The 104,818-nt window shown below is 42.4% G+C and overlaps 3 protein-coding genes and 1 long non-coding RNA gene across 4 annotated transcripts; all 4 read left to right on the top strand.

The window, feature by feature from the left end:
* The first annotated feature begins 17,128 nt into the window (after positions 1 to 17,128).
* Positions 17,129 to 46,779, top strand: LOC129835374 (basement membrane-specific heparan sulfate proteoglycan core protein-like). Its single transcript, XM_055901012.1, has 10 exons — positions 17,129 to 17,551; positions 32,730 to 33,271; positions 33,647 to 33,919; positions 34,022 to 34,300; positions 36,400 to 36,675; positions 36,778 to 37,056; positions 38,146 to 38,409; positions 38,597 to 38,881; positions 45,908 to 46,180; positions 46,383 to 46,779. The coding sequence occupies exons 2-10, from the start codon at positions 33,055 to 33,057 to the stop codon at positions 46,667 to 46,669; spliced, it is 2,433 nt and encodes an 810-aa protein (XP_055756987.1). The 5' UTR covers positions 17,129 to 17,551; positions 32,730 to 33,054; the 3' UTR covers positions 46,670 to 46,779.
* On the top strand, positions 46,703 to 49,772 carry LOC129835465 (uncharacterized; the record flags this gene model as incomplete). Its single annotated transcript, XM_055901101.1, has 5 exons — positions 46,703 to 47,069; positions 47,163 to 47,441; positions 47,616 to 47,864; positions 47,947 to 48,063; positions 48,226 to 49,772. Coding segments are annotated over 5 exons (1,092 nt in total), but the record flags the coding sequence as incomplete, so codon positions are not given.
* Positions 49,773 to 50,989: 1,217 nt separating this feature from the next.
* Positions 50,990 to 75,557, top strand: LOC129835379 (uncharacterized). The gene is made up of 3 exons (XR_008756409.1): positions 50,990 to 51,087; positions 75,288 to 75,332; positions 75,496 to 75,557. It is a non-coding gene; the product is annotated as an uncharacterized LOC129835379 (long non-coding RNA).
* Positions 75,558 to 75,590: 33 nt separating this feature from the next.
* On the top strand, positions 75,591 to 90,791 carry LOC129835463 (titin-like). The gene is made up of 14 exons (XM_055901100.1): positions 75,591 to 75,600; positions 75,636 to 75,917; positions 76,220 to 76,492; positions 76,595 to 76,873; positions 81,410 to 81,673; positions 81,862 to 82,143; positions 87,899 to 88,171; positions 88,333 to 88,605; positions 88,699 to 89,019; positions 89,112 to 89,390; positions 89,565 to 89,813; positions 90,109 to 90,234; positions 90,349 to 90,373; positions 90,446 to 90,791. The coding sequence occupies exons 1-14, from the start codon at positions 75,591 to 75,593 to the stop codon at positions 90,594 to 90,596; spliced, it is 3,087 nt and encodes a 1,028-aa protein (XP_055757075.1). The 3' UTR covers positions 90,597 to 90,791.
* Positions 90,792 to 104,818: the final 14,027 nt, after the last annotated feature.

The raw sequence follows: 104,818 nt of genomic DNA, 5'->3' as shown, positions 1-104,818 counted from the left end.
TTTGATCCTCTTTCATGGTTGTAAAATGACCACATATCAACCAGTGTGTATAAACTATGCAACTACTAATACCTCTACCTCTACCACTACTGTATCACCATGTCCTACAATACATTTGACAAATATCCTTATATCCCACTGTGTTATTCTAGCATGACTCAACAAAGAGAGATGTGTGTCAGTGCATCAATGTGTTGTTGTCAGATACTGTAACAGATCTCTGTAATGTGTTGCATGGAGAAGACATGTTGAGCTCTAGAACCTTCTTTCTGAATAGTGTTTATTCCTCCTACTTCCATCAGTACACTCATAACAACCTCATCATTACGAAACTTCTATTTGACCAAACAAGCCACAAGTAGCAAGTAAGCCATTCAATTATTATTTGTATTTTATCTTATTGCCCTCCACACAAAAATAATGAAAACACCACATGATGGAGAAGACAGATTTTTGGGCCAGTTTTCCGTCTCGTTTCAACTCTTCATCTCTGGTTTGTCTCAGTCTTGCCCTCTACATGTAGATAGGACAGGTTAAGCCTCTTCATGTAGAGAGGACAGGTTAAGCCTCTTCATGTAGAGAGGATAGGTTAAGCCTCTTCATGTAGAAAGGATAGGTTAAGCCTCTTCCTGTAGATAGGACAGGTTAAGCCTCTTCATGTAGATAGGACAGGTTAAGCCTCTTCATGTAGACAGGATAGGTTAAGCCTCTTCATGTAGAGAGGATAGGTTAAGCCTCTTCATGTAGATAGGACAGGTTAAGCCTTTTCATGTAGAGAGGACAGGTTAAGCCTCTTCATGTAGATAGGACAGGTTAAGCCTCTTCATGTAGAGAGGATGGGTTAAGCCTCTTCATTAAGATAGGACAGGTTAAGCCTCTTCATGTAGAGAGGACAGGTTAAGCCTCTTCATGTAGATAGGACAGGTTAAGCCTCTTCATGTAGACAGGATGGGTTAAGCCTCTTCATGTAGAGAGGACAGGTTAAGCCTCTTCATGTAGAGAGGACAGGTTAAGCCTCTTCATGTAGAGAGGACAGGTTAAGCCTCTTCATGTAGAGAGGACAGGTTAAGCCTCTTCATGTAGAGAGGATAGGTTAAGCCTCTTCATGTAGAAAGGATAGGTTAAGCCTCTTCCTGTAGATAGGACAGGTTAAGCCTCTTCATGTAGATAGGACAGGTTAAGCCTCTTCATGTAGACAGGATAGGTTAAGCCTCTTCATGTAGAGAGGATAGGTTAAGCCTCTTCATGTAGATAGGACAGGTTAAGCCTTTTCTTGTAGAGAGGACAGGTTAAGCCTCTTCATGTAGATAGGACAGGTTAAGCCTCTTCATGTAGAGAGGATGGGTTAAGCCTCTTCATTAAGATAGGACAGGTTAAGCCTCTTCATGTAGAGAGGACAGGTTAAGCCTCTTCATGTAGATAGGACAGGTTAAGCCTCTTCATGTAGACAGGATGGGTTAAGCCTCTTCATGTAGAGAGGATGGGTTAAGCCTCTTCATGTAGAGAGGACAGGTTAAGCCTCTTCATGTAGATAGGACAGGTTAAGCCTCTTCCTGTAGATAGGACAGGTTAAGCCTCTTCCTGTAGATAGGACAGGTTAAGCCTCTTCATGTAGATAGGACAGGTTAAGCCTCTTCATGTAGAGAGGACAGGTTAAGCCTCTTCATGTAGAGAGGACAGGTTAAGCCTCTTCATGTAGAGAGGACAGGTTAAGCCTCTTCATGTAGAGAGGATAGGTTAAGCCTCTTCATGTAGATAGGACAGGTTAAGCCTCTTCCTGTAGATAGGACAGGTTAAGCCTCTTCATGTAGATAGGACAGGTTAAGCCTCTTCATGTAGAGAGGACAGGTTAAGCCTCTTCATGTAGATAGGACAGGTTAAGCCTCTTCATGTAGAGAGGATGGGTTAAGCCTCTTCGTGTAGAGAGGATAGGTTAAGCCTCTTCATGTAGAGAGGATAGGTTAAGCCTCTTCATGTAGATAGGACAGGTTAAGCCTCTTCATGTAGATAGGACAGGTTAAGCCTCTTCATGTAGAGAGGACAGGTTAAGCCTCTTCATGTAGAGAGGACAGGTTAAGCCTCTTCATGTAGATAGGACAGGTTAAGCCTCTTCATGTAGAGAGGACAGGTTAAGCCTCTTCATGTAGATAGGACAGGTTAAGCCTCTTCATGTAGAGAGGATAGGTTAAGCCTCTTCATGTAGATAGGACAGGTTAAGCCTCTTCATGTAGATAGGACAGGTTAAGCCTCTTCATGTAGAGAGGATAGGCTAAGCCTCTTCATGTAGAGAGGACAGGTTAAGCCTCTTCATGTAGATAGGACAGGTTAAGCCTCTTCATGTAGAGAGGATAGGTTAAGCCTCTTCATGTAGATAGGACAGGTTAAGCCTCTTCATGTAGAGAGGATAGGTTAAGCCTCTTCATGTAGATAGGACAGGTTAAGCCTCTTCATGTAGAGAGGATAGGTTAAGCCTCTTCATGTAGAGAGGACAGGTTAAGCCTCTTCATGTAGATAGGACAGGTTAAGCCTCTTCATGTAGATAGGACAGGTTAGGCCTCTTCATGTAGAGAGGACAGGTTAAGCCTCTTCATGTAGATAGGATAGGTTTAAGCCTCTTCATGTAGATAGGACAGGTTAGGCCACTTCATGTAGACAGGACAGGTTAAGCCTGATACAGAGGCTTTTCCTTTTGAGCTGTTGCCTGTGTATATTTTGTAAATCCAGGCTACTTACTTGATATTTTGTACTTCATGGCGTCTTCACCTACTCTCTCTCTCACAGAGAGTATGTCCCTATTCTACATATGTTTGTTACCTTTTAGACCGTTCAAACAAAGGTTCAGGTCAGTTGTTTGTGTGGGGGGGGGGCTTTTTGTGTTTATCAGAGACATGAATGACAATGTTCTTTTAGCATACCATATACTGTAGTTCACTTGTCATATTAATTTCTCCTTTACATTTAATCTCTCTCTCTGATCACTACTTTCCTGGGTTATTTCTTTGAACAGTTGACAGACCTACTTTGTTTGTGCTGTAACGCAACAACATTCCCACACAGTAGACCTCCAAATAGCTCCTAAACCAAATGATAAATGTCACATGTGCCATGAAGTCAAACCGTTGAAACCTTTCCACCTCTCCTAGTGAAACTACAGATTCTACTGAAAATGTAAACATGACCGGGTATTGTAAATGCAATATTGACTTTAATCCAAAAACTCCTTCCTCAGATCTTTTCCACCCACAGAAAGAACACAGTGTTGCTGTTTCCACTCCTTTTACAGAAATAGGAAGTTGACTAGAGATAAACAGGACATCAGATGCTAATTTACTAGGTTTCTCTTTAAAGCATCTGTAGCTTTCTTATTCTGACAAAGCCCCATTTGTGTCACAGCCACAGGAACTGTAGGGGACACTGGACACTAACTTTGGAATGTAATGTTCCAATTGCAACTCTCAACTGAATATAGAGTGTTATGTAGTAGGTAGTTTAGTGTTCGCACACAGTTAGGCAACACACTCAGGCACAGGCCGAGGGCATGAGACGTGAAACAAACTACCCCAGCTCACAGTCGGCTCAGTAGGAAAATAGTCTAGAGACGCTGCTGAAACTGTTTGAGATGCCGGACAAAAGGCATTTTTTAACCGTCCCTCGACTCCTGCCATGTCACCCAAGCAAACAAAAACAGTCAACCACAAAAACCCTGAGAGGAGTTATTTACTTAGCATACTGACTGTGGTTTTGACATGCTCTCCTAAGCAGCAGTGTGGCAGTGAGAGGTGAGAAGAGCTGTGTGTGTGTATGAAGGGAGGGGGTGGCTGAAGATGCCCATTTCCTTTGTGGGCAGTGGAACAAATTAGGTTAGCCAGCTAGGCCTGCATATATATATATATATATATATATATATATATATATCGTTGTCTATTGTCTGTACTGTAATGACTTTTTTTGTCTTTGTTGAATCTACTGTGGACACTGTGGTGAAGATGACGGTAGATAATCATTTATTTGATCAAACCTCCATCTTTATGTTTCATCCTCTTTGTCTCTGTCACTGCTTTTCCTTTCTCACAGTCATTGCTTTTGATGAAATAGGTGATTTAGTTGAAATAGATGATTCATTTGAAATAGGTGATTCAATTGAAATAGGTGATTTAGTTGAAATAGGTGATTTAGTTGAAAAAGGTGATTGATACACTATTTATATTGAGTCATTCATGATGTACACTGCTCAAAAAAATAAAGGGAACACTTAAACAACACAATGTAACTCCAAGTCAATCACACTTCTGTGAAATCAAACTGTCCACTTAGGAAGCAACACTGATTGACAATAAATTTCACATGCTGTTGTGCAAATGGAATAGACAAAAGGTGGAAATTATAGGCAATTAGCAAGGCACCCCCAATAAAGGAGTGATTTTGCAGGTGGTGACCACAGACCACTTCTCAGTTCCTATGCTTCCTGGCTGATGTTTTGGTCACTTTTGAATGCTGGCGGTGCTCTCACTCTAGTGGTAGCATGAGACAGAGTCTACAACCCACACAAGTGGCTCAGGTAGTGCAGCTCATCCAGGATGGCACATCAATGCGAGCTGTGGCAAGAAGGTTTGCTGTGTCTGTCAGCGTAGTGTCCAGAGCATGGAGGCGCTACCAGGAGACAGGCCAGTACATCAGGAGACGTGGAGGAGGCCGTAGGAGGGCAACAACCCAGCAGCAGGACCGCTACCTCCGCCTTTGAGCAGGAGGAGCACTGCCAGAGCCCTGCAAAATGACCTCCAGCAGGCGATATGTCGATATAGGACTCATTTTACTGTGGATATAGATACTTTTGTACCTGTTTTCTTCCATCATCTTGACAAGGTTCTTTGCTGTTGTTCTGGGATTGATTTGCACTTTTCGCACCAAAGTACGTTCATCTCTAGGAGACAGAACGCGTCTCCTTCCTGAGCAGTATGATGGCTGCGTGGTCCCATGGTGTTTATACATGCATACTATTATTTGTACAGATGAACGTGGTACCTTCAAGCATTTGGAAATTACTCCCAAGGATGAACCAGACTTGTGGAGGTCTACAAATTTTTTTCTGAGGTCTTGGCTGATTTCTTTTGATTTCCCATGATGTCAAGCAAAGAGGCACTTAGTTTGAAGGTAGGCCTTGAAATACATCCACAGGTACACCTCCTATTGATTCAAATTATATCAATTAGCCTATCAAAAGCTTCTAAAGCCATGACATCGTTTTCTGAAATTTTCCAAGCTGTTTAAAGGCACAGTCAACTTAGTGTATGTAAACTTCTGACCCGCTGGAATTGTGATACAGTGAATTATAAGTGAAATAATCTGTCTGTAAACAATTGTTGGAAACATTACATGTGTCATGCACAAAGTAGAGCAGAGTGGTTGAAAAATTCGTTTTAATGACTCCAACCGAAGTGTATGTAAACTTCCGACTTCAACTGTATGTTGGTCATATTGGTCATGGCTCCCGAGTGGCGCATAATGGGATTGCCTTGCAGTTCTCCAGCTGTATCCACAGAAAGCGCGTAAGGTTCAAGGCATGAGGGCAGGGAGCATGGGATGGGCCACAGAGCCACACACAGAAGACGGACCTAGCCCATGGGATACCCCGCCAAACTGGGTCGCACAGACCCTAAGAACACTTTAAACACTAAGAACACTTTAAGGGGCATTGCACTAATAATGGTACTGACAAGGGAAACGTTCCCGGTCTGCACGTTCAAACTAAAACAATGTAAATAATAATGGCATCTTTATGCTTTCGTTAATTAAATAATGATACAAATACTCTTTCAAAATGCCAATGTTTATTTTGTTATGGATCGATAATGAACTACTATGGGAATAAATATCACTGAATTACAGAAATATTTAAACAAAGGTGTCTAATGAAGGTAAACAAATTGTTGCTTACTGGAACATACTCTTTCAAACACACACACGGTCACGTTGTACAGAGTCATTATGGCTATTAGCAGGTAGCTGGTCAATAAAGTTGCATAGAAGGAAGGTAGGGGGAGAATTCTATCGTCAAATGTAATTCTTAGTTAGGTTGGCTGTATCACAACCGGCCATGATTGCCGCCTGCCATCCAAGACCTCTACACCAGGTGGTGTCAGAGGAAGACCCTAAAAATTGTCAAAGACCCCAGCCACCCCAGTCATAGACTGTTCTCTCTACTACCGCATGGCAAGGGGTACCGGAGTGCTAAGTCTAGGACAAAAAGGCTTCTCAACAGTTTTTACCACCAAGCCGTAAGACTCCTGAACAGGTAATCAAATAGCTACCTGGACAATTTGCATTGTGTGCCCCCCCCCAACCCCTCTTTTACGCTGCTGCTACTCTCTGTTTATCAGATATGCATAGTCACTTCAACTATACATTCATGTATGTACTACCTCATTTGGCCTGACCAACCAGTGCTCCCGCACACTGGTTAACCGGGCTATCTGCATTGTGTTCCGCCACCCACCAACCCCTCTTTTACGCTACTGCTACTCTCTGTCCATCATATATGCATAGTCACTTTAACCATATCTACATGTACATACTACCTCAATCAGCCTGACTAACCGGTGTCTGTATATAGCCTCGCTACTGTTATTTTCAACTGTCATTTTACTGTTGTTTTTATTTCTTTACTTACCTATTGTTCACCTAATACCTTTTTTTTTTGCACTATTGGTTAGAGCCTGTAAGTAAGCATTTCACTGTATTGTCGACACCTGTTGTATTCAGCACATGATACAAATACACTTTGATTTGATTTGATTAGATTGGTTTCACTTTCACTTTAATCCACCAGAAAAGACAAAACAAATAGTACAACAAAAATAATTATTATTATTATTACGTATCACATCCGACCATGATTGGGAGTCCCATAGGGCGGCGCACAATTGGTCCAGCGCTTCTCTCCCTCTATAGAATAGAATTCTGCGGCACCATGCAAGCTGTGCCGCAGTACACTGTAACTTTTAAAGGAAGAACCACTGTATGTTTACCGATCACTGCCCATCTGTAAATAGCTCATCCAACCAACTACCTACCTCATCCCCATATTTGTTTTTTGTTTTTTCTGCTCTTTTGCACACCAGTATTTCTAATTGTACATCCTCATCTGCAGATCTATCACTCCAGTGTTAATTGCTGAATTGTAATTACTTCGCCACTATGGCCTATTTACTGCCTTACCTCCCTACTTAATTTGCATACACTGTATACAGATTTTCTATTGTGTTATTGACTGTACATTTGTTTATCCCATGTTTAACTCTGTGTTGTTGTTTTTGTCGCATTGCTTTGCTTTATCTTGGCCAGGTCACAGTTGTAAATGAGAACTTGTTCTCAACTGGCCTACCTGGTTAAATGAATGTGAAATAAAATAACAAATAAAAATTGTTGTCTAAATCAGATTTTCTGTATGATAGCAAGAACAGATTCCTGTTCAGATTCCTCCATTATCTCATTCTCATTTCATGTAATAATTGAAGCAACATGGTGGTCATACACTACATGACCAGCTCGTCGACCATCTCATTCCAAAATCATGGGAATTTATATGGAGTTGGTCCCCACCTTTGCTTCCAACGTTGAGGTCAGGGCTCTGTGCAGGCCAGTCAAGTTCTTCCACACCGATCTCGACAAACCATTTCTGTATTGACCTCGCTTTGTGCACGGGGCATTGTCATTTTGAAACATCAAAGGTCCTTCCCCAAACTGTTGCCACAAAGATGGAAGCACAGAATTGTCTAGAATGTCATTGTATAATGTAATGTGGAGTTAAAATTTCTCTTCACTGGAACTAAAGGGTCTAGCCAGAACAACAAAAAACAGCCCCGTATTTTAAAACCTAAAGATGTGTTTATACTTGGTTGGTCGACCTACTATAACAGTTAAGATGGAACACGTAACTATAGTTTGTTATTAAAAATGTATATTTACATAATGCAGCTTTAATGCTTATTTTTATAATAAAGATAGAATCAGCAAAATCATGTTGCCACGAGTAGCACTGCAGACATTGAGATGAGCGAGATGCAGGACTTCACTCTCACACAGTCACACACAGTATCTGCACATATGCACGGGTTAATTTCATGTTCACAGTCTGGAAGTCACAGGACCAAAACAGAGGAGAAGTTGAGCCTCATGCTTCAACACTCTTAGTTGTTATGGAAATTGAACCACTATGCAGTTTACTTTCTACATCTACATCAAATTGCTGAGTCTACCTTTAAACTCCACTTACTTTTGACTTATATTCATTTTGAAATAGTGTAAAGTATTTTGTAAAACATTTTCAACATGTAAGTCTTTTGTAATATAATTTCAGAAGTTGTTATAGGATCCAGATGAGTGTTCCACTATGGAACTTAAAATAGAGAAGGTGTGTTATATTTTGTGTGAATTCTCATATATCAAATAAAAGTGATGATTCACCTCATCATTGTATTGCTTTGAAATATAACTTGATTTAAGGACATATTAATTTTACTCTGTTTTTCTGAGTTGAAACAACTTATTATGTAAACACTTTCTAACAAAACCTCTATGCACCATATTGCTGTCAGTCTTCTGTAAACCACATTCAGATAGACTTCTACTGATATGAACCCATACAGAAGTGTTCCATGTCTGTACTATTATGATGAGATAGAGAGAGGAAGGAATAAGAGGGCAGACCCAGTAGACTGAGGGCTTATGCTGTTGCTATGTGACCAATGACCATAGTAGTTTCTATATTGTGATCCACTAGAATGTGGAGTAGTTAAAGGCCTGTCCCTGAAGGGGAATATAAGAAACCCCAGATGTTAACCTGGCTATACCCACTAAAGTTGAAGTCTGACTGCTTTTCCCCTGTAACCTTCCTCTCTCTATTTAGGTTTGCTCCTTCACATGTGGCACGTGTGTCACACACTACACTCTACAAAAATACACTTTCATATACTTAGAGGTAAACTGTTGGAATAAATGGGAAAATTCTAAAATGTTTTGATTCATCATTTACAGCTTTGGAACTCCTAGCTGACTGGTTTTTACACATGCTATTACTGAGCAGTAGTGTGTGTGAAGACAGGGGGTGAGGAGGGGGAAGGAGGTGGGGGTGAAGATGTCTATTTGGGCTCAGTGGAACAACTGAGGTTAGCACCCTAGGCTTGAAGGGAGGCCTATAGTCAGTATCTATCTATCTATCTATCTATCTATCTATCTATCTATCTATCTATCTATCTATCTATCTATCTATCTGTCTGTCTGTCTGTCTGTCTGTCTGTCTGTCTGTCTGTCTGTCTGTCTGTCTGTCTGTCTGTCTGTCTGTCTGTCTGTCTGTCTGTCTGTCTGTCTGTCTGTCTGTCTGTCTGTCTGTCTGTCTGTCTGTCTGTGCATTGTGGGTGGAAAGATGAAACAACCATCTACACATTCTGATATCAAACTACAAGCTCTGATCTCATATCTATTCTCATTTCACCCTCCTTTAATCCAGTAAAGAGGAAGTAACCAGAGTGAGGTCATGTAGCTAATCATAAATTGGTCAGAAAATAATCTTGCCAGCAACTATTACTCTTTTTTTTCTCACAGTCTTTGTACATTTCTGTAGAATGCTTCTCTCTACTTCTCTGTGTGACGGTAAAGAGACGTGAACTAATCCGTCTGTCATCTTATAAGAAGTAGAGGGGTTTGTCAGAAGAACTGTAGTTCAGAGATCATCATCAGGACAGAATGGAGCACACCTTGCTCTGTGTGTTACTCTGTAAGTACTGAGTTAGTGTGTTTGTGTATGAACACTAATTACCTGATTTAATAAGCCTTTGATGGAAAAAAGGAATAAGACAATCATGTAAATTAAAACAGTTTAATGTTTTAGCTTTTTAGTGTATTTTGTACCTTATTGATATAACAATGCAAATACGTATTAGTAAATTGCACTACAGTTGGATAGCAGCAAATTTGGTGTAGGTCTACAGATGTAGGATCTTAATTTGGTCATTCTTTTGTTGCTAAGAATTGTCGTTAACCACAGGAAATGCAGATGAGCTTTTTGATTTACATAAATTAACTGAAAACCAACACATGGTTGAATTAACAGTATAGCACTTTTCATGTAGCCTACTTTTGCGCAGCTAATAGCCTAACCACCAATCAATCAAGCAACATTTTGGACAAAACATTTAAATCCGGTTACTGCAGGATTATTTTGCTGTGACAATATAGTTTAAATTAATATCATATACAGTATCTGTATATGAGGTGGGGGTGAATGACCACCCTATATTGAAGTAGCATCTCTGTGAGAACCTGAGCTTGTATAGCAGATGGTGTGGTGGTGTGGTGTGCATTTAACCAAGTCACCAATCAGGAACTACAGAGTAGCACTAACTCAGTGGTTGCTAAATGTGCTGTCAATGACAATGAATGCAAAATGCTATATTTGTTGGATGTGTTCTAGTATCAAGTTGTGATTATTGTAAATGGTTGAGAGTTCCGTCTCTACAGTTATAGTAAACTGTACTAAGAGATTATTGAGTGTTGACCAGCTATAGCTCAAGGTGCTATGGACAAAAGAGTCTATCAAGACTGGAGACTAACAATGCTATTCATAAGGTTGTCTTCAGCTAACGTGGTACTATCTAGCTAGGCTATTAGCCAACTAGGTGAACACTAGCTAGCTAACACCAAAAGCTCACGGCTAATTATCGAATTGCACACGCAAAACCCGGTTAAGCAATGCTTTTCCCCCAAAGTTATTATGGGCCCCTGTACCCATTGGAAAACAAACATTCTTAGGATGCTCTCGAACAAGTCCAGTGAGTTTTGTAAGGTTTTACTGAGTACCGGCCTGTGCTGAGCTTAAGCCACACTCCTAGTCCTCATGGCTAATGAAAGCTAGCTAACCACCGTCTGGGTATAGCTATTTTAGCTCTTGTATTTAGTTCACCTTGCATTGAGTTGCTTTGTGCCTACTAACTGAACCAGCCCCACTTTGTGGGGATTCGGTCCACGTGAGTTATTTTGCTTCAAGTGCTTGTTTGATGTCACCTCTTTGACACCAATAAATCTGGTGAGCACGAGTCACCTGGCACCTGATGCACACTAATTACTGTCTACTATTACCAGTCGCAATTTAAGCATGTAAATCTTGATGGGGCAAAAAAAAAGTGGAATGCATGCCAGCAAAGCCACTTCACAACACAACACTAAACAATACATTAATTGCACTATAACGGTGACAAACGTAGCCCACAAACTGTTAGGGCCTACATAAAACAGTGATAGAATTCAGAACATGAGCCGTTCTTACAGTGTTCTCCCTGTACACCAAGTCAGAACCGTAGGATATATAAAGGGGGCATATAAGCAGACAATGAAAGCTCTTACAATATTCAATGATTACATTTCTCAAAAACAGGTTATAGGCTACATGTGCACCACCAAGTCACAACAGTAGACGAAATTAAGAGGTGAATATGGACAACATTATTAGGGCGAGGCACATGTTCTTCTAATAGCTTACTACACAACATACACTTAAGTATTACTTTCTTAGCTACAGTATACATATATCCCTGTCACATTACATAATTTATGCAGCAGCATACAATACATTTTTGGACACAACCTTGTTGTGCTGTGTTCACTTGAACAGGAAGGTGGGGCGGCGGTCCTTCGTGAACAAATTTTGTCATTAAAGTCTGGCATTCTCTGGATTTATGGTCCTTTCAAGATAACTGGGAACTCTTGTCTTCATATGACAAGGATTAAAAAGGATTTGCCAGTAGATTGTCAACTTTTGAGAGCATTTCTCTACGGCTGGCCATGCGTTCCACCTGGCTACCCCTACCCCGGTCAACTGCCCGGCACCCTCCACAGCAACCCGCCAAAGTCCCCACCATTTATCCTTTACCCAAATCCAGATAGCTGATGTTCTGAAAGAGCTGCAAAATCTGGACCCCAACAAATCACCCGGGCTAGACAATCTGGACCCTCTCTTTCTAACATTATCTGCCGAAATTGGTGCAACCACTATTACTAGCCTGTTCAACCTCTCTTTCGTTTCGTCTGAGATTCCCAAAGATTGGAAAGTTTCCGCGGTCATCCTCCTCTTCAAAGGGGGTGACACTCTAGACCCAAACTGCTACAGACCTAAATCTATCCTACCCTGTCTTTCTAAGGTCTTCGAAAGCCAAGTTAACAAACAGATTACCGACCATTTCGAATCCCACCGTACCTTCTCCACTATGCAATCTGGTTTCAGAGCTGGTCATGGGTGCACCTCAGCCACGCTCAAGGTCCTAAACGACATCATAACCGCCATCGATAAGAGAAATTACTGTGCAGCCGTATTCATCGACCTGGCCAAGGCTTTCGACTCTGTCAATCACCACATTCTTATTGGCAGACTCGACAGCCTTGGTTTCTCAAATGACTACCTCACCTGGTTTACCAACTACTTCTCTGATAGAGTTCAGTGTGTAAAATCGGAGGGCCTGTTGTCCGGACCTCTGGCAGTCTCTATGGAGGTGCCACAGGGTTCAATCCTTGGGCCAACTCTCTTCTCTGATGTTGCTCTTGCTGCTGGTGATTCTCTGTTAAACCTCTACGCAAACGACACCATTCTGTATACTTCTGGCCCCTCTTTGGACACTGTGTTAACTAACCTCCAGACGAGCTTCAATGCCATACAACTCTCCTTCTGTGGCCTCCAACTGCTCTTAAACGCAGGGAAAACACAGTCACCATAGCAGCACCCACTCGTAGCACGCGCTCCAGCAGGTATATCTCACTGGTCACTCCCAAAGCCAATTCCTCCTTTGGTCGTCTTTCCTTCAAGTTCTCTGCTGCCAATAACTGGAATGAACTGCAAAAAATATGAAGTTGGAGACTCATATCTCCCTCACTAGCTTTAAGCACCAGCTGTCAGAGCAGCTCACAGATCACTGCACCTGTACATAGGCCATCTGTAAACAGCCCATCTATCCACCTACCTTATCCCCATACAGTATTTATTTATTTATCTTGCTCCTTTGCACCCCAGTATCTCTACTTGCACATTCATTTTCTGCACATCTACCATTCCAGTGTTTCAATTGCTATATTGTAATTACTTAGCCACCATGGTCTATTTATTGCCTTAACTCCTTATTGCCTTATCTTACCTCATTTGCACTCACTGTACATAGACATTTTGTTTTCTTTTGTTCCGCTGTATTATTGACTATGTTTTGTTTATTCCATGTGTAACTCTGTGTTGTTGTATGTGTCGAATTGCTATACTTTATCTTGGCCAGGTCGCAGTTGCAAATGAGAACTTGTTCTCAACTAGCCTACCTGGTTAAATAAAGGTAAAAAAAATAAAAAAAATAAAAAATAAAACTTGATTCATGATGATGACTGCTACCTAAGATTTTGAAAGGATAAGTCCAATCAAAGCTACTGTCCATGATTTGACGTCATTTTATCTGTGTCCAATGACCTTGAGGCTTCTTAGATGGGCACTTCTAATGTAACTCTATGGCAGCACCCAAGGGGCTAGAATTTTAGAGGTCTACCCTTAGACTTGGTGGTGAAGTAGTGTCCCCGTGAGTGACAGAACACTGAGCCAATCACAGCGCAACACTCCGTATTTTCTGCTGGCTTGCCCCACCACCACAGAAAGCACTGAGCTAGGCTGAAACACCTTCATTTTGGAGCTGCCTTACTCAAGAAAATGAAAAAAGGGACCATGGCTGTGTTTGAATACTCAAACTAACCACACTAACCTACTAAAGTTCCCAGATGTCGTACTACATTTGCCGAATCAAGAAGTATACACGCAGTGGACACTATTTCCATACTTTCAGGGCCCATAATGCAATTCTTTAGAAAATGGGTGTGGCTTCACAACATTTTCAAATTTGAGGAAAAAGGTGGAAAATATGCAGCCGAAGTCCAACGAGAGCGGCTACTAATTCATTGCTTTAACTAAATATGACAAAGCTAAGACAATGTTGAGCAGTGTAGTAAAGTAATGACTTTTCAAATAAGTTACACTACACGTTTTTTTGGCTGACAATGTGTTGGCTACGCTATCGTTACGAACCACATAGCATATCATTACAGCAGTGTAGTTCGCTAACACACTTCTGTATTGTAATGCCCGGGGTGTAGTAGAGGAAGGAGTCAAACGCAGGAGACAGAGAGTTCAGAGTAGCGTTCTAATTTAATCACACAAAAATAGGTGAACACGACGCCACTCCAAGTGAATGCTCCACCACATAAACGAGAACACTAATATCCAAAGAGACAACGTACACTAACCGTGACACACAAGCATGTACAACCTGTACACAAAACAATCCCGCACACCCAGCAGGCCGGGCTGCTGGGTAATAAAGCCACACTAATCACCCTAACCACAAACAGGTGTAACCACTAAACAATTAAGGAGGGGGAGGAAAAGTCAGTAGCAGCTAGTAGGCCGGTGACGACGACCGCCGAGCACCACCCGAACAGGAAGGGGGGCCACCTTCGGTAGGAGTCGTTACATGTATATTGCACTGTAACGTACAATTGAACTTTTTTTAGTGCCCAAAAAACGTAATACTTCCAGGTCAACAGTAATATGAATATCATTGTAAAGTACAATTTATCCCCTTTCAAGCAAAATCAATGACGAGACCTTCATGCCACCCGGCTCTGCATAATTAAAGAAGGCAACGAGCTCTGTCGAGTCTTTTTAAAAATAGCGGATGGGGAAGTGAAACCTAGTGAAAGGGAAGGGGGAGATAAACCATGTGGGAAAATAGTTTTTTTACGTGATCTGTCCAACTTATCACCTCTAAAATGTAAATAAAACACTATAAAGAGTTTTTATGTGTCATTGCATACCTATTTGAAGATTTGTGTTGATTAAGAATCGGGCTTTTAGGGCGGCGCTAAAGTTATCTTCAGAAGTAAACGTGGCGGCTTTTGAGAGTCATGATGGCTTGCAATGATGATGTAAAAATGAATGCATTCAGTTGTACAATTGACTAACTATCCCCCCTTACCCTGTCCCTGTACAAGGTATTTCCATAGCTGGTAAAGAAATTATTATTAGCCAGCTGGCTGATGATACTACACTTTTTCTGAAAGACGCTAACCAAATTCCCATATCAATCAATGTGATACAATCCTTTTCCAAATCGTCTGGTCTATATCTTAACATTAATAAATGTGAACTCATAGCTGTCAAAGATTGTGTGACACCTTCCTATTATGGTATTCCAGTAAAAGAAGAACATACATATTTAGGCTTAACCATTACAAAGGATCAGATGTCTAGAGGCTTACTAAATTTTAACCCTCTTATTAAAAAACCCCAGAAGAAGCTAAATCAATGGCTACAGAGGGACTTATCTTTAAAAGGTAGAGTCCTAATAACCAAGGCCGAAGGTATCTCTAGACTAACATATGGTGCTCTATCTTTAAATCTTGACAGTAAAATAAGCAAGGAGATAGACCAGATGCTTTTCAACTTTCTATGCAGAAACCGTACCCATTACATTAGGAAAACTGTTGTAATGAACACTTTTTGAGAATGGTGGACTGAATTTTCTGGACTTTACTACTTTAAATAATACTTTTAAGATCAATTGGATAAAACAATTCCTAAAAAGACCCACTTCAATCTGGAATTGTATTCCTCATCATGTCTTCTCTACTTTTGGTGGCCTTAACTTCATGTTATTTCGCAATTATAATATTGACAAAGTTCCAGTGAAACTTTCTGCTTTTCATCGGCAGGTTTTCTTGTCATGGTCCTTAATTTATAAACACAATTCTTCTCCACACAGATATTATATACGGAATAATCGGGATATATTGTATAAAAATACGTCTTTGTTTTTAGAATATTGGTTCCAAAATAATATCCTATTGGTGAGCCAACTGGTAAATGCAGAGGGCCTTTTACTCAGATATAAAGAATTCTTATCACTTTACAAGGTCCCTGTAACATCTAAAGATTTTGTAATTGTTTTAGACACCATTCCCTCAGGTGTTGCTGTTATTCAGGAACGTGTCAAGACCTGACCCTCAAAGCCTACCTTCTATTGACCCTGTTGACTCATCAGTAGGAAAGATTTGTTTCTCTTTTGGTCCATTCAACAACAGAGCAATACGAACCTTGTTTCAGCAGGATGTTGTATCTATAGACCTTATGTCATGCCTTATTGGAATGGATTTATTGATAATATCTGTTGGAAAAAAGTTTGGATGTTGCCACACACATACCTTCTTGTTAACAAAATTAAGGAAGTTTCCTTTAAAATTATTCATAAATATTATCCTGCCAACCACTATATGAAGAAGTTTAAAGAAAACATCAACTCAAATTGCTCCTTTTGTAATGACCACCCAGAAACAGTGTTGCGTCTTTTTTGGCATTGTATTCATGTAAGAAAACTGTGGCAAGACATCAGTATAATTGAACACATTTATGAAGATTTTATACTATTGTGGAGAGATGTACTGTTTGGATTCTTTACATACAATATAAATAAGCTGAAACATTTTTATGTAATTAATTTCATTAATCTTTTGGCCAAATTTCATATACACAAATGTAAATCTACAAACAGAAAACCACATTTTCGTACCCTACAAAAATAAATTGAACTGTATTTTAAGACAGTTAAATACTCTACTAACATAAAATCTGTTAGAATTGTAAGTATATGTATGTCCCTTAAGGTCCTTGTGTAATTGTAATGTGATATTATACCCCCTAGCTCGATTGTCCATTGTTTGTAATCTATGTATGCTTGTGTTCCCTCATGTGCTTTATGTATTGATTTGTTGTTAATAAAAATAATAATAATTTAAAAAATATATATATAATAATAATAATTAATTAATATATATATTTTTTTAAACAGAGTGAAAAAGAAAATTGACTAGGTATCCCCCCATTACCCTGTCCCTTACTTGTTTTTAACGAGTTGTATTATGCGCGCTGTACATTACGTTATGAAACGTCACAATTTAACGTCAACTTTTCTCCAATACTATCGGGCCAATACCATGTCAATCAACGCTTGGATAGAAACACATCCCAGATTTTGAAGTCAACACATTCGCTACAGTCCCATTAGTTTTCATTGCAGTCTCATTTGAATGTAGCCTCGCAAATTTGTTCAGAATGGGGTTAGTCAACAGTAGGTAACAGTATGTTAGCTAGCTACCTAGTAAGTTGGCTACTAATACAACAAACTTGCCTATATGCTATCTACCCAACATTTATTGATATCATTCTTAGCTGAGTGGTATAGTCTTTGTGCGTTCACAATGAACATACATTCGCTCAGGCTATCTACTCTAATTTTAGAGCACTCTGGTCTGAGTGTGCCAGAGCGCAGAACAATTGATGAATTTGTGAACGCTCAACACACGTTGAATGTGGCCGGTGTCAGTAAACGTCGGCAAAAAAGATTCATTAAATTGTTACCAGCAACACAGTTACAGTCACCAACTCTCTGGATAACATGAAAACAGCCTAACCACCTCTGCTGTGGTGAGTAAAATTGTCAGAGTAAAGTGTTCTCTCATTTGTGCCTGGAAGTAGCTAGCCAGTTAGCTTGTGATGTGTGCTTGACTGCCGTTGTGATGGTCAGAACGCTCGGATCAACCCTAGTCCTCTGCCAGTGTGGACTCTGAACGCTCCGACTTCCAGCATCAACTTCCAGTAGACAGGAATAGTGCTACGCTAGTATGCTCAACTGAAAGGATATCGTTCATTTGCAGTATACTTAAATGACTAAATAGTAAACTCAGCAAAAAAAAATATATTTTGCAGGACCCTGTCTTTCAATACATATATATATACCATTGTGGGGCCTCTGTGTTGAGAATCTGTGTTGATGAGGTAATGTTGCCTATCTTCACCACCCGAGGGCTGCCCGTCAGGAAGTCCAGAACCCAGTTGCATAGGGAGGTGTTCAGTCTCAGGGCTGTGAGTTTTCTGGTGAGCTTAGAGAGCACTATGGTATTGAAGGCTGAGCTGTAGTTGATTAACAGCATCCTCACATTTGCATTCCTCTTGTCCAGGTGGGTGAGGGCTGTGTGCAGTGAAATGGTGATTGTGTTGTCCGTGGATCTGTAGGGGCGGTAGGCGAATTGGAGAGGGTCAAGTGTGTTGGGGAGGGAGGATGTGATGTAGTCTTTGACAAGCCCCTCAAAGTATTTCATAATGATGGATGTGAGTGCAATGGGTCGGTAGTCATTTAGTTAAGTTACTATCTCTTTCTGGTCAAGTGGATATCTTGAATAAAAGTTACAGTATAAATAAACAATCACAATGTAATCATGTCAAAGTGAGTCAAATATGAAAGTTAAAAACACTGTGACTGTGTAACGTTCCGGGGACATCCTAACGACAAATTTTAGGGCATCACCTGTTAAATGTAGTGTTAAAAATATCCACATCTGAAACTTCATATGAAATATCATCACATGTGAAATGTTCCAAAACCAAATGGTTTTCATTGATTCCACATGTGAAAGGTTATCTGATCACATGTGAAGATCCATGTACACAGCTCTCACCCACCTGGAAAAGAGGAATTCATATGTGAGAATTGGCAGGACAGAGAAGCTATGTCTGGCAAGACGAGGGGCGTGGGTGTGTCACCGTTTGTAAATAACAGCTGGTGCACGATTTCCAATATTAAAGAAGTCTCGAGGTTTTGCTTGCCTGAGGTAGAGTACCTCATGATAATCTGTAGACCACACTATCTACCAAGAGAGTTCTCATCTATATCATTCGTAGCCATCTATTTACCACCACAAACCGATGTTGGCACTAAGACCGTACTCAACGAGCTGTATAAGGCCATAAGCCAACAAGACAATGCGCATCCAGAAGCGGTGCACCTAGTGGCCGGGGACTTTCATGCAGGCAAACTTAAATCAGTTTTACCAAATTTCTACCAGCATGTCACATGTTCAACCAGAATGAAAAAAACTCTAGACCACCTTTACTCCCTACACAGAGACGCATACAAAGCTCTCCCTCGCCCTCCATTTGGCAAATCTGACCATAATGATATCTTCCTGATTTCTGCTAACAAGCAAATATTAAAGCAAGAAGCACCAGTGATTCGATCAATAAAAGTGGTCAGATGAAGCAGATGCTAAGCTACAGGACTGTTTAGCTAGCACAGACTGGAAAATGTTCTGGGATTCTTCTGATGGCATTGCAGAGTACACCACATCAGTCATTGGCTTCATCAATAAGTGCATCAATGATGTCGTCCCCACAGTGACCATATGTACATACCCCAACCGGAAGCCATGGATTACAGGCAACATCCGCACTGAGTTAAAGGCTATAGCTGCCACTTTCAAGGAGCAGGACTCTATTTTTATTTTATTTACATTTACATTTACATTTAAGTCATTTAGCAGACGCTCTTATCCAGAGCGACTTACAAATTGGTGCATTCACCTTATGATGTCCAGTGGAACAACCACTTTACAATAGTGCATCTAACTCTTTTAAGGGGGGGGGGTTAGAAGAATTACTTTATCCTATCCTAGGTATTCCTTAAAGAGGTGGGGTTTCAGGTGTCTCCGGAAGGTGGTGATTGACTCCGCTGACCTGGCGTCGTGAGGGAGTTTGTTCCACCATTGGGGTGCCAGAGCAGCGAACAGTTTTGACTGGGCTGAGCGGGAACTGTACTTCCTCAGAGGTAGGGAGGCGAGCAGGCCAGAGGTGGATGAACGCAGTGCCCTTGTTTGGGTGTAGGGCCTGATCAGAGCCTGAAGGTACGGAGGTGCCGTTCACCTCACAGCTCCGTAGGCAAGCACCATGGTCTTGTAGTGGATGCGAGCTTCAACTGGAAGCCAGTGGAGAGAGCGGAGGAGCGGGGTGACGTGAGAGAACTTGGGAAAGTTGAACACCAGACGGGCTGCGGCGTTCTGGATGAGTTGTAGGGGTTTAATGGCACAGGCAGGGAGCCCAGCCAACAGCGAGTTGCAGTAATCCAGACGGGAGATGACAAGTGCCTGGATTAGGACCTGCGCCGCTTCCTGCGTGAAGCAGGGTCGTACTCTGCGAATGTTGTAGAGCATGAACCTACAGGAACGGGTCACCGCCTTGATGTTAGTTGAGAACGACAGGGTGTTGTCCAGGATCACGCCAAGGTTCTTAGCACTCTGGGAGGAGGACACAATGGAGTTGTCAACCGTGATGGCGAGATCATGGAACGGGCAGTCCTTCCACGGGAGGAAGAGCAGCTCCGTCTTGCCGAGGTTCAGCTTGAGATGGTGATCCGTCATCCACACTGATATGTCTGCCAGACATGCAGAGATGCGATTCACCACCTGGTTATCAGAGGGGGGAAAGGAGAAGATTAATTGTGTGTCGTCTGCATAGCAATGATAGGAGAGACCATGTGAGGATATGACAGAGCCAAGTGACTTGGTGTATAGCGAGAATAGGAGAGGGCCTAGAACAGAGCCCTGGGGGACACCAGTGGTGAGAGCACGTGGTGCGGAGACAGATTCTCGCCACGCCACCTGGTAGGAGCGACCTGTCAGGTAGGACGCAATCCAAGCGTGGGCCGCGCCGGAGATGCCCAGCTCGGAGAGGGTGGAGAGGAGGATCTGATGGTTCACAGTATCAAAGGCAGCCGATAGGTCTAGAAGGATGAGAGCAGAGGAGAGAGAGTTAGCTTTAGCAGTGCGGAGCGCCACCGTGACACAGAGAAGAGCAGTCTCAGTTGAATGACTAGTCTTGAAACCTGACTGATTTGGATCAAGAAGGTCATTCTGAGAGAGATAGCAGGAGAGCTGTCCAAGGACGGCACGTTCAAGAGTTTTGGAGAGAAAAGAAAGAAGGGATACTGGTCTGTAGTTGTTGACATCGGAGGGATCGAGTGTAGGTTTTTTCAGAAGGGGTGCAACTCTCGCTCTCTTGAAGACGGAAGGGACGTAGCCAGCGGTCAAGGATGAGTTGATGAGCGAGGTGAGGTAAGGGAGAAGGTCTCCGGAAATGGTCTGGAGAAGAGAGGAGGGGATAGGGTCAAGCGGGCAGGTTGTTGGGCGGCCGGCCGTCACAAGACGCGAGATTTCATCTGGAGAGAGAGGGGAGAAAGAGGTCAAAGCACAGGGTAGGGCAGTGTGAGCAGAACCAGCGGTGTTGTTTGACTTAGCAAACGAGGATCGGATGTCGTCGACCTTCTTTTCAAAATGTTTGACGAAGTCATCAGCAGAGAGGGAGGAGGGGGGAGGAGGGGGAGGAGGATTCAGGAGGGAGGAGAAGGTGGCAAAGAGCTTCCTAGGGTTAGAGGCAGATGCTTGGAATTTAGAGTGGTAGAAATTGGCTTTAGCAGCAGAGACAGAAGAGGAGAATGTAGAGAGGAGGGAGTGAAAGGATGCCAGGTCCGCAGGGAGGCGAGTTTTCCTCCATTTCCGCTCGGCTGCCCGGAGCCCTGTTCTGTGAGCTCGCAATGAGTCGTCGAGCCACGGAGCAGGAGGGGAGGACCGAGCCGGCCTGGAGGATAGGGGACATAGAGAGTCAAAGGATGCAGAAAGGGAGGAGAGGAGGGTTGAGGAGGCAGAATCAGGAGATAGGTTGGAGAAGGTTTGAGCAGAGGGAAGAGATGATAGGATGGAAGAGGAGAGAGTAGCGGGGGAGAGAGAGCGAAGGTTGGGACGGCGCGATACCATCCGAGTAGGGGCAGTGTGGGAAGTGTTGGATGAGAGCGAGAGGGAAAAGGATACAAGGTAGTGGTCGGAGACTTGGAGGGGAGTTGCAATGAGATTAGTGGAAGAACAGCATCTAGTAAAGATGAGGTCAAGCGTATTGCCTGCCTTGTGAGTAGGGGGGGAAGGTGAGAGGGTGAGGTCAAAAGAGGAGAGGAGTGGAAAGAAGGAGGCAGAGAGGAATGAGTCAAAGGTAGACGTGGGGAGGTTAAAGTCACCCAGAACTGTGAGAGGTGAGCCATCCTCAGGAAAGGAACTTATCAGGGCGTCAAGCTCATTGATGAACTCTCCAAGGGAACCTGGAGGGCGATAAATGATAAGGATGTTAAGCTTGAAAGGGCTGGTAACTGTGACAGCATGGAATTCAAAGGAGGCGATAGACAGATGGGTCAGGGGAGAAAGAGAGAATGTCCACTTGGGAGAGATGAGGATCCCAGTGCCACCACCCCGCTGACCAGAAGCTCTCGGGGTGTGCGAGAACACGTGGGCAGACGAGGAGAGAGCAGTAGGAGTAGCAGTGTTATCAGTGGTAATCCATGTTTCCGTCAGTGCCAAGAAGTCGAGGGACTGGAGGGAAGCATAGGCTGAGATGAACTCTGCCTTGTTGGCCGCAGATCGGCAGTTCCAGAGACTGCCTGAGACCTGGAACTCCACGTGGGTCGTGCGCGCTGGGACCACCAGGTTAGAGTAGCAGCGGCCACGCGGTGTGAAGCGTTTGTATGGTCTGTGCAGAGAGGAGAGAACAGGGATAGACAGACACATAGTTGACAGGCTACAGAAGAGGCTACGCTAATGCAAAGGAGATTGGAATGACAAGTGGACTACACGTCTCGAATGTTCAGAAAGTTAAGCTTACGTTGCAAAAAATCTTATTGACTAAAATGATATAGTACTGCTGGCTGGTGAAATAGGCTAGCTAGCAGTGGCTGCGTTGTTGACTTTGTTTGAAAGTGTAGCTGGCTAGGTAACCTCTAACTGGCTAGGTAACCTCGACAATTACTCTAGACTACACAATTATCTTGGATACAAAGACGGCTATGTAGCCAGCTAAGATCAAACAAATCAAACTGTTGTACTGTAATGAAATGAAATGTAATACTACCTGTGGAGCAAAGCGGAATGCAACTACTCGCTCAAACCCGGAAGTGCGTATCGTAGAGGGAGAGGCAATAGAAGTGTTGTTTCTTGTATTATTGTATTTTGTGTCTTTAGAGGACTGCTTCACCTTAATGTCCCCTTTCCCCCCTTTCCCTTTTCTTCTGTCCTTATTTTGTCCCACTTTGTCCCTTCTTTGTCCCTTCTTCTCTTCTGCCAACTAGACACTCCTTGTTAGCTAGCTAGCTTCTTCCAGGAATGTCCCTAGCAACTGCCTAGCAACAGGTAAACAACTTAGCTAGCTAAGAAAACGGTATAATTTTATGAAAAAATTGTTACTTTTTCAAAAGCCTTTCTTCTTTGTTTGCTGCTTGTTCGGTCTCCTATTCAGTTTGCAGTTTTCTTTTGATTTTTTTCGATGTACTTTACTCAAAAAAAACATTTAAATTTCAATATTTGTAGGAGCTCATCTTTTCAGCTGCTGCTGCTTAATTTGGAACTCCGGAAATTTATTTCACCTTTATTTAACCAGGTAGGCTAGTTGAGAACAAGTTCTCATTTGCAACTGCGACCTGGCCAAGATAAAGCATAGCAGTGTGAACAGACAACAACACAGAGTTACACATGGAGTAAACAATAAACAAGTCAATAACATGGTAGAAAAAAAAGAGAATCTATATACAATGTGTGCAAAAGGCATGAGGTAGGCAATAAATCGAATAATTACAATTTAGCAGATTAACACTGGAGTGATAAATCATCAGATGATCATGTGCAAGAAGAGATACTGGTGTGCAAAAGAGCAGAAAAGTAAATAAATAAAAGCAGAATGGGGGGTGAGGTAGGTAAATTGGGTGGGTAGTTTACAGATGGACTATGTACAGCTGCAGCGATCGGTTAGCTGCTCGGATAGCAGATTTTTAAAGTTGTTGAGGGAGCTAAAAGTCTCCAACTTCAGAGATTTTTGCAATTCGTTCCAGTCGCAGGCAGCAGAGAACTGGAAGGAAAGGCGTCCAAATGAGGTTTTGGCTTTAGGGATGATCAGTGAGATACACCTGCTGGAGCGCGTGCTACGGGTGGGTGTAGCCATCGTGACCAGTGAACTGAGATAAGGCGGCACTTTACCTAGCATAGCCTTGTAGATGACCTGGAGCCAGTGGGTCTGACGACGAACATGTAGCGAGGGCCAGCCGACTAGGGCATACAGGTCGCAGTGGTGGGTCGTATAAGGTGCTTTAGTAACAAAACGGATGGCACTGTGATAAACTGCATCCAGTTTGCTGAGTAGAGTATTGGAAGCTATTTTGTAGATGACATCGTCGAGGATCGGTAGGATAGTCAGTTTAACTAGGGTAAGTTTGGCGGCGTGAGTGAAGGAGGCTTTGTTGCGGAATAGAAAGCCGACTCTAGATTTGATTTTGGATTGGAGATGTTTGATATGAGTCTGGAAGGAGAGTTTGCAGTCTAGCCAGACACCTAGGTACTTATAGATGTCAACATATTCTAGGTCGGAACCGTCCAGGGTGGTGATGCTAGTCGGGCGTGCGGGTGCAGGCAGCGAACGGTTGAAAAGCATGCATTTGGTTTTACTAGCGTTTAAGAGCAGTTGGAGGCCACGGAAGGAGTGTTGTATGGCATTGAAGCTCGTTTGGAGGTTAGATAGCACAGTGTCCAAGGAAGGGCCGGAAGTATACAGAATGGTGTCGTCTGCGTAGAGGTGGATCAGGGAATCGCCCGCAGCAAGAGCAACATCATTGATGTATACAGAGAAAAGAGTCGGCCCGAGAATTGAACCCTGTGGTACCCCCATAGAGACTGCCAGAGGACCGGACAACATGCCCTCCGATTTGACACACTGAACTCTGTCTGCAAAGTAGTTGGTGAACCAGGCAAGGCAGTCATTAGAAAAACCGAGGCTACTGAGTCTGCCGATAAGAATATGGTGATTGACAGAGTCGAAAGCCTTGGTCAGGTCGATGAAGACGGCTGCACAGTAATGTCTTTTATCGATGGCGGTTATGATATCGTTTAGTACCTTGAGCGTGGCTGAGGTGCACCCGTGACCGGCTCGGAAACCGGATTGCACAGCGGAGAAGGTACGGTGGGATTCGAGATGGTCCGTGATCTGTTTGTTGACTTGGCTTTCGAAGAAAGATAGGCAGGGCAGGATGGATATAGGTCTGTAACAGTTTGGGTCCAGGGTGTCTCCCCCTTTGAAGAGGGGGATGACCGCGGCAGCTTTCCAATCCTTGGGGATCTCAGATGATACGAAGGAGAGGTTGAACAGGCTGGTAATAGGGGGTGCGACAATGGCGGCGGACAGTTTCAGAAATAGGGGGTCCAGATTGTCAAGCCCAGCTGATTTGTATGGGTCCAGGTTTTCCAGCTCTTTCAGAACATCTGCTATCTGGATGTGGGTAAAGGAGAAGCTGGGGAGGCTTGGGCGAGTAGCAGCGGGGGGGCGGGGCTGTTGGCCAAGGTTGGAGTCGCCAGGAGGAAGGCATGGCCAGCCATTGAGAAATGTTTGTTGAAGTTTTCGATTATCACGGACTTATCAGTGGTGACCGTGTTACCTAGCCTCAGTGCAGTGGGCAGCTGGGAGGAGGTGCTCTTGTTTTCCATGGACTTTACAGTATCCCAGAACTTTTGGAGTTAAATCCAGAAGCTTATAAGAAATCCCGCTATACCCTCCGACAAACCATCAAACAGGCAAAGCGTCAATACAGGACTAAGATCGAATCGTACTACACCGGCTCTGACGCTCGTCGGATGTGGCAGGGCTTGCAAACCCTTACAGACTACAAAGGGAAGCACAGCCGAGAGCTGCCCAGTGAAACGAGCCTACCAGACGAGCTAAACTACTTCTATGCTCGATTCGAGGAAAATAACACTGAAACATGCATGACAGCACCAGCTGTTCTGGAAGACTGTGTGAACACGCTCTCCGCAGCCGATGTGAGTAAGACCTTTAAACAGGTTAACATTCTCAAGGCCGCAGGGCCAGACGGATTACCAGGACGTGTACTGCAAGCATGCGCTGACCAACTGGCAAGTGTCTTCACTGACATTTTCAACCTCTCCCTGTCCGAGTCTGTAATACCAACATGTTTTAAGCAGATCACCATAGTGCCTGTGCCCAAGAACACTAAGGTATCCTGCCTAAATGACTACTGAACCGTAGCACTCACGTCTGGAGCCATGAAGTGATTTGAAACGCTGGTCATGGCTCACATCAACGCCATTATCCCAGAAACCACTCCAATTTGCATACCGCCCTAACAGATCCGCAGATGATGCAATCTCTATTGCACTCCACGCTGCCCTTTCCCACCTGGACAAAAGGAACACCTATGTCAATCAATCAATCAATTTTATTTTATATAGCCCTTCGTACATCAGATAATATCTCGAAGTGCTGTACAGAAACCCAGCCTAAAACCCCAAACAGCTAGAATGCAGGTGTAGAAGCACGGTGGCTAGGAAAAACTCCCTAGAAAGGCCAAAACCTAGGAAGAAACCTAGAGAGGAACCAGGCTATGAGGGGTGGCCAGTCCTCTTCTGGCTGTGCCGGGTGGAGATTATAACAGAACTATGCCAAGATGTTCAAAAATGTTCATAAGTGACAAGCATGGTCAAATAATAATCATGAATAATTTTCAGTTGGCTTTTCATAGCTGATCATTAAGAGTTGAAAAACAACAGGTCTGGGACAGGTGGCGGTTCCATAACCGCAGGCAGAACAGCTGAAACTGGAATAGCAGCAAGGCCAGGCGGACTGGGGACAGCAAGGAGTCACCACGGGCGGCAGTCCCGACGCATGGTCCTAGGGCCCAGGTCCTCCGAGAGAAAGAAAGAGAGAAGGAGAAAATTAGAGAGAGCCAAGATTTTCAAAATGTTCATAAATGACAAGCATGGTCAAATAATAATCAGGAATAAATCTCAGTTGGCTTTTCATAGCCGATCATTAAGAGTTGAAAACAGCAGGTCTGGGACAGGTAGGGGTTCCATAACCGCAGGCAGAAGAGTTGAAACTGGAATAGCAGCAAGGCCAGGCGGACTGGGGGCAGCAAGGAGTCACCACGGCCGGTAGTCCCGACGTATGGTCCTAGGGCTCAGGTCCTCCGAGAGAAAGAGAGAAGGAGAAAATTAGAGAGAGCCAAGATTTTCAAAATGTTCATAAATGACAAGCATGGTCAAATAATAATCAGGAATAAATCTCAGTTGGCTTTTCATAGCCGATCATTAAGAGTTGAAAACAGCAGGTCTGGGACAGGTAGAGGTTTCGTAACCGCAGGCAGAAACAGTTGAAACTGGAATAACAGCAAGGCCGGGCGGACTGGGGACAGCAAGGTGTCAGCATGCCCGGTAGTCCTGACGTATGGTCCTAGGGCTCAGGTCCTCAGAGAGAAAGAGAGAACGAGAGAATTAGAGAGAGCATACTTAAATTCACACAGGACACTGGATAAGACAGGAGAAGTATTCCAGGTATAACCAACAGACCCTAGCCCCCCGACACATAAACTACTGCAGCATAAATACTGGAGGCTGAGACTGAGACAGGAGCGGTCAGGAGACACTGTGGCCCCATCCGAAGAAACCCCCGGACAGGGCCAAACAGGAAGGATATAACCCCACCCACTCTGCCAAAGCACAGCCCCCACACCACTAGAGGGATATCCTCAACCACCAACTTACAATCCTGAGACAAGGCCGAGTATAGCCCACAAAGGTCTCCATCACAGCACAACCAAGGGGGGGCGCCAACCCAGACAGGAAGTTCACGTCAGTAACTCAACCCACTCAAGTGACGCACCCCTCCTAGGGACGGCATGAAAGAGCACCAGCAAGCCAGTGACTCAGCCCCAGTAACAGGGTTAGAGGCAGAGAATCCCAGTGGAGAGAGGGGAACCGGCCCTGGAGAGACAGCAAGGGCGGTTCGTTGCTCCAGAGCCTTTCCGTTCACCTTCACACTCCTGGGCCAGACTACACTCAATCATATGACCTACTGAAGAGATAAGTCTTCAGTAAAGACTTAAAGGTTGAGACTGAGTCTGCGTCTCTCACATGGGTAGGCAGACTGTTCCATAAAAATGGAGATCTATAGGAGAAAGCCCTGCCTCCAGCTGTTTGCTTAGAAATTTTAGGGACAATTAGGAGGCCTGCGTCTTGTGACCGTAGCGTACGTGTAGGTATGTACGGCAGGACCAACTCGGAAAGATAGGTAGGAGCAAGCCCATGTAACGCTTTAAAGGTTAACAGTAAAACCTTGAAATCAGCCCTTGCCTTAACGGGAAGCCAGTGTAGGGAAGCTAGCACTGGAGTAATATGATCAAATTTCTTGGTTCTAGTCAGGATTCTAGCAGCCGTATTTAGCACTAACTGAAGTTTATTTAGTGCTTTATCCGGGTAGCCGGAAAGTAGAGCATTGCAGTAGTCTAACCTAGAAGTAACAAATGCATGGATAAATTTTTCTGCATCATTTTTGGACAGAAAATTTCTGATTTTTGCAATGTTACGTAGATGGAAAAAAGCTGTCCTTGAAACAGTCTTGATATGTTCGTCAAAAGAGAGATCAGGGTCAAGAGTAACGCCGAGGTCCTTCACAGTTTTATTTGAGACGACTTTACAACCATCAAGATGAATTGTCAGATTTAACAGAAGATCTCTTTGTTTCTTGGGACCTAGAACAAGCATCTCTGTTTTGTCCGAGTTTAAAAGTAGAAAGTTTTCAGCCATCCACTTCCTTATGTCTGAAACACAGGCTTCTAGCGAGGGCAATTTTGGGGCTTCACCATGTTTCATTGAAATGTACAGCTGTGTGTCATCCGCATAGCAGTGAAAGTTAACATTATGTTTTCGAATAACATCCCCAAGAGGTAAAATATATAGTGAAAACAATAGTGGTCCTAAAACGGAACCTTGAGGAACACCGAAATGTACAGTTGATTTGTCAGAGGACAGACCATTCACAGAGACAAACTGATATCTTTCCGACAGGTAAGATCTAAACCAGGCCAGAACTTGTCCGTGTAGACCAATTTGGGTTTCCAGTCTCTCCAAAAGAATGTGGTTATCGATGGTGTCAAAGGCAGCACTAAGGTCTAGTAGCACGAGGACAGATGCAGAGCCTCGGTCTGACGCCATTAAAAGGTCATTTACCACCTTCACAAGTGCAGTCTCAGTGCTATGATGGGGTCTAAAACCAGACTGAAGCATTTCGTATACATTGTTTGTCTTCAGAAAGGCAGTGAGTTGCTGCGCAACAGCTTTTTCTAAAATTTTTGAGAGGAATGGAAGATTCGATATAGGCCGATAGTTTTTTATATTTTCCGGGTCAAGGTTTGGCTTTTTCAAGAGAGGCTTTATCACTGCCACTTTTAGTGAGTTTGGTACACATCCGGTGGATAGAGAGCTGTTTATTATGTTCAACATAGGAGGGCCAAGCACAGGAAGCAGCTCCTTCAGCAGTTTAGTAGGAATAGGATCCAGTATGCAGCTTGAAGGTTTAGAGGCCATGATTATTTTCATCATTGTGTCAAGAGATATAGTACTAAAACACTTAAGTGTCTCTCCCGATCCCAGGCCCTCGCAGAGCTGTGCAGATCCAGGACAGCTAAGCCCTGGAGGAATACGCAGATTCAAAGAGGAGTCCGTAATTTGCTTTCTAATGGTCATGATCTTTTCCTCAAAGAAGTTCATGAATTTATTACTGCTGAAGTGAAAGCCATCCTCTCTTGGGGAATGCTGCTTTTTAGTTAGCTTTGCAACAGTATCAAAAATAAATTTTGGATTGTTCTTATTTTCCTCGATTAAGTTGGAAAAGTAGGATGATCGAGCAGCAGTGAGGGCTCTTCGGTACTGCACGGTACTGTCTTTCCAAGCTAGTCGGAAGACTTCCAGTTTTGTGTGGCGCCATTTCTGTTCCAATTTCCTGGAAGCTTGCTTCAAAGCTCGGGTATTGTCTGTATACCAGGGAGCTAGTTTCTTATGACAAATGTTTTTCGTTTTTAGGGGTGCAACTGCATCTAGGGTATTGCGCAAGGTTAAATTGAGTTCCTCAGTTAAGTGGTTAACTGATTTTTGTCCTCTGACGTCCTTGGGTAGGCAGAAGGAGTCTGGAAGGGCATCAAGGAATTTTTGTGTTGTCTGAGAATTTATAGCACGACTTTTGATGCTCCTTGGTTGGGGTCTGAGCAGATTATTTGTTGCGATTGCAAACGTAATAAAATGGTGGTCCGATAGTCCAGGATTATGTGGAAAAACATTAAGATCTACAACATTTATTCCATGGGACAAAACTAGGTCCAGAGTATGACTGTGGCAGTGAGTAGGTCCAGAGACATGTTGGACAAAACCCACTGAGTCGATGATGGCTCCGAAAGACTTTTGGAGTGGGTCTGTGGACTTCTCCATGTGAATATTAAAATCACCAAAAATTAGAATATGATCTGCTATGACTACAAGGTCTGATAGGAATTCAGGAAACTCAGAGAGGAACGCTGTATATGGCCCAGGAGGCCTGTAAACAGTAGCTATAAAAAGTGATTGAGTAGGCTGCATAGATTTCATGACTAGAAGCTCAAAAGACGAAAACGACATTTTTTTTTTTGTAAATTGAAATTTGCTATTGTAGATGTTAGCAACACCTCCGCCTTTGCGGGATGCACGGGGGATATGGTCACTAGTGTAACCAGGAGGTGAGGCCTCATTTAACACAGTAAATTCATCAGGCTTAAGCCATGTTTCAGTCAGGCCAATCACATCAAGATTATGATCAGTGATTAGTTCATTGACTATGACTGCCTTTGAAGTGAGGGATCTAACATTAAGTAACCCTATTTTGAGATGTGAGGTATCACGATCTCTTTCAATAATGGCAGGAATGGAGGAGGTCTTTATCCTAATAAGATTGCTAAGGCGAACACCGCCATGTTTAGTTTTGCCCAACCTAGGTCGAGGCACAGACACAGTCTCAATGGGTATGGCTGAGCTGACTACACTGACTGTGCTATTGGCAGACTCCACTAAGCTGGCAGGTTGGCTAACAGCCTGCTGCCTGGCCGGCACCCTATTTCATTGTGGGGCTAAAGGAGTTAGAGCCCTATCTATGTTGGTAGATAAGATGAGAGCACCCCTCCAGGTAGGATGGAGTCCGTCACTCCTTAGCAGGTCAGGCTTGGTCCTGTTTGTGGGTGAGTCCCAGAAAGAGGGCCAATTATCTACAAATTCTATCTTTTGGGAGGGGCAGAAAACAGTTTTCAACCAGCGATTGAGTGCTGAGACTCTGCTGTAGAGCTCGTCACTCCCCCTAACTGGGAGGGGGCCAGAGACAATTACTCGATGCCGACACATCTTTCTAGCTGATTTACACGCTGAAGCTATGTTGCACTTGGTGACCTCTGACTGTTTCATCCTAACATCGTTGGTGCCGACGTGGATAACAATATCTCTATACTCTCTACACTCGCCAGATTTAGCTTTAGCCAGCACCATCTTAAGATTAGCCTTAACGTCGGTAGCCCTGCCCCCTGGTAAACAGTGTATGATCGCTGGGTGATTCGTTTTAAGTCTAATACTGCGGGTAATGGAGTCGCCAATGACTAGGGTTTTCAATTTGTCAGAGCTAACGGTGGGAGCCTTCGGCGTCTCAGACCCCGTAACGGGAGTTGTAGAGACAAGAGAAGACTCAGACTCCGACTCGCTACATAATGGGGAAAACCGGTTGAAAGTTTCTGTCGGCTGAATGAGCGACACCGGTTGAGCATTCCAACAGCATTTCCCTCCAGAAGCCATGAGAAAGTTGTCCGGCTGCGGGGACTGTGCGGGGGGATTTATACTAACGTTACTATCTGTACTTACTGGTGGCACAGACGCTGTTTCTTCCTTTCCTACACTGAAAATACCCTTGCCTAACGATTGCGTCTGAAGCTGGGCTTGCAGCACGGCTATTTTCGCCGTAAGGCGATCGTTCTCCTGTATATTATGAGTACAGCGACTGCAATTAGAAGACATCATGTTAATGTTACTACTTAGCTTCGGCTGTTGAAGGTGTTGACGAACCATGTCCAGATAAAGCGTCCGGAGTGAAAAGGTTGAATGAGGGAAAAAAGTTGCGATGGAAAAACTAAAAATATAAACGGTAATTAAAAACAGAAACAAAACAAAAAACGTAAAGTTGTCAGCTAGCAAAGTAAAGTAAAGTTCGCAGCAAATCGCACAGCAACAAAACGCACAGCAACACGTCTGCAGATTCAACATTATGTGATAATGCTATTCATTGACTACAGCTCAGTGTTCAATACCACAGTGCCTTCAAAGACCATCACCAAGCTAAGGACCCTGGGACCAAAACACCTCCCTCTGCAACTGGATCCTGGACTTCCTGACGGGCTGCCCGCATATTGATTTCGTACCCATACCTCCTGTATATAGCCTCATTATCGTTATTTTTATTGTAACTTTTTATTTTTATTTGACTATTTATTACTTTAGTTTGCTGAGTAAATATTTTCTTAACTCTTTCTTGAACTGCATTGTTGGTTAAGGGCTTGTAAGTAAGCATTTCCCTGTAAGGTCTACACCTTTTGTATTCGTTGCATGTGACAAATACAATTTGATATAATATGTGAAGCTTCATGTGTAGTGTTCCAAAAACATTTGATTTGATGTGGAATCATGTGTTTTTTCCTAATGAAGCAATTAAAGGTGATACTCTTTCAGAATGAATGGCTATTATTCATTTAAAAGTGCTAAAATCTATGTGGAAATTGCAGATTGCATCTTTAAAATAAAGTACATAAAGTAAAAAGTATTTGGTAATCAGTAAGATAAATATGGCATGTTATTATATATTTCCAGCTAATATTGGTGCAATGTGACTTTCTTTGTAGTGCTGAATACACACATCAACTCTGGACACTGAAGATGATGATGGTAGATATTTGAGTATTTTAGCATCTCGAAAAAACATGGGTAAGACAATTGTATCAGTCTGGTTTGATTTTGAGCAGGAGTGGCGAAGGCTGTTCTGACCATACACCCCAACAGCTCCCAGATATTCAGTGGAGAGTCTCATAACCACTTGACATTGGACACAATTTTAAGGATGTTGTTTAGTTGTTGTAAAAACATCTGCTGTGTGTTTCCTCAGCTCTGCCCAAAGCTACACTGACTGTAGATCCAAACCCTGTGTTCCCTGGAGAGACAGTTACTCTGATGTGTTCAGTAGGGTCTGACAGTATCTGGAACTATCAGTGGTACAAAGACAGGAATGATAATGTAGTATCCCAGTCTGAGAGACACACTATAACAGGAGACACCCTCACCATCAATGGAGCAACAGTGAATGAGGGTCCCTACTGGTGTCAGGGAAAGAGAGAGTCCAGACCCACTTCTTCATCCATCAGTGAACCTGTTACTATCACCGTCAATGGTGAGTAGTGTCATACAGATAGACACTATTTATATTAAGTCAATCATGGTCTGTGTGTCAGTATTCATAGTTATGATAGAAAAACAAAGACTTATTTAATTAAAGAAGTGAAAGATTGGTGCTCTAACTACATTTAATCATGATAGAGCAGATTCTATGTATGACTCAACTAACTACATTTAATTATGATAGAGCAGATTCTATGTATGAAACAACTAACTACATTAAATCATGATAGAGCAGATTCTATGTATGACTCAACTAACTACATTTAATCATGATAGAGCAGATTCTATGTATGAATCAACTAACTTCATTTAATCATGATAGAGCAGATTCTATGTATGAATCAACTAACTTTGTGTCTTTCAACAGCTCTGCCTGTGGCCTCAGTGAGTGTCTCTCCTCAGGGTCTCCTCTACTCTGGAGAGACAGTCAGTCTGCAGTGTGTCATACCAGGCTACACAGATTGGAGGTACTACTGGTACAAAAACAACCGACACCTTCTCAGTCAGACCAGTAAAGCCATAGATATCACCATCCCCATCACCCTGACTGGTCAGGCTGGTCAGTACAGATGTGAGGGACTGAGGACAGATCGGCCCCAGAGGTCACAACCCAGTGATGACATCACCATCAGTGTCACTGGTAAGTTCACTATAGTCAGTATCACTATTACAGTGTAAATTCAAATAGCTACTCATGTATCCAATTTAGGTAATATGTCTAAACTGTGACATGTTTCCTCAGCTCTGCCCAAAGCTACACTGACTGTAAAACCCAACCCTGTGTTCCCTGGAGAGACAGTTACTCTGATGTGTTCAGTAGGGTCTGACAGTAGATGGATCTATCAGTGGTACAAAGACAGGAATGATAATGTACTATCCCAGTCTGGTTATAGTAACATTGGAGTCTCTCACATCAGTAGAGCTGCTGTGTCTGACCAGGGTCAGTACTGGTGTGAAGGGATCAGAGTGTCTAGACCCACATCTTCACAAACAAGTGATCCTGTCACTCTCACTGTAAAAGGTGAGTTACTTTGTTGTGCTTTATTGATGTTGTTGACTATTTATATTGAGTCAATCATAGTCTGCGCGTCAGAATTCTTAGTTACAATGAGTTCTAAAATGATTGGGACAGTGAAATATTTTCTGTTGTTCTGTTAATAAGCAATAGCAAACATATTGTTAAATTAGTTTAGTACAGAGTCATTGTTTAAACACCAATTTCTATTGAAACGAGTCTGTCCTGTACACTGACTCCTAAACTTGATGTTTGAACATAAAGGAAAACATTTATATAGAGGTTTCATATTTGTATCTGTGCCATTATGGTGTCTGTTACAACACAGGCAGCACATCTACATGTTAATGTTGCATGTGCTATAATCTACCAACTGTGTTACAGAGGACCACCATGTGGGTAGTGTACACTTCAGGAAAAAGTGTAGAGTATTGAGATGTATTGACAACAGGGGGGTTCCAACCCTCCAAGACCCCAAACATTGACATCTAATTGACCAAAACACTACTACTACTATATACTACTCTACTGTACTGTACCCTACTCTACTCTACTATACTGTGCTCTACTCTACTGTACTGTACCCTACTGTACTGTACCCTACTCTACTGTACTGTACCCTACTCTACTGTATTGTACCCTACTCTATTGTGCTGTGCTCTACTGAACTGTACCCTACTCTATTGTACTGTACTGTACCATACTCTACTGTACGGTACCCTACTCTACTGTACTGTACCCTACTCTATTGTGCTGTGCTCTACTGAACTGTACCCTACTCTATTGTACTGTACTGTACCATACTCTACTGTACGGTACTCTACTCTACTGTACTGTACCCTACTCTATTGTGCTGTGCTCTACTGAACTGTACCCTACTCTATTGTACTGTACTGTACCATACTCTACTGTACTGTACCCTACTCTATTGTACTGTGCTCTACTGAACTGTACCCTACTCTATTGTACTGTACTGTACCATACTCTACTGTACGGTACCCTACTCTACTGTACTGTACCCTACTCTATTGTGCTGTGCTCTACTGAACTGTACCCTACTCTATTGTACTGTACTGTACCATACTCTACTGTACGGTACCATACTCTACTGTACTGTACCCTACTCTATTGTACTGTGCTCTACTGAACTGTACCGTACTCTACTGTACTCTACTGAACTACACTGTACTGTACTTTACTGAACTGTACCCTAATCTACTGTGCCCTACTGAACTGTACCCTACTCTACTGTACTGTACCCTACCCTATTGTACTGTACTCTACTGACCTGTACCCTACTGTACTGTACTCTACTGAACTACACTGTACTGTACTGTACTTTACTGAACTGTACCCTAATCTACTGTGCCCTACTGAACTGTACCCTACTCTACTGTACTGTACCCTAATCTACTGTACTCTACTTTAATGTATTGTACTGTGCTCTACTGAACTGTACCCTACTCTACTGTACTGTACTCTATTTTATTGGTTATATTATGCTTGTGTGCCGCTTCTCGGCCATGGAAACCCATATCATTAGGCTCCCGACAAACATTTATTGTGCTGAGTTTACTTCTAGAGGCAGTTTGGAACGCAGTAGTTAGTGTTTCAATCAAAAGACAGATCATTTTTACGCACTTCGCTCTTCAGCACTCGGCGGTCCCGTTCTGTGTGCTTGTGTGGCCTACCACATTGCAGCTGAGCCGTTGTTGCTCCTAGACGTTTCCACTTCACAATAACAGCACTTACAGTTGACCGGGTTAGCTCTAGCGTGGCAGAAATTTGACAAACTGACTTGTTAGAAAGGTGGCATCCTTTGACTGTGTCGCATTGAATGTCACTGAGCTCTTCAGTAAGACCATTCTACTGTCAATGTTTGTCTATGGAGATTGCATGGCTGTGTGCTCAATTTTATACACATGTCAGCAACGGGTGTGGCTGAAAAAGCCGAATCCACTCATTTGAAAGGGTGTCCACATACTTTTGCATATATAGTTTATATGTCTAAAATAACAGTTACCGTACTGCTTACTGAAGTCAGATCCTACTTTGGAAAGATTGTTGCTCTGACTGCATTTGTCTTCATATAACTGTTTCCACAGCTCTGCCCACGGCCTCAGTGAAGATAGTCACTCCACAGGGTCTCCTCTACCCTGGAGAGACAGTCACTCTGCAGTGTGACATATCAGACTACACAGACTGGAGGTACTACTGGTACAAAAACAACCAACATCTTCCTGAAGAGACCAGTAAAGTCATCGATATCATCATCCACACCACTCAGACTGGTCTGGTTGGTCAGTACAGATGTGAGGGGACGAGGACAGATCAGCCCCAGAGGTCACAACCCAGTGATGACATCACCATCAGTGTCACTGGTGAGTTCACTATAGTCAGTATCACTATAACAGTGTAATTTGAAACAGCTACTCATGTATCCAGATTAGGTAATATGTCTAATCTGTGATATGTTTCCTCAGCTCTGCCCAAAGCTACACTGACTGTAGAGCCAAACCCTGTGTTCCCTGGAGAGACAGTTACTCTGACGTGTTCAGTCGGGTCTGACAGTATCTGGAACTATCAGTGGTACAACGACAGGAATGATAATGTAGTATCCCAGTCTGGTTACAGTAACATTGGAGTCTCTCACATCAGTAGAGCTGGTGTGTCTGACCAGGGTCAGTACTGGTGTGAAGGGAGCAGAGTGTCTAGACCCACATCTTCACAACCAAGTGGTTCTGTCACTCTCACTGTAAAAGGTGACTTACTTTGTTGTGCATTATTGATGTTGTTGTCATTGTTTATACACCTATTTCTATTGAAACGAGTCTGTCCTGTACACCGACTCATAAACTTCATGTTTGAACATAAAGGAAAACATTTATATAGAGGTTTCATCTTTGTATCAGGGCCATTATGATGTCTGTTACAACACAGGCAGCACATCTACATGTTAATGTTGCATGTGCTATAATCTACCAACTGTGTTACAGAGGACCACCATGTGGGTTGTGGACACTTCAGGAAAAAGAGTATTGAGATGTATAGACAACAGGGGGGTTCCAACCCTCCAAGACCCCAAACATTGACATCTATTTGACCAAAACACTACTACTACTATATACTACTCTACTGTACTATACTGTACTGTACCCTCCTCTATTGTACTGTACCCTACTCTACTGCACTGTACCCTAATCTACTGTGCTGTGCTCTACTGAACTGTACACTGCTCTATTGTATTGGTTATCTTATGGTTGTGTGCGGCTTCTCGGCCATGGAAACCCATATCATGAATCTCCCGACGAGCATATATTGAGCTGAGTTTGCTTCTAGAGGCAGTTTGGAACGCAGTAGTTAGTGTTTCAACCGAGGACAGACAAATTTTACGTTCTCCGCACTTCAGCACTCGGTGGTCCCGTTCTGTGCGCTTGTGTGGCCTACCACATTGCAGCTGAGCCGTTGTTGCTCTTAAACGTTTCCACGTCACAATAACAGCACTTACAGTTGACCGGGTTAGCTCTAGCGTGGCAGAAATTTGGCAAACTGACTTGGTGGCATCCTATGACGGTGTCACGTTGAAAGTCACTGAGCTCTTCAGTAAGGCCATTCTACTGCCAATGTTTGTCTATGGAGATTGCATGGCTGTGTGCTTGATTTTATATACGTCAGCAACGGGTGTGGCTGAAAAAGCCGAATCCACTCATTTGAATGGGTGTCCACATACTTTTGCATATATAGTTTATATGTCTAAAATAACAGTTACTGTACTACTTACTGAAGTCAGATTCTACTTTGGAAAGATTGTTGCTCTGACTGCATTTGTCTTCATATAACTGTTTCCACAGCTCTGCCCACGGCCTCAGTGAAGATAGTCACTCCACAGGGTCTCCTCTACCCTGGAGAGACAGTCACTCTGCAGTGTGACATATCAGACTACACAGACTGGACGTACCACTGGTTCAGATACAAAGAAGAGCTTCCCATTCAGACCAGAAAAACCATCACCATCTCTCTCCCTGACCAGGCTGGTCAGTACAAGTGTGTTGGGAGGAAGAAAGGTCGGCCCCAGAAGTCAAATCTCAGCTCAGCTCTCCCCATCATCATCACTGGTGAGCTCACTGTTTGTCTTCAATCTGGGCTTTCAAATTTAGAGCCAATGAGGGTTAATCTAATTGCATACACTGTAAATTCTAACTGAATGGAGTCAACATATGTAAAATATAATTTTATCACAATGTTACAGCATCAGCTGAATTACCAGGCAGGTATCCAGATGTTTTGTGTTTATTTTCACAGCTCTTCCCAAAACTACTCTGACTGTGAAGCCAAACACTGTATACACCGGAGAGACAGTCACTCTGACGTGTTCAGTGAGGTATGACAGTATCTGGAACTATCAGCGGTACAAAGACTGGAATTATAATGTAGTGTCCCAGTCTGTCAGACACACTATAACAGGAGACACCTTCACCATCAGAAGAGCTGCTGTGTCTGACCAGGGTCCGTACTGGTGTGAAGGGAACAGAGTGTCTAGACCCACATCTTCACAACCTAGTAATGCTATTACTCTCAATGTAAAAGGTGAGTTACTTTGTGTTTTTGTCATAAAGATGGACACTATTTATATTGTCAGAATTCTTAGTTAAAGTGTTGGGACAGTGTTGGGACAGTGTTGGGACAGTGCTGGGACAGTGTTGGGACAGTGTTGGGACAGTGTTGGGACAGTGTTGGGACAGTGTTGGGACAGTGCTGGGACAGTGTTGGGACAGTGCTGGGACAGTGCTGGGACAGTGTTGGGACAGTGTTGGGACAGTGTTGGGACAGTGTTGTTCTGTGAAGTCTCCTAACTCCAAAGCAATAACAAACACATTGTTAAATTATTTTAGTACAAAGTAATTGTTTATACACATACTTTCTATGGAGAGGAGTCTGTCCTGTAACCTGACTCCTAAACTTCATGTTTGAACATAAAGGAAAACATTTATATAGAGGTTTCATCTTTGTATCTGTGCCATTATGGTGTCTGTTACTACTACTGTACTGTACCCTTCTCTACTGTACTCAACTGTACTGTACCCTACTCTTTTGCACTGTGCTCAACTGAACTGTACTCTACTGTACTGTACCCTTCTCTACTGTACTCTACTGTACTGTACTGTACCCTGCTCTGTTGTACTGTACTGCACGCTACTCTACTGTACTGTGCTCTACTGAACTGTACTCTACCCTACTCTACTGTACTGTACTGTACCCTGCTCTGTTGTACTGTACTGCACACTACTCTACTGTACTGTGCTCTACTGAACTATTCCATACTCTATTGCACTGTGCTCAACTGAACTGTACTCTACTGTACTGTACCCTACACTATTGTACTGTACTGTACTGTACCCTACTCTATTGTACTGTACTGTACTGTACCCTACTCTATTGTACTGTACCCTACTCTATTGTACTCTACTGTACTGTACCCTACACTATTGTACTGTACTGTACCCTACTCTATTTTACTGTACCCTACTGACCTGTACCCTACTCTATTTTACTGTACCCTACTGACCTGTACCCTACTCTATTGTACTGTGTTCTACTGAACTGTACCCTACTCTACTGTACTCTACTGAACTGTACCCTACTCTACTGTACTCTACTGAACTGTACCCTACTCTACTGTACTCTACTGAACTGTACCCTACTCTATTGTACTCTACTTGAATATATTGTACTGTGTTCTACTCTACTGTACCCTACTCTATTGAACTGTACTGAACTGTACCCTTCTGTACTATGCTCTACTGAACTGTACCCTACTGTATTGTACTGTTCGCTACTGTCCCCTACTCTATTGCACTGTGCTCCACTGAACTGTACCCTACTTTACTGTACTGTACTGTGCCCTACTGTACTGTACTGAATAACAGACTGGAAGCTTCAAAAGGAGGGTGGTGCTTGGAAGCATTGTTCTTCCTCTGTCAGCCATGGTTACCTGCAAGGAAACACGTGCCATCATCATTGCTTTGCACAAAAGGACTTCACAGGCAAGGATAAATCAACCATTTATTGGATCATCAAGAACGGTTCAATTGTTGTGAAGAAGGCTTCAGGGCACACAAGAAAGTCCAGCAAGCGCCAGGACCGTCTCCTAAAGTTGATTCAGCTGCGGGATCGGGGCACCACCAGTACAGAGCTTGCTCAGGAATGGCAGCAGGCAGGTGTGCATCTGCACGCACAGTGAGGCAAAGACTTTTGGAGGATGGCCTGGTGTCAAAAAGGGCAGCAAAGTAGCCACTTCTCTCCAGGAAAAACATCAGGGACAGACTGATATTCTGCAAAAGGTACAGGGATTGGACTGCTGAGGACTGGGGTAAAGTCATTTTCTCTGATGAATCCCCTTTCCGATTGTTTGGGGCATCCGGAAAAAGCTTGTCCTGAGAAGACAAGGTGAGCTCTACCATCAGTCCTGTGTCATGCCAACAGAAAAAGCACCCTGAGACCAATCATGTGTCGGGTTGCTTCTCAGCTAAGGGAGTGGGCTCACTCACAATTCTGCCTAAGAACACAGCCATGAATAAAGAATGGCACCAAAACATCCTCCGAGAGCAACTTCTCCAAACCATCCAGGAACAGTTTGGTGACGAACAATGCCTTTTCCAGCATGATGGAGCACCTTGCCATAAGGCAAAAGTGATAACAAAGTGGCTCGAGGAACAAAACATCGATATTTTGGGTCCATGGCCAGGAAACTCCCCAGACCTTAATCCCATTGAGAACTTGTGGTCAATCCTCAAGAGGCGGGTGGACAAACAAAAACCCACAAATTCTGACAAACTCCAAGCATTGATTATGCAAGAATGGGCTGCCTTCAGTCAGGATGTGGCCCAGAAGTGAATTGACAGCATGCCAGGGCGGATTGCAGAGGTTTTGAAAAAGAAGGGTCAACACTGCAAATATTGACTCTTTAAATCAACTTTATGTAATTGTCAATATAAGCCTTATGAAACACTTATGAAATGCTTGTAATTATACTTCAGTATTCCATAGTAACATCTGACAAAAATATCTAAAGACACTGAAGTAGCAAACTGTGGAAATAAATATTTGTGTCATTCTCAAAACTTTTGGCCACGACTGTTCTGTGCTCTGCTGAACTGTAAACCTACTCTATTGTACAGTGCTCTACTGTATGGTACCCTATTCTACTGTACTTTACTGTACCCTGCTCGACTGTACTGTGCTCTACTCTACTACACCCTACTCTATTGCACTGTGCTCTACTGAACTGTACCCTACTCTATTGTAATGTGCTCTACTCTACTACACCCTACTCTATTGTACTGTGCTCTACTCTACTACACCCTACTCTATTGCACTGCCCCCTACTGAACTGTACCCTACTCTATTGCACTGCCCCCTACTGAACTGTACCCTACTCTATTGTACTGTGCTCTACTGAACTGTACCCTACTCTATTGTACTGTGCTCTACTGAACTGTGCCCTACTCTATTGTACTGCCCCCTACTGAACTGTACCCTACTCTATTGCACTGCCCCCTACTGAACTGTACCCTACTCTATTGTACTGTGCTCTACTGAACTGTGCCCTACTCTATTGCACTGCCCCCTACTGAACTGTGCCCTACTCTATTGTACTGCCCCCTACTGAACTGTGCCCTACTCTATTGCACTGCCCCCTACTGAACTGTGCCCTACTCTATTGTACTGTGCTCTACTGAACTGTACCCTACTCTATTGCACTGCCCCCTACTGAACTGTACCCTACTCTATTGTACTGTGCTCTACTGAACTGTACCCTACTCTATTGCACTGTGCTCTACTGAACTGTACCCTACTCTATTGCACTGCCCCCTACTGAACTGTACCCTACTCTATTGTACTGTGCTCTACTGAACTGTGCCCTACTCTATTGTACTGTGCTCTACTGAACTGTACCCTACTGTACTCTAGTTGAATGTTTTGCACGGTGCTCAACTGAACTGTACCCTACAATATTGTGATGTGCTATATTGTACTGTACCATACTCTGTTGTACTGTGCTCTACTGTACTGTACGCTACTCTACTGTACTCTACTTGAAGGTATTGTACTGTGTTCTATTGTTCTTTACCCTTCTCTATTGTACTGTACTCTACTGTACCCTACCCTGTACTGTGCTCAACTGAACTGTACCCTACAATATTGTGATGTGCTCTATTTTACTGTACCCTACTCTATTGAACTGCGCTCTACTGTACTATACCATACTCTGTTGTACTGTACTGTAACCTACTCTGTTGTACCGTGCTCTACTGTACCCTACTCTACTGTACTCTACTTGAAGGTATTGTACTGTGTTATACTGTTCTGTACCCTACTCTATTCTACTGTGATCTACTATTCTGTACCCTACTTCACTGTGCTCAACTGAACTGTACCATATTCTATTGTAATGTACTGAACTGTACCCTACTCTATAGCACTCTGCTCTACTGTACTGTACCCTACTCTATTGTACTTTACTGTACTGTACCCTACTCTATTGTACTGTGCTCTACTGAACTGTACCCTACTCTATTGTACTTTACTATACTGAACTGTATCCTACTCTATTGTACTGAATTCTACACTACTCTACTGTACTGTACTCTCCTGAACTACACCCTACTCTACTGTACTGAACTGAACTTTGTTTTATTTTACCTTTATTTATCTAGTCAAGTCAGTTAAGAAGATGACGGTCTAAGAACAGTGGGTTTACTGTTCAGGGGCAGAACAACAGATTTTTACTTTGTCAGCTCGGGGATTCGATAGTGCAACCTTTCGGTTACTAGTCCAACGCTCTAAACACTATTCTACCTGCAACCCAGAATGTACTGTGCTCAACTGAACCGTACTGTACTATACTCTACTGTACCCTACTCTATTGTACAGTTCTCAACTGAACAGTACCCTACTCTATTGCACTGTGCTCTACTGTACTATACCCTACTCTATTGCACTGTGCTCTACTGTACTGTACCCTACTATATTGTACTGTACTCTAATGAACTGTACCCTTCTCTACTGAACTGTACTCTACTGAACTGTACCCTTCTCTACTGAGCTGTACTCTACTGAACTGTACCCTTCTCTACTGAACTGTACTCTGCTGAACGGTACCCTTCTCTACTGAACTGTACTCTGCTGAACGGTACCCTTCTCTAATGAACTCTACTCTTCTGAACTGTACCCTACTCTACTGAACTATACTCTATTGAACTGTACCCTACTCTATTGAACTATGCTCTACTGTACTGTACCCTACTCTATTGAACTGTGCTCTACTGTACCCTACTCTACTGTACTCTACTGAACTGTACTCTACTCTATTGTTCTGTGCTCTACTGAACTGTACTCTACTCTATTGTTCTGTGCTCTACTGAACTGTACTCTACTCTATTGTTCTGTGCTCTACTGAACTGTACCCTACTCTACTGTTCTGTGCTCTACTGAACTGTACCCTACTCTACTGTTCTGTGCTCTACTGAACTGTACCCTACTCTACTGTTCTGTGCTCTACTGAACTGTACCCTACTCTATTGTTCTGTGCTCTACTGTACCCTACTCTATTCTATTTGTATTTTTTTATTTTTCCTTTATTTAACTAGGCAAGTCAGTTAAGAAAAAAATATTATTTTCAATGACGGTCTAGGAACAGTGGGTTATCTGCCTTGTTCGGGGGCAGAACGACATAATTTTACCTTGTCAGCTCGGGGATTCGATCTTGCAACCTTTCGGTTACTTGTCCAACGCTCTAAATACTGGTCTTCCTATCGCCCCGAATGTACTGTGCTCAACTGAACTGTAGCGTACTCTATTGTACTGTACTCTACTGAACTCTTCCCAACTCTATTGTACTGTACTCTACTGAACTGTACCCTACTCTATTGTACTGTACTCTACTGAACTGTACCCAACTCTATTGTACTGTACTCTACTGAACTGTACTCTACTGAACTGTACCCTACTCTATTGTACTGTACTCTATTGTACTGTACTCTACTGAACTGTACTCTACTGAACTGTACCCTACTCTATTGTACTGTACTCTACTGAACTGTACCCTACTCTATTGTACTGTACTCTATTGTACTGTACTCTATTGTACTGTACCCTACTGAACTGTACCCTACTCTATTGTACTGTACTCTATTGTACTGTACTCTATTGTACTGTACTCTACTGAACTGTACCCTACTCTATTGTACTGTACTCTATTGTACTGTACTCTACTGAACTGTACCCTACTCTATTGTACTGTACTCTATTGTACTGTACTCTATTGTACTGTACTCTATTGTACTGTACTCTACTGAACTGTACCCTACTCTATTGTACTGTACTCTATTGTACTGTACTCTATTGTACTGTACTCTACTGAACTGTACCCTACTCTATTGTACTGTACTCTATTGTACTGTACTCTACTGAACTGTACCCTACTCTATTGTACTGTACTCTATTGTACTGTACTCTATTGTACTGTACTCTACTGAACTGTACCCTACTCTATTGTACTGTACTCTATTGTACTGTACTCTACTGAACTGTACTCTACTGAACTGTACCCTACTCTATTGTACTGTACTCTACTGAACTGTACCCTACTCTATTGTACTGTACTCTATTGTACTGTACTCTACTGAACTGTACCCTACTCTATTGTACTGTACTCTACTGAACTCTTCCCAACTCTATTGTACTGTACTCTACTGAACTGTACCCTACTCTATTGTACTGTACTCTACTGAACTGTACCCTACTCTATTGTACTGTACTCTACTGAACTGTACCCTACTCTATTGTACTGTACTCTACTGAACTGTACCCTACTCTATTGTACTGTACTCTACTGAACTGTACCCTACTCTATTGTACTGTACTCTACTGAACTCTTCCCAACTCTATTGCACTATGCTCAACTGAACTGTAGTTCCAAACCCTGTGTTCCCTGGAGAGACAGTTACTCTGACGTGTTCAGTAGGGTCTGACAGTAACTGGAACTATCAGTGGTACAAAGACAGGAATTATAATGTAGTGTCCCAGTCTGTCAGACACACTATAACAGGAGACACCCTCACCATCAGTAGAGGTGCTGAGTCTGACCAGGGTCTCTACTGGTGTCAGGGAGAGAGAAGATCCAGACCCACATCTTCATCCATCAGTAGAGTTACTGAGTCTGACCAGGGTCTCTACTGGTGTCAGGGAGAGAGAAGATCCAGACCCACATCTTCATCCATCAGTAGAGTTACTGAGTCTGACCAGGGTCTCTACTGGTGTCAGGGAGAGAGAAGATCCAGACCCACATCTTCATCCATCAGTAGAGTTACTGAGTCTGACCAGGGTCTCTACTGGTGTCAGGGAGAGAGAAGATCCAGACCCACATCTTCATCCATCAGTAGAGTTACTGAGTCTGACCATGGTCTCTACTGGTGTCAGGGAGAGAGAAGATCCAGACCCACATCTTCATCCATCAGTGATGATGTCACTGTTACTGTGAATAGTGACTAATTTAGTTGTTGTTGTTGTTGTTGTTATCTTATCACTCAACACACATTGAAATACCAACAGATTATCAGCCAAAGACCACACTGACTTCAGACAAAGAGAACATATTCACAGGAGACAGAGTGACACTGAGCTGTACTGTAGAGTCTTCTGGATGGAAGTTTTACTGGTACAGACACAGACCAGACTCTACACCAGTAACCACAACCTCTGGATACTCCTACACACTCAGCTGGGTCAGTGTCTCTGATGGAGGACAGTACTGGTGCAGAGCTGGGAGAGGAGACCCAGTCTACTACACCCTGTACAGTGACCCAGTCCAGATAAATGTTACTGGTGAGATTAAAACAGTTTTATGATAAATGGATGCTATTGTGGATAGAAAGTAATCTAGGGTATAATATTTTGTCTGCTCATTGTATCGCAACAATTATAGCTAACTTGAAGCTATATTCATGAGAAGACCTATTGATAAATTAATACATTTTAAATTGTGCAACTGTTTATTCAGTTAGTTGTCTGTGTTGTGTCTGTGCAGAGAGACCTGTTGCTGTTCTGGTCCTCCAACCCAACTGGACCCAGATATTCATTAGAGAGACTGTTACTATGAGATGTGACATACAGGGAGGAGGAGACTCTGACTGGAACTACAGATGGTATAAGAATAGTCAGTTAGTGATCCCCTTTAACACAAAGCCTGAGTACAGAATCAGTCCTGTCTACAAGTCTAACAGTGGTTCATATACCTGTGTGGGTGTAAAGGGAAACAAGTTCTCCAAGATCAGTGAGGCTGTAAAACTGATTGTGTCTGGTAAGTCTATCTAATCAAGTATAAAATAAATTGGGTTCACTAGAATACTTTCTAAGACTGAAAGGTTGAAACCTGTCCTCTATCTAATCACAGATCAACCACAACCTGTCCTGAGTATCTCTCATCAGTGGCTGAACCCTGGAGACTCAGTGACTCTGAGCTGTGAAGTTGACAAGACGTCTACAGGCTGGAGGTTCTCCTGGTACAGGACTGTTCCCTACAGAGCTGGGTTACCCTCCCTATCAGACAAGTCTTACTCTCTACAGCCCCTATCTGACAATGGGAATAGTGAAGACTCCTACACTCTGATCCCTGCTGGTCCTACTCCCACAGGAGGATATGTGTGTAGAGCTGGGAGAGGAGACCCAGTCTATGATACACTCTACAGTGAACCTCAGTTTCTCTGGTCAGGAGGTAACTATCTGCATTGAAACTGTATTGAATTATATTTAAGTCACCCTCATGTGTCTATATAACTATACGTTTGACTGTCTCTCTTTGTTTCAGATCTGCAGCCTTCAGTGTCTCTTACAGTAAATCCCAACAGAACTCAACACTTTAGATCAAAGTCTCTCTCACTGAGCTGTGAGGTGAAGGGGAACTCTACTGGATGGAGACTGAAGAGATACACAGAGACAGCATGGCCGTCAGAGTGTCCATCTACCTGGAGATCAATAACAGAATCCACATGCACCATCACACCATTGGACACATGGTACAGTGGAGTGTTCTGGTGTGAGTCTGGATCAGGAGAGTACAGTAATGCTGTCAACATCACAGGGAACGGTACGTCTATTGTACAACCTTCACTAACATTTTTACATTTCAATGCACAATGTTATAATTCATTCTGTAAATGAATGATTGCATGTCATAAAATAAAATACAAGCTCATAAGATGTTGAGGTATTGTGAGTGATGATTCCAGAATTACAGTATTATTTATATTATGTTACACAGATGGTGATGTGATCCTGGAGAGCCCTGTCCATCCCTTGACTGAAGGAGACTCTGTGAATCTGACCTGTACATTTAGATATCAAGAAACAAATCCTAACCCCAAGACTGATTTCTACAAAGATGGAGTACTCATCATGAATGAGACCACAGGAGAGATGACCATCCCTACAGTATCCAAGTCAGATGAAGGATTCTATAAGTGTAAATCTGGTGAAGGAGAATCACCAGAGAGCTGGGTGACAGTGAGAGGTCAGAAGAGCAGTGTATGAGCTTGTGAGAAGAGCAGTGTGTGTGTTCAGGTGTCTTGATGGTAAAACATGTGTTTTTCTAGTCCCTCCAGGTTCTGTTGTCTCCATCTCTCTGACCAGGCTGCTGTGTGGTCTACTGGTGATGTCTCCCTTTCTACTGGTGTCCATCGTGCTGATGGTGAAATGCTGCAGGGCTCGAGGTGAGAACTTTATTTCAGTGTATTTACAATCAGCTTATCCAGCTTGATAATCTCCTTTATGTCATTCTCTCTGATGGGATACATTGTATAACTGTGTACAGTTGAAAGAGCAGTTGGATCAGTTTATCTCTAATGCTGCTTTCATCCGTTATATTCCTGTAGGTTTGTGTTCAACAGTCAAATCTCCTCAAGACCAGATACCCTGTGATGATGTCATTGAACAGACTGAATCATCCGTGTGATCATTACAGTATGAACTGTAAACTGAACAACCATTTTAAAGATTGTAAAGTTTTTACCATTGATATATGATAGTGTTTACTGAGTTTAATATCACTGAATGGAATTTCACAAATGCTGAATGTTATGATTTAGTAAGTTGACGATTTAAGCTTTTGGTGGATTGTATCCTGTCCTTTGTTATTGTTGATTGATGTTGATTTTTCTTGAAATATTACTCTTATCTGTCTTTTATTTCAGTTTGTTAATTAAACAATAGTGTATTTCCTGCTTTTGTTTAAAAGTAGAATTTGCTGCATATTTGGGGAATCTGTTGTATTTTAACTAATGTCATTTACAGGCAGGTGTATATATACTGTATGTGAAACTTTTCAGTTTTTTATTCTAATTTAAAATACTAAAGATGTGTCACGTTCTGACCATAGTTCTTGTGTGTTTTGCTTGTTTTAGTGTTGGTCAGGACGTGAGCTGGGTGGGCATTCTATGTTGTGTGTCTAGTTTTTCTGTTTCTATGTTTGGCCTAATATGGTTCTCAATCAGAGGCAGGTGTTTTGGGTTGTCTCTGATTGGGAATCATATATAGGTGACTTGTTGTGTGTTGGGATTTTGTGGGTGGTTGTTTCCTGTCTCTGTGGTTTCTCTGCACCAGCTAGGACTGTATCGGTTTGCCACATTTTGTAATTGTTAAGTGTTCACTGTTTATCAGTATTAAATATGTTGAGCACCAACTACGGTGCGTCTTGGTCCGATCCCTGTTACAACCTCTCTTCTCGTGAAGAGAGGGAAGGCTGCCGTTACAAGATGGGTTTATACTTGGTTGGTAGACCTACTATAACAGTTAAGATAGAACACGTAGCTATAGTTTGTTATTAAAAATGTATATTTACATAATGCAGCTTTAACACTTATTTTTTAATTAAATATACATTCAGCGAAACTACATTACCAAGAGTAGCACTGAAGATACTGAAATGAGCGACATGCAGGACTTCTCTCACACAATCACACACAGTATCTGCACATATGCACGGGTTAATTTCATGTTCACAGTCTGGAAGTCACAGGACCAAAACAAAGGAGAAGTTGAGCCTCAAGCTTCAACACTCTTAGTTGTTATGGAAATTGAACCACTATGCAGTTTACTTTCTACATCTACGTCATATCACTGAGTCTACCTTTAAACTCCACTTACTTTTGACTTATATTCTTTTTCAAATACTGTCTACTAAGTATTTTGTGAAAAAAAAAGGTTTTACAGCAGATGTATATTTTCAACATGTAAGTATTTTGTAAATCATTTTCAACATGTAAGTCTTCCGTAAAATGGTTTCAGTAGTTGTTATAGGAGCCAGATGAGTGTTCCACTATGGAACTTAAAATGGAGAAGGTATGTTGTGTTTTGTATTCATTCTCATATATCAAATAAAAAGTGATGATTCCCCACATCATTGTATTGCTTTGAAATATAACTTGATTTAAGGACATATTAATTTAAATCTCTGTATTTCTGAGTTGAAACAATGCATTTACATCTTGAATGTTTCTATACATTTCTTATTATGTAAAGCAACACTTTCTAACAAACCCTTTATGCACCATATTGCTGTCAGTCTTCTGTAAACCACATTCAGATAGACGTCTACTGATATGAACCCATATAGAAGTGTTCCATGTCTGTACTATTATGATGAGATAGAGAGAGGAAGGAATAAGAGGGCAGACCCAGTAGACTGAGGGCTTATGCTGTTTCTATGTGACCAAAGACCATATTAGTTTCTATATTGTGATCCACTAGAATGTGGAGTAGTTACAGGCCTGTCCCTGAAGGGGGCGATAAGAAACCCCAGATGTTTACCTGGCTATACACACTAAAGGTGAAGTCTGACTGCTTTTCCTCTGTAACCTTTCTCTGTCTATTTATGTTTGTTCCTTCACATGTTGTACATGTGTCACACACTTTACAAAAAAACACTTTCACATATTTAGAGGTAAATTGTTGGAAAAAGCTAAAATGTTTTGATTCATGTACCCAGTTTCGATACTCCTCCCATCTCTGGTTTGTGGTAATGGATGTGTATGCCTCTGACGTACTCACACACACACACACAAAATAATTGAACAATTACCCTGATACACATCACATAAACAACACAATAACAAAAACATATCTATGTCAGTATTTAACTAAACGTATCCCTCAGAACCATCTGAGTAATGAAGGAGTTAGCTAGCTGACTGGTTTTGACACATGCTATTACTGAGCAGTAGTGTGTGTGAAGAGACGGGGTGAGGAGAAGGAAGGAGGTGGGGGTCTAGGTGTCTATTTGTGGGCAGAAGAACAACTGATGCTAGCACCCTAGGCTTGTAGGGAGGTCTACAACAAGTAAGGGATATCTATTCTATCTATCTGTGCATTGTGGGTGGAAAGATGAAACAACCATCTACACATTCTGACATCAAACTACAAGCTCTGATCTCATCTCAGGTATCTATTCTCATTTCACCCTCCTTTTATCCAGTAAAGAGGAAGTAACCAGAGTGAGGTCATGTAGCTAATCATAAGTTGGTCAGAAAATAATCTTGCCAGCAACTGTTACTCTTTTTTCTCACAGTCTTCGTACATTTCTGTAGAATGCTTCTCTCTATTTCTCTGTATGTCAGTAAAGAGGCATGAACTAATCCATCTGTCATCTTATAAGAAGTAGAGGGGTTTGTCAGAAGAACTGTAGTTCAGAGATCATCGTCAGGACAGAATGGAGCACACCTTGCTCTGTGTGTTACTCTGTAAGTATTGAATTAGTGTGTTTGTGTATGAACACTAATTACCTGATTTACTAAGACTTTGGTGGAAAAAAGGAATAACACAATGTAAATGAAGACAGTTTCAATGCTTTAGATGTTGTGTGTGTTTTATCCCTAATTGATAAACCAGTGCAAATGCTCATTAGTAAATGGTACTAAAGTGGGATTTCAGCAAATATAGTATAGGTCTACAGTTGTAGGATCTTAACTTGATCACTATTTTGTTGCTAAGGTTTGTCCTGCACCACAGGAAATGCAGATGAGCTTTGTGATTTACATAAACTAACTGAAAACTAAATTAACAGTATTGCACTTTTCATATAGCCTACTTTTGGCCAGCTAATAGCCTAACCACCAATCAAGCAACATTTTGGACATAAACGTTCAAATCCTGTTGCTGCAGGATTATTTTGCCTTGACAATATAGTTTATATTAAGATCATATATCTGTATATGAGGTGGGGGTGAATGAACATCCTACATTGAAGTAGCATCTCTGTGAGAACCTGAGCTTGTATAGCAGATACCATGCAGACCTTGGTAGTGTGGTGGTGTGGTGTGCATTTAACCAGGTCACCACTCAGGAACTACAGAGTAGCACTAACTCAGTGGTTGCTAAATGTGCTGTCAATGACAATGAATGCAAAATGCTATTTTTGTTGGATGTGTTCTAGTATCAAGTTGTGATTATTGTACATGGTTGATAGTTCCATCTCTACAGTTATAGTAAACTGTGCTAAGAGATTAATGAGTGGTGTTTTGAATATTTTTGTCTCTGTATTCTCTCTGTGTGCAGAACATTTGAAATGTATGAACATTATGAAAGCTTCAGTCCCTAATTCAAACTATCACAAAATGTTCCCCCTTGCACTTGTTGTGGTATATGCCTGAGGGATGGGGCTAGGGAAATTCATTCATCTACGTTGTTTACAATAATTGCAAAATAATAACCGTATATTTAAGGTTCTCTTTCAATGATTCGTTTCAGTAACTCTAAATGGGAATTTATAGGAAGAAGCGTCTGTTGGAGACAGACAGGTAGAGTGGAGAATGAGGTGAGCAACTCACCTACTTAAAAAGAGACAATTTCCCGCCCTCTGATTATTCAGACTTTTTACCACGAAGAGCATTACTCTCAATCTCTCCTCAGATTGACTGGATCCCTGTTTCCTGCAACCCTCTAGAGTCGATTGACTAACCAGTGCATCAATCTAAGTTACATAACAAAAACATCCCCATTCAAATCTGTCTGTTTAAGCTAGATACATCCAATGCATTTGCCAGTGTCGCACTTCCGGTCTTCTCACGTAAACATCTGTAGCCTATTACCACTCTGTGGAAAGGTGAGACTCTCATGAACATGATGGTGTTGTCTGTTTTGCTCATTGACCCCCAAAGGTACAAGGAGACTCGTCTGAAGTTGGTACCATTGATGTGCCAACTTCTGAACACTGCTCACTTCAGCTAGCCATTAGCCATGAGGCATCTAATGAGCTAGCTCATGCCTGTCAAGGCTAATTCACAGCCATGCTGAAATGTATTTAGTTCGCCTTGCATTGAGTTGCTTTTTGCCTATAAACTGAGCCAGCCCCACTCTTTGGTAATTCTGCCAACGTGAGTTATTTTGCTAAAAGTGTCTATTTTTGAGAACATCTCTTTGACACCACTACCTCTGGTGAGCATGAGTCACCTGGCTTGTACACAGCTTCTTCTCATATCGGAGATTTGATGTGCATGCACAGTTACTCACAAATGCTGTCTATTGTTACGAGTGCGTACAAGATTCAGTTTGCTTTTGTTGTCGCCTACGACCATACAGCAGAAGTGTGACATTCACAGGAAAGAATGTGAAGCCTTCAACTTCTGCATGCCCCACAGACCCGGGCCCCATGGCAGCCTGTTTGTTCTTTGTTCCTGCATCTCGCCCCAGCCTCACACCTCGGGGGGGGGGGGGGCAACAAGCTGGCCTTAGGGACTGAGGTCCCGGCGACGCAGCAGTCTGACAATTCTCAGGCTAGGCCCCTGAACCAGGCCAAACCTGTAGGGAAGCTGTCCTACGCTGCAGCAAGGACAAGCCCCTCTAATTCTCCTAAGAGAGGTAAAAAGGGTCGTCCAACCTAGGGCATAGCCCTGGAGGCTGAGGAGGATAGAGTGCAGAGCCTATGGCTCCCCGCCCTACCCTTTCTCTTCATGTTTAATATTAGTCACTCCTTCTCCTCTCTGAGTTTTGCAGCAGTGGGAAGGCAGGGCTGCGTTAAGACAAAACCCTATTCTCTGTGCAGCACCTGACTTCAGTGGCTGTGTTGTGCTCACATCAGAAAATGGAGGACACACACTTTTTGTTCCCCCCAAATGCCCATCTCCCTCAGGCTCTCCTCGTGGCACTTTCTCATGTTTTCATCCAGGGGTGGATTCAGCATGTCAGCCCTCCCTCCAGTGTCACCAACACACAGAGCAGGAGGGTAATATGTCTTTCACCCTTCACCATGGCCCTTTTTGCCTCTAACTGTTGGCGCAAACAATCACAGTCAAGGGACTTCTTTGTCATTTGCAGAACTGAACACATTCTACCGAAATTTGGCTTCCGCATTGAGCCCAAACCCTCTGAATCAGAGTGGTGAGGGGGGCTGTCTTAATTGACATCCATGTCTTCTGCGCCCGGGGAACAGTTGTTGTGGGGGTTAACTGCGTTGCTCAAGGGCAGAACGGAAGATTTATCCACCTTGACGGCTCAGGGATTCAAACAACCAACCTTTCCGTTACTGTCCCAACGCTGTAACCGCTAGGCTACCTGCCCCCCCTCCGTTTTCCTATCAGAGGGCGCTGTTACTCTGTACAACAAGGCAGGTGAAACCATATTGGCTTCCCTGTTCTACGGGAGAACAGGTTTCCAGCACTCACTGTTAAAGCCCCTCAGCCCTTTTAAGGATTCTGAGAGATTTTGGGGGGGAAATGCGAGTTGACGCTGTTATGGATAACACTCTCCTTTGAGCTAGAGATCAGTCAGTATAGTCATTTCTTACTTCACCCTCATTGGGCTTTTACTTCACCCTCATTGGGCAGCACAGCCACAGACAGCTATCTGGTACTCCCCTAGAGAAAGAAGCTAGTTCAGATTTGTCATCGTCATGGTGGGACCAGTAACGCAGCAAAAGCGGCTAGCTTCTAGCCCAACCAGTTCAAAAGACCCATATTACCAACATTTTTATCTCCCTATAGCGAATCACCGGAACCACATTTTATATTCATATACCATGTCGTGAGCCGTTCTAAAACTACTCTCCCGTCATTAACCATTTGTTTACACTTTGTTCAGTCACCTGCCATTTTAAATAGACACTGTACAATTTTCAATGTAACGCATCTCAATAGGAAAATAGTGCCTTTACACAATTTAGAATCCTAATCCACAAATTACTGTAATTTCAATGACCGGTATTTGTAAACACTTTTTAGCTTTTATAATAAACAAATGTCTTTACAGTGTTACATATTAGTTTCTAGGGCACACCATGTCCTTCAAAAGTAACTAGAATTCATAGCAATAGATCTTGGCAGCTATCATCATGCAGGGTTTATAACCTAGCGAACAAAACAATTCTCTATGGTGCGTGCACAGGCGTGTGTGCACATGTGTGTTTGTTATAAAATCAACTTTATTTAACTAGGCAAGTCAGTTAAGAACAATTTCTTATTTACAATGACGGCCTACCCCAGCCAAACCCTAACGACGCTGGGCCAATTGTGCGGCACCCTAAGGGACTCCCAATCATGGCCGGTTGTGATACAGCCTGGAATCAAACCAGGGTCTCTAGCACTGAGATGCAGTGCCTTAGAACGCTGCACCACTCAGTAGCCCTGTTAAGTTAGGGGGAGGCTAAAGTTGTTATATTTCCTGTGTGGGCAGTGGAACAACTGAGGTTAGCTGGCTAGGCTTGCTACTTGACAACTTAGCAAAGGGCCTACAAGCATCTGTTCTATTCTCATTCCATCCTCCTTTCCTCCAATAAAGAGGAAGTAACCAGTGTGAGATCATGCAGTGTGGGGCCATACAGAGAAGTTGGTCAGAAAATAAACACCCCTTTAACCACTACTATTTTTTCTCAGTCTTCGTACATTTCTGCAGAATGCTTCTCTCTATTTCTCTGTGTGACGGTAAAGAGGCGTAAACTAATCCGTCTGTCATCATATAGGAAGTAGAGGGGTTTGTCAGAAGAACTGTAGTTCAGAGATCATCGTCAGGACAGAATGGAGCACACCTTGTTCTGTGTGTTACTCTGTAAGTACTGAGTTAGTGTGTTTGTGTATGAACACTAATTACCTGATTTGCTAAGACTTTGATGGAAAAAAGGAATAACACCTACATGTAAATTAAGACAGTTTTATGCTTTAGCTTTTTTGTTTTATTCCCCTTATTGATAAAACAGTGCAAATACTTATTAGTAAATGGTACTAAAATGGGATTACAGGACATGGTAAGTCTCTGGCCTTTTTAAAGCTGCAGTCCGTAATTGAAACTACCACAAAACGGCCACTTGTTGTGGTATACAGCTGAGGAATGTTGCTAGGGGAATTCATTCATGTACATTGTTTGTTTACAGTGATATTGTTAACAAGACTGTGGCACTACCTGTATGGAAAAACACATGAATTTCACATGTGATCTCATGTTATCACGTGATCTTATGAGAAGTTACTGCGATAACAAAATTAAAAGTTGATTGGATTTATATAGTGCTTTTCTACTAACTGAGTTACTCAAAGCGCTTTACATAGTAGGGGGAAACTAGCCTCATCCACCAGCAATGTGTTGCACCCACCTGAGTGATGAAAGACAACCAGTTGTGTGTCAGAACGCTCACCACACATCAGCTATTAGGTGGAGAGGTGAGGAGTGATAGAGTGCCTTCAGAAAGTATTCATACTCCTTGACTAATTCCACATTTTGTTGTGTTACAGCCTGAATTCAAAATGTATTAAAATATGAATTTTTCCTCCCCATCTACACACAATACCCATAATGACAAAGTGAAAACATGTTTTTAGAAATGTTTACAAATCTATTGAAAATGAAATACAGAAATATCTTACTTACATCATTTTTTTGCAGAATTGCTTGCAGAATTACTTTACTGTGTTGTTGCAATCAGGACGCATGTTGTGGAATATTTGTATTCTGTACAGGCTTCCTTCTTTTCACTCTGTCAATTAGGTTGGTATTGTGGAGTAACTACAATGTTGTTGATCCTCAGTTTTCTCCCTTCAAATGGATATTCAAGTCTGCTTTTTAATTTTATTTAGCCCATCTACCAATAGGTGCCCATCTTTGAGAGGCGTTGGAAAACATCCCTGGTCTTTGTGATTGAATCTGTGTTTGAAATTCACTTCTCAACTGAGAGACCTTAGAGATAATTGTCTGTGTGGGGTACAGAGATGAGGTTGTCATTCAAAAATCATGTTAAACACCATCATTGCACACATAGTGAGTCCATGCAACTTATTAAGTGACTTGTTATGCACAATTCACTTCTGAACTTATTTTTTCACTTGAAAATGCAATTCTACAGAGAGTTAGGTTTTCCCATGTGAAAGTTTTTCACACGTGAAATTGTTGCAATTCACATGTGAGGTGGAAACGTAATTTTTCTCTCGTTAAAAGGTGGTGTTAATATGAATTTAATACATGTGAACATATGGTTTCAAGATCTACCTCACATGTCTCTGGTTTTCACATGTGAAAATGTCAGCTCAACATGTGAAAACAGCTATTTCACATGTGAAAATGCTCAATTAAATGGTGTATGAGTTTTAAGGTGAGTGACATGCTGTACATTTGACATGATCACTTCAATATGACCCCACCTGGGATTTGAAACTCACAACCTCTACATTTGGGGTACGCTGATCTTTCTGCTGCGCTAACAACTCTGTACAGTCGCATTCTCAGAAGTCCCCCACAGATGAATTACCTATACATCTACGCACATTGCAAAATAATGCCAACTGCACTGATAGTTAGCAGTTAATCTGACTATTCTGTCATCATTGATTTCATTTACTGGAATCAGTCATTTGAGGGTTTTCTGTATATTTGTCTTATGTTTTTGGGGCATATTATTCTGTTTTAATGTTACTCCTGAATAACTATGATAAATATAATAGATTTTAATGTTACTCCTGAATAACTATGATAAATATAATAGGTTTTAATGTTACTCCTGAATAACTATGATAAATATAATAGGTTTTAATGTTACTCCTGAATAACTATGATAAATATAATAGGTTTTAATGTTACTCCTTGTCACGCCCTGGCCTTAGTATTCTTTGTTTTCTTTATTATTTTAGTTAGGTCAGGGTGTGACATGGGGAATGTTTGTGTTTTGTTGGTTTTGGGTGTTTTTATGGTAAAGGGGTTGTTGGGTATAGTATATGGGTTTGTGTGGAGTACATGTGTCTAGTGTTGTCTATGTATGTTTAGTTGTCTAGGAGAGTCTATGGTTACCTGAATGAGTTCCCAATTAGAGACAGCTGATTTCGGTTGTCTCTGATTGGGAGCCTTATTTAGGGTAGCCATAGGCTCTCATTGGTTGTGAGTAATTGTCTATGTCAGAACGTTTGTAGCCTGTGTATGTGCACGACGTTTATTAGCTTCACGATCGTTTTCTTGTTTTGTTTAAGTGTTTTTGTTTCGTTTGCCTTCTTCATAAAATAAAAGAAGATGGCTTATTTTCCAAATGCTGCGTTTTGGTCCGTCAATCCGCCACACGATCGTGACACTCCTGAATAACTATGATAAATATAATAGGTTTTAATGTTACTCCTGAATAACTATGATAAATATAATAGGTTTTAATGTTACTCCTGAATAACTATGATAAATATAATAGGTTTTAATGTTACTCCTGAATAACTATGATAAATATAATAGGTTTTATTGAGTGTATTTTAAACAAGCTGAGATTTACAGTAAAGTTCAACGTTTAGGAATACAAGTGAAATCAGTTATTGACAGAAACGGTGCCGTGGAAGACTGGAATGCCATGAACCAAGAGATTGTGAGTTTTAATCAAATCACAATGTATTCGTCACATACACATATTTAGCAGATGTTATTGCCGGTTTGGTGAAATGCTTGTGAGGACATGTTGCATTTCGATTAGATTAGTTGTTTATTTAGTCACATGCATAAGGTCACAGATGTAATTGCAGTGTACAGTGAAATACTTCAACTCTGAGATCCAACAGTTCAGGTGTAAATGAAACAATAATATAAACATAAAAAAATAATATATACATATTTACAACTGTGACAATGAAAAATACAAATGTCCATTAGGGTGTGGGCAGGGTAATTGTTGGTATCAGGCTGTGATGCAGTTGACATACTAGGCTGTAATGCAGCCCGACAGTATGCTCTTGATGGTGCTCCTGTAGAATACTGTGAGGCCCCTTGGGAAAAGGCCACATTTCATCAGCCTCCTGAGGTTAAGAGTTGCTGTCGAGCCCTCCTCACCACGGTGTCTGTGTGGTTTGACCATTTCAGCTCCTCTAACATATGTACACCCAGGAACTTTAAGTTTTTGACCGTCTCCACGGCGACCCCATTGATGAGGATGGGGGCGTGTCCAACCTGGTTCCTCCTGAGGTCCGCAATCAGCTCCTTTATTTTGCTGAAGGTGAGGGAGTGGTTTCTTACCTGGCACCACATCGGCAGAGTGCCTACCTCCTCCATGTATGGTGTCTCGTCGCTGTTGGTAATCAATCCTACTACTGTCAAGTCGTCAGTGAACTTGTTGATGGAGTTGGAACTGTGTGAGGCCATGCAGCCGTGGGTATAGAGAGAGTACAGGAGGGGACTGAGGACGCACCCTTGTGGGGCCCCTGTGTTGAGAATCCGTGTTGAGGAGGTAATGTTGCCTATCTTCACCACCTGAGGGCTGCCTGTCAGGAAGTCCAGGACCCAGTTGCATAGGGAGGAGTTCAGTCCCAGGGCTGTGAGTTTTCTGGTGAGCTTAGATGGCACTATAGTATTGACGGCCGAGCTGTAGTCGATGAACAGCATCCTCACATATGCATTCCTCTTGTCCAGGTGGGTGAGGGCTGTGTGCAGTGAAATGGTGATTGTGTTGTCCGTGGATCTGTAGGGGCGATAGGGGAATTGGAGAGGGTCAAGTGTGTTGGGGAGGGAGGATGTGATGTAGTCTTTGACAAGCCCCTCAAAGTATTTCATAATGATGGATGTGAGTGCAATGGGTCGGTAGTCATTTAGTTAAGTTACTATCTCTTTCTGGTCAAGTGTATATCTTGAATAAAAGTTACAGTATAAATAAACAATCACAATGTAATCATGTCAAAGTGAGTCAAATATGAAAGTTAAAAACACTGTGACTGTGTAACGTTCCGGGGACATCCTAACGACAAATTTTAGGGCATCACCTGTTAAATGTAGTGTTAAAAATATCCACATCTGAAACTTCATATGAAATATCATCACATGTGAAATGTTCCAAAACCAAATGGTTTTCATTGATTCCACATGTGAAAGGTTATCTGATCACATGTGAAGATCCATGTACACAGCTCTCACCCACCTGGAAAAGAGGAATTCATATGTGAGAATTGGCAGGACAGAGAAGCTATGTCTGGCAAGACGAGGGGCGTGGGTGTGTCACCGTTTGTAAATAACAGCTGGTGCACGATTTCCAATATTAAAGAAGTCTCGAGGTTTTGCTTGCCTGAGGTAGAGTACCTCATGATAATCTGTAGACCACACTATCTACCAAGAGAGTTCTCATCTATATCATTCGTAGCCATCTATTTACCACCACAAACCGATGTTGGCACTAAGACCGTACTCAACGAGCTGTATAAGGCCATAAGCCAACAAGACAATGTGCATCCAGAAGCGGTGCACCTAGTGGCCGGGGACTTTCATGCAGGCAAACTTAAATCAGTTTTACCAAATTTCTACCAGCATGTCACATGTTCAACCAGAATGAAAAAAACTCTAGACCACCTTTACTCCCTACACAGAGACGCATACAAAGCTCTCCCTCGCCCTCCATTTGGCAAATCTGACCATAATGATATCTTCCTGATTTCTGCTAACAAGCAAATATTAAAGCAAGAAGCACCAGTGATTCGATCAATAAAAGTGGTCAGATGAAGCAGATGCTAAGCTACAGGACTGTTTAGCTAGCACAGACTGGAAAATGTTCTGGGATTCTTCTGATGGCATTGCAGAGTACACCACATCAGTCATTGGCTTCATCAATAAGTGCATCAATGATGTCGTCCCCACAGTGACCATATGTACATACCCCAACCGGAAGCCATGGATTACAGGCAACATCCGCACTGAGTTAAAGGCTATAGCTGCCACTTTCAAGGAGCAGGACTCTATTTTTATTTTATTTACATTTACATTTACATTTAAGTCATTTAGCAGACGCTCTTATCCAGAGCGACTTACAAATTGGTGCATTCACCTTATGATGTCCAGTGGAACAACCACTTACAATAGTGCATCTAACTCTTTTAAGGGGGGGGGTTAGAAGAATTACTTTATCCTATCCTAGGTATTCCTTAAAGAGGTGGGGTTTCAGGTGTCTCCGGAAGGTGGTGATTGACTCCGCTGACCTGGCGTCGTGAGGGAGTTTGTTCCACCATTGGGGTGCCAGAGCAGCGAACAGTTTTGACTGGGCTGAGCGGGAACTGTACTTCCTCAGAGGTAGGGAGGCGAGCAGGCCAGAGGTGGATGAACGCAGTGCCCTTGTTTGGGTGTAGGGCCTGATCAGAGCCTGAAGGTACGGAGGTGCCGTTCACCTCACAGCTCCGTAGGCAAGCACCATGGTCTTGTAGTGGATGCGAGCTTCAACTGGAAGCCAGTGGAGAGAGCGGAGGAGCGGGGTGACGTGAGAGAACTTGGGAAAGATGAACACCAGACGGGCTGCGGCGTTCTGGATGAGTTGTAGGGGTTTAATGGCACAGGCAGGGAGCCCAGCCAACAGCGAGTTGCAGTAATCCAGACGGGAGATGACAAGTGCCTGGATTAGGACCTGCGCCGCTTACTGCGTGAAGCAGGGTCGTACTCTGCGAATGTTGTAGAGCATGAACCTACAGGAACGGGTCACCGCCTTGATGTTAGTTGAGAACGACAGGGTGTTGTCCAGGATCACGCCAAGGTTCTTAGCACTCTGGGAGGAGGACACAATGGAGTTGTCAACCGTGATGGCGAGATCATGGAACGGGCAGTCCTTCCACGGGAGGAAGAGCAGCTCCGTCTTGCCGAGGTTCAGCTTGAGATGGTGATCCGTCATCCACACTGATATGTCTGCCAGACATGCAGAGATGCGATTCACCACCTGGTTATCAGAGGGGGGAAAGGAGAAGATTAATTGTGTGTCGTCTGCATAGCAATGATAGGAGAGACCATGTGAGGATATGACAGAGCCAAGTGACTTGGTGTATAGCGAGAATAGGAGAGGGCCTAGAACAGAGCCCTGGGGGACACCAGTGGTGAGAGCACGTGGTGCGGAGACAGATTCTCGCCACGCCACCTGGTAGGAGCGACCTGTCAGGTAGGACGCAATCCAAGCGTGGGCCGCGCCGGAGATGCCCAGCTCGGAGAGGGTGGAGAGGAGGATCTGATGGTTCACAGTATCAAAGGCAGCCGATAGGTCTAGAAGGATGAGAGCAGAGGAGAGAGAGTTAGCTTTAGCAGTGCGGAGCGCCACCGTGACACAGAGAAGAGCAGTCTCAGTTGAATGACTAGTCTTGAAACCTGACTGATTTGGATCAAGAAGGTCATTCTGAGAGAGATAGCAGGAGAGCTGTCCAAGGACGGCACGTTCAAGAGTTTTGGAGAGAAAAGAAAGAAGGGATACTGGTCTGTAGTTGTTGACATCGGAGGGATCGAGTGTAGGTTTTTTCAGAAGGGGTGCAACTCTCGCTCTCTTGAAGACGGAAGGGACGTAGCCAGCGGTCAAGGATGAGTTGATGAGCGAGGTGAGGTAAGGGAGAAGGTCTCCGGAAATGGTCTGGAGAAGAGAGGAGGGGATAGGGTCAAGCGGGCAGGTTGTTGGGCGGCCGGCCGTCACAAGACGCGAGATTTCATCTGGAGAGAGAGGGGAGAAAGAGGTCAAAGCACAGGGTAGGGCAGTGTGAGCAGAACCAGCGGTGTTGTTTGACTTAGCAAACGAGGATCGGATGTCGTCGACCTTCTTTTCAAAATGTTTGACGAAGTCATCAGCAGAGAGGGAGGAGGGGGGAGGAGGGGGAGGAGGATTCAGGAGGGAGGAGAAGGTGGCAAAGAGCTTCCTAGGGTTAGAGGCAGATGCTTGGAATTTAGAGTGGTAGAAATTGGCTTTAGCAGCAGAGACAGAAGAGGAGAATGTAGAGAGGAGGGAGTGAAAGGATGCCAGGTCCGCAGGGAGGCGAGTTTTCCTCCATTTCCGCTCGGCTGCCCGGAGCCCTGTTCTGTGAGCTCGCAATGAGTCGTCGAGCCACGGAGCAGGAGGGGAGGACCGAGCCGGCCTGGAGGATAGGGGACATAGAGAGTCAAAGGATGCAGAAAGGGAGGAGAGGAGGGTTGAGGAGGCAGAATCAGGAGATAGGTTGGAGAAGGTTTGAGCAGAGGGAAGAGATGATAGGATGGAAGAGGAGAGAGTAGCGGGGGAGAGAGAGCGAAGGTTGGGACGGCGCGATACCATCCGAGTAGGGGCAGTGTGGGAAGTGTTGGATGAGAGCGAGAGGGAAAAGGATACAAGGTAGTGGTCGGAGACTTGGAGGGGAGTTGCAATGAGATTAGTGGAAGAACAGCATCTAGTAAAGATGAGGTCAAGCGTATTGCCTGCCTTGTGAGTAGGGGGGGAAGGTGAGAGGGTGAGGTCAAAAGAGGAGAGGAGTGGAAAGAAGGAGGCAGAGAGGAATGAGTCAAAGGTAGACGTGGGGAGGTTAAAGTCACCCAGAACTGTGAGAGGTGAGCCATCCTCAGGAAAGGAACTTATCAGGGCGTCAAGCTCATTGATGAACTCTCCAAGGGAACCTGGAGGGCGATAAATGATAAGGATGTTAAGCTTGAAAGGGCTGGTAACTGTGACAGCATGGAATTCAAAGGAGGCGATAGACAGATGGGTCAGGGGAGAAAGAGAGAATGTCCACTTGGGAGAGATGAGGATCCCAGTGCCACCACCCCGCTGACCAGAAGCTCTCGGGGTGTGCGAGAACACGTGGGCAGACGAGGAGAGAGCAGTAGGAGTAGCAGTGTTATCAGTGGTAATCCATGTTTCCGTCAGTGCCAAGAAGTCGAGGGACTGGAGGGAAGCATAGGCTGAGATGAACTCTGCCTTGTTGGCCGCAGATCGGCAGTTCCAGAGACTGCCTGAGACCTGGAACTCCACGTGGGTCGTGCGCGCTGGGACCACCAGGTTAGAGTAGCAGCGGCCACGCGGTGTGAAGCGTTTGTATGGTCTGTGCAGAGAGGAGAGAACAGGGATAGACAGACACATAGTTGACAGGCTACAGAAGAGGCTACGCTAATGCAAAGGAGATTGGAATGACAAGTGGACTACACGTCTCGAATGTTCAGAAAGTTAAGCTTACGTTGCAAAAAATCTTATTGACTAAAATGATATAGTACTGCTGGCTGGTGAAATAGGCTAGCTAGCAGTGGCTGCGTTGTTGACTTTGTTTGAAAGTGTAGCTGGCTAGGTAACCTCTAACTGGCTAGGTAACCTCGACAATTACTCTAGACTACACAATTATCTTGGATACAAAGACGGCTATGTAGCCAGCTAAGATCAAACAAATCAAACTGTTGTACTGTAATGAAATGAAATGTAATACTACCTGTGGAGCAAAGCGGAATGCAACTACTCGCTCAAACCCGGAAGTGCGTATCGTAGAGGGAGAGGCAATAGAAGTGTTGTTTCTTGTATTATTGTATTTTGTGTCTTTAGAGGACTGCTTCACCTTAATGTCCCCTTTCCCCCCTTTCCCTTTTCTTCTGTCCTTATTTTGTCCCACTTTGTCCCTTCTTTGTCCCTTCTTCTCTTCTGCCAACTAGACACTCCTTGTTAGCTAGCTAGCTTCTTCCAGGAATGTCCCTAGCAACTGCCTAGCAACAGGTAAACAACTTAGCTAGCTAAGAAAACGGTATAATTTTATGAAAAAATTGTTACTTTTTCAAAAGCCTTTCTTCTTTGTTTGCTGCTTGTTCGGTCTCCTATTCAGTTTGCAGTTTTCTTTTGATTTTTTTCGATGTACTTTACTCAAAAAAAACATTTAAATTTCAATATTTGTAGGAGCTCATCTTTTCAGCTGCTGCTGCTTAATTTGGAACTCCGGAAATTTATTTCACCTTTATTTAACCAGGTAGGCTAGTTGAGAACAAGTTCTCATTTGCAACTGCGACCTGGCCAAGATAAAGCATAGCAGTGTGAACAGACAACAACACAGAGTTACACATGGAGTAAACAATAAACAAGTCAATAACATGGTAGAAAAAAAAGAGAATCTATATACAATGTGTGCAAAAGGCATGAGGTAGGCAATAAATCGAATAATTACAATTTAGCAGATTAACACTGGAGTGATAAATCATCAGATGATCATGTGCAAGAAGAGATACTGGTGTGCAAAAGAGCAGAAAAGTAAATAAATAAAAGCAGAATGGGGGGTGAGGTAGGTAAATTGGGTGGGTAGTTTACAGATGGACTATGTACAGCTGCAGCGATCGGTTAGCTGCTCGGATAGCAGATTTTTAAAGTTGTTGAGGGAGCTAAAAGTCTCCAACTTCAGAGATTTTTGCAATTCGTTCCAGTCGCAGGCAGCAGAGAACTGGAAGGAAAGGCGTCCAAATGAGGTTTTGGCTTTAGGGATGATCAGTGAGATACACCTGCTGGAGCGCGTGCTACGGGTGGGTGTAGCCATCGTGACCAGTGAACTGAGATAAGGCGGCACTTTACCTAGCATAGCCTTGTAGATGACCTGGAGCCAGTGGGTCTGACGACGAACATGTAGCGAGGGCCAGCCGACTAGGGCATACAGGTCGCAGTGGTGGGTCGTATAAGGTGCTTTAGTAACAAAACGGATGGCACTGTGATAAACTGCATCCAGTTTGCTGAGTAGAGTATTGGAAGCTATTTTGTAGATGACATCGTCGAGGATCGGTAGGATAGTCAGTTTAACTAGGGTAAGTTTGGCGGCGTGAGTGAAGGAGGCTTTGTTGCGGAATAGAAAGCCGACTCTAGATTTGATTTTGGATTGGAGATGTTTGATATGAGTCTGGAAGGAGAGTTTGCAGTCTAGCCAGACACCTAGGTACTTATAGATGTCAACATATTCTAGGTCGGAACCGTCCAGGGTGGTGATGCTAGTCGGGCGTGCGGGTGCAGGCAGCGAACGGTTGAAAAGCATGCATTTGGTTTTACTAGCGTTTAAGAGCAGTTGGAGGCCACGGAAGGAGTGTTGTATGGCATTGAAGCTCGTTTGGAGGTTAGATAGCACAGTGTCCAAGGAAGGGCCGGAAGTATACAGAATGGTGTCGTCTGCGTAGAGGTGGATCAGGGAATCGCCCGCAGCAAGAGCAACATCATTGATGTATACAGAGAAAAGAGTCGGCCCGAGAATTGAACCCTGTGGTACCCCCATAGAGACTGCCAGAGGACCGGACAACATGCCCTCCGATTTGACACACTGAACTCTGTCTGCAAAGTAGTTGGTGAACCAGGCAAGGCAGTCATTAGAAAAACCGAGGCTACTGAGTCTGCCGATAAGAATATGGTGATTGACAGAGTCGAAAGCCTTGGTCAGGTCGATGAAGACGGCTGCACAGTAATGTCTTTTATCGATGGCGGTTATGATATCGTTTAGTACCTTGAGCGTGGCTGAGGTGCACCCGTGACCGGCTCGGAAACCGGATTGCACAGCGGAGAAGGTACGGTGGGATTCGAGATGGTCCGTGATCTGTTTGTTGACTTGGCTTTCGAAGAAAGATAGGCAGGGCAGGATGGATATAGGTCTGTAACAGTTTGGGTCCAGGGTGTCTCCCCCTTTGAAGAGGGGGATGACCGCGGCAGCTTTCCAATCCTTGGGGATCTCAGATGATACGAAGGAGAGGTTGAACAGGCTGGTAATAGGGGGTGCGACAATGGCGGCGGACAGTTTCAGAAATAGGGGGTCCAGATTGTCAAGCCCAGCTGATTTGTATGGGTCCAGGTTTTCCAGCTCTTTCAGAACATCTGCTATCTGGATGTGGGTAAAGGAGAAGCTGGGGAGGCTTGGGCGAGTAGCAGCGGGGGGGCGGGGCTGTTGGCCAAGGTTGGAGTCGCCAGGAGGAAGGCATGGCCAGCCATTGAGAAATGTTTGTTGAAGTTTTCGATTATCACGGACTTATCAGTGGTGACCGTGTTACCTAGCCTCAGTGCAGTGGGCAGCTGGGAGGAGGTGCTCTTGTTTTCCATGGACTTTACAGTATCCCAGAACTTTTGGAGTTAAACCCAGAAGCTTATAAGAAATCCCGCTATACCCTCCGACAAACCATCAAACAGGCAAAGCGTCAATACAGGACTAAGATCGAATCGTACTACACCGGCTCTGACGCTCGTCGGATGTGGCAGGGCTTGCAAACCCTTACAGACTACAAAGGGAAGCACAGCCGAGAGCTGCCCAGTGAAACGAGCCTACCAGACGAGCTAAACTACTTCTATGCTCGATTCGAGGAAAATAACACTGAAACATGCATGACAGCACCAGCTGTTCTGGAAGACTGTGTGAACACGCTCTCCGCAGCCGATGTGAGTAAGACCTTTAAACAGGTTAACATTCTCAAGGCCGCAGGGCCAGACGGATTACCAGGACGTGTACTGCAAGCATGCGCTGACCAACTGGCAAGTGTCTTCACTGACATTTTCAACCTCTCCCTGTCCGAGTCTGTAATACCAACATGTTTTAAGCAGATCACCATAGTGCCTGTGCCCAAGAACACTAAGGTATCCTGCCTAAATGACTACTGAACCGTAGCACTCACGTCTGGAGCCATGAAGTGATTTGAAACGCTGGTCATGGCTCACATCAACGCCATTATCCCAGAAACCACTCCAATTTGCATACCGCCCTAACAGATCCGCAGATGATGCAATCTCTATTGCACTCCACGCTGCCCTTTCCCACCTGGACAAAAGGAACACCTATGTCAATCAATCAATCAATTTTATTTTATATAGCCCTTCGTACATCAGATAATATCTCGAAGTGCTGTACAGAAACCCAGCCTAAAACCCCAAACAGCTAGAATGCAGGTGTAGAAGCACGGTGGCTAGGAAAAACTCCCTAGAAAGGCCAAAACCTAGGAAGAAACCTAGAGAGGAACCAGGCTATGAGGGGTGGCCAGTCCTCTTCTGGCTGTGCCGGGTGGAGATTATAACAGAACTATGCCAAGATGTTCAAAAATGTTCATAAGTGACAAGCATGGTCAAATAATAATCATGAATAATTTTCAGTTGGCTTTTCATAGCTGATCATTAAGAGTTGAAAAACAACAGGTCTGGGACAGGTGGCGGTTCCATAACCGCAGGCAGAACAGCTGAAACTGGAATAGCAGCAAGGCCAGGCGGACTGGGGACAGCAAGGAGTCACCACGGGCGGCAGTCCCGACGCATGGTCCTAGGGCCCAGGTCCTCCGAGAGAAAGAAAGAGAGAAGGAGAAAATTAGAGAGAGCCAAGATTTTCAAAATGTTCATAAATGACAAGCATGGTCAAATAATAATCAGGAATAAATCTCAGTTGGCTTTTCATAGCCGATCATTAAGAGTTGAAAACAGCAGGTCTGGGACAGGTAGGGGTTCCATAACCGCAGGCAGAAGAGTTGAAACTGGAATAGCAGCAAGGCCAGGCGGACTGGGGGCAGCAAGGAGTCACCACGGCCGGTAGTCCCGACGTATGGTCCTAGGGCTCAGGTCCTCCGAGAGAAAGAGAGAAGGAGAAAATTAGAGAGAGCCAAGATTTTCAAAATGTTCATAAATGACAAGCATAGTCAAATAATAATCAGGAATAAATCTCAGTTGGCTTTTCATAGCCGATCATTAAGAGTTGAAAACAGCAGGTCTGGGACAGGTAGAGGTTTCGTAACCGCAGGCAGAAACAGTTGAAACTCGAATAACAGCAAGGCCGGGCGGACTGGGGACAGCAAGGTGTCAGCATGCCCGGTAGTCCTGACGTATGGTCCTAGGGCTCAGGTCCTCAGAGAGAAAGAGAGAACGAGAGAATTAGAGAGAGCATACTTAAATTCACACAGGACACTGGATAAGACAGGAGAAGTATTCCAGGTATAACCAACAGACCCTAGCCCCCCGACACATAAACTACTGCAGCATAAATACTGGAGGCTGAGACTGAGACAGGAGCGGTCAGGAGACACTGTGGCCCCATCCGAAGAAACCCCCGGACAGGGCCAAACAGGAAGGATATAACCCCACCCACTCTGCCAAAGCACAGCCCCCACACCACTAGAGGGATATCCTCAACCACCAACTTACAATCCTGAGACAAGGCCGAGTATAGCCCACAAAGGTCTCCATCACAGCACAACCAAGGGGGGGCGCCAACCCAGACAGGAAGTTCACGTCAGTAACTCAACCCACTCAAGTGACGCACCCCTCCTAGGGACGGCATGAAAGAGCACCAGCAAGCCAGTGACTCAGCCCCAGTAACAGGGTTAGAGGCAGAGAATCCCAGTGGAGAGAGGGGAACCGGCCCTGGAGAGACAGCAAGGGCGGTTCGTTGCTCCAGAGCCTTTCCGTTCACCTTCACACTCCTGGGCCAGACTACACTCAATCATATGACCTACTGAAGAGATAAGTCTTCAGTAAAGACTTAAAGGTTGAGACTGAGTCTGCGTCTCTCACATGGGTAGGCAGACTGTTCCATAAAAATGGAGATCTATAGGAGAAAGCCCTGCCTCCAGCTGTTTGCTTAGAAATTTTAGGGACAATTAGGAGGCCTGCGTCTTGTGACCGTAGCGTACGTGTAGTTATGTACGGCAGGACCAACTCGGAAAGATAGGTAGGAGCAAGCCCATGTAACGCTTTAAAGGTTAACAGTAAAACCTTGAAATCAGCCCTTGCCTTAACGGGAAGCCAGTGTAGGGAAGCTAGCACTGGAGTAATATGATCAAATTTCTTGGTTCTAGTCAGGATTCTAGCAGCCGTATTTAGCACTAACTGAAGTTTATTTAGTGCTTTATCCGGGTAGCCGGAAAGTAGAGCATTGCAGTAGTCTAACCTAGAAGTAACAAATGCATGGATAAATTTTTCTGCATAATTTTTGGACAGAAAATTTCTGATTTTTGCAATGTTACGTAGATGGAAAAAAGCTGTCCTTGAAACAGTCTTGATATGTTCGTCAAAAGAGAGATCAGGGTCAAGAGTAACGCCGAGGTCCTTCACAGTTTTATTTGAGACGACTTTACAACCATCAAGATGAATTGTCAGATTTAACAGAAGATCTCTTTGTTTCTTGGGACCTAGAACAAGCATCTCTGTTTTGTCCGAGTTTAAAAGTAGAAAGTTTTCAGCCATCCACTTCCTTATGTCTGAAACACAGGCTTCTAGCGAGGGCAATTTTGGGGCTTCACCATGTTTCATTGAAATGTACAGCTGTGTGTCATCCGCATAGCAGTGAAAGTTAACATTATGTTTTCGAATAACATCCCCAAGAGGTAAAATATATAGTGAAAACAATAGTGGTCCTAAAACGGAACCTTGAGGAACACCGAAATGTACAGTTGATTTGTCAGAGGACAGACCATTCACAGAGACAAACTGATATCTTTCCGACAGGTAAGATCTAAACCAGGCCAGAACTTGTCCGTGTAGACCAATTTGGGTTTCCAGTCTCTCCAAAAGAATGTGGTGATCGATGGTGTCAAAGGCAGCACTAAGGTCTAGTAGCACGAGGACAGATGCAGAGCCTCGGTCTGACGCCATTAAAAGGTCATTTACCACCTTCACAAGTGCAGTCTCAGTGCTATGATGGGGTCTAAAACCAGACTGAAGCATTTCGTATACATTGTTTGTCTTCAGCAAGGCAGTGAGTTGCTGCGCAACAGCTTTTTCTAAAATTTTTGAGAGGAATGGAAGATTCGATATAGGCCGATAGTTTTTTATATTTTCCGGGTCAAGGTTTGGCTTTTTCAAGAGAGGCTTTATCACTGCCACTTTTAGTGAGTTTGGTACACATCCGGTGGATAGAGAGCTGTTTATTATGTTCAACATAGGAGGGCCAAGCACAGGAAGCAGCTCCTTCAGCAGTTTAGTAGGAATAGGATCCAGTATGCAGCTTGAAGGTTTAGAGGCCATGATTATTTTCATCATTGTGTCAAGAGATATAGTACTAAAACACTTAAGTGTCTCTCCCGATCCCAGGCCCTCGCAGAGCTGTGCAGATCCAGGACAGCTAAGCCCTGGAGGAATACGCAGATTCAAAGAGGAGTCCGTAATTTGCTTTCTAATGGTCATGATCTTTTCCTCAAAGAAGTTCATGAATTTATTACTGCTGAAGTGAAAGCCATCCTCTCTTGGGGAATGCTGCTTTTTAGTTAGCTTTGCAACAGTATCAAAAATAAATTTTGGATTGTTCTTATTTTCCTCGATTAAGTTGGAAAAGTAGGATGATCGAGCAGCAGTGAGGGCTCTTCGGTACTGCACGGTACTGTCTTTCCAAGCTAGTCGGAAGACTTCCAGTTTTGTGTGGCGCCATTTCCGTTCCAATTTCCTGGAAGCTTGCTTCAAAGCTCGGGTATTTTCTGTATACCAGGGAGCTGGTTTCTTATGACAAATGTTTTTCGTTTTTAGGGGTGCAACTGCATCTAGGGTATTGCGCAAGGTTAAATTGAGTTCCTCAGTTAAGTGGTTAACTGATTTTTGTCCTCTGACGTCCTTGGGTAGGCAGAAGGAGTCTGGAAGGGCATCAAGGAATTTTTGTGTTGTCTGAGAATTTATAGCACGACTTTTGATGCTCCTTGGTTGGGGTCTGAGCAGATTATTTGTTGCAATTGCAAACGTAATAAAATGGTGGTCCGATAGTCCAGGATTATGTGGAAAAACATTAAGATCTACAACATTTATTCCATGGGACAAAACTAGGTCCAGAGTATGACTGTGGCAGTGAGTAGGTCCAGAGACATGTTGGACAAAACCCACTGAGTCGATGATGGCTCCGAAAGACTTTTGGAGTGGGTCTGTGGACTTCTCCATGTGAATATTAAAATCACCAAAAATTAGAATATGATCTGCTATGACTACAAGGTCTGATAGGAATTCAGGAAACTCAGAGAGGAACGCTGTATATGGCCCAGGAGGCCTGTAAACAGTAGCTATAAAAAGTGATTGAGTAGGCTGCATAGATTTCATGACTAGAAGCTCAAAAGACGAAAACGCCATTTTTTTTTTTGTAAATTGAAATTTGCTATTGTAGATGTTAGCAACACCTCCGCCTTTGCGGGATGCACGGGGGATATGGTCACTAGTGTAACCAGGAGGTGAGGCCTCATTTAAAACCTCTACAGAGTACCTAACCCGGATCCGGGAGCACCCCCCACACCCCCCACACTGATTAGCATCGCTAGCATAGCGTCACAATTAAATAGTAGCATCTAAATATCATTAAATCACAAGTCCAAGACACCCAATGAAAGACACAGATCTTGTGAATAAAACCACCATTTCAGATTTTTTAAATGTTTTACAGGGAAGACACAATATGTAAATCTATTAGCTAAACACGTTAGCAAAATGACACCATTTTCTTACTCCAACAGTTTCTTACTCCATCAGGTGCTATCACCAATTCGGCTAAACTAAGATATTGATAGCCACTAACCAACAAACAAATTCTTAAGATGACAGTCTGATAACATATTTATGGTATAGCATAGTTTTTTTTTTTTAAATGTGCATTTTTCAGGTATAAATCACAGTTCTACATTGCAGCTGCAATCTGATATAGTGCTGATGCAGCTAGAACAATTACAGAGACAAACGTTATATAACTAATTACTTGTCTTAAAACATTTCAGAAAAAATACACAGCGTACAGACATTGAAAGCCCAACATCTGGTGAATCCAAACAATATTTCAGATTTTTTAAATGTTTTATAGCGAAAACAAAATGTAGCGCTAAATTAGCATAACCAGGCCAGCCAGAACCAGCTGGACGCGCGCGACCAGTTCACATGCACGACAGATATATGAAATAACATCGTAAATTGGGTCTTACTATTGCTGGTCTTTCATCAGAATGTTGATCAAGGTGTCCTTAGTCCTGATGAGTCGTTCAATCCATTCACAATGGCAACTTCCCCTCTTCATTTAGCCTGGGTACTGGTCGACTGGCACGGCCCCTGTCCAAAGTTAAAAAACTCAAAGAACGGAACACGGCAAAACTCCCGAAAAAATTCTAATAATCTGATTAAACTATATTGAAAAAACATACATTACGGTGATATGGTCACATGTATCAAACAAACTTCGAGACGGAGATAGTTTTCATCCGTAACGTCAGCATAACAAAAGACAATGGCACCTCTGAAAACGCGCATCTCAGAAACCGGAAGTTGTCGGTCACGCTAAAGAAATAGGTCTTATTTCACGTCAGTACAAGATAAACAAAAAATTTCTCCTCTGACGTCTTCCAGACACCCAGAGGAAGAAGAAGGAAGTGTGTTTCGGGTCATAGGTCGCGTGACCATATATAGGCAGAGCTTTGAAGCGAGCATACACATCTTGCAATCTTCTTCTGGCTCAGGGAAAGTGCTGTGAACTGACCTGTGTTTGACTCAGAGACAAAATTGGAACGGTTTTAGAAACCATAGCTTGTTTTCTATCCAATGGGATATGGTTATATGCATATAGTAACAGCAATAATTGAATAAGAGGCAGTTTTATCTGTAGAGGCAATTATGCTAATGTGAAAACAGCACCCCCTGTATTCTCAAGAAGCACAGTAAATTCATCAGGCTTAAGCCATGTTTCAGTCAGGCCAATCACATCAAGATTATGATCAGTGATTAGTTCATTGACTATGACTGCCTTTGAAGTGAGGGATCTAACATTAAGTAACCCTATTTTGAGATGTGAGGTATCACGATCTCTTTCAATAATGGCAGGAATGGAGGAGGTCTTTATCCTAATAAGATTGCTAAGGCGAACACCGCCATGTTTAGTTTTGCCCAACCTAGGTCGAGGCACAGACACAGTCTCAATGGGTATGGCTGAGCTGACTACACTGACTGTGCTATTGGCAGACTCCACTAAGCTGGCAGGTTGGCTAACAGCCTGCTGCCTGGCCTGCACCCTATTTCATTGTGGGGCTAAAGGAGTTAGAGCCCTATCTATGTTGGTAGATAAGATGAGAGCACCCCTCCAGGTAGGATGGAGTCCGTCACTCCTTAGCAGGTCAGGCTTGGTCCTGTTTGTGGGTGAGTCCCAGAAAGAGGGCCAATTATCTACAAATTCTATCTTTTGGGAGGGGCAGAAAACAGTTTTCAACCAGCGATTGAGTGCTGAGACTCTGCTGTAGAGCTCGTCACTCCCCCTAACTGGGAGGGGGCCAGAGACAATTACTCGATGCCGACACATCTTTCTAGCTGATTTACACGCTGAAGCTATGTTGCACTTGGTGACCTCTGACTGTTTCATCCTAACATCGTTGGTGCCGACGTGGATAACAATATCTCTATACTCTCTACACTCGCCAGATTTAGCTTTAGCCAGCACCATCTTAAGATTAGCCTTAACGTCGGTAGCCCTGCCCCCTGGTAAACAGTGTATGATCGCTGGGTGATTCGTTTTAAGTCTAATACTGCGGGTAATGGAGTCGCCAATGACTAGGGTTTTCAATTTGTCAGAGCTAACGGTGGGAGCCTTCGGCGTCTCAGACCCCGTAACGGGAGGAGTAGAGACAAGAGAAGACTCAGACTCCGACTCGCTACATAATGGGGAAAACCGGTTGAAAGTTTCTGTCGGCTGAATGAGCGACACCGGTTGAGCATTCCAACAGCATTTCCCTCCAGAAGCCATGAGAAAGTTGTCCGGCTGCGGGGACTGTGCGGGGGGATTTATACTAACGTTACTATCTGTACTTACTGGTGGCACAGACGCTGTTTCTTCCTTTCCTACACTGAAAATACCCTTGCCTAACGATTGCGTCTGAAGCTGGGCTTGCAGCACGGCTATTTTCGCCGTAAGGCGATCGTTCTCCTGTATATTATGAGTACAGCGACTGCAATTAGAAGACATCATGTTAATGTTACTACTTAGCTTCGGCTGTTGAAGGTGTTGACGAACCATGTCCAGATAAAGCGTCCGGAGTGAAAAGGTTGAATGAGGGAAAAAAGTTGCGATGGAAAAACTAAAAATATAAACGGTAATTAAAAACAGAAACAAAACAAAAAACGTAAAGTTGTCAGCTAGCAAAGTAAAGTAAAGTTCGCAGCAAATCGCACAGCAACAAAACGCACAGCAACACGTCTGCAGATTCAACATTATGTGATAATGCTATTCATTGACTACAGCTCAGTGTTCAATACCACAGTGCCTTCAAAGACCATCACCAAGCTAAGGACCCTGGGACCAAAACACCTCCCTCTGCAACTGGATCCTGGACTTCCTGACGGGCTGCCCGCATATTGATTTCGTACCCATACCTCCTGTATATAGCCTCATTATCGTTATTTTTATTGTAACTTTTTATTTTTATTTGACTATTTATTACTTTAGTTTGCTGAGTAAATATTTTCTTAACTCTTTCTTGAACTGCATTGTTGGTTAAGGGCTTGTAAGTAAGCATTTCCCTGTAAGGTCTACACCTTTTGTATTCGTTGCATGTGACAAATACAATTTGATATAATATGTGAAGCTTCATGTGTAGTGTTCCAAAAACATTTGATTTGATGTGGAATCATGTGTTTTTTCCTAATGAAGCAATTAAAGGTGATACTCTTTCAGAATGAATGGCTATTATTCATTTAAAAGTGCTAAAATCTATGTGGAAATTGCAGATTGCATCTTTAAAATAAAGTACATAAAGTAAAAAGTATTTGGTAATCAGTAAGATGAATATGGCATGTTATTATATATTTCCAGCTAATGTTGGTGCAATGTGACTTTCTTTGTTGTAGTGCTGAATACACACATCAACTCTGGACACTCTGAAGATGATGATGGTAGATATTTGTTCACTTCATCAAGCCTCCATTTCTCAATGCTTCATTATATTTATTTATTTGTGATTTTTAAAGTTGATTTTGGCTGGACATATTTAGAGTTTTTGTGTCTCGAAATAACATGTGTAAGGCAACTGTTTCATGCTGGTTTGATTTTGTGCAGGAGTGGTGAAGGCTGTTCTGACCATACACCCCAACACCTCCCAGATATTCAGTGGAGAGTCTCATAACCACTTGACATTGGACACAATTTTAAGGATGTTGTTTAGTTGTTTTAAAAACATCTGTTGTGTGTTTTCACAGCTCTGCCCAAAGCTACACTGACTGTAAAACCCAACCCTGTGTTCCCTGGAGAGACAGTTACTCTGACGTGTTCAGTAGAGTCTGACAGTATCTGGAACTATCAGTGGTACAAAGACAGGAATGATAATGTAGTATCCCAGTCTGTCAGACACACTATAACAGGAGACACCCTCACCATCAATGGAGCAACAGTGAATGAGGGTCCCTACTGGTGTCAGGGAAAGAGAGAGTCCAGACCCACTTCTTCATCCATCAGTGAACCTGTTACTATCACCGTCAATGGTGAGTAGTGTCATACAGATAGACACTATTTATATTAAGTCAATCATGGTCTGTGTGTCAGTATTCATAGTTATGATAGAAAAACAAAGACTTATTTAATTAAAGAAGTATGATGATCATATTTTGGAAAGATTGGTGCTCTAACTACATTTAATCATGATAGAGCAGATTCTATGTATGAATCAACTAACTACATTTAATCATGATAGAGCAGATTCTATGTATGAATCAACTAACTACATTTAATCATGATAGAGCAGATTCTATGTATGAATCAACTAACTTTATGTGTCTTTCTACAGCTCTGCCTGTGGCCTCAGTGAGTGTCTCTCCTCAGGGTCTCCTCTACTCTGGAGAGACAGTCAGTCTGCAGTGTGTCATACCAGGCTACACAGACTGGACGTACTACTGGTACAAAAACAACCAACATCTTCCTGATGAGACCAGTGAAGTCATCGATATCATCATCCACACCACTCAGACTGGTCAGGCTGGTCAGTACAGATGTGAGGGGCTGACGACAGATCGGCACCAGAGGTCACAACCCAGTAATGACGTCACCATCAGTGTCACTGGTGAGTTCACTATAGTCAGTATCACTATAACAGTGTAATTTGAAACAGCTACTCATGTATCCAGATTAGGTAATATGTCTAAACTGTGACATGTTTCCTCAGCTCTGCCCAAAGCTACACTGACTGTAGAGCCAAACCCTGTGTTCCCTGGAGAGACAGTTACTCTGATGTGTTCAGTAGGGTCTGACAGTATCTGGAACTATCAGTGGTACAAAGACAGGAATGATAATGTAGTATCCCAGTCTGGTTACAGCAACATTGGAGTCTCTCACACCAGTAGAGCTGATGTGTCTGACCAGGGTCAGTACTGGTGTGAAGGGAACAGAGCGTCTAGACCCACATCTTCACAACCTAGTGGTCCTGTCACTCTCACTGTAAAAGGTGAGTTACTTTGTTGTGCTTTATTGATGTTGTTGACTATTTATATTGAGTCAATCATAGTCTGCGTGTCAGAATTCTTAGTTACAGTGAGCTCTAAAATGATTGGGACAGTGAAACATTTTCTGTTGTTCTGTTAAGCAATAACAAACACATTGTTAAATTAGTTTAGTACAGAGTCATTGTTTATACACCTATTTCTATTGAAACGAGTCTGTCCTGTACACTGACTCATAAACTTCATGTTTGAACATAAAGGAAAACATTTGTATAGAGGTTTCATCTTTGTATCTGTGCCATTATGGTGTCTGTTACAACACGGGCAGCACATCTACATGTTAATGTTGCATGTGCTATAATCTACCAACTGTGTTACAGAGGACCACCATGTGGGTAGTGGACACTTCAGGAAAAAGAGTAGAGTATTGAGATGTATAGCCAACAGGGGGGTTCCAACCCTCCAAGACCCCAAACATTGACATCTATTTGAGCAAAACACTACTACTACTATATACTACTCTACTGTACTATACTGTACTGCACCCTCCTCTATTGTACTGTACCCTACTCTACTGCACTGTACCCTAATCTACTGTGCTGTGCTCTTGTCACGCCCTGGCCTTAGTATTCTTTGTTTTTTTTATTATTTTAGTTAGGTCAGGGTGTGACATGGGGAATTTTATGTTTTGTTGGTTTTGGGTGTTTATATGGTAAAGGGGTTATGGGGTGTAGTATATGGGTTTGTGTTGAGTGCAGATGTCTAGCGTTGTCTATGTATGTTTAGTTATCTAGGAGAGTCTATGGTTACCTGAATGAGTTCCCAATTAGAGACAGCTGATTTCGGTTGTCTCTGATTGGGAGCCTTATTTAGGGTAGCCATAGGCTCTCATTGGTTGTGAGTAATTGTCTATGTCAGAACGTTTGTAGCCTGTGTGTGTAAGTGCACAACGTTATTTAGCTTCACGGTCGTGTGTTGTTTTTTTGTTCGTTTTGTTAAAGTGTTTCGTGTCGTGTTTATTTTTCGTCATCTTTAAAAAATAAAAGAAGATGGCTTACTTTCCAAAAGCTGCGTTTTGGTCCATCAATCCGCCACACGATCGTGACAGAATTACTCACCATAGGACCAAGCGGCATGGAAAGCGGCAACAGGACCTACCTACACAGGATTCATGGACATGGGAGGAGATACTGGATGGTAAGGGGCCGTGGGCTCAACCGGGAGAATATCGCCTTCCTCGTGAAGAGCTGGAGGCAGCTAAAGCCGAGAGGAGGCGATATGAGGAGGCAGCACGGAGACAAGGCTGGAAACCCGTGAGTACAACCCAAAAATTTCTTGGGGGGGGCCTTAAAGGGAGTGTGGCGAAGTCAGGTAGGAAACCTGCGCCTACTCCCTGTACTTACCGTGGAGAGCGAGAGTACGGGCAGACACCGTGTTATGCAGTAGAGCGCACGGTGTCTCCTGTACGCGTGCATAGCCCGGTGCGGTACATTTCAGCTCCACGTATCGGCCGGGCTAGACTGAGCGTTGAGCCGTATGTCATGAAGCCGGCACAACGCATCTGGTCACCAGTGCGTCTCCTCGGGCCGGCGTACATGGCACCAGCCTTACGCATGGTGTCCCCGGTTCGCCTACATAGGCCGGTGCGGGTTATTCCACCTCCCCGCACTGGTCAGACGACGGGGAGCATAGAACCAGGTAAGGTTGGGCAGGCTCGGCGTTCAAGGGAGCCAGTAGGCCTGCACGGTCCGGTATTTCCGGCGCCACCTCCCCGCCCCAATCCAGTACCACCAGTGCCTCCTCCACGCACTAGCTATATGGTGCGTGTCTCCAGCCCTTTACCACCAGTGTCTAAACCACGCACCAAGCCTCCTGTGTGTCCCCAGAGTCCTGTGCGTCCTGTTGCTGCTCCCCGCACTAGCCCTGAGATGCGTGTCCCCAGCCCGGTGCCACCAGTCCCGGCACCACGCACCAGGCCTACAGTGCGCCTCAGCCGGCAGGAGTCTGCCGTCTGCACAGCGATGACTGAACTGCCCGTCTCCCCAGCGCCATCTGAGCCATCCGTCTCCCCAGCGCCATCTGAGCCATCCGTCTCCCCAGCGCCATCTGAGCCATCCGTCTCCCCAGCGCCATCTGAGCCATCCGTCTCCCCAGCGCCATCTGAGCCATCCGTCTCCCCAGCGCCATCTGAGCCATCCGTCTGCAATGAGCCTGCAAAGCCGCCCGTCTGCCATGAGCCTGCAAAGCCGCCCGTCTGCCATGAGCCCACTGAGCCGCCAGCCAGACAGGAGCCGCTAGAGCCGCCAGCCAGACAGGAGCCGCTAGAGCCGTCTGTCAGACAGGATCTGCCAGAGCCGCCAACCAGACAGGATCTGCCAGAGCCGCCAACCAGACAGGATCTGCCAGAGCCGCCAACCAGACAGGATCTGCCAGAGCCGCCAACCAGACAGGATCTGCCAGAGCCGCCAGCCAGCCATGAGCAGCCAGATCAGTCAGCCAGCCATGAGCAGCCAGATCCGTCAGCCAGCCATGAGCAGCCAGATCCGTCAGCCAGCCATGAGCAGCCAGATCCGTCAGCCAGTCATGAGCAGCCAGATCCGTCAGCCAGCCATGAGCAGCCAGATCCGTCAGCCAGCCATGAGCAGCCAGATCCGTCAGCCAGCCATGAGCAGCCAGATCCGTCAGCCAGCCATGAGCAGCCAGATCCGTCAGCCAGCCATGAGCAGCCAGATCCGTCAGCTAGCCATGAGCAGCCAGATCCGTCAGCTAGCCATGAGCAGCCAGATCCGTCAGCTAGCCATGAGCAGCCAGATCCGTCAGCTAGCCATGAGCAGCCAGATCCGTCAGCTAGCCATGAGCAGCCAGATCCGTCAGCCAGCCATGAGCAGCCAGATCCGTCAGCCAGCCATGAGCAGCCAGATCCGTCAGCCAGCCATGAGCAGCCAGATCCGTCAGCCAGATCCGTTAGCCAGCCATGAGCAGCCAGATCTGTCAGCCAGCCATGGGCCGTCCCTCAGTCCGGAGCTGCAGTCCCTCAGTCCGGAGCTGCCATTCCTCAGTCCGGAGCTGCCATTCCTCAGTCCGGAGCTGCCCCTTACCCTGGTGCTGCCCCTTACCCTGGTGCTGCCCCTGACCCTGGTGCTGCCCCTGACCCTGGTACTGCCCCTGACCCTGGTACTGCCTCTTACCCTGGTACTGCCCCTTAGTCCGGAACTGCCCCTTCATGCAATGGGGTTAATGTGGAGGGGGGTCGTTTGGAGGAAGCCTAGGAGGTGGTTAGGTACTGTGGTGACGTGGGGACCACAACCAGAGCCGGAGCCGCCACCGTGGATGGAAGCCCACCCAGACCCTCCCCTAGACTGTGTAATGGTGCGCCCGGAGTTCGCGCCTCAAGGGGGGGGGTTATGTCACGCCCTGGCCTTAGTATTCTTTGTTTTTTTTATTATTTTAGTTAGGTCAGGGTGTGACATGGGGAATTTTATGTTTTGTTGGTTTTGGGTGTTTATATGGTAAAGGGGTTATGGGGTGTAGTATATGGGTTTGTGTTGAGTGCAGATGTCTAGCGTTGTCTATGTATGTTTAGTTATCTAGGAGAGTCTATGGTTACCTGAATGAGTTCCCAATTAGAGACAGCTGATTTCGGTTGTCTCTGATTGGGAGCCTTATTTAGGGTAGCCATAGGCTCTCATTGGTTGTGAGTAATTGTCTATGTCAGAACGTTTGTAGCCTGTGTGTGTAAGTGCACAACGTTATTTAGCTTCACGGTCGTTTGTTGTTTTTTTGTTCGTTTTGTTAAAGTGTTTCGTGTCGTGTTTATTTTTCGTCATCTTTAAAAAATAAAAGAAGATGGCTTACTTTCCAAAAGCTGCGTTTTGGTCCATCAATCCGCCACACGATCGTGACAGCTCTACTGAACTGTACACTGCTCTATTGTATTGGTTATCTTATGGTTGTGTGCGGCTTCTCGGCCATGGAAACCCATATCATGAATGTCCCGACGAGCATATATTGAGCTGAGTTTGCTTCTAGAGGCAGTTTGGAACGCAGTAGTTAGTGTTTCAACCGAGGACAGACAAATTTTACGTTCTCCGCACTTCAGCACTCGGTGGTCCCGTTCTGTGCGCTTGTGTGGCCTACCACATTGCAGCTGAGCCGTTGTTGCTCTTAAACGTTTCCACGTCACAATAACAGCACTTACAGTTGACCGGGTTAGCTCTAGCGTGGCAGAAATTTGGCAAACTGACTTGGTGGCATCCTATGACAGTGTCACGTTGAAAGTCACTGAGCTCTTCAGTAAGGCCATTCTACTGCCAATGTTTGTCTATGGAGATTGCATGGCTGTGTGCTTGATTTTATATACGTCAGCAACGGGTGTGGCTGAAAAAGCCGAATCCACTCATTTGAATGGGTGTCCACATACTTTTGCTTATATAGTTTTTATGTCTAAAATAACAGTTACCGTACTATTTACTGAAGTCAGATCATACTTTGGAAAGATTGTTGCTCTGACTGCATTTGTCTTCATATAACTGTTTCCACAGCTCTGCCCACCGTCTCAGTGAAGATAGTCACTCCACAGGGTCTCCTCTACCCTGGAGAGACAGTCACTCTGCAGTGTGACATATCAGACTACACAGACTGGACGTACCGCTGGTTCAGATACAATAAAGAGCTTCCCAGTCAGACCAGAAAAAACATCACCATCTCTCTGCCTGACCAGGCTGGTCAGTACAAGTGTGTTGGGAGGAGGAAAGGTCGGCCCCAGAAGTCAAATCTCAGCTCAGCTCTCCCCATCATCATCACTGGTGAGCTCACTGTTTGTCTTCAATCTGGGCTTTCTAAATTTAGAGCCAATGAGGGTTAATCTAATTGCATACACTGTAAATTCTAACTGAATGGAGTCAAGATATGTAAAATATACTTTTATCACAATGTTACAGCATCAGCTGAATTACCAGGCAGGTATCCAGATGTTTTGTGTTTATTTTCACAGCTCTTCCTAAAACTACTCTGACTGTGAAGCCAAACCCTGCATACACTGGAGAGACAGTTACTCTGACCTGTTCAGTAGGGTCTGACAGTATCTGGAACTATCAGTGGTACAAAGACAGGAATGATAATGTAGTGTCCCAGTCTGGTTACATTAACATTGGAGTCTCTCACACCATCAGTAGAGCTGATGTGTCTGACCAGGGTCAGTACTGGTGTGAAGGGAACAGAGTGTCTAGACCCACATCTTCACAACCTAGTAATGCTGTTACTCTCACTGTAAAAGGTGAGTTACTTTGTGTTTTTGTCATAAAGTTGGACACTATTTATATTGTGTCAGAATTCTTAGTTAAAGTGTTGGGACAGGGTTGTTCTGTGAAGTCTCCAAACTCCAAAGCAATAACAAACATATTGTTAAATTATTTTAGTACAAATTATTTGTTTATACACATACTGTATTTCTATTGACAGGAGTCTGTCCCAAACACTGACTCCTAAACTTGATGTTTGAACATAAATGAAAGCATTTGTATAGAGGTTTCATCTTTGTATCTGGGCATTTATGATGTCTGTTACAACACAGGCAGCACCATTGAGGATATCTATGTGTTAATGTTGCATGTGCCCTGCTCTACCTACTGTTACAGAGGACCACCATGTGGGTAGTGGACAAGTGCACACTTCAGGAAAAGTGTAGAGTATTGAGATGTATAGACAACAGGGGGGTTCCAAGACCCCAAACATTGACATCTATTTGACCTAAACACTTCAACTACTATATACTACTCTACTGTACTGTACCCTACTCTACTGTACCCTACTGTACTCTACTCTATTGTACTGTACTCTACTGAACTGTACCCTATTCTACTGTACTATACTGTACTGTACCCTACTCTACTGTACCCTACTGTACTCTACTCTATTGTACTGTACTCTACTGAACTGTACCCTATTCTACTGTACTATACTGTACTGTACCCTACTCTACGGTACTCTACTGTACCCTACTCTACGGTACTCTACTGTACCCTACTCTACGGTACTCTACTGTACCCTACTGTAATGTACCCTACTCTACTGTACTCTACTGAACTGCACCCTACTCTACTGTACTGTACCCTACTCTATTGTACTGTACTCTACTGTACTGTACCCTACTCTACTGTACTATACTGAACTGTACCCTACTCTATTGCACTGTGCTCTACTGAACTGTACCCTACTCTATTGTACTGTACTCTACTGAACTGTACCCTACTCTATTGTACTGCACTCTACTGAACTGTACCCTACTTTGCTGTACTCTAGTTGATCGTATTGTACTGTTTTCTGCTGAACTGTACCCTACTCTGTTGTACTGTGCTCTCCTGTTCTCTACCTGAATGTATTGTACTGTGTTCTACTGAACTGTACCCAACTCTACTGTGCTCTACTTTACTGTATTCTACTGTTCTCTACTGTACTGTACTGTGTTCTACTGTACTGCACTCAAGTTTACTTTACTTGAGCTTCTTACAATTGCAGAAAGGCCCCATGTGCTCGGGATCTAGTGGTCTTGGCCTTGAGACCACTCAGGATCTAGTGGTCTTGGTCTTGAGACCGCTCAGGATCTAAAGGAAAACATTTATATCGAGGTTTCATCTTTGCATCTGTGCCATTATGGTGTCTGTTACTACTGCTGTACTGTACCCTTCTCTACTGTACTCAACTGTACTGTACCCTACTGTACTGTACCCTGCTCTGTTGTACTGTACTGCACACTACTCTACTGTACTGTGCTCTACTGAACTGTACTCTACCCTACTGTACTGTACTGTACCCTGCTCTGTTGTACTGTACTGCACTCTACTGTACTGTGCTCTACTCTATTGTACTGTGCTCTACTGAACTGTACTCTACCCTACTCTACTGTACTGTACTGTACCCTGCTCTGTTGTACTGTACTGCACACTACTCTACTGTACTGTGCTCTACTGAACTATTCCATACTCTATTGCACTGTGCTCAACTGAACTGTAATCTACTGTACTGTACCCTACACTATTGTACTGTACTGTACTGTACCCTACTCTATTGTACTGTGCTCAAATGAACTGTATACTTTTGTACTGTACTGTGCTCTATTGTACTGTGTTCTACTGAACTGTACCCTACTCTATTTTACTGTACCCTACTGACCTGTACCCTACTCTATTGTACTGTGTTCTACTGAACTGTACCCTACTCTATTTTACTGTACCCTACTGACCTGTACCCTACTCTATTGTACTGTGCTCTACTGAACTGTACCCTACTCTATTGTAATGTGCTCTACTCTACTACACCCTACTCTATTGCACTGTGCTCTACTCTACTACACCCTACTCTATTGCACTGTGCTCTACTCTACTACACCCTACTCTATTGCACTGTGCTCTACTCTACTACACCCTACTCTATTGCATTGTGCTCTACTCTACTACACCCTACTCTATTGCACTGTGGTCTACTGAACTGTACCCTACTCTATTGCACTGTGCTCTACTGAACTGTACCCTACTCTATTGCACTGTGCTCTACTGAACTGTACCCTACTCTATTGCACTGTGCTCTACTCTACTACACCCTACTCTATTGCACTGTGCTCTACTGAACTGTACCCTACTCTATTGCACTGTGCTCTACTCTACTACACCCTACTCTATTGCACTGTGCTCTACTCTACTACACCCTACTCTATTGCACTGTGCTCTACTGAACTGTGCCCTACTCTATTGCACTGTGCTCTACTCTACTACACCCTACTCTATTGCACTGTGGTCTACTGAACTGTACCCAACTCTATTGCACTGTGCTCTACTGAACTGTACCCTACTCTATTGTACTGTACTCTACTGAACTGTACCCTACTCTTCTGTACTGTACTGTGCTCTACTGAACTATACCCTACTATATTTTACTCTACTGTACCCTACCCTGTACTGTGCTCTACTGAACTATACCCACTATTGTGCTCTACTGTACTATACCATACTCTGTTGTACTGTACTGTAACCTACTCTGTTGTACTGTGCTCTACTGTACCCTACTCTACTGTACTCTACTTGAAGGTGTTATACTGTTCTGTACCCTACTTCACTGTGCTTACTCTACTGTACTCTACTGAACTGTACCATATTCTATTGTAATGTACTGAACTGTACCCTACTCTACAGCACTCTGCTCTACTGTACTGTACCCTACTCTTTTGTACTGTGCTCTACTGAACTATACCCAACACTATTGTACTGAATTCTACACTACTCTACTGTACTGTACTCTCCTGAACTATACTCTACTGGACTGTACTCTCCTGAACTGTACCCTACTCTACTGTACTTTACTCTCCTGAACTATACCCTACTCTACTGTACTTTACTCTCCTGAACTATTCCCTACTCTACTGTACTGAACTGAACTTTGTTTTATTTTACCTTTATTTATCTAGTCAAGTCAGTTAAGAAGATGACGGTCTAAGAACAGTGGGTTTACTGTTCAGGGGCAGAACGACAGATTTTTACTTTGTCAGCTCGGGGATTCGATAGTGCAACCTTTCGGTTACTAGTCCAACGCTCTAAACACTATTCTACCTGCAACCCAGAATGTACTGTGCTCAACTGAACCGTACTGTACTATACTCTACTGTACCCTACTCTATTGTACAGTTCTCAACTGAACAGTACCCTACTCTATTGCACTGTGCTCTACTGTACTATACCCTACTCTATTGCACTGTGCTCTACTGTACTGTACCCTACTATATTGTACTGTACTCTAATGAACTGTACCCTTCTCTACTGAACTGTACTCTACTGAACTGTACCCTTCTCTACTGAGCTGTACTCTACTGAACTGTACCCTACTCTATTGCACTGTGCTCTACTGTACTGTACCCTACTCTATTGTACAGTTCTCAACTGAACAGTACCCTACTCTACTGAACTGTACTCTAATGAACTGTACCCTTCTCTACTGAACTGTACTCTACTGAACTGTACCCTTCTCTACTGAACTGTACTCTGCTGAACGGTACCCTACTGTACTGTACCCTACTCTACTGTACTCCACTGTACTGTGCTCTACTGAACTGTACCCTACTCTATTGTACTATACTCTATTGAACTGTACCCTACTCTATTGAACTGTGCTCTACTGTACCCTACTGAACTGTGCTCTACTCTATTGTTCTGTGCTCTACTGTACTGTACCCTACTCTATTGAACTGTGCTGTACTGTACCCTACGCTACTGTACTCTACTGAACTGTACTCTACTCTATTGTTCTGTGCTCTACTGTACCCTACTCTATTCTATTTGTATTTTTTTATTTTTCCTTTATTTAACTAGGCAAGTCAGTTAAGAAAAAAATATTATTTTCAATGACGGTCTAGGAACAGTGGGTTATCTGCCTTGTTCGGGGGCAGAACGACATAATTTTACCTTGTCAGCTCGGGGATTCGATCTTGCAACCTTTCGGTTACTTGTCCAACGCTCTAAATACTGGTCTTCCTATCGCCCCGAATGTACTGTGCTCAACTGAACTGTAGCGTACTCTATTGTACTGTACTCTACTGAACTCTTCCCAACTCTATTGTACTGTACTCTACTGAACTGTAGCGTACTCTATTGTAGCGTACTCTACTGAACTCTTCCCAACTCTATTGTACTGTACTCTACTGAACTGTACCCTACTCTATTGTACTGTACTCTACTGAACTCTTCCCAACTCTATTGTACTGTACTCTACTGAACTGTACCCTACTCTATTGTACTGTACTCTACTGAACTGTACCCTACTCTATTGTACTGTACTCTACTGAACTGTACCCTACTCTATTGTACTGTACTCTACTGAACTGTACCCTACTCTATTGTACTGTACTCTACTGAACTCTTCCCAACTCTATTGTACTGTACTCTACTGAACTCTTCCCTACTCTATTGCACTATGCTCAACTGAACTGTAGTTCCTAACCCTGTGTTCCCTGGAGAGACAGTTACTCTGTGTTCAGTGAGTTCTGACAGTATCTGGAACTATCAGTGGTACAAAGACAGGAATTATAATGTAGTGTCCCAGTCTGTCAGACACACTATAACAGGAGACACCCTCACCATCAGTACATACATTTATAATTAAGTCATTTAGCAGACAGTAGAGGTGCTGAGTCTGACCAGGGTCTCTACTGGTGTCAGGGAGAGAGAAGATCCAGACCCACATCTTCATCCATCAGTAGAGTTACTGAGTCTGACCAGGGTCTCTACTGGTGTCAGGGAGAGAGAAGATCCAGACCCACATCTTCATCCATCAGTAGAGTTACTGAGTCTGACCAGGGTCTCTACTGGTGTCAGGGAGAGAGAAGATCCAGACCCACATCTTCATCCATCAGTAGAGTTACTGAGTCTGACCAGGGTCTCTACTGGTGTCAGGGAGAGAGAAGATCCAGACCCACATCTTCATCCATCAGTAGAGTTACTGAGTCTGACCAGGGTCTCTACTGGTGTCAGGGACAGAGAAGATCCAGACCCATCTTCATCCATCAGTAGAGTTACTGAGTCTGACCAGGGTCTCTACTGGTGTCAGGGAGAGAGAAGGTCCAGACCCACATCTTCATCCATCAGTAGAGTTACTGAGTCTGACCAGGGTCTCTACTGGTGTCAGGGACAGAGAAGATCCAGACCCATCTTCATCCATCAGTAGAGTTACTGAGTCTGACCAGGGTCTCTACTGGTGTCAGGGAGAGAGAAGATCCAGACCCATCTTCATCCATCAGTAGAGTTACTGAGTCTGACCAGGGTCTCTACTGGTGTCAGGGAGAGAGAAGATCCAGACCCACATCTTCATCCATCAGTAGAGTTACTGAGTCTGACCAGGGTCTCTACTGGTGTCAGGGAGAGAGAAGATCCAGACCCACATCTTCATTCATCAGTGATGATGTCACTGTTACTGTGAATAGTGACTAATTTAGTTGTTGTTGCTGTTGTTGTTGTCTTATCACTCAACACACATTGAAATACCAACAGATTATCAGCCAAAGACCACACTGACTTCAGACAAAGAGAACGTATTCACAGGAGACAGTGTGACACTGAGCTGTACTGTAGAGTCTTCTGGATGGAAGTTTTACTGGTACAGACACAGACTAGACTCTACACCAGTAACCACAACCTCTGGATACTCCTACACACTCAGCTGGGTCAGTGTCTCTGATGGAGGACAGTACTGGTGCAGAGCTGGGAGAGGAGACCCAGTCTACTACACCCTGTACAGTGACCCAGTCCAGATAAACATTACTGGTGAGTCTAAAACAATTTTAGGATAAATGGATGCTATTGTGGATAGACAGGAATCTATGGTATAATATTTTGTCTGTTTACTGTATCACAACAATGATAGATAACTTGAAGCTATAGTGCAACTGTTTATTTAGTTAGTTGTCTGTGTTGTGTCTGTGCAGAGAGACCTGTAGCTGTTCTGGTCCTCCAACCCAACTGGACCCAGATATTCATTAGAGAGACTGTTACTATGAGATGTGACATACAGGGAGGAGGAGACTCTGACTGGAACTACAAAATGTATAAGAATAGTCAGTTATTGCTCCCCTTAAACACAAAGTCTGAGTACAGAATCAGTTCTGTGTACAGGTCTAACAGTGGTTCATATACCTGTGTGGGTGTAAAGGGAAGCACGTTCTCCAAGACCAGTGAGGCTGTAAAACTGACTGTGTCTGGTAAGTCTATCTAATCATGTATAAAATAATGTGGGTTCACTAGAATACTTTCTAAGACGGAAAGGTTGAAACCTGTCCTCTATCAAATCACAGATCAACCCAAGGCTGTCCTGAGTATCTCTCCTCAGTGGCTGAACCCTGGAGACTCAGTGTCTCTGAGCTGTGAAGTTGACAAGACGTCTGCAGACTGGAGGTTCTCCTGGTACAGGACTGTTCCCTACAGAGCTGGGTTACCCTCCCTATCAGACAAGTCTTACTCTCTACAGCCCCTATCTGACAATGGGACTAGTGAAGACTCCTACACTCTGATCCCTGCTGGTCCTACTCCCACAGGAGGATATGTGTGTAGAGCTGGGAGAGGAGACCCAGTCTATGACACACTCTACAGTGAACCTCAGTTTCTCTGGTCAGGAGGTAACTAACTGCATTGAAACATATTTAAGTCTCCCTCGTGTGTATAATATATATTATTTAACTAAAGGTTTGACTGTCTCTCTTTGTTTCAGATCTGCAGCCGTCAGTGTCTCTTACAGTAAATCCCAACAGAAGTCAGCATTTTAGATGGACATCTCTCTCACTGAGCTGTGAGCTGAAGGGGAACTCTACTGGATGGAGACTGATGAGATACACAGAGACAGCATGGCCGTCAGAGTGTCCATCTACCTGGAGAGCAATAACAGAATACACCTGCACCATCAGATCATTGAACACATGGTACAGTGGAGTGTTCTGGTGTGAGTCTGGGTCAGGAGAGTACAGTAATGCTGTCAACATCACAGTGAACGGTACGTCTATTGTACATCATTCACTAACATTTTTATATTTCAATGCACAATGTTATAATTCATTCTGTAAATGAATGATTGCATGTCATAAAATATAATACAAGCTCATAAGATGTTGATGTATTGTGAGTGATGATTCCAGAATTACAGTATTATTTATATTATGTTACACAGATGGTGATGTGATCCTGGAGAGTCCTGTCCATCCCGTGACTGAAGGAGACTCTGTGACTCTGACCTGTACATTTAGATATCAGGGAACAAATCCTAAACCCAAGACTGATTTCTACAAAGATGGAGAACTCATCAAGAATGAGACCACAGGAGAGATGACCATCCCTACAGTATCCAAGTCAGATGAAGGATTCTATAAGTGTAAATCTGATGAAGGAGAATCACCAGAGAGCTGGGTGACAGTGAGAGGTCAGAAAACATTGATCATCACAACTTAGTTAACATTTATTATCTGTGTGAAAAACATGTGATTTAAGAGTTGATGTTAATGTAGTTGGGGATTTCCACTCCCCTAGAAAATATGATCTGTCAACTAAATTGTCAAAAGACGGGCCAGCCTGCTTTCTTTGTGTCTATACTGTAAACCTATATAACCTCTCTGTCTGTCCTGTTCTCTCTCCAGTCTCAGATACATACAGGAATTGAACTACTTTATTTATTTTCCACCTCAGAGTCTGATGGTGTTGTACTGTTCTCTCTCCAGTCTCTCCAGTCGTATCTCCTGGATCCTCTACATCAGTCCTAGTAGGAGTGGTTGTGGGTCTGGTTGTTGCTGGTGTTCTACTGGTCATTCTCCTGGTCCTGCTGGTGAGATATCAGAACAGAAAAGGTGAGACTTTTTAAATGTATCATTTAATATTATTATGTTTAGGATAAAAATGTCTAAATAAAAATAGAAATAGTTGAAAGTTCAGTACATAACACAATGTTTTTGTCATTACAGGTTCCTGTTTCAACAGAATATTCTGGTGAGTACAGCTGTCTCTCAACCATATTGAGACGTACAGTATAACATCTTCTCTGTGCTTCTCTCCCTGTAGGCCCCCTCAGCCCCAGAGAACCTACCAGGAACCCCAACAGGACCAAGGATCTACCCAGGGCCAGGCTCCTGATACTGTTTATATAGGTCTACATGGTCAATCTCTCAACCCAGACCTCTACCAGTCTCCTCTCTGTAAACTCATACCATGACTCATCAACATGCATTTTTTATAACAACCAGCATTGTGGACAAAATCATTTAAATTCTGGTCAATTCAGAAAGTAAACCAAATTCATTATACTTCCTAAATTGACTGGTATTTAAATGGAATTGATCCCATTTATCTCAATTGATCCCTAGTCAAGCTTAGGATAACCAACCTAAAAACCAAAACAAAATATCTTTCTTCTTTGACCAACAGGTGATGCTAACATCTACGATACGATCAATTTCTCAGACAACAATGATAATGGTAGTGTAATGTAATGTTTTCAGTATAAATGTGTAGTAGTCTGCTGCTCTTCATTTAATATGACATGTAGTTTGACTAAGTTGAGGTGTTTGTGTATTATGTCACAGATTCTGCTGAAGCTTCTGCTGCTGGACCAAGTCATGTGACTTACGCCCAGATTCACCTGAAAAAGTTGGACAAGAAAACGAAAGGTGACTCTCAACTGTGACAAATGTAGCAGTGTATCCCAGAGGGAAAAATCATCTCATGTAATTGTACTGAAAAGAGTTGTGTGAGAAAATGGCGCTGTGATTTGAGAACTGAAATACTGATGGTTCTTGTTGCTGCCTATCCTTGTATATTCTGCAACAATTGGCTCTTGAGACTGTTCTGTAATGTTTCTTTTTCATGGCAATTCACTACAAAACTGTAATCTACATTTCATGTAGATGTGTGTACATAAATATATATTTACAAATTCTCTGCTCTTCCTCCTTCTCCTCAGAAAAGAGAAATTATCCTGAAGAAAATCCAGTCTACTCTGAGGTGAAGACAGGGAAAGCCACAGGTAAGACCCATTCTACAGGTTGGCAGTCATTAAAACCTTAATTCATAATGTCTGAGTTTAGGACGAGGAGGCAGAATATGCAATAATCTAAGTCCTTCATTAGTTGACTGTAAATGTCCATTGTCAGCAGCAGCTGGACCTGTTGATGTCACCTATGCTGATGTTGTCCTCCAAAAGAAGAACAAAGCCAAGAAGAAGAGAAGTAAGTCTGGACATCCCTCCCTCCATATTCCCCTTATCAGAACCTCATATCTCTTTGACCCCATATTGAATAATTGTATAAATTGTTCTGTACTTAACTGTATATTATTCTGTTTATTATTCTAGATATTAATCTGTATATAACTTCATATTACTCTGTATGTAACTCTATATTATTCCATATATAACTGTATGTTAGTCCATATATAACTGTATAGAACTGTATATTACTCTGTATATTATTCCATATATAACTCTATATTACTCTGTGTGTAACTGTATATTATTCCATATATAACTGTATAGAACTGTATATTATTCTGTATATAACTGTATATTAGTCTGTATATAACTATATTATTCCGTAAATAACTGTACACTATTCTTTATATTATCCTGTATATAACTGTTATATTATTCTGATGTTTTATCCTCACCCCTATAGAAACAGCAACCCCACCTGAGGCAGATTCTGTCTATTCTCTAGTGAAGCCATACACAGCCCCCGGTAAGATTAAATCAACAATCTATTAAACGGGTATGAAACTATATCTAAGTATGTCCTAAGAATCTGGTGAGAAATGTTTCTGATCACGTTACCTTTTTATTATCAGTGTGATGAACTATGGATTATAGTGTTGATGTTAACATACGTTTGGATTTGCACTCTCAAAGCAAATATTATTTTGCAACTCAATTGTCTGAAGATACAGGCCGGCCAATTTGATAGCAGAATATGCAATAAGCTCATTCCTTCATTTGTTGACTGTAAATGTCCATTGTCATCAGCAGCTGGACCTGTTGATGTGACCTATGCTGAGGTTGACCTCCAAAAGAAGAACAAAGCCAAGAAGAAGAGAGGTAAGAATGGACATCCCTTTCTCCATATTCCCCTTATCAGAACCTCATATCTCTTTGACCCCATATTGAAAAGCTGGATATTATTCTGTATATTATTCTGTATATAACTGTTACATTATTCTGTATATTATTCTGTATATAACTGTTATATTATTCTGTATATAACTGTTACATTAGTATTTTTTTTTCATTTTTTTTTTTCACCTTTATTTAACCAGGTAGGCTAGTTGAGAACAAGTTCTCATTTGCAACTGCGACCTGGCCAAGATAAAGCATAGCAGTGTGAACAGACAACAACACAGAGTTACACATGGAGTAAACAATAAACAAGTCAATAACATGGTAGAAAAAAAGAGAATCTATATACAATGTGTGCAAAAGGCATGAGGTAGGCAATAAATCGAGTAATTACAATTTAGCAGATTAACACTGGAGTGATAAATCATCAGATGATCATGTGCAAGAAGAGATACTGGTGTGCAAAAGAGCAGAAAAGTAAATAAATAAAAGCAGTATGGGGGGTGAGGTAGGTAAATTGGGTGGGTAGTTTACAGATGGACTATGTACAGCTGCAGCGATCGGTTAGCTGCTCGGATAGCAGATTTTTAAAGTTGTTGAGGGAGATAAAAGTCTCCAACTTCAGAGATTTTTGCAATTCGTTCCAGTCGCAGGCAGCAGAGAACTGGAAGGAAAGGCGTCCAAATGAGGTTTTGGCTTTAGGGATGATCAGTGAGATACACCTGCTGGAGCGCGTGCTACGGGTGGGTATAGCAATCGTGACCAGTGAACTGAGATAAGGCGGCACTTTACCTAGCATAGCCTTGTAGATGACCTGGAGCCAGTGGGTCTGACGACGAACATGTAGCGAGGGCCAGCCGACTAGGGCATACAGGTCGCAGTGGTGGGTCGTATAAGGTGCTTTAGTAACAAAACGGATGGCACTGTGATAAACTGCATCCAGTTTGCTGAGTAGAGTATTGGAAGCTATTTTGTAGATGACATCGCCGAAGTCGAGGATCGGTAGGATAGTCAGTTTTACTAGGGTAAGTTTGGCGGCGTGAGTGAAGGAGGCTTTGTTTCGGAATAGAAAGCCGACTCTAGATTTGATTTTGGATTGGAGATGTTTGATATGAGTCTGGAAGGAGAGTTTGCAGTCTAGCCAGACACCTAGGTACTTATAGATGTCCACATATTCTAGGTCGGAACCATCCAGGGTGGTGATGCTAGTCGGGCGTGCGGGTGCAGGCAGCGAACGGTTGAAAAGCATGCATTTGGTTTTACTAGCGTTTAAGAGCAGTTGGAGGCCACGGAAGGAGTGTTGTATGGCATTGAAGCTCGTTTGGAGGTTAGATAGCACAGTGTCCAAGGAAGGGCCGGAAGTATACAGAATGGTGTCGTCTGCGTAGAGGTGGATCAGGGAATCGCCCGCAGCAAGAGCAACATCATTGATGTATACAGAGAAAAGAGTCGGCCCGAGAATTGAACCCTGTGGTACCCCCATAGAGACTGCCAGAGGACTGGACAACATGCCCTCCGATTTGACACACTGAACTCTGTCTGCAAAGTAGTTGGTGAACCAGGCAAGGCAGTCATTAGAAAAACCGAGGCTACTGAGTCTGCCGATAAGAATATGGTGATTGACAGAGTCGAAAAACCTTGGCCAGGTCGATGAAGACGGCTGCACAGTAATGTCTTTTATCGATGGCGGTTATGACATCGTTTAGTACCTTGAGCGTGGCTGAGGTGCACCCGTGACCGGCTCGGAAACCGGATTGCACAGCGGAGAAGGTACGGTGGGATTCGAGATGGTCAGTGATCTGTTTGTTGACTTGGCTTTCGAAGACCTTAGATAGGCAGGGCAGGATGGATATAGGTCTGTAACAGTTTGGGTCCAGGGTGTCTCCCCCTTTGAAGAGGGGGATGACCGCGGCAGCTTTCCAATCCTTGGGGATCTCAGATGATACGAAGGAGAGGTTGAACAGGCTGGTAATAGGGGGTGCGACAATGGCGGCGGACAGTTTCAGAAATAGGGGGTCCAGATTGTCAAGCCCAGCTGATTTGTATGGGTCCAGGTTTTCCAGCTCTTTCAGAACATCTGCTATCTGGATATGGGTAAAGGAGAAGCTGGGGAGGCTTGGGCGAGTAGCAGCGGGGGGGGCGGGGCTGTTTGCCAAGGTTGGAGTCGCCAGGAGGAAGGCATGGCCAGCAATTGAGAAATGTTTGTTGAAGTTTTCGATTATCACGGACTTATCAGTGGTGACCGTGTTACCTAGCCTCAGTGAAGTGGGCAGCTGGGAGGAGGTGCTCTTGTTTTCCATGGACTTTACAGTATCCCAGAACTTTTTGGAGTTAGAGCTACAGGATGCAAATTTCTGCTTGAAAAAGCTGGCCTTTGCTTTCCTGACTGACTGCGTGTATTGGTTCCTGACTTCCCTGAACAGTTGCATATCGCGGGGGCTCTTCGATGCTATTGCAGTTCGCCACAGGATGTTTTTGTGCTGGTCGAGGGCAGTCAGGTCTGGAGTGAACCAAGGTCTATATCTGTTCTTGGTTCTGCATTTTTTGAACGGAGCATGCTTGTCTAATATGGTGAGGAAGTAACTTTTAAAGAATGACCAGGCATCCTCAACTGACGGGATGAGGTCAATATCCTTCCAGGGTACCCGGGCCAGGTCGATTAGAAAGGCCTGCTCGCAGAAGTGTTTTAGGGAGCGTTTGACAGTGATGAGGGGTGGTCGTTTGGCCGCGGACCCGTGGCGGATACAGGCAATGAGGCAGTGATCGCTGAGATCTTGATTGAAGACAGCAGAGGTGTATTTGGAGGGCAAGTTGGTCAGGATAATGTCTATTAGGGTGCCCATGTTTACGGATTTAGGGTTGTACCTGGTGGGTTCCTTGATGATTTGAGTGAGATTGAGGGCATCAAGCTTAGATTGTAGGACTGCCGGGGTGTTAAGCATATCCCAGTTTAGGTCACCTAACAGAACAAACTCTGAAGCTAGATGGGGAGCGATCAGTTCACAGATGGTGTCCAGGGCACAGCTGGGAGCTGAGGGGGTCGGTAGCAGGCGGCAACAGTGAGAGACTTATTTCTGGAGAGATTAATTTTTAAAATTAGAAGTTCGAACTGTTTGGGCATAGACCTGGAAAGTATGACAGAACTTTGAAGGCTATCTCTGCAGTAGATTGCAACTCCTCCCCCTTTGGCAGTTCTATCTTGACGGAAAGTGTTATAGTTGGGTATGGAAATCTCAGAATTTTTGGTGGCCTTCCTAAGCCAGGATTCGGAAACGACAAGGACATCAGGGTTGGCAGAGTGTGCTAAAGCGGTGAGTAAGGCAAACTTAGGGAGGAGGCTTCTGATGTTGACATGCATAAGGCCAAGGCTTTTTCGATCACAGAAGTCAATAAATGAGGGTGACTGGGGACATGCAGGGCCTGGGTTTACCTCCACATCACCCGAGGAACAGAGGAGTAGTAGGATGAGGGTGCGGCTAAAGGCTATCAAAACTGGTCGCCTAGAGCGTTGGGGACAAGGAATAAAAGGAGCAGATTTATGGGCGTGGTAGAATAGATTCTGGGCATAATGTGCAGACCAGGGTATGGTGGGGCACGGGTACAGCGGAGGCAAGCCCAGGCACTGGGTGATGATAAGAGAGGTTGTATCTCTGGACATGCTGGTCTCAATGGGTGAGGTCACCGCATGTGTGGGGGGTGGGACAAAGGAGGTATCAGAGGTACGGAGAGTGGAACTACGGGGTCCATTGCAAACCAAAACAATGATAACTAGCCTGAACAACAGTATGCAAGGCATATTGATATTTGAGAGAGACATACAATAAGGCATAAAGTGATTGCAGGTCTTGATTGGGAGAGCTAGCTAAAACAACAGGTGAGATAACAGCAGCTAGTCAGCTAACACAGCAACAGCAGGTAAAAATGGCGAAGACCAGGCAGAGAGGGTCGGATTAACTACACACAGATCCTGAGTTAAAGCACAGAGCCGACAGATAAAACACAAATAAACGGAATGGAGTTCCGTGAATTAATGGACAGTCAAGCAGGCATCAGCTATGTAGCCGAGTGATCATAGTGTCCAGGGGGCAGCCGTAGATGGAGCAGTGAGGCCTCCACTAAGCTAGCCCGCGGCGTTTAAAGTTAGTAGCCCGGGGGGGTGGTCTGCTCAGACGGAGGGGGTCTGCTCAGACGGAGGCCGGTTGAGGGCACAGCGGATGGGGTGTTCGTCTGCAGACTAGACGTGGTCGTGTCGACAGAGAATCCAAGCCGGATGGCGGTGGCGAAAGAGAGGTTGTGAATTGTAGAATTGTGTATGCTAACTGGCGCTAGCTTCGTGATTCAGACAGCTAGTCATGGGTAGCAAGCTAGCAGAAGATGGAGGTCTGTTTTTAGCCACGCCGTGCAATTCCGTCGGTAGATTAGTGGGGTTCCGTGTGGTAGAGGGGACCAATCCAATTGTCAAAATAGTTATAGTGGCCTAAGAAGATTGTTCGATAGACCTGTTCAGATAGCAGCCGATATGCTCAAGACAGCTAACGATTAGCGGGCCGCAGTTAGCATATGGACGTTCAGGTTACGTCGCGATGGAGGGGCCAGTTGAAATACTCCCTCGGGCAGATAACGTCGGTATCCCAGTCGTGAAGGCCCGGTGGGGCTCCGCATCGGCAGTAAAAGGAGTCCGGATAGGTGATTGTAGCCCAGGAGTGGCTGATGGAACTCTTCAGCTGGCTAGCTCCGGGATAATTGGTGTTTGCTCCGGAATTGATGTTAGCCAATAGTCACTCGGATAGCTGATAAGCGCTAGCTGTGGTTAGCTGAACTACTAACGTTAGCTTGTGAGCTGGCTAACTTCTGGCTAGCTTCTGTTGTAGATTTCGGATACGAGGTGAATAATACTTTTGAGAAAAAAAAACAGATCCGCACCACATTTGGTGAGGTGGGTTGCAGGAGAGTGTTTTGAAGTTGAATTTTTAAGAAGAAAAAAATATATATATAAAAAGATATGCGAAGAAAAATATATAAAATATATATACACGGGGCAAGACGAGGACAAAGGACATCTGACTGCTACGCCATCTTGGATTTTAGTCTTGAGACTGCCAGAGGACCGGACAGTATGTTTATAACTGTTATTTTATTCTGTATATAACTGTTACATTATTCTGTATATTATTCTGTTTATAACTGTTATATTATTCTGTATATTATTATGTTTATAACTGTTATATTATTCTGTATATTATTCTGTTTATAACTGTTATATTATTCTGTATATTATTATGTTTATAACTGTTACATTATTCTGTATATTATTCTGTTTATAACTGTTATATTATTCTGTATATTATTCTGTATATTATTCTGTTTATAACTGTTATATTATTCTGTATATTATTATGTTTATAACTGTTATTTTATTCTGTATATTATTATGTTTATAACTGTTATATTATTCTGTATATTATTCTGTATATAACTGTTATATTATTCTGTATATAACTGTTATATTATTCTGTATATTATTCTGTATATAACTGTTACATTATTCTGTATATTATTATGTTTATAACTGTTATATTATTCTGTATATTATTCTGTTTATAACTGTTATATTATTCTGTATATTATTATGTTTATAACTGTTATATTATTCTGTATATTATTATGTTTATAACTGTTACATTATTCTGTATATTATTCTGTTTATAACTGTTATATTATTCTGTATATTATTCTGTATATTATTCTGTATATAACTGTTATATTATTCTGTATATTATTCTGTATATTATTCTGTATATAACTGTTATATTATTCTGTATATAACTGTTACATTATTCTGTATATTATTATGTTTATAACTGTTACATTATTCTGTATATTATTCTGTTTATAACTGTTATATTATTCTGTATATTATTATGTTTATAACTGTTATATTATTCTGTATATTATTATGTTTATAACTGTTACATTATTCTGTATATTATTATGTTTATAACTGTTATATTATTCTGTATATAACTGTTATATTATTCTGTTTATAACTGTTACATTATTCTGTATATTATTATGTATATAACTGTTATATTATTCTGTATATTATTCTGTATTATTATGTTTATAACTGTTACATTATTCTGTATATTATTATGTTTATAACTGTTATATTATTCTGTATATTATTATGTTTATAACTGTCATATTATTCTGTATATTATTATGTTTATAACTGTCATATTATTCTGTTTATAACTGTTACATTATTCTGTATATTATTATGTTTATAACTGTTACATTATTCTGTATATTATTATGTTTATAACTGTTACATTATTCTGTATATTATTATGTTTATAACTGTTACATTATTCTGTATATTATTATGTTTATAACTGTTACATTATTCTGTATATTATTATGTTTATAACTGTTACATTATTCTGTATATTATTATGTTTATAACTGTTACATTATTCTGTATATTATTATGTTTATAACTGTTACATTATTCTGTATATTATTATGTTTATAACTGTTACATTATTCTGTATATTATTATGTTTATAACTGTTACATTATTCTGTATATTATTATGTTTATAACTGTTACATTATTCTGTATATTATTCTGTTTATAACTGTTACATTATTCTGTATATTATTATGTTTATAACTGTTACATTATTCTGTATATTATTATGTTTATAACTGTTACATTATTCTGTATATTATTCTGTTTATAACTGTTATATTATTCTGTATATTATTCTGTATATTATTATGTTTATAACTGTTATATTATTCTGTATATTATTATGTTTATAACTGTCATATTATTCTGTATATTATTCTGTATATTATTATGTTTATAACTGTTATATTATTCTGTATATTATTCTGTATTATTATGTTTATAACTGTTACATTATTCTGTATATTATTATGTTTATAACTGTTATATTATTCTGTATATTATTATGTTTATAACTGTTATATTATTCTGTATATTATTCTGTATATTATTCTGTTTATAACTGTTATATTATTCTGTATATTATTCTGTATATTATTCTGTTTATAACTGTTATATTATTCTGTATATTATTATGTTTATAACTGTTACATTATTCTGTATATAACTGTTACATTATTCTGTATATTATTCTGTTTATAACTGTTATATTATTCTGTATATTATTCTGTTTATAACTGTTATATTATTCTGTATATTATTCTGTTTATAACTGTTATATTATTCTGTATATTATTCTGTATATTATTCTGTTTATAACTGTTATATTATTCTGTATATTATTATGTTTATAACTGTTACATTATTCTGTATATAACTGTTACATTATTCTGTATATTATTCTGTTTATAACTGTTATATTATTCTGTATATTATTCTGTTTATAACTGTTATATTATTCTGTATATTATTATGTTTATAACTGTTATATTATTCTGTATATTATTCTGTATATTATTCTGTTTATAACTGTTATATTATTCTGTATATTATTCTGTATATTATTCTGTTTATAACTGTTATATTATTCTGTATATAACTGTTACATTATTCTGTATATTATTCTGTTTATAACTGTTATATTATTCTGTATATTATTCTGTTTATAACTGTTATATTATTCTGTATATTATTCTGTATATTATTCTGTTTATAACTGTTATATTATTCTGTATATTATTCTGTATATTATTCTGTTTATAACTGTTATATTATTCTGTATATTATTCTGTATATTATTCTGTTTATAACTGTTATATTATTCTGTATATTATTCTGTATATTATAATGTTTATAACTGTTATATTATTCTGTATATTATTATGTTTATAACTGTTATATTATTCTGTATATTATTCTGTATTATTATGTTTATAACTGTTATATTATTCTGTATATTATTCTGTATATTATTCTGTTTATAACTGTTATATTATTCTGTATATTATTCTGTATATTATTCTGTTTATAACTGTTATATTATTCTGTATATTATTCTGTATATTATAATGTTTATAACTGTTATATTATTCTGTATATTATTATGTTTATAACTGTTATATTATTCTGTATATTATTCTGTATTATTATGTTTATAACTGTTACATTATTCTGTATATTATTATGTTTAACTGTTATATTATTCTGTATATTATTATGTTTATAACTGTTATATTATTCTGTATATTATTATGTTTATAACTGTTATATTATTCTGTATATTATTATGTTTATAACTGTTATATTATTCTGTATATTATTATGTTTATAACTGTTATATTATTCTGTATATTATTATGTTTATAACTGTTATATTATTCTGTATATTATTATGTTTATAACTGTTACATTATTCTGTATATTATTATGTTTATAACTGTTACATTATTCTGTATATTATTATGTTTATAACTGTTATATTATTCTGTATATTATTATGTTTATAACTGTTATATTATTCTGTATATTATTATGTTTATAACTGTTACATTATTCTGTATATTATTCTGTGTATTATTATGTTTATAACTGTTACATTATTCTGTATATTATTATGTTTATAACTGTTATATTATTCTGTATATTATTCTGTTTATAACTGTTATATTATTCTGTATATTATTCTGTATATTATAATGTTTATAACTGTTATATTATTCTGTATATTATTATGTTTATAACTGTTACATTATTCTGTATATTATTATGTTTATAACTGTTACATTATTCTGTATATTATTATGTTTATAACTGTTACATTATTCTGTATATTATAATGTTTATAACTGTTATATTATTCTGTATATTATTATGTTTATAACTGTTATATTATTCTGTATATTATTATGTTTATAACTGTTACATTATTCTGTATATTATTATGTTTATAACTGTTATATTATTCTGTATATTATTATGTTTATAACTGTTATATTATTCTGTATATTATTATGTTTATAACTGTTACATTATTCTGTTTATAACTGTTACATTATTCTGTATATTATTATGTTTATAACTGTTATATTATTCTGTATATTATTATGTTTATAACTGTTATATTATTCTGTTTATTATTATGTTTATAACTGTTACATTATTCTGTTTATAACTGTTATATTATTCTGTATATCATTATGTTTATAACTGTTCTATTGTTCTACATATTTAAGCAATAAGTGCGGAGGGGGCTGTTCTTAAGCACAACGCAACGAGGAGTGCCTCGATACAGCCGTTAGCTGTGGTATATTGGCCATATACCACAAACCTCCGAGGTGCCTTATTGCTATTATAAACTGCTTACCAACGTAGTTTGAGCAGTAAAGATACATGTTTTGTCATACCCGTGGTATACGGTCTGATATATACCACGGATGTCAGCCAATCAGCATTCTGATTGTAACTGCTTTATTATTCTGTACACTATTCTGTATATAATTGATATATGATTCTATATATTATTATGTCCATAACTGCTATATTATTCTATACATATCTGTATATTATTCTGTACAGTGTTCTGTATATTATTCTGCATATTATTCTGTATATTATTCTGTATATAAGTGTATATATTTCTATATATTACTCTGTATATATCATTGTAATATTCTGCATATTATTATGTATATATCTGTATATTATTCTGTATATAAGTGTATATTATTCAGTATATAACCCTGTCCTCTATAGAAAGAGCAACCCCACCAGAGACAGATACAGTCTATTCTCGATTGAAGCCACGCTCATGCCCCGGTAAGACTAATAGCCATATGGTATTGATACTAAAATTATATAACAGAAAGGGAAAGGGGGATACCTAGTCAGTTGTCCAAATGAATGTATTCAAATATAAATATGGAACTAATGTTCTGATGTCAAATTCTAATGTATCTCTTCAAAGTATGTCTCTATGTTTTATTCTTAGGAGTTTGTTTTACTGCATGCAGGTCCTTGAGGGAGATGGAGGGATAAATAACTTTGTGTGGTGATGTGTTACAGGTCCTTGAGGCAGATGGAGGGATAAATAACTTTGTGTGGTGATATGTTACAGGTCCTTGAGGGAGATGGAGGGATAAATAACTATGTGTGGTGATATGTTACAGGTCCTTGAGGGAGATGGAGGGATAAATAACTTTGTGTGGTGATATGTTACAGGTCCTTGAGGGAGATGGAGGGATAAATAACTTTGTGTGGTGATGTGTTACAGGTCCTTGAGGGAGATGGAGGGATAAATAACTTTGTGATGATATGTTACAGGTCCTTGAGGGAGATGGAGGGATAAATAACTTTGTGTGGTGATATGTTACAGGCTCTTGAGGGAGATGGAGGGATAAATAACTTTGTGTGGTGATATGTTAGAGGTCCTTGAGGGAGATGGAGGGATAAATAACTTTGTGTGGTGATATGTTACAGGTCCTTGAGGGAGATGGAGGGATAAATAACTTTGTGTGGTGACATATTACAGGTCCTTGAGGGAGATGGAGGGACACTTCATCAGAGGAGGAGCAGGATAAACCTGGGAATATGGACTTTGCACGCTCCAGCACACACGCACACGCACACGCACACGCAAGCGCACTCACACATACACATAAGGATTTATATGTATATATAACAACATATATATTTTATTGAATCATGGTTTAACTGTGTAGAACTGCAACAGCTTTTTAAACAATGATATGGTGTAAAGATGATGGATCTTATCTGCAGCTACAGTAATTGTATGTAAATGTAAAAAAAATAACTATACATTTTGAGAGTAATGGAACTGGAAAGGATGATGGATGATCAGGGAAGCAGATCTGATGACACAGAGGTCTGATGAAGCATTGATGGTCTGATGATACTATGAACAGAGGAGGGAGCCGCTCAGAATAGAAAGACAGTCAGGGTCCGTAGCCTCAGCAGCGCACCATGTCGTCCCCTCATGTCCTCTGTGCTCTGGCCTGGTGATGGTTAGCTTAGCTGGCTAGCCACTCCTCTCCACGAACTCTATGTAACTCCCACTTGGGTGATGCTATTATGCTGCCACAAAGATGCTGGAAGAATAGCATTAGCAGTCAGAGTATCTTATCCACTAGTCCCAGCTATCTCCTCATGCAGTCCTCTCACTTCTTCTGCTTCTCTCCAGTGTTGTGGCATTCTAGTCCATTCACAGCCAAACAGTCTCCAAGCTACCTTGTTAGTTAGCAATTGAGCCAAAACTGGCAAATTCGAACTTTAAAATCATTATTGATGACCAATTAATTATGGATTCTAAATTACCAATCAAAAAGCTGATAGAAAAATGGCAATAGAAATAAACTTAAAGGCCCAATGCAGTCAAATGTGATTTTCCTATGTTTTATATACACTGAGTATACCAGATATTAGGAACACCTACCTAATATTCAGTTTTCCCCTTCCCACTCAGACCACTACCAGACATTCATAGCATCACTCTCGTTTGACAAATTGCCCTTTGCTTAGAAACTATTTTTATTTTTTTATTTTACCACAATCACAGTAAGATTCTTACTTGTTACCCAGAAATGATTTGATTGAGATAAAAGTGGCTGCATTGGACCTTTAAAAACCACTAAATATGATTAAATATACAAAACATTTATGGGAGCGATCATCCATGGCTTCCATAGTGGCACCATCATACTTTGTATTTATTGTTTATGTTGTCAATGTCTGAAATGTATTATCTTTGATTCATTATTTCTGTCATTCCATGATATAATAAGATATTTCTTTATGAATTTTACAGAATATTATCAGTATTATACATGTTTTTTTTCTATTCAACTGTACTTTTTGAATATCTTTGCATTGCGCTTTTTTAATAAACTTTAGTTTTTCATCCACAAGATAGAATGAGTGGATGTTGTCATCATTGTCAACTCTTCCATACAACCTGCTTTGTCCAGCCCTCCCTTCAGCCTAATAAAGTTATTGGGCTCGTCAACGTGTGAGTGAAAGGGTCAATCTGTGATTGGTACATCCATTTTGTGACTTTTAAATTAAAGACATGCTCTGGAAATTTGGAGACTACAAAGTACACTACCTGACCAAAAACATGTGGACACCTGAACATCGTTGTACATCTCATTCCATAATCATAGGCATTAATATGGACTTGGTCCTCCCTTTGCTCCTCCACTCTTCTGGGAAGGCTTTCCACTAGATGTTGGAACATTGCTGCCGGGACTTGTCTCCATTCAGCCACAAGAACATTAGTGAGGTCGGGCACTGATGTTGGCCGAATAGGCCTGGCTCACAGTCGGCGTTGTGCTGAAGAGCCCTGA

The sequence above is a fragment of the Salvelinus fontinalis genome, chromosome 36 (assembly GCF_029448725.1).
Source record: "Salvelinus fontinalis isolate EN_2023a chromosome 36, ASM2944872v1, whole genome shotgun sequence".
Classification (NCBI taxonomy): Eukaryota; Metazoa; Chordata; class Actinopteri; order Salmoniformes; family Salmonidae; genus Salvelinus; species Salvelinus fontinalis.
This window is presented reverse-complemented; position numbering and strand designations above follow the sequence as displayed.

Coding starts and splice junctions, on each gene's coding strand:
- LOC129835374 (XM_055901012.1), top strand. CDS start 33,055: ATGTGTTCAGTAGGGTCTGACAGTATCTGGAACTATCAGTGGTACAAA. Junction 36,676..36,777: donor CATCACCATCAGTGTCACTG/GTGAGTTCACTA, acceptor ATGTTTCCTCAG/CTCTGCCCAAAGCTACACTG. Junction 37,057..38,145: donor TGTCACTCTCACTGTAAAAG/GTGACTTACTTT, acceptor CTGTTTCCACAG/CTCTGCCCACGGCCTCAGTG.
- LOC129835463 (XM_055901100.1), top strand. Junction 82,144..87,898: donor TGTTACTCTCACTGTAAAAG/GTGAGTTACTTT, acceptor AAATACCAACAG/ATTATCAGCCAAAGACCACA. Junction 89,020..89,111: donor TCAGTTTCTCTGGTCAGGAG/GTAACTAACTGC, acceptor TCTTTGTTTCAG/ATCTGCAGCCGTCAGTGTCT.